This window comes from Tauraco erythrolophus, chromosome 7, assembly GCF_009769465.1.
Source record: "Tauraco erythrolophus isolate bTauEry1 chromosome 7, bTauEry1.pri, whole genome shotgun sequence".
In the NCBI taxonomy this organism is placed as follows: domain Eukaryota; kingdom Metazoa; phylum Chordata; class Aves; order Musophagiformes; family Musophagidae; genus Tauraco; species Tauraco erythrolophus.
Genome location: NC_141471.1, coordinates 44,183,044 through 44,306,681, shown reverse-complemented (window position 1 = coordinate 44,306,681; position 123,638 = coordinate 44,183,044). Strand labels below are relative to the sequence as shown.

General features: G+C 36.7%; 1 protein-coding gene across 1 annotated transcript; it reads left to right on the top strand.

The window, feature by feature from the left end:
• The first annotated feature begins 8,149 nt into the window (after positions 1–8,149).
• NEK10 (NIMA related kinase 10) lies at positions 8,150–108,601 on the top strand. Its single transcript, XM_086615156.1, is given in 36 exon segments — positions 8,150–8,223; positions 8,542–8,593; positions 9,623–9,753; positions 10,263–10,361; positions 13,172–13,256; positions 14,041–14,082; positions 15,924–16,002; positions 16,327–16,394; positions 17,482–17,561; positions 18,726–18,812; positions 20,223–20,447; positions 20,937–21,076; positions 22,587–22,648; positions 24,558–24,635; positions 27,503–27,567; positions 28,946–29,048; positions 29,160–29,288; positions 29,824–29,961; positions 30,646–30,691; positions 31,296–31,417; positions 31,613–31,715; positions 44,233–44,308; positions 63,292–63,421; positions 64,011–64,081; positions 69,505–69,718; positions 79,661–79,844; positions 79,939–80,025; positions 87,850–87,898; positions 90,530–90,567; positions 90,685–90,825; positions 92,042–92,112; positions 95,723–95,833; positions 98,406–98,514; positions 99,317–99,369; positions 99,454–99,509; positions 108,508–108,601. Coding segments are annotated over 36 exon segments (3,492 nt in total).
• Positions 108,602–123,638: the final 15,037 nt, after the last annotated feature.

The window sequence follows — 123,638 nt, the reverse complement described above, 5'->3', positions numbered from 1 at the left end:
TCTTGGTCAGTAGCACGTTATGCTTGCACTTTTTTCCCATATGAATGGAAGATCTGGTATTAAGTGCATAAAACCCCATTGATAATCTGTGGTGCAGTGATTCACTGCTCATTTTACACCTCTGCTTTAAAATCACACATAGTATTGAAGTAAAATGGCTAAGGATGTCATTTACTGTTGTATGTAGATACACGTTTTGCCTTAACGGATGCAAAAGAGCAGTGATAATTGCTGTGCACTGATTTTTTCTTTTTCATAGGGATTAAGCCCTGTGAAAACTACGCCAATGTATTTCCATTCCAACAGTTAGAGGAAAAGAAACAGCCCTGCACTTTTTTTAGATGCCTTCCTTTCCCGGAAGGGAGCTTAGTGCTACTGTGTATCTGGCTGCAGAGCCACCTCAGGAAGTCCCTTTTTTTCTTTTCTTTTCTTGTTTGTGGTTTTTTTTTTTCCTTCTCTTTTTTTTTCTAATTTATTTATAAATATGAATGTTTACATAAAGTGTAGGTCTTAATTTTGACCACTCCATTTAAATTATCACCTAAAATATTTCACTTAAAATGCAGTCTTGTGTTTAAATTATGTTCTACAAAACTCATTCTTAGTATTTTCTTATGTATTGCAACGGCATGCTTTTCATTCTGTTTACATATGCCCAAGTTAATTATACTTTTTTCCTAGATTAATTTTGCAGCTGTGGCATAAGATTATTCAGTGAAATGTTCCGAATTGCCGAGTTTGTCATCATAAAACCTGTTAGGGTAGACTTTGGTGCCCTGGTGGGGGGGTTTCAACCAGATGTCTTGGCTGTTTTTTCTGTGCTTAATGCGAGTTCTCCTGCAAGTTGTCATTTGCTTCACCTGCATCTGTCTTACATGGCAGTGTCCTAATTTGTGCCCTTTGCAAAGGCAGGTTTGGCAGGCCGTAAAACAGATCCGTAACAAAGAGGTGTCATGTCACGGAGCCTGCAGCGTTTGGAAGGGTTGTCTTGTACATACGTTCTGTAAATCGTAAGGTAAACGGTTCATGATTTTCCATTCACGAATGTAGCCTGTTAGATGAGCACCACGATGATCTTAGTTTTCATTTTGCTTTGTATGATTAGTAATGTTTTAATTACTCATCTAGGTCAAATTAATTATCAAGTGCAGTACAAATGTGTGAAATACTTTGTTTATACCAACAGTAATTTATTTTATGGCAAATTTTAAGACTAGAGGCACATAGCTTTGAGTCGGTGTAAAAGTAGTGGTATAAAAAAAGCAAATTGCGTAGTAATTTTAAGTCAGTTTTATTTTGTAACATTTTTAGTGAAAACTTACAGAACTTCGTAGTTGACATTGATCTAAAGGCACTTTCATATTGAATTTAGTAGCTGTTGACATTTATTTGGAATAATGAACAAGTTTGAAAATCAATACTTTTCTAAATGATTTTATTGGCAAGACACATAATTTATAATATTTTTCTTTCTATTGTTGCTGATACTCCTGTGCAAAGGTGTCTTCCGGGGTTCAGCATCTGTAGCTGAACTACAGTTTTGATTTTAATACTAATTATTTGAAATGTGATTACATACCGTATGGTTCGAATTTTTTATTACTGCTTTTCTAATTACAATGATGTTTTCTTACTTGATACCAGAATCCAAAGCAAATGAAAACATTATTCCAAACGTAGAATCAATACTCAGTTTGTACAGAAAACACAGCTCTCAGACTTGTCTTTAATGTGAAAGATCCAGCCTTTGTTGTTTTAATTACTGCTAGAATAAAATTATCTTTTATAATGTTTCCGAAAGTTGGTGAAAGCAATAAAAATCCACGGAACTGTATGACGGCTTTGTCCCTTTGTGCTGCAGATGGGGGCGGCGCGTGCTGCCGTCGGACCCCCCAGGTGGGCGCAGCGGCGGCAGCGCGGGGCGCACCGCGGGGCCGGGCGGCGGCAGCGGCGGCGTCCCTCGCCCGGGACGGCGTCCCCGTGCCCATGGCGACGTTCGAATAAAACGGGACGCGATTGGCGGCGGGGGCGGGTGCCGGTCCCGGTCCCGGCCGACCGAGCGTCGGCGTAGCCAGATGCGGAGCGGGGGCGAGCGCGCGCCGCGACGTGAGTGGGGCGGGGGGGCGGGGGGGGACGCGCGGCGCCTCGGAGGGGCGAGCGCCTCGAGCCCGGCCGCCGAGCAGGGAACCCCCGGGGCGAGAGCCCCGCCGCGCCGCCCGCGGGGAGGGGGGCAGCGGCCAAGGAGCCGGCAAAATGAGGCGTCTTCCCAGCGCGTCTGCGCGTTGTCATGGAGCTACCGCAGGATCGCGTACTCCAGCCATGGTATAATTAAGTCATGGAGAGGTAAAAGTTTCCAACTTGACGTTAAAATGTCAAAAGCTAATGTTGGCATTTGGGAATGTCTGTGAATGTGCAACTTGGTATAAGACACTTCAAAAACATCAAGTGCTGAGCCAGACCTGCGTAGTCATGAGTAAGACGTGAAAACTTCCGGGAATCTCTGTGCTTCTAAATGAAGCTCAGTTTGTGCAGCGCGCTGCCTGCCAGCTGCAGAGTGCATCTCAGGCCTGAATCTCGCCTGACAAACTGGGATCAGTGCTCTAAAACAAGAGTTACCTTCCCCCCATCCCTCCCCCGTTCGTCCTGACGACGCCTTCCACAGCCTTGCACCTTTACCAGCTCTCAGCCTCCGGAACAATCTCTCATGGTTCCTAGTTGTAGCAGTACAGTTCCCTAAAAAGGTCTGCCTGGTGGCGAGGGCAGCGAGGAGGAATTTCACAGAGCTATGTGTTATCCTTGTGTTGGTACAGAGCTGCTCACTAGACCTTAGAAATCCTCTTTTTTTCCTACATCCGTGAACTGCAGATTAACAGGGTAGATTTAGGCAGAATCTACAGATAAAAGCTGTGATGTGAAAAAAGAGCCTGGAGACTTGCATTGCATGGGTCCAGGAATCTGAGAGCAGGCCTGGCTATATATGGCTCTACTGGCATTGAGCTGGTGCAGAGGGAAAACAAACAACGCATCACTTTTGCCCCTGAAAACCAGCAGTGGCTTGAATGTTTCAATTGGTTGGGAAAATGGGAACCTCGTGTTGGATCCTAGCTAATCTTCAGAGGACCTTCAAAGAAGTTATTGAACAAAATAAAACTTGAGGTAAATATATGCATGTAGAAGTCTTCATGTACAGCAAACATGCAAATTTCTGTATTGATTCAGTCAATAAATTGTGTAAGAAATATTATTCAAACATTGTCTTTATGGGTTCATCAGCATAGAATTTCCTGGACAGGGGCTGTCACTGGTGCTGACCCATCCTTCTGACTGCTGTACTCTTGGAGAATAAGAAGGGAAGCGGTCTGGAGTTTCCTTTGGTTTCATCAGACTGGACAAGTAGTAGTACCTTTTGGGAGCTTTTCGCCATGTTTTGTGCTTCCTTCACTGTTTCTATTTTGGCAATAATATATTGGTAATTGCACTACTAAGGAATGAATTTTCATCTGGCCTCACACCCACCTTACGGTATTGGATACATTCCTATCTAGCAAAAGCATCAAAAGTCTTACTAAAGCCAAGATAGAACATATCTACCACTGCTTTATCCAGCTTAAGCCAGTGAACCTTGTGTGTATAATTAGATAGTGGAACTCAGCCACTGGAGTGATTAAGAAAGGAGTTCAAGGGTAAATCAAGCAACTAGTTGGCTTACAAACTATCCATACCCAGTAGTTATTACTAATAAAGATTATAAAGAATGTAAGACAACTTTTTATTTAAGGCAGTTTCTAACCATTACACTGTAGTTTGTGGCTGTAGATTTATCCTCCAACATGTCTGTGTTTTTGTTTGTCTGGGGGTTTGTTTTCACCTTCTGAAGCTTTATGTGCTTATGTCGTCTGAGACAGATACTAGACTGGGCCACAGACCAAGTCTGGGATGGTAATTCCATTTTCTCCCATTTCTCATCATGTGAATCCTTTAATTTCGGACGGGGTTCTTGGAGCTATTTCTTGCCCTATCCTGCATGCCAGCACTATCAGAATGCATCTCCCTTCCTATGTAATTGAATTAACATAACTGATTAAATGTAATTATCCTCAGTTAAAATGAATTAGTTAATATTGCTCTCATTTCCTTCTTTTAAATGGAATTGAGTAAGGCTATGCTGTAAAGACATTTTCCTTTTAATGTGTTTCTGTTCTTTGAAAGAGTTGTCTGATCTCAATCTTTTTCTGGCACATCCTACGTGAAATGCAAGTGGTGGTTGGTTTGTTTCTTATAGATTACTCATGGGGCTGGCTTAATAGCTGGGGGATAGTTACGAGAACTGTTAATAGCCTGGCTCCATGGAAATTTCTGCTGGCATGAATAAAGAAGAAACATTGGGGTGGGAAATTATTCAGTGATTTCAAGGAAGTCAAAGGAAATATCTTATGTCTGTTTTCTCTCAGGTTTATGGCTGATACAAGGAAAACAGGGTGGTGTTTCCTTTTGTCTGCCCCCCACTCAGGGTGCGGTGCTAATACACCTACCTGATTTAGTGACTGGCTACTGATGAGAGGGTTTTCTGCTCTTCTCCCTCTATTTACAGCTGTGCATTCCTGCCCCCTGCCTTGTCAGCAGAGGTATGCATCAGGCCACCGTAATAGTCAGCTAAATAGGTAGAAAACTAACTGTACAAAGGGAGGCATATAGTTTTCTGCCTGTTTAGCTCTCAAACTGGCTCAGTTTGGGTCAGATCAGTTGAAGAAGTGAAGGGGAGTGGCTGAGATTGGAAAGGGAAGGAAAGGATCCACTGTTTTCACCAGTAGCTGGCTGTTAATTAATTGGTTTATCTTAGTAGTAAAGCTGAAGGGCACGAGCTGGGTGGAGAAATGCTCCTTTCTGCATATTGTACCTGTCCTTGTACAGCAGAAGTACTTGGGGACAAGCTATAAGGTAATCAGAGTTAAAGTAAGAGAGGTTATTTGTAACCTGAATCAGGTTTCCCAATCCAGTGAGCTGTGCACCTATGGTGATGCTGTTCTGGCAGACCAAAGAGGTTGTGCAGGGTCAATTTGTGACCAGGACTGGCCGCCTTTTGTTGAAGTACTTATTGACTCATGCTGGCTTAGTGGTCTCTAGGAAATAGATAACGTCAGGGTGAATCCTCAGAGCTGGGTGAGGGCAGCATCCTAGGGTGAGCTGCATTCCTTCGTTCTCAGAGAGCAGTGAATGGAATTTGGCTTAATGTTTGTCAGGTTCAATTTTGTACAGAGTCATTTGGATCTGTAATGGCAATGAACCTTTAGGATATTAGTCAGCTGCTACGCTCTTCCATCTCTTTCATCTATGATTTTGGGATTGTACCTCACCTCTATGCCCTGCAAGATCATGGAGCAGATCCTCCTGGAAACTATGCTAAGGCACATGAAAAAAAAGGAGCTGACTGGTGACAGCCAGCATGGCTTCACTAAGGGCGAATCGTGCCTGACAAATTTGATGGCCTTCTACAACAGGGTTACAACATTGGTGGATAAGGGAAGAGCAACCGATGTCATCTACCTGGACTTGGATGGAGCCATTTGACCTGTCCTCCATGTCTAAATTGGAGAGACATAGATGTAACAGATGGACCACTTGGTGGATAAGCAATTGGCTGGATGGTCGCACTCAAAAGAGTTGTGGTCACCGGCTCGATGTCCAAGTGGAGGCCAGTGACGAGTGATGTTCCTCAGGGGTTGGTGTTGGGACCGGTGTGGTTTAACATCTTTGCTGGTGACATGGACAGTGGGATCGAGTGAGAGAGGAGGAATTTCTTGGGGATCCAGATCAATTGTTCTCTATGAGGGGATTGGTGGTAGGATAAAGGCTTGTTCAAAAGAGTAGAAATGGATGAGCTGGGCTTACGGACCACTTACTAGGGTGAGTTAATACAGTGCACAAGTTCATACTGTCAACAGTTGCTTTTTGGATAGTTCTGTGTCTGATGCAAGAATGTATAATTTGGAAAATAACTCTGATTTTCAGTTGGGAAGCAGCAGCTTCTGATAGTCTGTGAAACTTTGGTTCCTATCAGATTTTCTTCTTCTTTGCCTTTAGAGGAAGAGGAATAAAAATCAATAACAGAGTAATTCTGCACTGCACAAAGAGAAAAGGAGGCTATCATATTTCATATGGAAAATCCTATTAAAGAGACACCAAAGGGAAAATCCAAATGGTTCATGTTTAGTGAAGAGAAAAATGAGCAGAAACGATCAGACAGTGGTTTTATGTCCTTCTTTTTCAAATTGAAGGTTCTATACCAATATGCTGCAGCTGCATGCAGTTCTCTGGGATAATTCTTCAGCCCCAGCCTGCTGCTCCTGACCATCCTTTTTCCACTCAAAGCAGGATGTGCATCAATATAATTGCTTTTGTGGCTGCAAGAGATTCTTCTTGACTATCCTCTTTCTATGTCTTTCTGTCTCTTTCTAGGGTTTTATAAGATTTTCAGTGAACAAATGTGGTCTATTATGCAAGCAACAAGCTGTGGGCTTTTGTGGGAAGTCAAACCTCGAGAATGAACGTTTGTCTGCAGTGAATCTAATATGTGGTAATGGCCATGATGAGACCAGGCCATACAGCTCTGCCCATCTATGGAAGTAAACTGTGTGTCCCACTACAAGAAAAGCTGGGCACTATTGGTGTAAGGTGACATGGACAGTGGGATCGAATGCACCCTCAGCAAATTTGCCGATGACACCAAGCCGTGTGGTGTGGTCGACATGCTGGAGGGAAGGGATGCCATCCAGAGGGACCTTGACAGGCTTTAGAAGTGGGCCTGTGTGAACCTTATGAAGTTCAACAAGGCCAAGTGCAAAGTCCTGCACGTGGGTCTGGACAATCTCAAACACAAGTACAAGCTGGATGGAGAATGGATTGAGAGCAGCCCAGAGGAGAATGACTTGTTCATTGATGGGAGGCTTAACGTGAGCCCAGGCGGCCAACTGTATCCTGCACTGCGTGGCCAGCAGGTCGAGGGAGGTGATTCTGCCCCTCTACTCTGCTCTCTTGAGACCTCAGCTGGAGTACTGTGTTCAGCTCTGGAGTCCCCAACTTAAGAAGGACATGGACCTGTTGGATCAGGTCCAGAGGAGCACCACGAAGATGGTCCAAGGACTGGAGCACCTCTCCTATGAAGGCAGGCTGAGAGAGTAGGGATTGTTCGGCCCGGGGAAGAGAAGGCTCCAGGGAGACCTTCCAGCAACCTTCTTGTACCTAAAAGGGGCCTATACGAAAGCTGGAGAGAGACTTTTTACAAGGGCGTGTAGTGAAAGGACAAGGGGCAATGGCTTTAAACTGAAAGAGGGGAGATTTAGATTAGATTAAAGGAAGGACTTCTTCACTCTGAGGGTGATGAGGCACTGGAACAGGTTGCCCAGAGAAGTTGTGGATCCCCCATCCCTGGAGGTGTTAAAGGCCAGGTTGGATGGAGCTTTGAGGAGCCTGGTGTAGTGGAAGGTGTCCCTGTCCGTGGCAGGGGGATTGAAACATGATGATCTTCAAGGTCCCTTCCAATCCAAACGATTCTATGATTCTATGAAATTCAGAAGACCCAGCTTCCAAAGTATTGAAAATTTCTGTGGTTCTTCGGTAGATTGCATGATGTATGCCTCTCATTTATTTGTCAGATACCTCCTTTTTCTACTCTTCATCTGTCTGGTTTATTTAGATGTTAAAACCATTATATTCTTGATTGTCTGGACAACAGCTTGTATGATACAACCTTGATGTCAGCCTGTAAGCACTGCTACAACATAAATAGATAATCTATGGTGAGAAAAAATGGTAATAATATGCAAGAAGAGGAAAAATCCCAGTAAAAATTAAGTGTAATAACAAGACAGCAAATATTATCTACCCATGTGCTGGGAAAATAAGGTTTCCGTATGTTAGGTAAAGTACTTTTCTTGTTAATATCTGAAATTCTGAAGATGTCCTCATATAATGCCTAAGGATTCATGCTGAGAAAATGGTAGAGCTGGTTTTGTTTTGTTTTGTTTTTCTCTTAAAGTTTTATTAGTTGATTCTGTAAGTAAATATTTGTTACTTTTGCTGCAATGATATAATTCTATCAATCTGTTTTCAAGGACATGAATTTTTAGCCATCTGATAATAGTGACGCACAATGCCTGATCAGGACAAAGAGTTGAAGAGCGCAGAAAAGGCAGCAGACAAAAAACCTCATGGGATCTCGATGAGGTATAGTATCTGACGTCTTACTTTGAACTTCAGCAGGACCCATGTGGAATTTGCACTAGCTGCCAAGGCAGAATGCTTTAATTTCAAAAGCAGTATAAACATGACAACTGTTACTCTGGTCACAAAGTTTATTTACACCTTTGTTGATTTAAGGCATTCTGGAGAAGCTATAAATTCTTCTCTGTGCAAAACGGGGACACTAGGCAACACTAGAAAACTTTATTTTCTGTCAGTTGCTTGTTAACCTGCTTTACTCTTACAAAAGTACTTTTATGTAACTATTAACACATGTATTTATGCTCTTCTGCTTTATCCTAGGGATCTTAAAAGACTGCAGTCTCTCTTAAACATTCAGTCCAGCAACCAACAGGTATTTTCCAGTAACTGTTATTTTTCAATAGCTATTAAACATAGCTGTAGAATTGTATAATTGTAAGTAATGGTGATTATGGATTGTGGCAGATGCTTAGGATGTTGTGTTCCATTATGATTAAACATGTAATCAAAATCTTGTGTTGTGGATGTGGTGTCACTTTTAAAAATGTATTTATTTTAATTGTTGCATATAGTCAAGTAGCTTAACAGATTTTTGTTCTTCCATGTCATTCCACAATGTCATGCGAAGGTAGGCTTAAAAATGTATTACTTACAACATGATGAAGAGTGGTAAAGAATATAAAGTAAAAAAAAAGAAAATCAGCATTTTAACCATAAGCAATTTGTCTCTGGAAAATAACACTTCAGGTTAAAGTCTTCAGGACATAAATATCAATGCATGAAACTTACAGGACACAGTAAAGTCTCCTTCACCTCAAGTCACTTAGTGAAACTTGTGTTTGCTGTTTGAAGCAAAGAAAAACAATACATGATGATGGGTGTGAGACCTTGGAATGCCAGAACAATTTCTCCCTTTGTATTCTGTAAAAAGATATGACAAAATGACTTAGGGAATCATCCATGTCAGATAGGAGTTATGCACTTCGTTCCTGGATAGAGGCATGGAATTGCTTCTGAGCAGAAAGCTGAAACATCTGAGTTCTACAGCCTAAAAAGAATATGAAAGCTGTGCAATTGTAGAAGTTGGACAGGTAAGGAACATAGATAATAAAATTGTGTTGCGGATTCTATTGAAATTTTAAATTTATAATTCTATTACAAATTTTAAAAGACATGTTCTTCACATTTTATATATCTCCATGTACTTATTTTTCAGCCTCGCTTTATGTTTTCTACCACGTCAAGTTTTTTTTTGCATGGGGGGTGTGTGTATTTTATAATGGCTGATTATAGGTCCAAAGTTCAAGTCAAAACTTGAGAAAAGGTACTTTTGCTTGATAACATGCTTATAAAACTTAAAATGTGGTGTTTGACGCATGAGTACTATCCCTTTACTCCCTAGCTTCCAGCTATACATTTTGAAAGTGGTCAAACCAGTGTGACGAGAGCTCAGCAAAATGTCAAAAGCATTGAACAAAAACCCCATGGTCAATGGCAAGAATCAACAGAAGCTGTTGAGCTTGAACACTTTAGGTAAAAAAAAAAAACAAAACACAACACTAATATGATGACACTGTGTTGTATCTCAGAACATCTTTATGTGTCTTAAGCTTCTTGAGGTGTTGAAGGCGTCTATATTTGTACTTATGTCTGCTACTGGTGCTTTCATGTTAACCCACTGAGATACGAGTTATGTATTTTTAACTTTCTAAACCGAACTTCCTGCCTTTCTAAGTTCCAGACACATGCTGCCACTCAGCAGTGTGTACTGTTGAGAATTAATATAGTCAATTTAAATAAAGTAATGGTCTCTTTATTTGGAAAGCATATATCATACCATTATAATAGTCCCAAGTTATGTATGAGATAGACTATTCTTCCACGCTGTCAAGCCTGGAAATCTGGAGTTGCATTATTCTATTGTAACTGCTGATACGGTATTTCTTATTTTTTCTTGCTAGTGTTAAGTTTTGACAATCTAAAATGATGTGGTGGCAAGATAATCAGCAATTCAGCATTTTTCTTTCATTTTTCCTTATTAGTGTGACCTACAAGAATGAGAGAAATTTTAGTCAACATCCCAAACATAAGCTGTTTCAAGAGATCTTTATGGCTTTGGTTAAGAACAGGCTTTCCTGCAGGTCAGTATATTGAACACATTGATATGCAAGGAGAGTTTCTCTTTCTTGCCTTCAGTGAAGAACCAAAATGCGTGGATAATGTTTCATACTGTTTAAACAGTATGTGCAGCATATATGTTGCAACAGTAGCCCACTGTGTGGAAACTGCCAGCTTCAAATCTCTGCATAATCTCAGTTTTGAACAATCATATCTATATTGGCTTTGAAGACTGAATGTTGGGTTAGTGGGACGGCAAAAGGAAAGCCTGGGTATGTGACAAAATGTGAATGACCAAAATTCTAACATCTGCCATGTTTCCTTGATCATTTGTCTGTATCTGGTATCTGTAATCTATGGTTTGCTTTTCTAATTTCATGTTTATTTTAGTGATTTTACTTGCATTTTATGGACTGCTCCCTATATATAGAAAAGTCAGTGGCTTTCATAAAATTCAGATGAGTTTATGCTACTGTTCATATTTATTTGTAGCTGTGTGTATAAGAGGATTAGAAAGGGAAAACTCTTATGCTGCTCTCATTTGAATGAGGAAGAAGTGCAAGAACTTAAAAAAAATAGAGGAGATAGAAAAATGTATTTTCTGAAAAAACAGATGTGTTTTTCAGGATTTCCATTACTATACACCACTGCCGTGCATGTTATTTTTCCTTTTTAAAGCCCAAGTACATTTTCTGAAAAATCTTAAGTGATACAGAAGCTTAAAGGAAGAATCCTGGAGCATTTAAAGGCATTAATGTGTAACTGCTAGAATTTACAGAAGTACCTAAAAAACACTGAAAAAAATCACATAGTTTGCTTAGACCCTTTTTTAGAACTAACTTGGGAACTAGTGATCTTGTCTTTGATTTTCTAAATAGCAGTGAGTATAAGACAGATCATTTAAGTGATTTGTAAATCTAGAACCTCTTTTTTTGCAAGTGAACTTTATCATCTCAGTACTCACCAGTGGGATGTCAGTGGCTCAGCTTCTTTTGCCAAAAAATCTAAGAATAACTTATGTTGTGTCTTCCCAAGTTCTATTTATATGTTGTGCCATATCTAGCTCATATTTTGTTATGTTTTTTTTGTTTGTTTGTTTTCTTGGGTCTTTGTTGTTGATGTTGATATAGCAAAACTAGCCTCATATTATAAATGCAAACATTCAGGTAAGGTTAATGAAACAAGTTTATATTAGTAGGTCTGTAGAACCCATATGGTAAGTGCAGCTACAAAGGTGATTTACTTGCCCTTTATAAATATTTTACTATGGCTGTGATGGTGTCCTCTCTTCAGGACTACTGCCATTGCATTGTGTCAGAGCCTTAGAAACTGTCACCCTGATCTGCATTACATACTTTCGCTGGCGTAACTATGTTGTTTGTAGTGCAAGCAAAAAATCATACCCACTTATTGGCCTTGCTGTGTTGGCATAAGGCCTGGTTGGAGGTGGTTCTGTTGACAAGAAAGCTGTGATCAGCTTAACTCAAGTAGTTTGCGTAAGGAGTATAACTAAGCAGGCAGAAAAAATCCTTCTCACATGTACTGGATATACACTATGGTATCAGATCACGTGTATTGTAAATGTAACTGTAGTAGGAGAAGCTCTCAAGTGTTAACCAGGCTCAGAGAATTACTGTCCCTTCTTGGAAAGGTGACAGATGCGTTGCTCCATTAAAGAAACTAACTTCTGTCAAGAGTCAAAGCTTTTTGAAAGAACAACTTTGTAGAACCACTGTGGTAATGATCTTCAGGCCACTTGAAAATCTGACCTACAAATTTTGCCTGCTGGTATGTGGTTGCTGTTTTCTCTCCATTAAAGTTCTTCTCAAGTGGCCAATTATGGAAGCATAATGAAAAATAGTATTACTTTGGGCAGAATATTGGCATAGAAGGGCTGAAATTTTGTTATTATCTATTTGTAAAACATTTATTTTTATCAAAATATTTTTAGTCATTGGCATTGTTCCCAACTGCAAATGATAAAAAGGGAAGAGAACTGCCACGTCCCATAGAATTCTTCTTTTCCTTGGAAACTTGCCCAGATACTACAGATTCTGTCCTCTCAGTTAAAACAACAACAAAAAAAAACACATGGCAAAGACATCCAATTTTAGTCTTACTTTAAATAGGAAAATGGGGATATGTACATTCAACAGACAATGGAAATACTGATTCCATTACTGGTACTTTATGCAGGATTACTGCCCCTGGATGCTTTGCACAAATCTGAGTTGAATTTTCTGCCAAGTCTTGTGCTGGGGAATTGTATGGAGAAATATAAAAGAGAAAGTTGTATTTGGAAGTATAATCCTATATCGAGAACATTTAGACTAAATAAAAAATTATTCCAGACTAATAGTATTAGAGCTTTTGAAACCTAAGATAGATTATGATAATTCAAAAAATTATTTCAAATCTAGCTATTTTTACTTTTATAGCACCCATATTTTTACATAAGTGTATTTTGTGCACTGAAGTTTGATACGTGGTTTCTCAGTGATTTTTGTCCTTTCGGCCTTGATCCAAACACTTAAAGTAAGTTTTTATCAAAGCATGATCAGTTCGTGCTTAGAAATAAGCATGTACTTTCCTGCATCAGTTCAGTGACAATAAGTGATGGCTGGCAATGTTCATATAGTGAAATAAATTTATTTAAAGCTGTTACTGTGTTTGAATAAAAATGGTATTAAAAGTTCCATAGTCTAGTATGTTGTACAGCTGTTACAGGTCACTAATATTTTAGTCAATTTATTCCTGAATCAAAGTGTTTTATTTAAGTGTTTTAAGACTTTTTTATTGTATTTGGTTTATGTTTTGAATATTTCTTTTACAGGGAGTGGGTTAATCAAGCTCCATCTATCCATTTTCTTAGAGTATTAATCTGCCTGAGATTATTAGTAAGGGATCCATGCTACCTGGTCAGTATGTCAAAATATTGTTTCTTGCTTGGATAAGAGAATGCATATAAGCTTCAGGCATATGAATTCTGTTGGTGCATGTGTATAAAAACGTGCATTCTTATGCATGCATACTTATTTTATGTGTGTACCTGTATTTCTTATACATGAAGATGTGATTTGCAAACAGATCCCAAGAGCGAATTTGCACTGTTACTGCATAAATTGCTCTATTTCTGATATTTCTTATGTAGCATCTGTTGTTACTAACCCTAACAAAATACCTGTAAATCTCCACAACAGATAACTTGGTCATTGCTCTGAGCCCTAGACTCCATACTTGACTTTACCATATAGATATGTAAAATTTCCTTAATGTAGTAAGCGAAGAAAACTGAAAGCTGCCTACTCTTCCTGGCAGCTCAATGCTCTAAACTACAACCCACCAGCTTTTAATTTTATTCTGGCTGTTATAGTAGTTAGTCGTAAGACTAAGCCTCAGACATCTGATAAGATATTTGGTTTTGTGTATTTCTTCTCTGTGTGCTCCAAAGCTTATACTGGTTTTCCAGCTTTAGAACCTTTAAAATTTCACTTCTGTTGTTTTATTTATGTACGTGTTATAAGTAATTCTGAACTCTGAAGGTGCTAAGTGTCTGCAGAATCCATTGACTTCAACCACTGAAGTTAAGGCTGCTCAACATTCATAACAAACAGAGCATTTATATTCTAGTGTTCTCTCATTCTAGTGTTTTCTGTATTTTGCCTCAATTTTTTATTTTTTATTTTTTTAATTTTCTTTTAGGAAATGCTCCACAGCTTGGGTGGGATTGAAAATCTAGCTCAGGTAGAATTCCTCATAGTACCTTTGTCCATTATATTGCATGTCAGTTTATTATGATTAGAAGAAAATACGCTGTAAAAAGTAGTGTACATATGTTCTTGTTTTATGGAAAGAAATGAGACTATTCCTCTGTTTGCACATAAGCAGTTGGTGTGGCTTTTTTTCTGCACACAATTGTTTCAGTCAGAAGAAACTGTAGGCTTTTGAAGGAAGATGAGTAAAGTCACCTTGAACTGTAGCAAATGACTTTTTGAAGGTGAAAGCATAGTGACAGAATGTTGAACAGGTTTAAATTTGGGAACTACAGTGCTTTTGCATTACAGGACATTATTGATAACTGACTACTGTTTTGTTACAGCTCTATGTTAATACTGCTTTACTCCTGGGTTCTTAATACTTGTTCATCAGTGTCAACTTAGCAGTGAGATATGTCATTATGAGATATGGTTCCCACAGGAGCTGCTTAGCGTTTTCCGGTGTTGCATGTCATTAATGCTTAGCCCTGCTTTTTGAGGAGCTTGCACAGTTCAAAGTGCAACAGTCTGCTGAGATGTTGGCAACATCCGCAAGTGTAGTCCTCTGCGTCAGGAATCCAAATTGTTTAATTGGTAATCATTTTTTACTATGTGTGTGTTGCCAGCATAGAGAATTTAAAAACTAATGAGATGCAATGTTTATGATTTCTGAATTTCTGGGCAACTTAATCTTTTGTGTCCTTTGGAGCAAGATAAAATTAAGTGTTGAATGGGTTTCCAGCACTCTGAAGTGCAGTTTGAAAGAAGTTGTAGCTGAGACTTTCAAAAATCCCTTAGAAATTTGGAAGTTTGCAGTAATTTCAAGGTGAATTATGCATCCAAATTGTTTTGCCAAATCACAAGTTTAAAGTCCTCCACTGAGTTATTTTATACAGCATTAAAAACTTTTTTTTTTTTTTGGACAGTTCAGATAAAAAACCTATTCTCATGTTAAAGTGTTTTGGAGTGTTTTAATAGAAAACATTAATAAAAATATTATTACTAATATCACTTTGCATATTAGTTTCCTCCCCATGTGAGTTTTCTTTCTAAATTATGTGCTAGTACTGTAGCTCTAGCCACTCTGTACCATTTGCTTGAAACTGCCATAGTTTCCCTATACAATGTCCTGGAAATTTCAAAATGTCACCGTATGTAAGACCAATAAATAAGTGATACTGTGAATCATATCATGATTTTGTGTACTAACAAACATTACATCCTTGCCATAATTCTCATTTCCTGGAAAAATATGTTTGACCAGGTCATTATTAGGGTTATTAAAGCAAATTGACCACTATTTCTCAGCAGTGAGCTATGTCCAAAAAAAAAAAACCCCAACAAAAAAAACCCCCAAAAAACCCCACAAAATTCAGATTCCCCTGCAGTTGTGTAGGTTTTGTAGAGTTTGAACGTGTCAACTGTGTGGACTGAAGGTCCATCTGGCTGTTCCAAACAGTGACCAATAGTAGACGCTGAGGAAAAAGTTTGAGAGCAGAAACATGAAGTGGTAATTCCCCAGGAAGCTCTTGTGAACCTGTAGCAGCTTGCAAAGAAGGGAATTTTGGCCCTGGAAGTGGGGTCGTTGTATTTGAGGGTCTTCAGTGGATTTTCCTCTTGTGGAATTTTACACTTGATTTTCGAATTCTTATGCTTCCAAGATCTCTTCCCTGACAGGTTTTACAGCAAGAGTGTAAGGGATGGTGCAGACTTACCTTTTCGTGAAACAGATGCACCACCTGCAGGCTGTTTTTGTGCATAACACCTTAGGTTTATCTTAAAACTTTTGTTTTTAATGGTATCCTTTATTTTTTTTCCACCTACTTGTAGTATATGGAAACGGTGGCAAATGACTATCTTGGTTACGGAGAAGAGCAGCATAACGTAGACAAGTTGGTCAACATGACATGTAAGTGTTAGAGCTGATAACATAAATTATAAGGACACTTAGGGCTTTTTGTGTGAGGCTTTAAATGTTTAAAATACTTGAGATGGTCATTAAATAAGTTATTAATAGACCAGTATATGCATCATTCCACAAGTAAAAAGTGAAATTTCTGTGGAAAAGCACATCTTGTTTTTGTACAGAAGTAGCATTTTAAGATAATACCTCTTTATGCACTGAAATAACAGGGTAAAATGAGCTAGTCGTGGTTTAAAGAACTTATCCAGTGTTTTCCTTTATTATCGGATTAGTAAAATGAAAATTAATGTCACCTCCTTTGTTCCGTAGACATTTTCCAAAAGCTTGCTGCTGATAAAGATCAAAGAGAATGGGTTATAGCAAGTGGAGCACATAAAGTAAGTACTTTATAAAATTGCTAATTATAACCAATTAGCTACTTAACTAAATGACTTATGCTTTTCAGATTTGATCTAGGTGGAGTAAGTTCCTTACCTTGTCAATCTTGTAAAGTAGGATAATCTCAGTTCTGTGTTTTACAGATGCATTAGTAGTATCATAAAAGTAATTTCTTATATAAAAGTTAATTGGTCTGATGCATGCTTACTAGTTGCTTGAGATAAATGAGTCTTAAATGTTTGGACTAAACTCATTCGTATAAAAATTAGTACTCATGTTTACACTGTCCTGAGCTACATGTTGCTCTGATATAAATAGTTTTATATACTTTAAAAAAATAGATTTATATACTACTTTAATTATTTATATTTTTACTTAAATTTCTGTTATTATTTTACACTTATAAAATATTCTGTGTCTAAATGGAACAGTATCAGCCTAGACAGTGACGACCTAGACATCCTTTGCTATACATTACTGTCAGTCTAAGAATCTGTGCTTAACCATAGCAGTTTTGTGGCCAAACTGAGAAACAGTAGAGATCAAGATCAGTATAGCTAGTGCTTCATGATTCTATTGCGCTGCAGTAAGACATTGACAATTGTGATGTGATAGTATTGGACCACATATTTTTAGGGAATCTAGACAAGTATGAAATTTACTTTGATATAAATCTTTAACAGAATATATGCAGGGCCGTAAATTACATTTTACATTGTTTAAGCTGAAAATTAACTTTTTGCTTCAGGAGGCCTCAATTTAGAGTTCTGAAGTGTTTTACACAGAAACAGATTTTTACAATGGCATGTTATGTTGAACAGATGCTTTACCAGTCAAGAGAGATGCTAATTACAGTTTGAGAAGAAACATCCTTGCTTGTCATAAGACTAGGTGTGTTCTAAGACTTTAAGTATATATTTAAGTGTACTTAAAGAGTACTTAAATGTACCTAAGACTTTCAGTGTGTTATGTAAGGATTTGGTATCTTAATTTTGACTTTTCAATAAATAACTCTAGATGTGTTTGTTGTAAAAGAAAATAATATAATTTATATTTATTTATATTGTTTCATGTTTCATTTTCCAGACCTTAGTAAATTTGTTATCCGCCAGAGACAGCAACGTGCTTTTGGGTGCTCTCCTTGCTCTGACTAGCCTAGCAGAGAGGTTGGTTCAGCTTAATATGCTGTAGTTCACAATAAGCATTTTAATGCTATCTCTTGACACAATATTAAAACTCTTGTTTATGAGGAAGACTTCTTGTTTTTCAAAACGAGGCCTTGTTCTGTGGAGGTCTATATTGGTCTTCTATATTGAAGCAGCAAAAACTATGTAGTTATGTTGGTCCTTGCAGCAGACTTCTTGCTCATGAGGAGAACTTTGCAAGACAGGAGTAATAGAATTTCTCTTTGCAATTGCTCTGGAGGATTCTGGAATTCTTCTTGACTTCCTGCATCTAAAAATCTTTTGTGCTCAGCTTAATATAATAGTGCCTCTCAATAAGCAGCAAGAATGTTGTTCAGTGTAGTAAATAATGAATGCATACACTCAAATCCGTGTATATGTATCCTCTCTTCACTAATAATTGTTTTAAATAAGACTTTTTTTTTTTCCTGGTGTGGAGGGGAAAAGAAGAAAAGGAAGATACAATATCTTTCATCCTTAGTAATTGCATAGAAGAAAAGCTGCTACTTCTATATTATTTTTCTGCTGAGTTCCAGACTTGTATAATAATTTATATTTTAAATGAAAAATTATTAGGAAAATTACAAAACTGAGGAGAATAGGTACAATTCGTTGAGATCAGTATAAATTTATTTACTAAGATTTTTCTGGATTTTCTGTCTTCTCAAATTTCTTTCATTCTATTTCAGTTTAATTTTTTAATGTCAGTGTTAATTCAAATGATGTTGTATATACGTTTTCAACTTTGATTTAACTTTCTTCACCAAAGTAAATGTGTTACATTTGGACTGGACAAGAAAGTGTTTGGAGTATGTTACAAATATTAATGGAGATTGTATTTTATTCTAAAAATTTACCTCATTTACTTAATTTCTAGTATGAAATGAAATACATGCATGTCTATTTTTTTGCATTCACATTTGCTTTTTTTATACTGGGAAAATTGGAAATAGTTGCAATGTCACTCTTGACCCAGAATATTTTTTAATATTTTGGCTTTAAATATTTGTGTGCGCAATGTGACATTATTCCTTAAGACTTGAGAAAAAAATAGTTGGTCAAATGTATAAGGAGGGAGACTAAAGATCAATGTGTTTTTTCATATAATTTAATTTGATATAAATGCCAGGAATAATCAATTTGTAGTCCAGCATGTAGGGAGAAGATAAGTGAGCTCACCATTGTTGAGAACTTGCTGGTGATATTACATGAATACGATTTGCTTTCTAAAAGGTGAGACTTTCCTTGTAGATTAATTGTGTTAAAATATATTTTGACTTTTTCATTTAGGGGTATGTTGATTTAGAGGAATTAGATAATGTGCCACTTTAATATACTCAAGGTAAAGTTCTGACACTTAATGTATTTTCAGTCAGATATTGATATATCAAAATCTTTCTAGTATTTTTGTTGTAAGCTCTCTCTCCACTGCCTACAGTGCAGTCCAAATAAATTGCAATGTTACCATCAAGTGATAGCAATTGCTTTTCTTGGTGTGTTTCCTCTTTGCTCCTGGCAGACCTGAGTGGTTAAACAGAAACCACGCTGAACTGTGACAGTTCCTGGGATGCCCAATATAAACTGGTAAAAAATCGCAAGACATATAGCCATTTCAGCTTATCCTAGAGGTTGGGTCAGACCCCACATCCCTTCAATCAGAAAATCATCAAGGTTCCTTCAGTTCTTTAAATGTCTTTTCATCTCAGCGAAGCCTGCTAGCTGAGCATGGTATATCTGCATTTCAGCAAGAAACGAAAGACTCTCAAATTTAATGACATCACAATCCTATCACATTTAAAATTCTCGAGATATTTTTTAAATGTCATGCTTAATCTTTTCACAGATGTGAATTATTTTGCATATGACTAAAGATAAAGAAATTGAATATGCCAAAAGATTTTATTTATTTTCTGGGTTTGAAATTATTTAGATTATGTGCAAACCAAAAATTTGTTACAAAAACTGGAATTTGAATGTAGATAGGAAGATGATGAAATTCAATGCTAGTTAAGAATAATTTAAAATTCAGATATGAATCCAAATTGATATATTTCATCAAACACACATGCAGCATTTTTACTTCAAGTGGAAAAGGAAATACCTGACTATATTTTCTATGGAAAGTCCACCTTAGTTGGAGTGAAGTTAATCAAAATCTTGTGTAAACCTTTTAAATGATATATCCAGTCCCTTTTGTAAACACAATATTGAAACCATACTGGAGAAGAATCTCGATTGTTTGTGGAGTTCTTCTAAATCCACAGATGGTCTTTACAAGCTCGTGCAGTCAGTGCTACTTGTAGTACTACTGCCATTAACAAGAAGGTGGTAACATGGATGACTGCAGTCCTCCTGGCCACCTCCATCCTGGCTGTGGATGCCTTACTGCCTATGCTGACAGTCAAACTCAATGTAAATATAATTTCATCGCTCGGGAAAATTTGGACCTTCTTCTTTTTCTTTTTTTAAACAGTGACTTTAACCAGTTTAAAGGGATTTTGAGCAGTTTTCTTTAACTTCTTTTTTTTTTTTTTTATAGGAGATCTTTGTTCGTAAACATTTGCTGTGTTTTTTCCCCTTTGCTGACAATACAAAGTAATGATGGAGTTATCATTAAAATTTCTTGCTGATTTTTTTTTTTAGGCTCACAGCAGAGTTGCTACGTCTCCTCTGTGCAGAGTCACAAGTCAAAGAGCAAATAAAAATGTATGAAGGAGTTCCAGTCTTGCTCAGTTTACTCCATTCAGACCATATCAAACTTCTATGGAGTATAGTTTGGATTCTGGTACAGGTTTGTGAAGACCCTGAGACTAGTGTGGAAATCCGGATTTGGGGCGGAATCAAGCAGCTCCTTCATATATTACAGGGGTAAGTTTTTGGTCCTCAACCTTGTGGCCGTTATATGACAGTTTCATATTTTAAGATATATTTGACCAAGCCCTGTTTTTTCAAATAGCATATTTATTTTATTTGGCTGTATGTGATGTCTGCAGAAATTAAAAGGCTATTTGGAACATAATGAATAAGCAGTATTTTTTTTTTCAGCTATGTCATTGTTACCTTAAAACATTTTCCATATTTTCAGTGTACAAACTAATAATGAATAGATTATAAAAATATCGTTACTATCTACTTAGGTTTCTTATTAATTAGACACCTATTTAGTGAGCTAGAATTGTGAATATAATTGAACGTGGTAAAGCAATTTTCTGTTTAAAGGCTTGTTTCCTTTTTCAAAATGTATTAGCTGATTTAGTGAAAAACATACAAATTTTCAGAACTTCAGGAGTGATTAACAAAGATATGATAAGCCATTTTTTTACACTGCAATTTGATTTTTTTTTTTTTTTTAACCAGGGAAAGAAATCTGGTTTCTGATCGCTCTTCAGTTGGAAGTTTATCCAGTGCAAACGCAGCAGGGAGAATCCAACATCTGCATTTGTCAGATGATTTCAGTCCTGATGAGATGCAAGAAAATACTTTCTTACTTCAAGCAGGTAGATTTATAAGGCCTAATCTTCTCTTATGTGTTTACTTGCACTTGTGCAAAGGGATTCAAAATATTTCAGAATTGAAATTGTAAACATTTATACCTACTTTAGGGATTGGGAGCACCAAGTCAGCTGCGTTTATTTGTAATACCAGCACATATTTCCAAAAACCACACTTTTTTTTTTTTAGAAAGAAGCAAAGGATAAAGTATTAAGTACATGGGAATCATATGTATTTCTTCCACCTGTAGAAACATCTCAAAAATATGTATTTTTTTTAATTTTGGTTTTATGGAGAAAATCCCATTTAGAGGTGATTTCTCAGTGGCACGTCAATTACCCATTCTGAAAAGCCTCTGGAGGATCATATTTTTTTCCAGTGACTATAGAAGGACAATGCAAAATATCCTTCCTAGGATTACATGAACCTTTGCAAACTGAAACATAATGTGTAAGTGGTTTTGAATATTTTATCACGAATGTTACCTATGAAGACTGGTAATGTGAAATAAATTGCAGTACCAAAGGTATTGCCAGTATGGAGCATATTTCAGCGTTACTTCTGCTTTCCTTAAGGACTCCTCAGACAGAGTACGCGCTGAATTTACAGAGGTCTGTTTCATTTCTGACTGAGTATTTGTTTATGTTTTTAGACTTCTGTATTGCGTGTAAGTGGTAAGGTTTTGTTAGCAGAGGGCCTGCAGGGGTGGCCTCTGTGGGAAGATGTAAGGGATTGCCCTGTGCTGGACACAGCTGGTTCCAGCTTGCTTCACAACAGACCCACTACTGGCCAAAGCTGAGCCCATCAGCAAATCCAGTGGTGCATCTGTGAAAACATAGTTAAGAAAAGGCAAAAACGTTGGGTAAGCAAAGGAAGAGAGGAAAAAAGAAATAAAGGGGTGAGAAACAGCAGTGCAAACACCAAAGTCAGAGAAGGAGGAGAGGGAGGAAGTGCTGTAGGCACTAAGGCAGAGATTAACCTGCAACCCATGAGAGAGACCTCTGTGGAGTGGGTATTCACACTGCATTGTATGGAGAGGACCCATGCTGGAGCAGGGGAAGGGAGTGAGGAGAAAAGAGCAGCAGAGTGGAATTGTTATGTACTGACTGTAACCCTCATCCACCATCCCCCAGCGCTGCTAGGGGAGAGGGTAGAGGAGTTGGGAGTGAAGGAGTGAAGATGAGTCTGGTTGGGGGGACAGGTGGAAAAAGTGTTGTTTTAATTTTTTGTCTTTGTTTTTTTGTTATCAGAAAATATTTTAATTGGCAATGAATTAAATTAATTTTCCCCAAGTCAAGTCTGTTTTTCCTGTGATGGTAACTGGTAAGCAATCTGCCTGTCTTTAGCTTGACCTGTGAGCTTTTCCATCCTATATTCTCCCTCTGTTCTTTTAAGTAAGGGGAGTGAATGAGCAACTGGATGGGCATTTGGCCAATAGCTAAGGTTGACCCACCACGGTCTCTGAATATCTTTATTAATCTGGCCCTAAATGTTACATCTGAATTTTTATTCTAGCTTGTTGTGCTGCGATTACTGAACTGGTGCTCAATGAGACCAACGCTTACCAGGTAGTACAGGTAGGAAGACTTTATTCAGTTAGGTAAGGCATCAGAGTCTATAATTTGCTTTAATTGTTCTTATTTGTCATCATCATTTAATTAACAAAATACATTTGAAAGGCATTGGAAAATATGCCTTTATATAACTTTAGTATCTCTGTTTCTTTATACATTTACACACAGAGACATATACACAAAGATATGAACATATTTATCTAGTGGTCTGGGAGAATAAACAGCTTTATTTAGATAGAGTTCAATGTGGTTGGCATCTCTTGCCATGCTTTTGCCATATTCAAAATAGGATAGTAAATCAGAGTAATCATGGAATTAACTGAGAAATACAAATTCTGAATTTAATGAGGTTTATTAAAACAAACTCTGTGCAGCTTAATGTGGATGCATTGTTGTTTTCACAAACAATTTCTCTTTTCCTCAGAGTTTGATATTTCTGAGATGTATTTCAAAACTGTTGGTTAAGAGGAAAGGAATGGAAGTAAGTCTAGAAAAAAATCTTTAAGCACTAAAATCATCAATAAACCATACTTATTTTGACAACATTTTATCTGAACAATCTAAGTGCATATGTTTTAGGCTGAGTTTGATTTCATCAAAATAAAATATCGCCTATTTAAATTGGATATATTTTGAAAACAGTGTAACTCCTGGGGGACCTGGGAAATAAAAGGCTGATTTTAACATAGAGTTTTTATGCATTTCTCTAGCAGTGCATGGTAACTGTGGTGTCAGTAAATTGCTTAAAAAATGATGGGACAATGTGCAGGCTGGGAAAAAGTGTTTCAAGCTTAACTTCTTCCACTCGTCCTGTCAAAAGATAACGACTCCTCCCTTTGTTGAAGCATAGCTAATATTCTCCTTTCAGATTAGGGCATAGTTTCAAGCATGTTCATTTCAATTGGAGTTCCACCCTACAACAGCCTCTTTCATTTTAAATCCTGCTTCTTTCTCTGTGCTAATATAACTTGGAGAGTTGCATGGTGAACAAGATGAAAGAACTCACTTAAGTTAGAAACAGAGGAAGATTTGCAGCTCTTTCAGTTATGGGCTGAGAAAGTCAAACTAGGTGACTTCTAAAGCTTTATCTTGTTCAGTGGCAAAGAACTCCTGGTTCAGGCAGTTGAGAACCATTTCCTTCTGCTATATCTGTCCATCCTGTGTCCTTGTCTCAACTTATGACCTCAATAGCAGTCTGCAGCAGTTCTGGTAGCAGGCCAGATTGTGTTTATGACTTAATGACTCTGCTGCACAGCCTGAAACCTTAGCTCATCTCTACTTTCATGAACAGTTTAAGAAAACATGTCAGGAACTGCAGCAGAGACTGTCCAGAGCTGGCACATATTCCCTTGAACTTTGCTAGAGAGAAGAGTAGTCTCCAACAGGGAGCTTGTCAGGTAACTGGGAAAAGTACTGTAACTAAATCTACTGGTGTTCATCTATCAAACCAACAGGATGGATACATTAATGGAGGACACATGTATGGTTGCATGAATATGGAAGTTGAAATACAGTATGATTTTCACAAAGCCAGGCACAGACATACTCCTCAGGCTAACCCTTCTGGTGTTTCTCCCGTTTATATTTGTTGTAACTGGATTTTTGTTTCCTGACAGTTCAAAATATCCACATGGTGATGGGAGATCTGTTGCTGCAATTTCCTTCACCTCTAGAGATAGAAGCATTGCTTCATTATCTGTTTGCAAGCTCTTTGCAGTTATCAGTTTAAATGTAATGATGATTTCATTCTTCTGTACATTTAAGTTATTCGAGCCTATATTTAGGTGTGCAGTAGGATGTTGAGAATTTATCAATTGGTATTAGCTTCTAATTTATCTGAAATAACGTTGGGTTTTATTTGTGGTTTCCATGCAAAGGAGTGCTCTTAATTTTGACCTTTCTCTGTTTCAAGGCAAATGGAATATATACAATAGCAAAGCTGACTTTACCAAACAAAGAAAGGAATGCTGAAAAAGCTAATTTATTACAGGTAACTCCTTTTATTATCATTGCACATTGAAAGCCCCAAACAGTCACTGAGAATTTTTTATGACTTTAAAGTTTATTTTAAAGTGCAGTAAGAAAATCTTACTCAAAGGGGGAAAAAAACCCCACCAGAACAAGACCAGGAATAACAAATGGCTTGGGAACAAAAAGTTAAATAGTGACTCAATTTCTGGTGTTCTGTTCTGATCCACTTTGTTTCTGGCACCTCATATAGTGTAGAGAAAAATTAGTATTTTTCTTGTGATAACCTCTCCTCCTGTTTTTCAGGCTGTCCAGCATCAGATCTTCTTTTTAGTGCCTTGATCTTATTGAAACTCACTGTAGATTTGACACTGTACTAGTATCTGTTTCCTTCGGGAGCATCTTACTGTGGCTATTAAATAAAATACAGCAAACATCACATGGAGTAGAGCAAATTTAAATGCAGGATAAATATAGAGCTGATAAGTGTAGAATGGCTATTGGTTTAGCATGTCAATACTGCCATTAATTTAGTGGTTGGAGTCAACTTAGGCTAAAAGTTACCAGTAGTAATTAATTATCTGGTGGTTTTTCTCCAGCCTCTGTGAAATGGTATCTCTCTAAGCTATAGGAAACTAGTGGTTTGGGGTTCAGGGATGAACACAGCTCCTGCTGCTCTAGTTGCCCGTCTGTGGGCAAGTGTGAGGAGGTCAGTATCCTGCATCTCACCTGGTCTTTGTTCTGGCATAGCCCTACACTAACATGTCTACATAGCTACTCAACTCAGTCAGGTAGACCTGCCTGGATAGAGAGGGAAGGCATTTCTGAAAAAAAACCCTCATTGCAATATCACCTTTCTCATCACAGTTCTTATAGATTAGAGTTAGAGTGCAGATTCAGCACAGTAGGTACCTTTCTTCTGCAATGACGTTTTATGGTGCACTTCAGTTAAATCAGCTTAAGGTTGAGAGAAATAAAAATCTTCCTAAAGGGTATATGAAACTAACATGCAGTCTAATAAACTGGAGCATATGCTTAGTACAGTTGCCTCATACAACTGTAAGTATTTTAATTTATGCCCACCAAGGTTTTTAGATTTGAGCAGAATGGGATAGGAAATAAATCACAAGAGATAATAAGTGACTGTAGTTTGGTTAAACATGAAGCCATGTGAATTAATAATGGACTTGATGATTACTTATGAAAACTAAAGCCGTTTTCTGGCAAAAAGTAATTTTATTTTTTTTCAATGAAACCTTGTTCAGATTCTCACATTGCTATCTGTATTGCCTTTATCATTGTTACTCCTATGCAATATGGTTCTTGAATTTCTTAGGCATTTTTCTTAGAATTCTCATAGTGCTGGTCCGGTTTCTTTACCGCTCCGTTGTCTGTGTTTTCAATAACTACATTTTCAACTTCTTTCTGCCATGCTGCCATAGTGATCTTGCTCCATTAATTCAAGTGTGGCAGTGATTTATTCTGCATACGTACCATATATGAAAATCATCATGCTTTAACTCAAGTGTATCACAAGTTTCAATATTCAATCTCACAATGTCAGTGTGAGAAAGACAAATACTATTACCATTTAAAATATCTACTTAGCTCATTATTAGTCTGTTGTCATGTCCCTTCACTGATGGGCTTTCTACAGTAAGATCCATGTATAGTCTCTAAAGTGAAAAACTTTCAAGGTAGCAACTGTGGCCCAGCCAGTCTGGGTTATTTTGCACAGCTAAATTTTGACTGTGTTTTCTCAGTGGAATGTTAGACATCATAACACACCACCCTTCTCCTGTGATGAGGAGTTTACTTTGGACTAAAAAGGAACTTTATCTGTAAAAGAGACAACTTAGCAGCATTAATGTCTATTCCTTTTCTGTGAAATTTCAAGTATCCTGCTTCCTTCAAAAGTAGTATTTGGCCTATTTGACCTTTCTTTTCTTCATTCAATGCATTTTCTATATATTGAAAGATGTGTTTTGAACATTGGGATTAATTCTGTAGTTATCACCAAGACACATTTAACATTGTCTAAGTAGGGATTATCACACTGGACTGTAGTCATGTTTTAGTCACTGATGCAATAAAGCAATTCTAAATTATGTTAAAGTCATTTACTATTTGCACTGTTTCAGATATCAATACTTTATTTCCCTTTGGCTTACTTATACAGGCATCTTTGGTTGGGTGTATGTGTGCCATATTATTGACTCTTGATAGAGAGAACTAAAGATGAGTTACATAAAAGTCTGCATATTAACTACCTGCCAGTGGCTGTTTCAAAAAGAAACTTTCTTCAGTAAAGATCATATAGAAACTAAGGTACATAAAGATGGAAACTGAGGTACACAAAGGTCTCTGTAACTATGAAGAGCTTAGTATTAAGAAAAAAAAGTGGATCATTCTCTCTTTCTCACTTTTATTTTTTCTTTTTTTTTGTTCCCAGTTAGAACTTATGGTGTTCTGCACTGCATATTTCAGAAAAAAATGCCCAATGCTGTTTCAATGATGCATCAAAATGATGTAATGCATCGTTACAAAACCAATGATTTTTTCTATATTAGAAAGGGGAGCAAGTCTCAAGTCTTGAACTATCTGCAAATAAAAAGAGACGGTTAAGACTTAGGTGCTTCTCAGTGTCTACCATAGCTGTAGTCACCCACTTTTTTCCCCCTTTTTTTTTTCCTCCCTAAATGGACCTGCCTACTTATAAAATGTTGGAGGAACTTAATATATTTTTACTCTCTTCATTATCAGGTTAATAAAGTAATCCATCTAGTCGCTTAAGTACAAAGTTTACCAATATGTAAAGTCAAAGTTTATCAGTGACTTTTCCATTTGTGTACAAATTTGTCATTAATTTAAGTATTCTTCCTGCCGTAGTGTTATGCCTTCAGAGCCCTGAGATTTCTCTTCAGTATGGAAAGAAATCGACATATCTTTAAAAGGTACGTTAGCAAAATGTTTCATGAAACTCCTTTAGGATAGCTTTCAAAAGTCATTATTGTAATGAGAAAGCCATGTTTTTTAAATGTCATTTATTTTCAATAGAAAGAAATGTTAACAGGTAACTTCTGTCCTGTCTGTAGCTACAGGTAGCCCTTGCTACATTGCATCAGTGCCAGCCTACAAGATTTAGACTTTCAGCATGGGGACTTCTATCGTATGCATGCCAGAGAACCTAGCTCTGTAGGGGCTTCTTCCTCCCACAGGAATCAAGGTTTAGAATATGTTGAGGACGGATTTAATACTGTTGGAGATAAACCACATTTTCATCCTGAAGATTAGCAGATGCAAGTTACAGCCCTGGATAGTAGCAAGTAACTGGGAGCAGTAAATTTTTTCTTCCTCCACTCCTTCACAGGGGAATGACTTTACGTCAGGCTGGTTTACTTAGAAGTGTTGCTGAAAGGTGTCTTTCATCACTTACCTATTTTTACTAGTAAGATGACAGTTTCACTGGGCTGGCTACAAAGGCCATGTAAAACCTAACAGTTTGATTTGTGGGATTAGGATAATAATCATACTGCCTAGGAGATCTGCCTGTCACTACTGTTTCTGTATGATTTTATTCTGTATCATGAATTACTAGAATTCTAAATATAAGTTTTGTGTTATTTTTACTTTTAAAAAGTGAATTTTGTGCTGAAAGGGCCTCAGTTTGTAATGAATGTTCACGATTGGTGTCAAGTTTTGAAAGCGATAAATCTGGATTGATTTGCTGTCTTTCATATTTTTCCAAAAGCCTTAATTTTCCGTATTTCTGCCTTTGCCAGAACTTTAAAAAGAAACAAATCTTCAGTTAGGCATGTCACCGATTAAATATTGCCTACTATCTGATAGCTTTCACTTTTCTTATTCCTTTTCATCTTGTAGACTGGAGTTCTTGCACAAAAATTCTAAGCTGAGTGTTGTGATTCTTTAAGTGTAGACAGATGTTAATCCTATCACTTAATGCATTACAAGAAGGAACTTGGATAAAATGACAACAAGTGTAATATAAAGTATTATAAGAAAAAAATAGCAAAATGACTGGAAACTCAGGAGGTGCATTGACTTTAAAGGGGCTTATACTTTTCTGGAGAACTGGCACTTTATGTGAATACCCAGCTCATGGAGGATGAAGTCAGACTTTTGACAGGTCCTTTAACTCCTATGTATATAACGTTAGAGTGTTAATATCTGAATAGATTAGTAAAAAATAAGTGTATTATTTAGAAAGTTCTAAAGTAAATAGTAATAATAAACATTGAAGAGTCTCTGCTATAGATTAATAGCTACTGTGTACACTGTTTCTAAAATATATAAAAATTCAAACATTTGCAGGCTTTTCCCTACTGACTTGTTTGAAGTCTTCATTGATATTGGACATTATGTGCGTGATATCGGTGCTTATGAAGAGTTGGTATCAAGGCTAAATTTATTAAAGGTAAGTAAAAACCTTCATAACTTTCAGAAGCTGTATTCTTTACACATTCTTAGGAGAAGAAAGGCATGAAATATTTTATATTTATTTATTTGTCATTTAATTTATAACCAGGAGGATGAATTGAAGCAAATTGCTGAAAGTATTGAGAGCATGAATCAGAATAAGGCACCTACAAAACATATAGGCAATTATGCAATTTTAGAGCACCTTGGCACTGGAGCTTTTGGAAGTGTATATAAGGTAAACTTCCCTTTTGGTATTAAGTTAGAGATTTGAGGGGAGGCGTCATGGCGAGGGTCTAATACCTGTTTTAGCCACCGCCATCCTTGGAATTTCAGTAGGGGAATGGAGGTGTGAAAAGGCCTTTATGGATCTGGGCTCGTTGTTAGTATTTATTGTGATTATGTTTGTCCCCTCTTGTATTTATAAGATTGACTGGTGTATCTCTTAGGTTTCCTACTTCCACTTTCCTTTAATTGCTTTCCACAGGCAACATTTCTGTCTCTTGCAAAGACTAACATATCTGTGTAAAACCACAGAAACTGAGGCATGTTTTGTCTGAAAAGCAACACTTGCCACAGATAATGTTACTTCAAACGCTGTGGCAAGTTCAGCAGTGCACTGCTAACCTCCATTGTGGAGCTCCGATTCTTTTGACTTAATCACATCATATACAGGAAAAGCTATGACTCTGATAAGAAATCTGGTAGCCATAAAAATAGGCTTTCTATCCCCATCCTAAATTAATTTCACAAGGGCTTTATCTTTTTTATAGGTTAGAAAACATAAGGGACAAAATCTTCTGGCAATGAAAGAAGTCAATTTACACAATCCAGCGTTTGGAAAGGACAAAAAAGACAGAGATAGCAGTGTAAAGAACATTGTCTCTGAATTAACCATCATCAAAGAGCAGGTATGTCTCATGGACTCTAGTTTCATGTATGGGCATTCTGCTGTTAGCATTATTAACTGTGAGTTCTGATGTAGCAGGGCTTCCAGCTGCTGTTATTATTTTTATCTGATCGGTACAATGTTGGCCCCTTTTACCTGAATGCTGTCAATATTGAAAACCTTATTACTGTAGTGTTAGCAGCAGTACAAATCCTTCTTACTAAAGGTTCTTACTTTCTGTGTTAGCAGTATTTGAACTTTTTTCAGGGATTTGGTAGATTAAGATCATGGTAGAAAACTGATGAGTCTTTGTTCCATTTAATTAATTATTTTGTTTAAAATACAGTGAGAAGATAGTCTTTTTTGTAATTGAAAATTAAAAAACAGTCTGGTCATTTGTGTTCTTAGGCTAAGAAAGCCAGTACTTTGGTGCAGGCATAATTGCCTGTCTTCAGACTTCATTTACTCTCTTTCGGTTACTAAGGGAAGAGTGGATAGGAATCCTGCTGTATTTTCCTCCTCATTGCTCTAGTAATGGGCAACACTTCTCTATGTTTGAGGTAGCAACAAAAGTCTACTGCACTGCAGTTCATGAGCAAGTTTGTGGAATTCCTGTGGAATCCTTCCTTCCAATGTCTAGCTAAACATAAATATCATACTATCAGTTTAACTGTTCTAAACAGCTGAATTTCTTTCCTCATTGTAGCTTTATCATCCAAATGTTGTACGGTATTATAGAACCTTCTTGGAAAGTAAGTATAAATGCATAGAATTATTACATTGTACATAACGAAGAAATAAAAATATATAATAAAAGCACTTACAGCTTGGAAGGAGTGCGTCAAATTTGAGCAATAACTGGTAATGTTTTCTTCAAGAACTGCTATGGTTCAGACAGGTTTGTATTGCTTTAAAATTGAAAAAATGGTGGGAAATAGTATTTATATTTCTTTATCAGTAAAACTAGATACACTGGAAACATGCAGAAAGCATCATTCTCGTCCTGTAGAATTAAGGACCCCAAACTTAAAACTGTAGTGCTATGTAGGCAGAAAAGCTATAGAGACTAGTAGAATGAATGATATAGATTGGTCAGGCATATTGTCTTAATTTTCTTTTTTATAAAGAGCTAGCTCCATATACCTGCCCACTAAGTGAGTGTCAGGCAGTGAATTCCTTAGAGTTGCTGTGATGTAAATTGAGGAAAAAATGGAATAACAAGGAGTAGAAAGTACTTTTTTACTTTAAAAAGTAAAAAAAAAAAAGCTTTAAAATATATTTTAACCTCGAATACTCTATTTTCTAATGCCTTCTGTATAATTGTAATGGTCTATTAATTCATTTTCTTTTATGTAGATGACAGATTGTACATCGTCATGGAGCTCATAGAGGGAGTGCCATTGGGAGAGCACTTTCACTCTTTGAAGGAAAAGCAACAACGGTTTACAGAAGAAAGAGTATGGCATATATTTATCCAAGTAAGGGCCTCCATTTTTTTTTGTTACCAGGACTATCCTACATGTAATTCGGAGCACCATTTATGTTTTTTAGGCTAGTAAATGACAAAGTAAGGCTTATTATATCAAACACTAATATCAGAAATTAATTTCATTTTATGTGCCTTTATTTAAGTTGTAGTTAAGAATCTTTGAAAGGCTGTTTTTGTTTTTAAGCTTTGTCTAGCTCTTCGTTATTTACATAAAGAGAAAAGGATTGTTCATCGAGATCTCACTCCAAACAATGTCATGCTGGGGGATAAAGACAAAGTTACAATTAGTAAGTAGAACTACTTTACTTACATTAATTAAGTAGAATTTCCCATGATGTAAATGAGTAGAATTGCTGTACTGAAACTCTCAGAAGGTTTCAGATTCCCAGGCATTGGTCACCATACTTGGAAGCTAGTAAATTACTGCATTATACTGTGTGTAAAATAATTGCTAAAGCAGATTTTGTGATCATTGCCACAAGATGGCATCAGCCATGACTAGAATTTTTGCAGCTATGTATGTGTCGTGGGTTAGGCCGCTCCGGCAACTAAACCCTACACAGCCCCTCTCTCACCCTCCCCCACCCCCAGGGATGAGGGAAAGAATCAAAGAGGATAAAGAAAAGAGACCTGTGGGTTGAGATAAGAACAGTTTACTACTACCGCTACCAATGTATATGTATGGATATGCACAAGGATAAACATATACAAACGAGTGATGTGCGGTGTAATTGCTCACCACCCCTTGACCGAGGCGCATCTCGTTACGAAGCTGCAATCCCGAAACAGATAAATCCTGATACCGCAATCCCGGATGAACAGGAGGCCCCGAAATAGAGAGCGAGAGAGAGAGAAAGCTCTCAGCCCGAAAGTGAGAGTCCCGGAAGGGCAAAAGCCCTTCTTTCCGGCTGACCCTCACTTTTGTACTGGGCATGACGCTGGATGGTATGGAATACTAATTGGCCAGTTTGGCCCTCAATCTTAAGTTCAGGTACAAATTGTAAGGAGAGTTGTGGACCCCTTGTCCCGGCTGTGCTCCCCCCTTATCCTGTTGTGCTCCTGCACACTGGCAAGAACCCAGCAAGCTGAAAAGTCCTTGAGACCTCAGTGCCAACTATAAACATCAGCTTGCTGTCAACATTCTTCTCAGAGCGAGCCTCTGAGTAAAACCAAAGCACGGAGCTCTTCTAGCTGCTAAAAAGAAGAGCTAACTCTGTCCCAGCTAAAACCAGGACAGTATGTCAAACGTGAGAGGAGATGATTTAGCCCTAAAAAAATTAAACTATAGTTATGCTTCGAGGCCTGTTTTTATTTAAATCAGCATGAATATAGAGATAACCAGATTAGATAACGAGTGCTAATGAACATATGAAGTACAACAGCCATTGGTTCTATTCCAGTTATATACTGGAATATGGTCTATACCATGCAGTTACTGGAATGGTCTATACCATGCAGTTATTTAGTACCCATCAGTTGTTCCCAGTGATTAGCTACAGTGAGGTGGTCTTTGCCTAAGACTGTAGTAGTCAATATTCTTGATGTATGCTTCTATAATCTCCACGGTGTGCAGGAAGGAGCCTAGGCAGGTTTCAGTATAGGCTTTGAAAGCAGTACATGTGTGAGCAGTACTCCGAAGTATGACAGAGTTTTACTCTGAGTGAATTACTACAGATTGGTACACCAGCAAGCCTTACAGGCAATTCAGATACTGTAGTTTTTAAAGTTCTTAAAGAACTACTGCATGCTTTCTTACTGCTCATGACACAGAACTAAATAAACAATTTGAATACTGCAGAATAGTTACGAGAAGTCTTAATGCAAAATCAATCTCTCTTCTTTAAAAATAGCAGGGAAATGTAGACACATGCACACACCCAACCACAGAACACTCAGCTGTAGTAGGCAAATATATTTAACAACTGTTGTTTTGTAGTAAATATTTATACATGATGATGTACATACAATTTAATAATAAATGAATTTAAGTATGTGCTAAAAAATTCTGATTCTTAGTAATGATGTAATTTTGAAAAAACATGATTTAATGGAGCATTTTTCCCTGAGTGATGAAAATAAATATTCAGAATATTGTTTTAAAGTATGAGATAATTGTATTTTATATCAACATACTGCCACTGAGGGGCACTCTTGTCTTGATTTAACATCTTTCTTTGCCTTACCTCTGGCCCAATCTAAATATAAAGAACTGTAAATGTACTTTCAAATGTAAGCTCAAAATTGTTCTTGAAAAACATTTATATTTCTGTCAAAGATATACAGGAGTTGAGGAAAATTGTAAGAACTGAAACTTATTTTGAGCGTTTCTACAGTGATTGGTTTGAAACTATTGCAATATTTAAGCAAACACTTTATTTACTACTTTAATTAATACCAATGCACATTGAATTTTCGGAGAGTTGAGTACCTTTTTTCTATTATTTCTGAATTTTACTGAGCCTTGCTGTTTTACAACCTTAACAAAATAAAGAATAATTTACTTTCCTTCCAATGATAGTAAATATGTACTGTATTGGTGTATGCTGTGGTATTATGCCTAACTCATACAGTCCATGTATTCTAAAGACAGGAGCATTTGCAATCTAGATAATTATGTCTCAATATTTGTGGATAAGTATACTACCCATTTGAGAATTTCAAGTGGTTTTAGATGGAAGTTAATACAAAATGTTAGGTGAAGTTGGAAGCATATGCTCAAATATTGAGAAGTCTTAAATCTGCCTTTGCAGTGAATTTAACCTGACACTTCTGTAAAAGAAGAGGGTCTGTTCTAAGATCTACTCAGAACTGTAGTTCTGTGTTTACAAGCTGCACAGTCATCCTAAAGAGAGACAGTTCAATTTTCTGGAGTCTTTCAAATCTCAAAACTGTCCCAAACTTGTCTCTGTCTAACTAGCATAATGTTCCTGTGGACTATCCCTGAAGCAGTGTTGTGCGACTATCTAATTAAGATGTGACCTCCGATGGTCGAAATTATTTTGCTTCATAAAAGAAGTTTGTATATCTTATAACGCTGCTCTTTTTTCTTTTCCGCAATCAGTCCTTCTGGAAATAGTAACTCTTGTTAATCTTTTGCTGTGAGAATCTGCAGGCCGACAATGTAACAAGGCAGCTTACTCCTCTGTAACTAACATTCTTCAAATATGTTGTCTTTAGAGAGATGCCTTAGTTTCCGACTCTCATGGTCGATTTTGAGTAAAAAAGAAAAAGAATTAAGTCAGCAATACACTGGAGTAAAGTGCTTCTATAGGCTAAGACTTTCATTCTGTATTGTGTATGACTGTGCAGCAAACTGAACAATGAACTGCTTTAAGAAAGTTCTAGGGCACACAGGTAGGCATTTCTCAGCACGTGTGTGAGAACTGAGCCACTCACATTTCAAATCCTTTGAAGACCTCTAATACAGTTTGAGTTTATGCTGGTTGAAAAGGAAAGGAGTGCATAGTGTGGGAGACATTCCCACCTTGCTGTCAGCCCGGAAAAAAATAAACCTGCTCAAGAATTATGCTTACTTGTCCTGGATTCATGGAGAAATTGCTACATGCAGGTGGCCCTTGTAGCACAATTCCAGCAGAACTTGGTAGGCAGGAACCTGTGGTGAAAGGTGGCTGAAAACTAGAATTCATACAGGCAGAGAGCAGGCGGCCTTTTCTAGAGATGGTCTCTGAATATCTTCTTTGTAGGGTTTACTGAAAGAAGAATACCTGAGGTAATAGAATCATAGAATGGTTAGGGTTGGAAGGGGCCTCAAAGATCATCTAGTTCCAACCCCTCTGCCATGGGCAGGGACACCCTCCAACAGATTATGTTGCTCAAAGCCTCATCCAACCTGGCCTTGAACACTTCCAGGGATGGGGCATTAACAACTCCTCTGGGCAACCTGTTCCAGTGCCTCACCGCCCTCAGAGTGAAAAGATTCTTCCTTATATCTAATCTAAATCTACCCTCTTTCAGTTTAAAACCATTACCCCTTGTCTTATCACTATATACCCTTGTAAAAAGTTCATCTCTAGCTTTCCTGTAGGCCCCTTTTAGGTACAAGAACGCTGCTATAAGATCACCCCAGAGCCTTCTCTTCTCCAGGCTGAACAGCCCCAACTCTCTCAGCCTGTCTTCATAGAAGAGGTATTCCAGCCCTCGGATCATCTTCGTGGCCCTCCTCTGGACCTGCTGCAGCAGCTCCATGTCCTTCTTGTGTTGGGGACTCCAGAGCTGAACACAGTATTCCAGGTGGGGTCTCAGGAGAGCAGAGTAGAGGGGCAGAATCACCTCCCTTGACCTGCTGGCCACGCTGCTTTGGATGCAGCCCAGGATACGGTTGGCTTTCTGGGCTGCCAGCGCACATTGCTGGCTCATGTTGAGCTTCTCATCAACCAGCACCTCCAAGTAATTCTCCTCTGGGCTGCTCTCAATCCATTCTCCGCCCAGCCTGTACTTGTGCTTGGGATTGCCCCGACCCACTTGCAGGACCTTGCACTTGGCCTCGCTGAACTTAATAGTAGGAAGAATTTTTAAATCTGTATATTCACACTGTATTTTCTTTTTCTTAAATACTGAGTGTAATTGAACACCATCCTTAATCTAGGTCTTTGTTTATTCTTTTGGTTTTAAACTTATGCAAGATGCAAATGAAAGTCCTAAGCTCAGGAAGGGCTTCATTCTTATGTGAAGATTATATAACTGCCTTTGCTTTTCCAAAGACATCTTTTACACACGTCAATTAAATCTGAGTTATCCCCATCTTTTGCAAGCTCTTTTAAGTCATGTGTTGTTGCAAATGGAAACAGACATTTACAATCTGATCCTAGCCAGGCCAGTGGTCATATAAAATCTCTGTTTCAGACTGTAGAGAGCTTTAAAGCATGCTATTGTTATGTAGTCTCTGGAACTGTCCACCCTACTCATTTGTTCTGTTTCATCTCTGACATAAATTTGATAGGAAGGGGGCCATAATTACCTTCTCTTATATGTTGGTACAGAATTTAATCATAACTGGGTGCGCTACAAATGCTATGAAAATATAAATATTAAATCATGCTAACCTGCAATTTCATAAAACATCTCATTCTAAATTGGTAAAAAAGTGTTACTGGAGTTGTGTGTCTGGTCAGGTTGAATGCCTGATTTGTAATTTCTGACGCAAAAGAAATTCTACGCAGGTAGAATTTTAGGCACAGCCTGTATTAAAGTTGTTTTGTATAGGATTTTATAGATTCATTGAACCAATATTATCTGTGGCTCTCAATTTCGTCTGCCCAGCCTTTTTATGAGATATTGAGAAGTTACAGTTTTCTGAATTTAAAATGTTTATCTCCTTTATTGCAGCTGTATTTTGTTTCTAGCACAGCATATTTCTGTTTGGAGTACCATAGCTGCATCTGTTTGTAGGACAAACAGAAGACTTAGTAGATCATCACTTTTCCTCAGTCATCTAGTTGCAGCAAGGTTTAGATCTTGATGGTCAGAGGGCTGCATGGAATCACTTTGATACCTTTCAAGTCTGAAATCAAGGAGAATTGTGAAGGGTTCCATACACTCTTTTGGATGGCATGCTCTGTTTAATGTTTAGTACACACGATACAATAGCAGCAGAAAGGATGTGTATGGAACAGAAACTTAGAATTATTTAGCAGCAGAATACTAGTTTTGAGACAACTCACCTATCTGTGCTGGATTTATGTGGTGGGGTTTTGGTAGCAGGGGAGAGGCTGCAGAGATAGCCTCTCTAAGGAGATGGGAGAAGCTTCCCTGACTCCATAAAAGTTCGGGATGGTCTCTGGCCAGCATCGAGCCAGACAGCACCTCTGAGAAAGCCGTATTTAAGAAAGGGACAAAGGAACTCAAGCCAGGCAGGACCTGCAGTGAAGAGAGGGGGTAGGCAGAGGGGCCTGGCCATGGCAGCGTGGCTTGGATTGCTCCACAGCGCCCCGCTCCTGGGGCACCAGCTGGGCAGAGTTCATCCTGCTGGGACTGCCAAGGTTTGTCGGGCTAGTCGGGCAAGGCACAGCTGCAGCAGAGAGAGGACTGAAATCTGAGAGAAACAGCTGCACAGACGCCCAGGTCAGTGAAGATGAAGCGGGAGGAGGTGTGCCGGAGCTGAGATTCTCCTGCAGCCTGTGGTGAGACAGCAGAAGGCCCCCCTGCAGCCCATGAGAGAAATTGTGGAGCAGAGATCCACCTGCAATCTGTGGAGAACCCCACACTGGAGCAGAGATGCCTGTGCCCAAAGGAGTTCTTAGAGGACTGTCTCCGTGGGAAGAACGGTGGACCAGAGTTGCATCTGCAGTCTATGGAAAGGATCTCTGCGCTGGATCGAGTGGCTGCACCCTAAGAAGCCGTGACTCTGTAGGAAAAGTCCATACTGGAGCAATCTGGTGGGTAAGGATTACATCCTGCAGGAAGGACTCATTTGGGGAAATTCATGGAGGACAGTCTCCCATGGGAGGGACTCCACGCTGGAGAAGGAGAAGATCATGAGGAGGAAGGAGCAGCAGAAACAGCATGTTAACAAACTGAATTGCAAGCCTCATTCCCTGTCCCCTTGTGCTGCTGGGGTGGCGAGAGGAGGATGTAGAGACGGAAAGAAGGGAGGGATGGGGAAAGGTATTGTTAAGATCTGGCTTCGTTTCTCATTATCCTCTCTGAAGTAACTATTAATGAATTAAATCGATTTGTCCCCAGGCCAGGTCTGTTTTTTTTTCTGGGGTCGTGGTTGGTGAGTGATCCCTCCTTGTGCTTATCTCGACCCTCAGGCCTTTTGTTACTTTTTCCTTCTCTCCGCCCCAAGGAGAGGAAGTGAGCAAGTGGCTGCGTGGTAGCTTAGCTGCCAGCTGGGCTAAACCATGACACTGATACACTTCTCATCATAGCAGGCAGCCATGAAGAGTCAGAATGATGAAGTGAATGAGACTTGAAAAGTTCAAATAGCTACTGGATGCTGGAAGAAAGCTACCTGGTAATTTTTTTGTTCAGAATACTTGCTTGTCAAATGCACTTTTTAAAAGACCTATTGGCTCTTTATTCTGTGCCATGCCCAGAGAATCAGTGGCCATGCGGTAAAGTGGATATAAGTAGTGTCTATTGTGCATTAGTCACTACACTTTGGAGTCACTAGGATCAGTGCTAGTTTGTTTTTTTTTTTTTTTTTTCAGATTATATGTCTCATTTAACCAGTCTTCATTATCAGAATTGCTACCCTTCATACTAAGATTCAAGGAAATGCTTGTAGTACTTCATTTTCAAAGCTTCCATTATAGACTGAGTGGAATTTTCCACTCACTTATGTTCACACTGTAAATCGTTCTGGACAATATTGGTGGATTAATAGCATAATAGCATCTTTCTCTACAAGTCTTAGTTCTAGATGTGGGTCAATGCTAATGTTCTTAGTGCAGAAGTTACAAGATTCACAAAACTGACAGTAGACTGAATTTACGAAGCATTGATATCAGCACACAGAAAGGAGAATGATAGGAGAGCTAGAAAGGTGTATTTGGGACTGATGAGAAATGAATTCTGTTCCCATTCTGTTGAAGAAAGAGTAGAATAAGTTGTACTACTGTTGATTAAATTGCAGATTGTCTTGATTTTAGGATATGCTTTCATGGAAAATAAAGTTCTATTTTTATCTTCCAGATCACTGTAACTCAGTAAGTTGATGACAAACTTGCTTGATTTTGGTTGCAAACTTACTGAAGAGAAGCAAAGTGATTTTGTCTCATCCTAAACCTTTCAAGGTAGCAGAAGAAACTGTTCAATCTGGCCTGAGTAGGTCTGAAATTCACATATGTGGTGAATTTGATATTCCAGTCATCCTCCTTTTTTGATTTGCTTTTAGTCTTTGTGTGCATATTTGATTTTTAGGAAAAATTAATGGCATTTTCAAGTAGGATTCAAATATAAATTAAGGCAGCATATATGCAAGTATGAGATCAGTGTTGTTAAGATGTAGTGTCTGGAAAATTTTCCTCTTGTTTTTACTGCAGAAGATCAATCTACTAGGTGAAATCTTGAGAAAATAAAATGGCAAATGAAAAAACAGATTTTGTCAAGAAAAAGAGAAAAAAAAAACATTGCAGGTACCTAAAATGCTCATTTAAAGACACTGCTAAGATTTAGAAAGTTTTTGTGATTCAGCTATTATGAAAGTTGAAGAGATCATTCTGTAGGAGGTTAAGATACTAGTCAAGTCAGCCTACTTGTTTTTTCATAGTTCTCTCTTCCCTTCACACCTTCTTCCTTGGCATGTTAATGTTTTCTGAAACAATCTTACTTCATTATCACGCTGCTACCCTAAACACAATGTAAACAAGTGAAAACAAGTGAAGAAGGGTGTTTCAGAATCTAAAGGATTATGACTGCATAATTTTGTGTTAATTTTTCTTTCTGTTTGAGGACTGTCTTGCACGGTTGCTTGACTATTTTTTATCAAATTAAAACAACTAGTTTTCTAGATTCCTGGTATACATAGGAAAAAACCCTCAAGGCTTAATGTTTACAATCACAGTACAAAATCTAGTCAAATATAACAATACCATGGAGAGATATGACTATTGATAATGAATTGCTGGTGAAATTGCATGTCTAGTAATGGTTTATAAAGATCTATCTAATGGTGAAAGTTTGTTAGGTTTTTTATTGTCTTCGAACAGACTTAAAAATAATCATAGAATCATCAAATAGTTTGAGTTCAAAGGGACCTTGAAGATCATCTAGTTCCAAGCCCCCTGCCATGGGCAGGGACACCTTCCACTAGATCAGGTTGCTCAAAGCCTCATCCAACCTGGCCTTGAACAATTCCAGAGATGGGGAATCCACAACTTCTCTGGGCAACCTGTTCCAGTGCCTCACTACCCTCAGAATGAAGAAGTTCTTCCTTAGATCTAATAAAAATCTCCCCTCTTTCAGTTTAAATCCATTGCCCCTTGTCCTATCACTACATGCCCTTGTAAAAAGTTCCTCTCCAGCTTTCTTGTAGGCCCCCTTTAGGTATTGGAAGGCTGCAATGGGGCTGCTCTTTGTCTTTGATGAATGATGCCAAGCTTCCAACTGTTAGAGAAATGAGCTGTAACGAAATACAGTTGAGGTTGCACAGTAGACAAAGCACCAAAAACTACCATGGAAATTTTGTTTCAGAAAACTTGTTTGCTGGATTGGTGTACCTACCATTCCACTCATTTTACAAACTCTCATGGACTAGAATGGTACAATAAGTTGTACTGGTGATATGCATGTAATTCACATGAACCTGAAAAAATTATAATAGTGTTTAAAACTGGAAAAAGTATCATTTTTCAAAAATGACATGTGCAGATGAAATCAGCCATTATCTTGCAGCAACAGATAACTCGTTTTTTTGGGTAGGTAAATGGTTCTTTCCACTGGTGCCATTAAAGCTCCAAGCCTGCTTCCTCATGGAAATGTGTCAACCACTAGCATTTTGTTTTGTCTTCAGCTGTACTACAAAATAACCATTGTTTGTTTTGGTTTTGATCCAAAAGAGGTAATTACTACTTTTCAGGAAGGTGGGACAGTCTTAACAGTCAAAATGAGGGAGGTTTTTGTTATTCTGGGGGGATGAGGGAGTTGCCTCTCTAATGCCAATTTTATTCCTGCATTGCAAGACTATGGAGGGCAACAAAAATCCTTTGAAGTGGCAGACAGTTCAATGATTTTAGGCCTGTGATATTAGATCTGGGACTAGATTAAAGCAGTGTGAAACTAGCCTAGAAAAAGAGTGAGCTAAACTCATCAAGGCACAAGTGCCAGATGAGCTGGTTTCCAGAGACAGTGCAGAAGAGGGATAGGACTGGTCTTTTTTATGGCAGAGGGTTACTAGCTCATCTTTCTCATAGAATCTTGCTCAGAATCACTCAGATGGGTTTGTAATTTCCCCTTTGGATGGGCTGATGCAGCATGCATTTCTGCATCCTGATGTTAGTGGGGGCTGGATGGCCTGACTGCCCCCTCCCTCTCTTCCTTCTGTTTTATGCTCTCTTTTTGCCTCTGCTCGTACCAGCCTTTGTTTTGGTTCATCTAATTTACTGGCTTACAAAGCGTTCACTGGCCTTCTCAGTATGATTCTCTAAGAGGTTTTCTTTTCTATTTTTCTCTGGCCACCTTTATTCTACTGATATTTATCATGATATTGTCAGTGTTGATATAATTCCTTCCAGCAAGTACTCACAACGTTTCTGTTAATTGGTAGGTTGCTTTTTTGTGGAAGTGAGAATGGAAGCTGTAGGAAAATATTCGGAAGCCGTAAGTTTTGTATTTCGTTCTGAAATTGGGGAGATTTGTGATCAAATGCACCTGCATTCACACAGATATGTGTGAATTAGGTCTAGCTTCTGAGGATGGACCTATTCCTGTATTTAAGAAGTATATCTTAATGCTTGGTGTACCACTGGATGAATTAACTGTAGTAAATCGAGATGGTTCAGGAAGGATACTTTCTTTAATAAGTAGGATTTTGAATTTCAGGAGTGACTGATAAAATCATAACATAAGAATCACTAGATCAGATCAAAGATTTATGTAGGTCTCCATGCTAAAAGCTGACACTTGGGTAAAGTTCATAAAAAGTTGAGCAAGTGTTGAGTAATCTTGCTCTCACAATTCCCTACCAGCTTCTGAAAGACATACTGCTATGATGTGAAGCTCTTTCAGGAAATCACCAGATACGAATTGTTGCAATGGGTCCTCATTAATCAAGCCTCAGTTCACAGCTGAAACAATGAACACCAGTTATTAGGGGTCATCTTTATATTTTGTCAGGTCTTCATTTAATGCTATGGGCAGCAGGCCTTGTGCAGTTCTCAGAAATGATTGCATTTGTTTGTAAGTTATTGTGGGAACTTTTGGCATCACATACCAAATAAAGAATCCTGAGGTATTAAAAGTTATAGACCAATTTGTAAGCTGCAGACCGAAGCAATTTCACTAGTTCAATTAAGTTCAACATTTGCCAATTCCTTTTCATTCCATTCTATATTATGGACTCGAAAAAGCTAAGAAAAAACATTTATGTTTAATGTAAAGCTGATTTGTCCTGTGCTTTACATTCCTTAGCTTTGGCAGCACCAGTTGTATTTAGGAGCTTCTTGCTGATGTCAAGACGGTTTAGCAGAATTTGGAAAAAGTTTTTGCCTGTGAAATGAGGTTTTTTCCTTCTGTTTCTGAGGACCTGAGCCTAAAAGGAAGGGAACAGATTTACTCCATTGGCTGATTTTTCACTTGCTTTCTTTTTTCTAGACAATCACTAATGTTGTATTAAAGTAACTACTTCTTCCGGATCAGAGATGTCCAGCTCTCCTCTTTTCTTTCCTAAATCTTTCAAGCACCAAGAACTGAATTTATTGATTGATGTAATGTCTTAATACTCTCTCTTCGTAAAATATTATGCGCAGTATTCCAGAGGAGGGAATTTAGAATGATTCACCCCAATTAATTCAGGGAAGTATCAACACTGCAAAAACCTCTGGTCCTTTTGGGATTAGTATTCCCTGGAGTGAACTGCCTGAGCACTGTCTTAACTCAAGGGCAAAGGGAGGACTCTCAGTGCAGTGATCCTGTTAGTTTAGCATTTTTTCTATTTATATTTTCCAAGCACTGCACAGCTAGTCCTTCTTTGAACACTTTGTTCAAAGAAAAGTGATCTGTGGCCTGGGTACCTACATTTGACTTTCTTATGATAAGCCCTTTCTGAATAAAGAATCTACTCCTTTTCAGACCCTTGAGGCTCACAATGAGCAAGTGCTAACAGAAAATAATTTTTCTTACCTTTGTTTCTTCTGATCTGATATGCAGCTTTTTTTGAGTAGAAACATTTTGAACTGAAATGTTTGTGAACTATCTCACCGTAAAAACAATTGGAATAGGAACGCTATGGGCTCTGTCCGAGTAGAAAAGGAGCCTTAAAATATTTTAAACAAGGCTATTTACCACACAAATCTTCCCAATTCTGAAACAATATTACAATACAAAATGTATAAACAGACTTTAACAAATACAATGATTTTTTTCTTACTTTCTGTGCTTGGATGTAGTAAAATGCAATGTATCTTAGCTGCATTGTTCATTTGACGCAGCAGTACAGTATTGAATTGAAAAAACCGAACTGTTTGCATGGAACTTAGATTAAACATATAATCTCTAAAGACTGTGTGTGACAATTTTGTGAAAGACTACCTGATAATTACACAAAAGGCACTTATATTAACATAATTACATAATTATCTAAATCTACAGCTTTTGTCACAAGATAAGGCTAAGATTCACCATTTTTTCTTACCAAATGCAGTCTTTGAACATGAACTATTCAGGTATTTAACCCCCCTATGCTCCTTTGAAATTAAATTTCTGAGAAATTCTGCCCTTCTCAGCTATTGTAATTTGAAGGAAAGCAAAACAATTACTAACTTCATTACGTTGTTTTTTTTTTTTTCCATTAATTTGGACATTAGGTCACTGCTTATTAGGTATTTACCATTGTCATGCAGTTGATTGTGATATATTAGTAGAAACCTGAAGCTGGTTTGGATTGAAAGCATCAGAGGTGTCTTTATAATATTTTTAAAGCTGATGTGCCTAATTCAAACGTAAGTTGTTGATTAATGCGGAGATAGGAATAGTATGGTCTGGTACTGCAAAATGTAAAAAATAGAAAAACCCTCCAAACTTCCCTTCCACCCTCTCCCAAATTTTCAGCTGTTTTGAACCAGCACTGATTATCATGCAAAGAAGGTCGTTATTGACATGTGAATCTTTATTTCTTTATCGTAGCTGACTTTGGGCTTGCAAAGCAAAAGCAAGAAAACAGCAAACTTGAATCGGTAGTGGGAACCATTCTATACTCATGGTAAGTACTCCTGCATACAGTGTTCAGTCCAATGACTTCCATCTTCGTGGTTACTTTTTTGAAACAGACAGGCATGTTACAGTGGAGTAGGGAACTAGGTGCAAGTTACCCACTCACAGGTACTCTGCAGTTGTTTTTTGCCTGCCTATTTTGCTGTTGCCTATTCGTGCATTTGGTGGTTGCTGTGGGTTAAGTTAGTGCAAAAATGAAGTAACTGCAGTTGAGTAGTAACTTCTTCATCTACCTGTATCCAAACAGATAAAGAAATGTGTTTTCAAGCTACAAAAAGATATATGTAAACAATATAAATTAATTTTAATGGTTTTTAATGCAATTGTGCCTTCAGTGTTCAGTTACATTGTGTGTGTGGACAACTTACCTTCTGAAAAATACTTGAAATTGATAACAGTGGATTTGTTTTGCATCAGTCAGCATTTGATTTTAATAATTGAACTGAAAAAATATTTTCTGAAGTTTGAAATTTTAAAGGTGGAAAAACATGACACGCTTTGTTTGCAATTTAAGCTTAGTAAATGCATCAATGACCGCTCTAAAATTTTGCCTTACACAATACAGTATTCAGTCTGCTGAATGAGCCGCAGTTTCCTTTGGCATTGCATTTGTGGGCAAGCCGAAGTGAAGAACCAGATTGCATTAAATAGCGGTACCAATACAGCTACCTCAGTTCCTAGATTACTACTGGCTTGTGTTTTGTTTTCTCAAGAGCATGTAATACAAAGCATTTCCTATCCAAAATGTTCCCCTGAATATGCAAACATTGTATGTAATTCAAAGTATTATATGCATGTCAGATTCTCTCAAACAAAAGTAATTGTAGGCAGGACAGAGTATTGATTTGTGTGTTGCATGATGTATAGATAACAAACTTGCCTGATAGTTGAGGTTACTGTATTGCCAACAAAACTGAGCAAATGTAATCCAGCTAAAAATCTAAATTGTGGAAAGCACAAGCTCAGTATGCGTCTATTAGCAGTTGATGTGTTCTGGGCCTGCTATTTAAGATGAGAATTTGTGTTGACCGAAATGCTAACATCAGAAATCAATGAAGGAATTTCTGATCTGTGCCACAGTTCAGGATGTCTCTCTGCGTTTGCAAAATTACTAGTTAAGCTTTGCCTACCCTAACTACTACTTTATTAAGGAAATATGTTTACAGTATGTTCAGGTGAAGCCTTGCAGATCCAAATATTCCTCCTTCCTGCATAAGCCTGTTCCAGCTTCTTTGCAATACCTTTTTACATACAGCTGCTGTTCCCTCTTTTCAGAGTCATTCTGTTGCTTTTACTCAGTGTCTAGCTTTCTAAGGGCAGAAGTGGGTTTTCTGCTTTTAGGGACTTTCTGGTGCTCTTGTTACCACCACTATAAATTGCCAATTCTAGCTCCTGTAAATAAGGTGACGTTTATTTGGCACAGGGAATAGGAAAAGAAAAGTACAATGAATGATACATAAACGAACCAAAAATGTTGCACAGCATGCAGTCTATACTCTAATGAATTGTTTTCTGTTTTCATCAAAACTTTTAATTTACAAAATATCTGCCAATAAGGAGAAAAACCTGACAGAACATTATATCCTAAATAAAACTGGAAGTGGTTTCATCCTAAATTTCTTTTAAGACCACTGCACTGGCTGGGGCACTGACAGTATCTCTTACAGAAATTTAGAGGCCTTTTGATGTCTGTCATCTTCAATGTTCTTTTCTGCTGTGGTGACCACATTTGATGGCAATATACCTGACAATGCTTAGCCTGTGTGCTTGTAATAAGTAATTAAAAGTTCTAAGCTATCGAGGGAGCTACTGGCGGGTGTCCTGAAGTAAGAGGGAGAGTCAAGAACTCAGGCATTCAGCAGTTGAGTATAATTCATGTTGCCACTTTTGAAATTGTTGCTTGTGATCCCCTAGTGCCAGAATGATAATGATTGACGCTTAATCCCTAGAAATCACTGAATTCTGGAATGGTTTCAAGAGTGAGTACTTGTAATGTGTTAAATATTGAAGTCCCATACCTTGAAGACTAATGCATGTGCTGCTTCTTAGTGAGCAAAAGTAAGGTGATTGCAAGGCTGCCTTGATTATTTCCCTAAACACTCCTGAAGCACAATCAGTGAGTGAAGAACAATCTGCAAGTGATAGTTTGAGTAGTTAAGTGTAGTAAGAGTTTGGTTTAAATAGTTACATGCCATCTTTTTCTGCTCCTCTGAAATAATTGATTTGTTCAGTTATAACTGGGCAGAGAAGCTGTTGATGGGAATTTATTGTGCTCTTTTAAACAAGTTACCTGTGAAGCCTCTGTCAGTTAGATTAGTCTTTAGAAGTGTGAAGTTCCAAACCATGCCCCAGTGGCACTCAGTATCACTAAGTTGTAATTTTCATATTGTATCTATGTTCACTTTTTTCCCCCGTTAGATTCTGTTGCTGATGTCTTCGTGTCTTTTCACATTTTGTAGGAAATTTTTATTTGAGAGTAGTATTCTGTAGATTCAAATATATTTTTTGTTTGTTTTTAATGTTTGCTTATACGTTTGTTATTATTCTCATACCCTGTCTTCATACATGGAAGTTCACATCAGAGCTAGCACTTTGGCAGTTCTTTTTCTATCTTTGTCCAGTTATTTAGATGTAGACATGAGGATAAAATGTCACTTAATATGTTGCAGTCTCTCGGTAAGTGGTCTTTTAGGACTTGTCAGTTCTATTCCACAGCCAAATCATGGAAGCAGTGATCCTTGCCTGTCTGCAGTCAGGAAAGAGAAAAAGTCTACAGTACGGATGTCTTTGTATTTAAAATGTATGCTTGAGTAATATTTAAAATGACAGGATAAAGCATTAAAGTCTTTCCAATGTCATAATAATTGAAGAATGTTAAAAAGGCTTTGCAAACAGCTGAATGCAATGGATGCCACCTTCAAGGTACTTGGCTAGAACTGTGTTTGACACTGGGCTTTTTGATACAAAAACCCATTGACAAGGAATGAGGTGAACTGATTTGAGTGTTTTAACACAAGTCATGAAGCAGAAGTCAGATCCTATAGACTTAATCAGTGCTTGTGCTGGTGTGTTTTTTTTGTGGGGGTTGGTGGGTTTTTTTGGTATGATTTAAGTAGATGTGAAGGCTATAAAATAATCACAATATTGGGAATGCATATCTACCAAGAGCAACAATATTAGTTCCTGCACAAAAAAAAAAAGAAAAGTAAGAAGAGGAAGAGAAAGAGCTGTGAGACAGCATTGTCATTTTAGAGTGGCAGAAATTGCTTTCTTCTGAATTGACAGGATGATCGTTCTGGCTTGTTTGAGATGCAACCCACCCTTCTTGGAGCAGACAATATACTACAGAAACAAAATAATAAATGTCAAAAGTAGTGTCTGATGCTAATTGTTTAAATTTGGTTGTGCAGCATTGTGCAGAGTGGTTCAGATAAAAATGTATCACTATATTTACCAAAGATGTTTGCTTTTGGGGTTGATTGAATCAATTTGCTGATGCAATTTTTTAAAGCTGTGTCATCTTAAAATAATGGCAGACACTGTTTTATATTTATGAGAGGCACTTATACAATTATGCTTTGTAATTGTGGTGGTTTTTAATTTTACTTCATACTAGATTTTATCTTGCTATCATACTAATTAAATTCCTTTTAATTGGTTATGTCGTTGAAAAAAAAATCCAGCAATGTGTATGTTTAGAATACCAAATGTATTAAATGAATGTGTTTACACTTAATACATTAAAAATTGAGGAAAAGACTGCTTTAAACAATCTGTTCCAAGTTAGTGGTGACAGTCTTTATTATCCTGCTTTCTCGAAGACCTTCTCAGAAGAGACACAGCAAATTGTACATGATTATAGAGAATGTTTCCTTTCACGTATACCTGCCATTTCTTTGCTTCACAAAAAAATTGTAACTTATGAAGGGAACATAATGACAACAGATCAAGAGATACAAGTAAAAGTTAGCTGAGTCATGGTTATGATAACTGCTTTTGTAATTGTGTATGTATATAGAAATTTTAGAAAAACTCTGGGAAATGAAATAAATTTTGAGATTGGGATGGAATAGAGAATCCCATCATAATTCCTTGATAACTTGACTGATCTTGAAAAGCTGCTGCAAAATTTTGAAGAAGAGCAGACCCCTCAGGTATCATTTAAAAAGTAGGTGAGAATGTTCCACGTTAGTTGGTGAACTAACTTGATCTTTCTGGAAAACTGATACACCAAACAATGTTATGTAAGATTTGGCATTTTGTGTTAAAGTTGAGGTGTTTTCTCTTCGTGGTGTTTTGAGAAAACTCTCATTTTCATTGTAATTAGAGGTACTATTTGGTACTATTTTACTTGTGTCCTTCATCATCTCTACTGTGGAAGAGAAAATATTCCTCGACCTTAATATCTGTTTATGGACTACACAGTCAGTCTGCATACTGTTATGTTAACCATATTTCTTTTCTATAATTTTTGGTCACTGCTAATATTTATAGCCATATCTTGGGAGAGCACTGCACAAATGATTTCATGCAGAGATGTGCAGTAGCTATTTTTTCTCATTGCTTGTTCTGGTGACATAATATTTTCACTTATTTAAAGAATTTTTGTGTTGGGAAGGGTAATTTAAGATGAGGGAGTGAGTTGTATTTTCATACATACTTAATTTTTAGCCTGCTTTATGATGCCAAGTGATCAAACTGGTCACCATTTTTTTCAGCAGTTCTTTCTTCCTCGAAAAATAGCCTCTGAACCATTTCACCACTTTAAACCAAATTTGAGAGTTTAAGTTCTTTCAATGTTTGTGAAGATTTCGTCATGGGTAGTGAGTAGAGACACAGTTTAATCTTTTTGGTGAGAAAACTGTTTAACCTCAGCTGAAATGTTACCTTCCGAATAAGCTGCAGTTTATGCTGTCATATCAAAGTCGTTTGATGTGTTTAGGTAACCAAGAGAATAGGAAACTGAAGGCACTGTGGGATGAGAGAGAATAGAAAAGTAGTGAAAAACTAGTCTTGTGCTTGTTTTTCCATGCATGGAACAGCCGGCTTCTGGAAAGGATTTGCTGATTTGATTAGAAAGGTAACAGAAGTTGGATAATCCCACAGCATTTTCTTGGAGAAACTGGCTGCTCATAGCTTGGATGGACATGTGCTTCACTGGGTCACAAACTGGCTGGATGGCCAGGTCCAAAAAGTTGTGTAGAATGGAGTTAAATCCAGTTGGCAACTGGTCACAAGTGGTGTTCCCTAGGACTCAGTACTGAGGACAGTTCTGTTTAATATCTTTATCAATGATCTGATCAGATCAATGATCTGGAGGGGATCAAGTGTACCCTCAGTAAGTTTGCAGACAATGCTAAATTGGGCAGGAGTGTTGATCTGCTTGAGGATAGGAAGGTTCTACAGAGGGATGTAGACAGACTGGATTGATGGGCAGGGGCCAATAGTATGAAGTTCAAGAAGGCCAAGTGCCAGGTCCTGCACTTGGGTCACAACAACGCCATGCAATGCTACAGGCCTGGGGAAGAGTGGCTGGAAAGCTGCCTGGCAGAAAAGAACCTGGAGGTATTGATTGACAGCTGACTGAATATGAGCCAGCAGTGTGCCCAGGTGGCCAAGAAGGCCAATAGCATCCTGGTTTGTATCAGAAATAGTATGTCCAGCAGGACTAGGGAAGTGATTGTACTCGGCACTGGTGAGGCTGCACCTGGAATATTGTGTTCAGTTTTGGGCCCTGCACTACAAGAAAGACATTGAGGTGCTAGAACGTGTCCAAAGAAGGCATACGAAGCTGGTGAAGAGTCTAGAGAGCAAGTCTTATGAGGAGTGGCTGAGGGAACTGAGATTGTTTAGCCTGGAGAAAAGGAAGTTGAAGGGACACCTTACTACTCCCTACAACTATCTGAAAGGAGGTTGTAGTGAGGTGGAGGTCAGTCTCCTCCTAAATAACAAGCAATAGAATAAGAGGAAACAGCCTCAAGCTGAACCAGGGGAGGTTTAGATTGGATATTAGGAAAAATTTCTTGACTGAAAGGGTTGTCAAGCATTGGAACAGGCTGCCCAGGGAAGCAATTGAGTCACCATTCCTGGAAGTATTTAAAAGATGTGTAGATGTGGTGCTTGGGGACATGGTTTAGTGGTGGACTTGGCAGTGTTAGGTTAACGGTTGGACTTGATGATCTTCAAGGTCTCTTCCAACCTCAATGATTCTATGAATACTTTCGGTATATTAATACAGCATTTTTATCAGAGGTTATTCTGAAAGTTGATTAATACAAGTATTCACTCGGAGAATGACACATAGCAATGAATGTAATTGTGACAGTGCAGTTGTAGTTTAGGCATAGGTTTATAATAATGCCTGTCAGGAAGAAGTCCCATGCAATTGGCAGTGGAATCCACACGAACAGTATAGCTGAGGACAGGCAGATAACACTGTCTCTATCTGTGTGCCACAGTAAACTCTGCATAGAGCATTATGTTTCGTTATGAACATACCATTACAAAAAAGATAAGTTGGGTGAACTTCAAGAAAGAAGATTGTAAGTAGTTGACAAAGATTGACTTATAAAATGAAGACCAAATGATTTAGCTTTATATAATTTTTATTAAGTAACAAGTTTGACTAAATAACAACCGTCACCTCACATTTGAAATGTACTTAGTACCACATCCGGTATTACATAGCGTTATACATGGGAGTAAAACTGGAAGTGACGTGAAACACAGTAAGAAAGTGTGGAAATACCTGTATTTATCTCTGGAAAAATGTTTCAATGGAATTGTTAGAAGTCCCCACCATAAGACATAAATTAACACTAGACAGGAGAGAATGTAAAAAAAAATTGGACTGAAAGAAAGCAGGCCACTTAGGAAGTGACGTGGACTAGTTCATGCAGATGTTTTTTTTCTATCCTAAGAAAAGAGTTGTTTTACTCACAAAGGCTTAGAAGTAACTTAAAGTCATAGCATAGGTTTTCTTGATGAAATAGAGTGTGAAAACATACAGGTTAGTTTCTATACTTGTTTTCTAACAAGTCAGGGATGCTGATCTGCCCTCTAAAGAGTTACTTTAATGCTTGGGAAAAAAAAAAAAGTAGTAGAGTATGTAATAATTTTATAGACTCCATGATGAATTTAATCTGCTCTCTGAAAAAACAAAGAAGTACTATTCTACTAACATAACAGATCGTAAACCATCAATGTGCTTCTTGGAAATAATTCTTTCTGTATAACTTGTATAACAATTATTTTAATGTATATTAATTATTGTGTTTTTTCCCCTCAATGGCTTAAGACTTTTAATTTATAATCCCTTGGAACAGATAATAATAATAATGAATGAACACTTTTTATTAGAATGAGATTAGTAATTTCCTCAAACTAATTTATGAGCTTGTAAATGTCTTTTAGTCAAATGTTGCTGTTATTTCTTTGCTAGAATTATTCTTTTTTAATTTCTCTTATAAGTAATGTTAAATGAGCTACATTTAGATGAACTGTGTTACTTTGACATCTGAACTGCAGGAACTTGGAATACTTTGGGTATTTTTTTCAGAGTTTTTTTTTTCTATTTCTAAGAAATGCTATAAAGGAGCATTGATGCCTTCTAAATGAACAAGAGGTTCATGTTTGAGTCATCTGCAAGCAGAGCAGCCAGTAGTCTTTCCTTCTGTTTCCTGTCTTGGAAGGAAATGGTCACCATAAGTGACCATATTTTTTGCTTGAGATGCATTGCTAGTCTTATCAGAGTGTTATTTAAAATGGACATTATGGAAGAGTCTGTTTTGAATGAAAGAGAGGAGAGGTAAAAATAAATTATTTGCTGATACTCAAATATAATTTGGAGTTAAACTACCTGTAATTGTGTTACTCACACTGGCAACTGACACTTTCCATACCTAGAGTCCTCAAACTTCTTGGTGATGGCTGGTCATTGCTTACAGGAGTGTCATAAGGAGGTTGAATTTAAGTACTATGATTTCAGACATACGTGTATATATATGCATTTGCTATCTGTTCTGCTGTTGAAAGTTCTTTTCATGGGTTACTACTCAATTTCTAGGCTCTTCACAATTTGAGCTGCACAAGCATCAATGATTTTTATGACTACAGAGATAGTACAGTGCTATCCAGGGAGGTAGGAGTGAATTAGCTATGTGATCCCAACGGCAGACAAATAGTCTGTGTATTTTTATAGAGATCAAGGTACCTGGTTACTAAATTGGGAGGTGCAGGAGTGTGTTGTAAACGTAATATATTGATAGGTTTTGTTGATTAATATTTGCAAATTAACATGTATAGTATTTTCTTTCTACTTCCTATCTCAAGAAGAGCTGATAAAGGCTTTAATTCTTTCCTGAAAGGAATTTTAGAGATAATTTAGGGAAGAAAACAGTGGAATTAAATGTTTTTCTCATCATAGGATCATGTAATGGTTCAGTTTAGGTCACTTGGCCTGTTTTGCTTCTGGCCTGTTTCTCAAGAGCGCCCATTGCTGTGGTTAGGAAGTGAGCTTAACAGAATGAGGTTATGTCTCAGACCTCCTCCTTCCTTCTCTTTTGTCTTTGCCCAGGTTCCCCATGTAGCCTTACTTTTCAGCAGATGTTTGTAAGTGAGCCATCAAGCAATGAACTATTTGTTTACTATTAAAATATATAACAAGTTCTGCCTACATTATTCTGTTATGATCCTGTGCTCATATTTCATCTACTGACTTTCATGAGGGTTTTTGCAGGCATCTGAATCAACAGGCTTTATTTAGATTTGAGAATTATAAATTCTATGTAAAAGAAGACAATGAAGTTACCATCTTATTCAGGTAAAATCTTCAGCTGTCTGCTTTCTTTTTTTAATCCATACTGAACATGATTGCTAGACAGAAAAGTAGTTATTAGTTAATTATCTTGTTATATTAGGTTCCAGCAAATCCGAATACTTGCAAAGTCATCTAATTTGTACCTTACTGTCAGCAACAAGTCTCTGCGTGGCTGGGATTCATCTTGTTTATATGTAGTGATTCAAAAACCAGGCATCTTAGCAAGCCAAGCTGCTAGATGACTACTGAAAGTAATGGAAAAAAGGAGGCACTTCAATAATGAATTTCATCCCATCTATCTTTAATAGCTATTTTAGGATGAGATGAATCAACCACTTAATGTGCCTGTCTTTCGCCATTTGCTACAGAGGGAGCTGGAGCACTAGCTTAGCATAAAGCTAGTTTATAGGAATTTAAAGCTAGGTGAAATTAACACCTTATATTAAATAGGTTATTCAATATTTAGGTTTGGTTTAGAGTTGTTGTAGAATTGAATTTGCTACTGCCTGTGGTCGTCATCTTGCAGATACTTATTTTTTCATGTCTCCCTTTCAATTTTAAATATTCATGCAATTTTTTGATGAGCTTGGTTGTTTGCACAAAGACACTGAAAGAATTTGATTCTGAAAGGCATATAGCTCAACAAGCAAAATCCTTCACCATTGTTTAAGTATTCAGATTTCTGTTCTATGGATAAAAAGAAAATACCTTTATATTTTCTTGATCTGTTTGTGCAGTTGCAGACTTAAGACAACTCCTCAAAGCATTTGATAAGAAATTGCAGTTATAATTCACTGAAAAATATTTCTGATTGGAAGTACTCAATTCTTAGAAGTATCTGTTAGATGCATGTTATGACTATCTTTCAGAATATGAGTGTTTCAATTTTTATGTACATGGATAGCACTTTGCTACAACTTACAGATATAATTTATCTACAGCATTTCTGTTAAAACTGACTGCTTGACAATCTGCTAGATATTTTTGTGTGAATGAGAACACCAGATGTGTGGACCATGCAGTTATGCTTGCCTTTAATAATATAAATCAAAAATTACATCGAAGGGAAATTTTATTTTATAAGTTTCAGAATCTGGTTTATACTTCCTCCTGTTTTAGACTTCATTCCACGATGTGTCTGAAGGAATAATAGGTGTAAATTAGAACTTAAACGTGTTTTTCTGTTTTAAGCCTTCCAAAGGCTCTATATGTAATACTGGAACACTAAACTACATACTAATGATACTTCGATTTGTTCTAACAATTTACTCAGAGATGAATAGGACAGTCTTGAAAATTCAGAAGTATAAAACTAGTTGAAATGGCTATGTACATTTTGAGCTTAATTAGGTAATTGTTGTGTTTTCATTACGGTGTGAAAGGTGATACTTCATGACATTCTTCAGTAATAATAAGACAGCTGAAGGAAGAAGCAGCTTGCTATAAACATCACGTTTTCTGATAGAGCCTGCAAGGCTTTTTAAATTGCCCTTGAAACAAGTTTTAAAAAAACCTGAAGGTCTAGAAATGTTTAGTCGTTTTACACGCTGACTCACAGCAAGTTTTCTTCCAAATCAACAGATACAGTGTATAGACAAGAAGGCGAAATTCAAACTGAATTGTATCTTTATGGGATATTTTCCTAATACGTCTACACACTATATTTGTGACTGTGTCCTTATGAGGGGAAAAAACTATTGGTAACACATGCTTAACTTTTTTTAAAAAAGTTTATAGAAAACCTTCAGTTGTGGATACATGCACATAAAAGCCCATGAAACTCCAATACTTGTGGTCTACTTGTAAAGGATACTAAAGTGTTGATAACCTTGACTCTCACATTATGTTGAGAGTTTTCCCAATTTTTGTTGCTAGCCTAAGTCAACAGTGCTGTAAATTTTTATACTGTAAGTGCTCCCCAGTTGCCGTATTTCTGAAATGAAATATTCACAGGATATCATTCCGGATGGAAGATTCTAGAGGCCCAAAAGATATCTTTGAGTAGTACTGTGTATATATGTATGCACATATGTATGGACACACATAGACATGCACACGCATACATATAAAAACCAGTGAGATAGTTCATACTTGTAAAGAAGTTAATTCTGTTTAGATAGCATGAAGCAGATACTGTCATGCTTTTTAAAGTTCAGTTCTTTGTTCCACATTGTCAACACAAGCATAGATTGGTTTCAGCTAGCAACACTGTTTCTGGCATAATTATGTTCAAACAAAGTTGTCATGTTGATGTCTTCAATGCTTCCAAGTACACACGGCCCTATACGTTACAAGAGTTCTTGGCAACTTTTTTGTCCTACCTGCTGCCATTGATACTTAAGCAGAAGACTTTGAGATTACCCAGTGGTGCCCCAGTGCAAGTATGCAATTGCTGTATCTGTGAATTTTTGGAGCACGTTGTTTTCCATGTGTTCAAACATGAGTTATTTTCCGTGTGTTCAAACATGAGAACATTCAGATATGGATGTCTCTTGGGCAGCATACTCAGTGAACATCAATGAAATGTATCTTTCAGTTTTAAAGATCATTTTAAAACAGACATTTATGCAATGAAGTGCTTTTTTGCTACTGCTCCATGAGATTCAGAAAGAACTTGTTTTCACTAGCGCTAAAGGTTCATATGTATAAAAGCAGTGAAAATATAAAGTTGCCACAAAAAAAAATTTGTCAGATAAATACATGAATCTTTTCTAACTGCCAGAGATGTACACTCTTGCAGAAAAAGTACAGAGTTCAAAGATGGGAGAACATGGTAGCTGAATTTACCTCGCTGATCTATTTCTGAATATGAACACAGAAGTCCTCACAATAAAATTCTGCTCTTTTCAGCAGCTTTTTACATAGGCTTTATGCTCAGAAAGAAGAACTGAGAAGAGGTATTCTGAAGCTTTTTATGCATTTTCTTGGTTTAGTTATGTTTTGATTAAATTTTCTTACTTAGAAAAGGTAAAAAAAAAGGTTTCAGCTGAGCATTATGAACAAAGAGTAAAACTGAAAGCTGCGTTTCAGTGGAAACTGCTTTTATATTTGTAAAGCTAGCCTCTTGGCAGTTGTATTTAATACCTCTCTTTCTTAGAAAAAGCCTCCCAAATTTCTGCCAGTTCCAGTTATTTTTAGCACTGTGATATAAACTGTGTCAATTAAATGTTTCAAGGAGAAAAACCCCAACCCTGAACCTCCTCCCCCCAAAACAGTCATTCTGCTCCTGGGCCAACACAAACGTTTGCATAAACATCTGATGATGAACTAGAGAGAATTGACCTGGCTGAAAAATAATTTAGGTTATTTTTCAGGTGCATCAGATCTGGTCTGATGCATAATGCAGCTGTAGAGGTGCTCGTGCTGGCATGGCAGAGCAGACACTGGCGGTAAAGAGTGACTGGGAGCAGCAGAAGTGAAACGTCACCTGGATTTGGCACTATTTTCAAATATACGGCCTAAACAACTTACCACATGTGATGCTGTTTTGGCCTTCACAGTTTCACGCACTCTCTAGGTTTTCCTGGGGAAAAACGTAGACATGAGTGACTGCACTTTGGGATTGGGAAGAGGACTTTGTGCTTTGAACTTACTTCTACCTGGGATATTTAATGATTTAGGTATGAAGAAGTTTTTTGGTTTTGCGAAGCAATAGGAATAAAGAACAGTAGAGTAAACTTCTTTTAAAATGTCATTTGATTTCTATTAATATGTGATGTGGGTGAGTTAGAATTAGATTGCTGGCAGTTTTTCATATGTTCTAGAACATTGTCTTATTACACTACTAGAGGCCATAAATTATTTTTCAAAGTTAATATATTTGTATCTCTAAGCAATAATGTGTAATGTCATCATGTATAAAAGCTTAAAGGTTTGTAAATTCAAAGAAATCCAAATCCAATTGTTGAATGTTAGCTGGATGTCTGTATCTTTTTTTTTGAAACTGTAAAATAAAAACCCCAAAAGGTGTAGTATAAAACATAGGGTTCTGTTTTAGACAGAGAGGCACTGAATATGTCCTGAAAGAAAGCAGTGTTAGTGATTTCTCTAAATCATTGATGAACAGCAGCGTAGCTGAGAGGTACACCGGTTTATTACTGAAGCCTTATTTTTACACATTTCTCAGTGCTCATTAACATTTCAGATTGAGATAGACTACACAATTTCACTACTGTTTGCAGTGACCAGCATCCTTCCACATCAAACCAGGCCCTTTTTGGGAAGATTTTAGTAAAAACATGAGAGGTACTATCATACAATGTATCCTACAGTTATTAGTGAGCTGTCACTGACCTCAGATTGGTTTTTCCTCTGTATAGACTAAATAATAGGAATGTAGAGGAACTTCCTGGACAGAGACAGGCAACGCTTGGACTAGAAAATGAAACTATTGAGATTCACGTGTATAATTGCTCTCTCACTGTAAAGTTACCTCTCAGCTGAGTTCACCCATTTAAAAAGAACATTCCCCACCTGGTGGCAAGAGGATTTACTACACCTTAAAATTGCAAACTGAAGGTGATAAATTTCTTTCCTACCCCCCATACATTTAAAAAAAATGGTGGAAATAATTAAATTTTCTTTAGTCATCAGCAGAGGTTTAGGATGCCTGAAAAGGTGTCTTTTGTGAAGAAGAAATTTTTTATATATGTAATATTTAAAAAAAATATTTAACATAATTTGTAATGAGAAAAATGTATACGAGTTAGAAGACAATGTAATAAATTATTATAGAATTATTTGGCAATACATTTCAAAATAGAAAACTGTGAAGGTAAAATTTTTAACTAGTGATTGAAAATCCTGTTCCAGCTTCCTCACTCGTGGGATAGACAGAATATCCCCAAAAGGCTTGTGTTGAATTCTTCCAGTAGGTGAGAAATGCAAATAGCTTTCAGCAATGTTCACAGAAGCTCTTTATTCAGACTGTCAGTTTTGTGGCTTCTGCTTCTTCTTCCATTGCTTTTAGTGGTAATTATAAAGCTATAATACTGAATACATATCTGTAGCTTACAGCAAACTATCCAGAGAAAAATTGTGACAAGCAACAACTGCTTTTCTATTTTTCTTTTTTTCTCCTTTGGGATGATGCTGAAGGTGAGCAGCTTCTTCCCCCCCCCCTTATCTTTTTTCCCCACTCTTTCTGTGATTCAGAGAACTGATTATAGAGTAGATCTGTGTTTTTTCACACTAGTCTCTGAACACTCACAAATTATCTTGCAGTAATTTAGTAAAACGAAAACGGCCCATGTGGTTTATAGAAATCTGGAAATGGTAACAAAACACAGGAATACCCTTTGATTTCTGCATTCTTTGGACTGAAATTGATGGTCTTGGCCCTTTTCTGAGAAAATAGACATTCACTGAAACAGGAAAGATTCTAACTTCATGCAAGACAATTTTTTTTCACCATTATGACAGTCAAATACAGAACAGGCTGCTGGTTAGCCTGGGCCAGAGTATGGCAGTCTCATTTTTATAGTAAATTGTGGCAGTTATAGGTGCAAAGATTTTGTAATCCCTTCCTCTACTTTGCTTTGATGAGTTCTGCCAGAAACTAAAAAGGCTATCCTTTGCAAGCAAGTATTATTTTATAGTTATCTTAACAAAGATATCTAAATATTTGAAAGTAATAGAAGCTGCAGAGGCTCTTTTAGTATTTGGTACTAAAAAGAGGTTTATCAGTATATCACAAACTTGTCTACCATCTCTGCTCCTGTCCTGTCTCCAACAACGGCAATAAGTCAACGCCCATAGGGAAGGAAGAATGGGATAAGCATATTTGATACTTTACTAGTTTCCAACAGTTTTCAACTTGTATTGGTTCCTGGACTAGATATGGTTTCTAGGCATCAGTGTTTGTATAACCACCACCAACTGCAGGATTCTCCATCAAACTGTAAATAGTTAATTGGAGTAATGGTAAAGACTAAAAGCAATAACTCTGTCATAGTTAAAATCTTCTGCAGTGGTGTATGCTTCTTATTTATTTACTCTTTCATTATAGCCATCACCTCTTCTGAGAGTTAGTCTTGAAGAATCACTCTTATTTTAATTAATTCATAACTAGTCTAGTTGAAATGATGTTTCTTTTGAAAATGCTTCTCATACTGTAGGATGACATATACCATCCTGTTCTTACACCTGTTGGAAGCATGCGGATTAACCAGTGAACACTGTACCAAGACAAGTCATGAGTGGTTTATTGAAGTTCTAGGCAGCTTGAGAAATCTTCACTGATTGTATCTCATGTACAGTTAGCCTGATAGTATTGACAATACCTCTTAGAAGCTTTAGAAGCTCTAGCTGGTTTGAAAACATCATTCCTTCATCTTCCCCTTTCCTCCCCCTCCAAATTCAGGACCTCTTCCTTCATTTTGGAAGTTCTATCCACTAATAACTAATGTGAACATGAGCTAATCCAGTGAGGATAGTCGTCTTTCATATAGATATATGATAGTACTAATGTAGCAGATTCAGATTGGGACAGTTTGTTTGTTAAACTCTGTTAAAAGTATTCTTAAATAAAAACAATGATTAAATAACATCAGTGAGCAAAATTATAACTGAAAGCTTGACTGTAAAAATGTCTCTAAGGTCATGTAGAGATGATTTGGTGAAATGGCACTGTTTTACAAGTAGCACAAATATTGATGAGATTACATTTTGTTTGTTTGTTTATTTTTTAAATCCTAATTAAAATGTGGGGTAGTATGGAAAGCTATCTTCTGTATTTAAAATAGCTGCTTAATTTTGCAAAAGTAGTTCAGAAGAAAAAATGGGTAACTTTTTGGATTAAGCAAATTCAGAACTCATTTTAAGGCTGTTGACGTGCAAGACTTATTAAATATAAACACAGTGCTGATATGTGGACCAAGAGTGAACTTTCTGAGAAACGGTTATAAAACTATCTGTTCAAGGATGCTGAGAATTTGGAAAATTATTCTGTTGATATATTTCTGTGTCTTTTATTTATAAGAATTTAGTCTTGCTTTTGCTATGGACATTTATTCAGTGAAGGACTCTCCTGTAGTTAACATAATGCTGCTGAAGTACGCTTTTTCAGCTTGAATACGTAATCTGGAAATGAGCAGTAATTTGTAAACCTAGCGGAAAACTGTAGTGATTATGTTGAATATGTTAGCTGCAAGAACTAAATGACTAATTACATAAGTATCTGCTGCTGCTTTTAATATCTAAGACTCTGCATATCATAGAGTATAGCATCGGTACTGCTGCTTTGCAGCAATATCATCAGCCCTTGGAGCAATGGAAATGAAATCAGCTTTTAGAGTTTCTCCCTTTATGTATTTTATTTTGACACTAAATGCATTTTATGATGTGGACATCGGTTTGCTAAAAATTTAATTAGTGCCAATGTCCTGTTTCAGCCAATTGAGATTTCTTAATCTATGTATTAAAGGAAGAATCTTGCTTTTACAAATAAACTAAAAAGTGGTCATACCAATGCTACACCCTTAGATTAATTTTCAGTGTTTGGGGCTAAGGCTGATTTTGTAGCATTTTTATGGAATAAAATTCAGAGTCTGGTTCTACTCATTCTTTCTGGTCTTGACCAGACAGTGACAGTTTATACACAGTTGTCAACTGAATTAGACACACTGTATGTACTCCCACCACCCTCCTGTTTGTGGGTGGCAGCGTACAGGAACAGAACTGGGTACTTTCTCTGCTTGGCATCCCTCAAAAGTGCAGATCCAAAAGATGCTACTTGACTGCAGAACTGTTTTGCTAGTCAACAAGTATTGTACCCCACCCACATTTCTAACTAGCAGATGGTGAGGCAAGCCTGTAGAACATGGTGAGGGTTTTCACTACATCTCTTAAAAGTAAATAAATGATATTGGAAAAGTCTATTTAAATATCTAAATCACAGATTCAATTAGCCATGAAAGCATAGTATCATATAATTGTAGGATTTTATATTGTCTGTAAAGCTTTCATGGTCACCTTAGAAAAATACTACTTCAGTAATTTAAAGTACTTTCTAAGCATGACACAGTATTTATTTAAGGTATTGGTCATCCTAATGCTCTAAATATCAGAGACTTCTGACTAAAGATATTTATTCTGGAAGAAAAGATCAAGTAGTACTTTGCTGCACGTCCTCCTTTTAATTAAAAAATAAAAAGAAAGAATTAGATATGCGTTTAGAATAAGAAGTCTTTCAGCATGAATAAGCAGACCAAATGACTTCATTAGCTTCAAGCTATTATGCATTTGTCTGACACCATGCTAAAACTACAACCCTGTAGCACTGTATTCGTTCTGTGATTTCTAAGTCATAGTAGTAACAAGCACATTTTTCCTAGTCACCAGCCCAATGGACTGCTCTTTGCTCTGGACGTCAAGCTAGGTTCTTCCCTGCTGTTCATGAATATAAGATTCTGCAGCCAGGTCATGGTTGTCTGTTTCTCTCTTGATTGTTTTCATCTTGTTCTTTCTGTGACTGCTATGTGACTTTTTGCATAGGTACATAGATTTGGCTTGAATAATCTCAGTTTAGGATTTTAATATGCTTTAGTAATTTAAAAATAATAATTATGTCTATGCATGAAAATTATTACTAGATTGTAAAATTCAAGTCAGATTAATTTTTCTGAAATGCATAGAACTTTACTAATACAGGGGCTTTTCCTTACTGAGCCCACCATCTATATGATAAGTTGCAATAGTGATGTTTGCTCTAATAGACACATTTAATAGATAAAAATGAAATTTCCATAAGGTCCTCTAATGAATTAGTGTCATAGTGAGGAATAAAGACAGTCCGATTACAGAAATGGTATTATATTCTAACATGACATTCAAGATCCTGTATTCCCTCTGTGGTTATGTAATAGCAGCTGCAAAATTCAAGGAAAATTGCTAATTAGGTTTCACCCTGGAATCTGTATCTTCATCAATTTTGTCAGAAATGTGTGACCTGTCAGTCTCTCTCACTTCCCCACACTGTGATCTCTGTTCTGACTTTCTGTTCTCTTAAGATTACTTAATTTCTCTTCAGCATAAAAGATTACTTAATTTCTCTTCAGTATCTAAGGGACCTCATCCCATAAATTTTAAAAATCTGTTTTCTGCACTTTGTACGTATCAGCAGCACACCTTCTACCAATATACTTTATCCAGACTGCATCATTAAGTGAATTTACACAATACCTCTCAGCTCCAAAATAAGACATTTTACCGAGGATATCAGCAGTATAATAATGAAGTTGATATAGTGGTTCCAAATTCTAAGCTGAAAGGGAAAGGAAAACAATTAGGTTTGCAAGTTGATTTTACAGATGAAAAGACTCAAGTATTTTTTATGTCTCTGAAAAATTACAGTGAGAAGATGCTAAGTGAAAAAAACATTATGTGATATGACCTATACTTACTGCTAAAACTTGAACTCTAGCATCAGGGTATCCCTACTAATGTAAATTACTAGCATCCAAGTCTGTGAAAAGTGCTGAGGAAATTAAGAGAAGGAAGTGGAGTCTGCTTTGTACTGAGTCAAAACTGAAATTACTGCGTTCTTCCATTTGTTTTAAATGGATCTTTGCAATGGATTTTTTTTTTTTTTTGTCATTTGGCTGGTTCTTGAGTGTCCATGTGGCATCCTCACAGGGAATGCAGTACAGTAGTTTTAAAAGGATGAAAATTATATAATGAATAAAGTTTGTTTACTCACATTAATAGCAAAACCATATCTATCCATTAGCATTCTAAATATAGGAATCTTATTAAAATCTTTCTGAATTAGAAGAGGATGTGATATATTTTTTCTGATCGCTAGTCCATTTTATTGAAATGCCATCGTTGTAAACAAGTTCTGAATGCTGTAGTTCATTTGTATCCATGACATGCAAAGACATTGTAACTTTGAATGAGTGGAAAGGACAAGTGGACAAAGCGTAGCTGTTAGTGTTGTGAGAAGAACTGCAGTAGAAGTGGAAAAGCTATTAATTGTAATTCCACTTAAAGAATTTGGATGGTAAAGGAAATAAATGCAGCCTTTTGAACATAATTGCATGTGTTCTGAAAACATGTTGTAGTAACTAAATAAATGTTGGATTTTTTTAAAAAAAAATAAGCCTACTCTAGGTGAATTAATTAAACACTTGTGGGTTGCATTGCTTTTTACTTAGCCCTGAAGTTGTAAAGAGTGAGCCATATGGAGAGAAGGCTGATGTCTGGGCTGCAGGATGCATCCTTTATCAGATGGCAACTCTGAACCCACCGTTTTACAGCACCAATATGCTCTCCTTGGCAACTAAGGTATTCAGTTTTGCCAGATCAACCTACCCATTATTTCTACATGTGTTCACTAGATCCATGAGAATTTATGTTTAAGGTTATGGAAGCATAAACTGCTCTCTGGTCTAATGTGTGAACGAGCACAAGTGTTTATCATTGTATGAATTGCTATCTTGCCATTCTGATTTGAAAAAATGGCTTGTAAATGTTAGGATATTATTACCTCTCAGACTAGCATAATTTTATTATTGCATTTGGTGATTGGAGCTTTATATATATAAAATTTCTTGATGTACTATAATATTGGATTTTCTATAGCATTGTGTATTATACCTTAGAATGTGATCACAAATAAATTTTTTTTTGTTTGGTGTTTCCCTTATTCAGATATTATAGCCCTTTGATCTATAATGATTATGTACATTAGTGTGGATACCTGATTAGAAGTGACATTCTGCATCAGAAGATGTGTTCTAGATTGTTTTGCGAGTTAGAGCTGATGATGTAATGCCCATCAGGCTGTTTCAAGGAGCAATATTTATCATATGGGATCTTCAAATAAACAATGGAATATTTTTCTTCAATTAACTGTGGATTATTTATTTTGCAGATAGTAGGGGCTGTGTATGAACCTGTGCCAGAAGGACTGTACTCTGAAAAAGTGTCATTTACCATTAAGAGGTAATTACTCATATAGTTTTATTTTGACATCCTGCTGAAAAGATGTTTTGTGTGTTTCCAGCAGTGGTAGTGTGACAGTTTGCTGACTTAAAAATGGAGGTATCTCCTTACCCTGCTAATAACATATGCGATATAGTTGCATACATGCTACTGGAAAACTTATGCCAGTATAGTCAGCGCATTTATGCAGCCAGTATAGACTTTATACAAGTTTATATAAGTTTAACAATACCAGTGCTGTGGTTAATTCCCTGCACGTCAATTTTTCCTCCATGAAAATACAGCATTTTGAGTCATTTTCAAGTGCAGTTTATGATCGAGGAAGTAACTCTCGTGTAATATGTTATAGATCACCATATGATCACGCTCATAGTTTTGTGTGTTTATTTGATGAATAGAAATATGTTTCCTGCTACCTTCTAATCCTGTTAGCACAATAGCAGATATAACAAAGCAGAGATAATGCAGCAGTGGAGGAATAGATGAGCCTGTATTTGTTCCACTCACTCATCACATGTTTCTCTTAGCTACGGTTACATCGTCCTGGTGCTTATGTAATGTGTAAGGCAAAGTATAGAGAGTGAATCGGTGCACTTCTATGAGATTTAGCTCCCTTGATTCTTCCATTTTAGAAAAACTCCACTTAGCACAAAAATGCTTTTTTCTTTCTCGCTCAGATGAGAAGGAAATTTCTCATCTGAGTGAGATGAATTCCATCTTTGAAAAGCACTTTACTGTACAAAAACTGTAATGTTTTAATGCTGTTTTTTATTGTATAAAAAGGTGTCTGTTATTTAAAGACCTTAAGGATGAAGGACAACAATGAAGAGGCTAGGAGCCAATAGAACTATCGTTTAAGAGGTTCTGAAAGGAATCTTAATATTTTAAATATTTACAGATATTTGTAGTTAGAATAACTGGCTTTATTAATTCATTGCTCACTGTGAAGAATAATATAGTAATCCCAAATGAAACCAGAAAATATCTTTCAGTCACATCATAGCAGTATTGATATGTATTGCGTTCTCTTACAAATTTTAAACACATCTTTATCAGTGACTTAGATAAAGTTATCTGAGTATCTGATGCTCTGTCTTTTCCTTCTTTTCATTCCTGGTAGTGAGGAGAAACTCTGTACTATGAAGTTTTTGAGGTTTTTTCCAAGGCCAGCTATTGAGTTGTTTATGGTTGTAGATATTGTGGCTGTATTAAACAGGTTCACTGAAAGTCTGCTATGGAGGCTAACTGGCTTAAATGGATTATGAAATAGGTATTTGCATGAAAATATTAAGTTTTCCTATCATGTAAGAATTTTTCTGGTTATTTTTATAGCAATGGGTAGCATAAAATGTTTTTTTAAAAAATGTTGATTCTCTTTCTATGGGTTAATCCTTAAATGAAATATTATATTTAGGCTTTGGCTTATGCTTTGTGAGATATTGAGAAAGAATAAAGAACATTAAAGAAAAACAGTAATAATGAGATTTTACTTATAATCTAGATGAGAAAATATTAACGGAAATGAAGAAGTTCTTTCTGAATGACTAAAGCACAACACATTTGTAAATAGAAAAAATAATTTATTGATAACGATTAAAAAAAACATTAAAAGCTTCATGATGCAAGTGTAAATTTGTATTTAGTGTTCTCATTATTATAATTATTCAGTATTGTTCTTATTAAAATACAGTTTTATTGGATTAAGCTACTAAAGAAAGTCCTGGAATCATAATCATCCAAGTCTTTCAGGGTTGAAGATCAATCTACTCTCTGTTCAGTCATAAATAAATAATTTATTTCTACATGCATGGGAAATGGATTTAGGACTTAGAAATCTTTTATAGCTCACATTGCTCTTCAATGTGAAGAATTCACATTTTGAAAATTTTCAAATTTTGACCAATTTCAGAGGATTACAATCAAAAATTAAAAGAAAAAAATTGAACTGAGTATTTCTTAAGGGTGAAAAACTTGCATCTGTTTAAAGGAAATAAAAAAAATTAAGTAAAACACATTAACAAAGTTATGAAAATTAATGAGACAAATCAATGTGTGTGAACGAATTTAAACAAAAGATCAAAATCAAGAAGTTCAAGTACTGTAAAACATTTTCAAAACTGCAACTTTACACGGCAGTTATGTTTATTTAGAAAGTACTGTTTTAGAAATAATAAAGTAGTTCTGTGACTCTTTAAAGAAGGGTGTTGGTTTAAGTGTATCTGTGTGTGCTAGCTGGTCGATAGTACTCTGCAGGGGAAGCAAAGTAAGTTATCAGGTTCAGCGGAGTTAAGAGATTTAAGACAATTTATAATACAGGCAGAACTGTCCCTATCAGCTTTCGTGTCCTACGCTACATACAAAATATCCGGGGATTTAAAAATAGACCTAATAGACTATTATTGCTGTTACTAAACAGCTACCTAGAGCGCCTGAAAAAAGAACTGTAGAACTGTAGATTAATCTAGATTGGAAGGGTCACCCGAACATCATCTAGTCCGTCTGCTCAATGCAGATACAATTAGGTCTGGTTGCTCACTGCTCAAAGTCTTGTCTAACTGAGTTCTTAATATCTTGGAGGATGGAGATCCCACAGTTCTCTGGGGCCTCTTCAGTACTTGTCTGCCTGCATGATTAAAAGCAGTAGCAGTAATGATAATCCTTATATCTAATCAAACTTTCCTGTGTTCTAACTTGTGTCTATTGCCTCTTGCCCTATCACTGTGCATCTCTGAGAAGGATATGGCTCCATCTTTTCTATACCCTCCCATTATGTAGATAGCAATCAGATCTCTGTATAGGTGGCCCAGGTCCCTCTGACAGCAGCCCTACCTCTTGTATCAACTGATCCCTCCAATTTGGTGTTCACAAACCTTTTGAGAATGCACTCCATCCCGTCATCTAGGGCATTAATAAAGACATTAAACAGTACTGGTCCAATATCAATCCCCTGGAGGATGCTACTTCTAACCACCAGCTGGACTTTGTATTGCTGATGACATCTTTTTGAGCCAGGAACTTCAACTAATTATCTACCTACCTTATAGTCCTGTGGATACTGTGAGATACTGTGTCAAAGGCCTTGCTAAAACAAAGCTACGCACAGTATATACTGCTCTCCCCTTGTCCACAGAGCCAGTAATCTCATCACAGAGAACCATCAGGCTAGTCAGGTATGACCGCTGGTAAATCCATCCTGGCTGTTCCCAGTCACCTTCTTGTCCTTTGTGTACTTGGAAATTAATTCCAGGGGAATTTGCTTTATTAGTTTTACAAGGACTGAGGTGAAGCTGGCTGGCTAGTAGCTTCCTGGATCCTCCCTCTTGCTCTTCTTGGATATGTGTGTGATATTCAACTTCTTCCAGTCTACAGGAACCTCCTTCTGATCCTTTCAGACACAATGGATAGTGGCATTGACCAGTTGCATCAGCACCCTCAGGCTTATCTCATCTGGTCCCATGGGCTTGTGTACGTCCAGTTGTCTTAGATGCTTTCTCTCTGTACTTTTTACTGTGTAGTAACACTTTATGCACATGAATTCTACAGGCAGGCTCAGAGAACTGGAACACTTAAGGCCAAAGTTTACCAATGCAAATAGCAGCAAAAAAGGGATTGTATGCCCCAGCCTTTTGCATATCTTTTGTCACTAGGTTGAATAGTGAGTCCACATTTTCCTTAGCCTTTCTTTTGTTGTCAATGTATTTATAGAAGGCCTTTCTTTGCTTTCCACATCCGTTGCTAGTTTCAACTCCAGCTGACCTTTGGCTTTCTCAACACCACTCTTCAAGTAATATCTGTATATTCTTCCTGTGTAGCCCACCCCTGCTTCCTACACACAGGAGTGGGCTGTTCTTGGGCTTTGAGGTCGCCGTGAAGATTAGGTAGCTCTCCAAGCTTTTCCTTTACCTTCCAGGACAGTATTCCATGAGGTTATACCAGGAAGATCCCTGAACAGGCTGAATTTTGCTTTTCTGAAGTCCTGTGTTGTAACTATACAATCTTATCTTTCTCACTTCTCTTAGGATTTTGAGCTCCACAGTTTGATGGTTGCTGTAGACAAGGCTGTCCTCGATCTTCACATCCTTTTCTGATTCTTCCTTGTTTGTGAGCAACAGGTTTGGCAGAGTGCCTTTGCTAGTTAGCTTCTGAATCACCTATGCTAAGAAATTGTCATCAACAGATTCCATAAATCTTCTGCATTGCTGCACTCAGCCATATTACCCCATCAGCAGATATCAGGGTGGTTAATTAGCCCCAATATGTATGAGTGCCTGCGATCATGAAGCTTTCTCCGTCTGTCCAGCGAGGGCTCCATTGACTTCCTCTTAGTTTTTGGGTGGTTTATAGCAGGCATCTACCAAAATGTCACTCATGTTGGTCTGTTCCTTTGATCCTTACCCATAAGCACTTGCCTACATGCAGCCAGGTGTTAGATTGCAGGTTGCATACACCTTGACTTGAGCCTTTCCCCCTCACTGAAAGAACTGAGATCACCACCTTGCCCCCCTGCCCTTCACACTTGACCCCAGTTCTCTGTAGTCCCTTTCGGTATGTTCAGGGTCTGCCCTGGTAGTGTCATTCGTGCCCATATGAATAAGCAGCAAGGCATAATAACCCAAGGGCCAGATGAGTCTTGGTAGCATCTCCACAATGTTTTGAATCCAAGCACCTCACAAGCAACAGGCTTTGCAATCATCAAATCAGATCAAGTAGAAGGATGCCTCTGTTCCCTCAATCTTAAACAACTGTCAGCTGCTTCTTTTTATTTGTGATGTGAACACTTGATTCAGGCTCACCTGGCTCTGATGTGTCCTCTGTTAGGTCTAGTTCTTCCTCACCTGTTCCTAGGTAATTATACCTGTTCTGTGATGCTATATCTGTAGTCAGAGGAAAAGCCTTCCTTCTGTTGGCAGAAGTCACAAGTCTGTGGTCTACCTCTTCTGCCTCCATCCACTGCTCCTTTGAGAGTAATCCCTAGATTTTCCTCCTTCTTTGCATTGTTTGGGGATCTCATCTCTATGAAGGTCTTCTCATTCTGTAAATCCTCCTGACAGCACGCTCATCTCTTTCACAGCTGCTTTGTCCAGTGGTGCAGCACCTTGACCAGAGCACAGTCTCTGCAAGGGAGGCCGATGTCTCCCCCAGCCCCAGGAAGAGGCGTTCAGGCGCTCCCTAGTGTTTCTGGAAGTGTACAGCAGCAGCCCCCCCATAGCAGTTCTGTCTGGGTCGATGCCCCTTAAATGCCAAAGGTAATTGTTCCAGCTGATGCCAATACCAACGCCGCACAGTGTTAAACTGTCTCGTGCAGGCTTGAGCAGAGTGCTGGCCAGCGTGACTTGATAAATACTAGTAGAGGAATGTGGAGGTAGTAAACAGTTTTTTAGAAACAAATAATTAGCTTTAATTAGAGAATATGCTTTCTGTAGATGCTTGACTCCTGATGCAGAGGCACGTCCAGACATAGTGGAGGTCAGCTCACTGCTGTCTGATGTAATGATGAAATGCCTGGATGTTTTATCCACCTCTCATCTCATGTTGGAGAAGAAACTGGATCGAGAGAGGAGACGAAGCTGGAGGTACTTCATGGAGGCTAATCGAAATGCTGTAACCTGTCACCATCAGCTTTCCATTTTATCACAAGTAAGTACATGTATTAGGCTTTATTTTTTCTAATCATTGTTTGCCATATCTGAGAAAATAAGGTACAACAAAGCAGAAAATAAATCAAAATGAAAAGACCCATCCTCTTGCAACATTTTTCCATGCAGGCTCTTTAATTTATTTTTAATGAAGTATTAATTCATTTTATATGGACATGCTTATGCAGGAAAAATAATGGCATCTTAAAAACGGATATAATTCTGTGTTGGAAAATGGCATTGTTATGGAGGTACTTGCAGTTTTGATAGAATCTGATAACATTTAATTATTACTGCACACTTGTGAATAGTTTGTGAATAGGAGAATATACACTTGGCTAGGGTGGAACAAATGGATAATCTTGTGTATGATTCACAAACAATGACACCTAGAAAATGGAACCTACGCAAATATAATTTTTAATTGCAGATTGCTAAATAAAGAACAGTGATGCTGATAAGGTATTTGCTCATGTTTTCTTACTGTCTGATACAGTTCTGCAGAAATACTTCTTAAGATTCTTCCATTTGCTTCAGGCTGTGTTTTAAGCACTCTTCACGAAGGTCATCAGTATTTCACATAAAGAACTAAACTTCTGAATGATCTTAGAGAATTTACTTAAAAAAAATACAAGAACAGTGTTTTTGTGTAGTAAAAGCTCACTGTCAAAATTATTGTTATAGTAATCGTGAAGCAAAGTTATATTTTTACACAGCTACTTTTGTCTGTCCAACTATTGTATCTTAATTCCTTTTATCAGGGCTCAGTAGTTTGCACTGAAGAACCTCTGTGTAGGAAAAAGGTTTTCAGGAACACCTGGTCCCAAACTCATGGATTTTTTTAATATGATCTTGTCTTCACCTTCGTGGCCAAACATCAGACTTGTAGAAATTGTTAATAATTTTTTTTCAGTAGTTTTTTGACTTATCAGTCCAAGATCATTAATTGCCTTATACAATTTGTTTTCAGTATAAAGCATGCCAAAAACTTCCAGAAAGCCCCTAGCAAACTCCTGTCATTTGAAACGTAAGAGGTACTGAGATGAAAGAGAGATACAGAGTAGGATTTAGAACTTAAAATAGTATGAGCAATTCTTTTCCATGGTTTTTAAGTTTTCTTTCTTTACACATTTGGAAGTTTGTTGTATGTAATTATTTTTTCATAACTTGATAGAGTTGTTCTCTTGAATAACTGTGATGAAATTTGAAAAAAAAAAACATACCATAGATGGAAAGCTGCTTGATTTGGGATTTCAGTGCAATTATCCTGTCTTTGAGAGAAGAGTGCTCTATCCAGATACTTGTCAGATATGATAGAAGTAATAGCTTTACATATAAGAACTACTGTTTTGTACAAATACTTGAAAAATACACCTACCTACAAAACAAGAAGGAAAATATCTCTGTATTTTGTGGGATAGTGGTTAGTCTTCTCAAGAAAGGTTAGTGGTTAGTCTTCTCTTCTGTCATTCTAATTCCACTGCAATGAATATTTTATTATGTGTCTTAAAAGAAACAGATACAATGGGAGCATCTGACAAAGATCCAGAATGCTACAGAAGCTGAGGGGAGTATGGCTTGGTAATGAGAAGTGGCAGACCTAATTGTATGTCCTTGCTGTAAATAAGATAGAATAAATCAGGCTAAGATATTTCAGACTTCAGAGGAGTACTACAGGGCTTAGAAACAGAAGGAGCCATGTTGTTTCCTTGTTCCCTGTATTGTAGGAAAATTTTGTGAAGTTGGAGGATTTCTCATACAGACAATAATTATTCCTGGAAAGTTTGACTTTTGAAAAAAACCCTCAATATTCTGCTAAAAGTACTGGGAAGTATTTCAAGCAGCTGTTCCTGAAATAAAAAAATCTGTGAGGTATGGACAACCTAATTCATCTTAGTCAAGGGCCCAGTGATTCCACAGCCAGGTAATTTGTCATTTTTCCATGGTGTCAGAGAATTCAGTGTTTTTGCTGTGTAATTCAATGTTTTGTTGAAGCCAGCTATCTTATACCTTTTTTCCTTTCTACTAAAATATACTTATGGCATCCTTTTTCATCCTAGTTGTGTCATATTGTGAATGTTTCTGAAATAAAGGATGTACTCTCTTTCCTGCTTTATGAAACTGTGCAGCATAGATCTTTTGGAGCCTGAGTGGAATCTGTTTTGTAAATAGTTTAAAACCAGTATGGAAGCTAATAAGTAGGTAATTGAAAGGCAGGTCAGTAGATGATGTTGGGGAAGTGTAGTTACCTTGTTTGGCAAGTATAGCATAAAATCCACACTTGAAAATAATCCTAATAAAAAGAATCATTATCATCTCCCCACATAAATGCTTATCTTTCCTTGTTTTCTGTAGAAATTGTTGTTTATGTAAGAACAGAAGCAGATGTAGGGATGAAAAGTGTAATAGAGTTAACGTGTTCAGTTCTGAAAGATTGAGGTTGTTGATATAACATGGAGTATAGAGGACTCGAACAAGTAATAATAATAGTGGTAATTATGTCTTATATAGTACCTTTCATTTCAAGGAGATCAATATTGTGTTTTCATGCTCTGGTTAGGAAAAGGTGGAGAGGAAAAAGGTAGTTTGTGGAAGGTCACCAAACAGAACAGTGGCAAAGCTGAGTTTTCTGTGTTCCAAGCCAAATCTGAGTCTCAAAATAGTTGATATAAGTAATAATAAAAGTATCTTTCTAATATTTTCCTTTAAAGAGATGAGAGGGTAGCCGAATAATGATTTGATTGCTTTTTTTAGGTATATAGATTTGAAAAACACAGATGTTATTTTGGCTGTTTGCAAAATGCTGAAAATAAATCACTTATTAGTTTGGAAATATGTATTTAATTACATGGGCATCCACTATTGTTTCGTTTACTGCATATATTCTGAAGTGGTTTTAACTCAGATTAGAAGCCCTTGATAAACCAGTATGTTCTATTTGTATTTCTATTCTCCTATTTGATATATAACTAGAATAACTTTTTTATAATTGCCAGATTTTCTAATATAAAATATCAATATACTTAAACCAGTATAGAATTATGGCTATTGAGATCTGTCCTGTATTTTGAATGTGGGAGAGAAAACTGTAAGCTTTATAATCAGAGTCTGTCAGCTAAAAATATATAACAAAATATGAGCCATTTGTACCTCCTGCTACTCTCAGACAATATATTAAAAATGGGCAGACATGACAGTCTACCTGGCTGATCAGAGTAGCTTCCTTTTCTCAATTTCTGAACCTCTGATCTGTGCATATGACACACATGTTCTGTCACATTCTTTCTCTATACCAGATTTTGGTAATACCATGTTCTTTGGGAATTTAAGCTTATTTTAATTTTTGTATTAATAAGGCAACTAGAATACACGTTTTATTTTAAAATACATGTATGCAAATCCATGTTTTCAAATGAAGTTCCCAGTCATGCAGAGTAATGGGAGACTAAATTCTTATGTAATGGAAAAGTAGGTACCACTTTTGTTTCTGAGTGTAGCGTGATCTGTGGAGTGGCTCCAAATCCACTGTTCGTTAAGGCTAATAGGGTGTCAGAAGTCATTAACAGTGCTGGGTCTGAGCTGGTCCATTTAAGTCACTGCTAGCAGAGTGCTTTGTCCTAATGTTCAAATGCACAAGAATGCTTATTAGCAAGGTTACTCGCTGCAATTTCCTGTTTTCACACTTGAACTGATGTCTTCTAATTGTGAAGCTTTTTGTAGGAATGCCTGTAAATACAGAGCATGCTACTGCTGCCACTCTTTGTCTACAGAAATGGATTTTCTTTATCCCAATCTTTTCTTCATCTACAGGGATGTGTGGCAAAGGAGGAAGGGTTAAAGCTCATGGTTTAAGGATCCATACTTTTGTAACCACCCTGCAGGTTACTCGCAACTTTTGTAATTAAAAGCAACCATCAATTTCCTCAAGTTTTTAGAAGAACTGAGAGCAAGATCATACCTGTCTGAAAGGCAAAGAAACACAAAACGACTTAACTGTGTTTTCATCAAGTCATTTTCCCTCATACACAAATTCGGTTCTACACTGTTGGCAATTGTTGTGCTAATAATCATCTTAGTTTGTAACCATCACCACATGCATTACAAAGTAGTGCTTAATTAGCAATTTGATTTGAAGTCATCTATTTTTTTAACTCGAAAAAAGGCATAAAGATTGGATTAACGTTTGTTTTAATATCTTTTTTCTTTGTGTTTAGATATGTATTTTGCTCAATTCAGCTCATCAATGCATGAAAGATTTTTTTTTTCCTTAAAACAACCGTATATGAATGCAACAACTGGTTTTGTATTGGTTGAAGCAAAGAGTATGTTTTGTTTTAAAACTCTTAGAATGCAACAGGTTATTAATATTGCAGAAATATAGTCTAATCTTTATGTTAGGCTAGAATATTCAATTCCTACTTTTATTAAAAATTGGTTATTAAAAAGTATTAAAAAATTTGAGTAATAGTGCCTGTCTGTGCACTGCTACATACAATTACCATTGCCTTGGAAATGAGTGAGGACTCAGGAATGTCATAAAAGCTTAGAATTCCACAAATTGTTTTCTTCTTCCACCTTTTACTCCATCGATTCTGTTCTGACACCGTTCTGTTTTGGCATTTATGTAGCAGGTACTGTAATTTAAGTTTAAATGTTAGAAATTGCAGTTGGTGTGATAAGAAGAAAGTCACCTTTTTAGATTTAAAATATTTATATTTGAAGAATAAAATAATTATGCAAAAACTGTTTTTCAGGTGTAATTTTTTTGAATCATTGGATGTAGAGAATAGTCATCACAGCCAGGTTGCTACCTGTGAAAATATGTGATCAAACTATTAAGGTCAATTCCATAATGTATTTAATTCAGCTTCAACTTGTTAGTGCATCAAAGTACTTTAACAGAATCACAGAATATAAAACAGGAAGAGTTGTCAGAGATTATCTTGTCCATCTCCAAGCCTTAGAGCCACCTGTCACTCCTGACAAGTATTTGACCAGTCAGTCATAAAAATGTCAAGTGATACAAAGTCTCTCCCAAGGTAAAATACGCCAAATTAGGCAACAGTTTGGAACCAGCAAAAATGCAAAAACTGTCTTTACAGTCAGCAGTCATGAGTCTTTTTTTTCCATCTGAAGATAGTGTCTAGAAAACCATCAGGATACCTGAAGCACTGTCAGAAGATAATTGGAAATACTGGGCATACCCGTAGCACTTACACACTGTGCTGTTTACTTTGCGTGTAGTTAGTGTGATGCTTTCAGAAAATGTTGGTCTTGCTTTGTATGCTTGACAGTAGATGTGTTATGTGTGTCTTGTTTCCAGGAGATGTTAGATGGACATATGCATGTGCATATACAGGATGTATTTGACATCTGAGATTTTCAAACCTGCTCTGAAGTGTCACATAATTGCTCTAAGAGCACTAAGTCTGGAATGTTCCCAGAACACTGCATTTACTGAGCAAGTTCAAACCTGTTACGTAGTGTATGAACACTTACTTCTCTCTGCAGGATCCCAGATAGATGCAATAGTTGAACACTTAATTACTGGTAGATTGTCTTAAAGTCTAACCTAAATTTTACTTGTTGCAGGTTAAACTGCTTACTTTCTGTCTTCCCCACAGTGGAAATATGTAAGAGTTATTTTATTTGCTCTCCCCTCTGTAATTCTTTTTCTATGGATTGAATAATCAAATTCTGTCTGTCTTTTCTAAGTTGTGTTTTGTAGACCTCTGATTATTCTCATTTCTCTCCTTTGCCATCTCTCCACATTTTTTAAGTGTAGTGTTCAAAACTGGACTCAATTTCTCCAACTGAGAACCTTATTGGTACCAAGTAGAAAGGTTACACAGTTCTTGGAGGTGATTCTCTCTGTGCGTCCAAGTATGATGTTTACCTTTTCATAACAGCGTGGTGTCATTAAGTCATGCTCTATTTCTGATCCACTAAAATCCCCATATCTTTTCCTGCCGATGTGCTGTCTGACCAGTCCTTCCCCAGTCTGTGCATTTGTACAGTTTTTTCTCCTTGGTCACAGAACATTGCATTCTCCCTATTTAAACTTCATCAGTTCTTTTAGTGCCTCCATTTTGTCAAAGCTTTCTTCAAAACCTCGTGTCACTTGCTGTGTGTGATGGATATATGGTAATATGATATATGATGTGAATGTATCACAGTCTGTGCACATATAATGGTCTATCCCATTACGCAGATTATCATTGTAATTCAGTGACAACAGTGAATGCTTTTCAAACAAGGTCAGAAGGGATCTTGAAAAATTGTGCTCACTACCCATTTTCAGTTTAGTTACCAAGTTGAGTACAATTTTTATGGTCAATTGTACAGCCAACTGTGATTTTTGTCTAGGTCACACATCCCTAGGTTTCTGGTAAGATGTTATGAGAAACATTGTCAAAACCCTTACTAAAACCATTATAAATAACATCTACTTCTTGTTCCCAGTGCAAAAGAGCTGTTACTGTGTTAGAGAAAGAAATATGTTGGTTTTGTATGTTTTTTTTTCCTGACAATTTCATTAGCTGTTACTCATTTTATTGCTATCTTCTAGTTTTTTACAAATAGTTTAACAGTGAAAGTAGTTCCATTTTTTTTTCTTGAAACAGAAATTCAATTGACTAGTATAATACAGTAATTACTTGTCGCTAATAAAGAAGATTAATTAAACACTGTTTGCAAATGCCGCTAGAGAGCTCTATGTTTCTTGAAGACAGAAAAGTTAATTCTCCTGGACAGCAATATGGCAAAATAGAGCTAAACAACAGATCAATATCTTTATTTTGTTTAAACATAGGATTTTTTTTCTTTTTACTATTAAATTTATTAAAGATTATATTCCTGTTGGAACTAGAAAGACCAATTTAGGTTTCACTTCTCAAAAAATAAAGTATATCTGATTTTACAGTGGTAATGGCAACCAGTGAAGAGAGAGACAGTACAGGATATGGATGAAGAGTCTCAGCTTGTAGACAGAGGTTTTTCTTCATGGCTTGGACACAAATTTCAAGTGTTTCCAGAGGTGCTTTTTCTCAGTCATAAAGATGAATTCTGAAAAATAATAATTGGTTTACAATGTGAACGTTTTTGCACAGGGACTCTTTTCCCCTTAGATTTCCTTTTGGTCTGCATTTGTTTATACTAGACAGCAGAGTTTGTTTCAACAAAGGCAGCAAACAATTGCACCCATGGGGAAACTGAGGTACTAGTTTATTATGGAAATGTGAAAATAAATTGGATGAACTGACGAAACCTCCAGAAAGATTTGTAAAATACTGGACTCTAGAATAAAGTGTAGGTATGAGAACAGTTCAACTGAATATATATCAATTTAACTCATGTTTCAATGTTTGTGGTATTTTGAATATCCCACAGTTTAACAGATTTCTTCAAAGACTAAGTATTTGTCTTTCTGCTTATCTGAAAGAAGTCTTTCTGAGGATATGGAAGTGCTTGTTTCAAAGTGTTGGAGAATACTTTCTCCATGCTCATCTCACAAAATTATGTTCTTTATATCCTTATATTGAGGAGGGCCACAAAGATGATCTGAGGGCTGGAGCACCTCTGCTATGAAGACAGGCTGAGAGAGTTGGGGCTGTTCAGCCTGGAGAAGAGAAGGCTCCGGGGTGATCTTATAGCAGCTTTCCAGCACCTAAAGGGGACCTACAGGAAAGCTGGAGAGAGACTTTTTACAAGGGTGTGTAGTGACAGGACAAGGGGCAATGGATTCAAACTGAAAGAGGGCAGATTTAGATTAGATATAAGGAAGAAATTTTTTACATTGAGGATGGTGAGGCAGTGGAACAGGTTGCCCAGAGAAGTTGTGGCTGCCCCATCCCTGGAAGTGTTCAAGGCCAGATTAGATGAGTCTTTGGGCAACCTGGTGTAGTGGAGGATTTCTCTGCCCATGGCAGGGGGTTTGGAACTAGATGATCTTTAAGGTCCCTTCCAACCCTAACCATTCTATGATATTCTTATGTAGGTCCTTATGGTCCCACTGCAATGCTAAGCAGAAGTGACATTGAACTCACATTCCAGCCTCCTCCAGTCAGTGTACTTTTGTCCTTTCAAATCAGTCAGGCATCCTACTCAAAAGAGAAACAACAGTGTGTATAATCTCACTTTTGAAGATTTTTAGCTATTGTCTAGGTAGGGCAAAATATATCACAGTAAATTTATGTATTATTCACAGATTAGTAATAAAAGACTGTATTTTTCTATGTTCAGATATTATGTAAATGGCCCAGATTTTATGTATAGACAAAGTTATAGCTTTACAGATTATATAACTGCTTTAGGATGCATTTCATTCATCTCTGAACAGTTTCTGTAGCAGGTATGGTGATTGTATGTATCATGAGGTCTACAGAATTCAGTTCAGGCTTTTCAAACAGGTTTCCTATCTTGATGTGGCAGTTAGATCTGACACCAATTGGTAACAACAGTGGTTTTGATTTTTTTTTTGTTTCTTTTCCCCTTTAGCTCCACTTCATTTACAAGTTATTGTTAACAATTAGTCATTTGAGTGTGAGGTTCAGTATTGGCAATGTTGAAAGGAGTTTTAAGTTTGAAACATCTGTGCAGTTTGAGCCTTCTCTTTACTTTGTTTTCTTTGATGTAGAACAGATGAATTGGTTCTCTTCAGTAATTGTGCACTGATTGTTCAGGGCATAACAAGCATGCTTATATGTCATGACTAGACTACTCTCTTTAAGTGAGCTTGAGAGTCATACTTAGTGGTTGCCATGCTGCACTGCAGTCACTGCTATTGTGACATCTTGGACACAAGCTCAGTCTGGTACTTAAGTATAAAACGATCTTTTCCCACCCAAATTTAAAGAGAAAATCTGGCAAGCCATCTCTTACAAATTAAGTTACAGTTTTGGGAATAGAACAAAAGATGAGAAAATAATTGGAGCAGACCATTTTGCAGGCAGAGATATAGTCAGTGTTCAGGGGTGCAGTTAGGTTTCTGAAGGAGGAAGGGTTTTCAGAATGCACCATTCTGCTGTGTCCCAATAAGGAAAAATACTTCATAGGAAAGACTTTAGAAGAATATTGTCTTAGATACAGACCAAATTGTCTTTGACGCACTTGGTAAGAATACAAGTATTTACGAATGTATTATCTCCTGAAGTTACTTTAATATTAAAGATTCTGATTTATTTGATCTGATTTTTTATATAGTTTATTTCCTATTCTCCTTTTTCACACAAAAATTATATGAAAAAGCTTGGAACAATATATAAAGAGATCGTAGAAACAGTCTGTTTTCTAAAATAGAAGCAATAACAGAGATCAGGGAAAAGCTATAAACAATGAGAACAGCAAAAGCAGAATTTTATACTCATTAAAGAACCCCTTGCTACATTTAGTCAGTCCATTCTTGGGGAATCTTTCTGGCTTCACATCATACCACGTTCATTTCATCTTTTACGACCATCTTGACTGTTGTGCAGGTTTTGTATTGTCCAGAACTGGAAAAAACTGCTGTTTATTATCTAAGCTGGAAGAGAGTAAATCACCCATTGCTTATATCTGGGACCCTACTATCTTTGTCCAGTCTTTTATTTTTTGTATTGTTCAGTATTTCTGGTCTGGCATTTGTTTCATTTTTTTTCACTTTAAGTGCTTGTTCTGAAAATACCTTCATCAAAAACAAAGATACCTTTTATGTAAAGGCTAGAAATATTTTTTTTAGACTAAGAGTTTGAAAGTTTTGCTCCAAATTTAGAATCAGTGGCTGAACCAGGTACCATGTACTCATGGACTAACAGCTAAGTATTTACATAAAATTTATATATATTTATATACATAAAACTGTATTTTTATGTGTGTGTGTATACACAAGTGACACTTTGATTTGCAGGTTTTCTAATGAGTGCTGGATAAGGACAATATGTAACGTTTCCTTTTTGTTCTTTGTCAGAAAAATTACAAGAAGTTGAGTCTTCATAGCCGCAGCAGTAGAGCAGCCAGTTGCAAAAGTGAGTTTTCAGAAAATACTGATGTCCCAGCTGAAAGCTGTCGATCTGCATGTGGAAAAGATGAGGAAAGAACATATGAAGAAATCCTAGTAGAGGATCACAGCATTTCAGACAACTCTGAAAAAGGTAGTCATTAGCAAAAAAAAAAGAAGCATTAGGAGTACTATTATGTTGGTCAGATTTGGGTTAAAAGCTTCTTTGCTTTCATTTTTATGTGCAGATATGTTCTCTGAATTAGATGATGAGCTGGATGTGTTGAACAACTCCAGCAGCTCCAGTTCAATTCATTTGAAAGACTCTGCTATTGGTAAGATTCCTTAAGAATGAAGTGCACGCTACTTTCTAACAGTGAAGTAGTTGTTTATTCCAAAATATTTTGAAATGTCGTGATTTGTTGCAAGTTCACTATCTGTTGTGGTTCCTAAGCAAAAGAAAAATAGAGTAACTATGCCTCTCTGGCAGCCATTTCCAGTATAATACATTTTGCATCACATTTTCTTTGTATAGCTTGTCCCTATATTTTGAAGTTATGCCTGTGAAAACTAGAATATTATTGGGCAACTTGACAAAGAAGATGTTTTTAGATTTGAAGCATAACTAGTGTTGATAAGAAACAGAAGAATGACTACGAAAACTTCTATCTCAGTAACAAAAGTGCTATGCAAATGAATAAATGGAGTACCTTGTTAGAGGGTGTAAAAAAGCAAGTTGAAAGAGGCCGTCTTTAGCTGTCTAGATGAATTGACTAAATGGAATTGAAGGAAAGCTTAATGATTAGAATTAGGAAGGGATTATGGGACAAAACACAGCATTAATTCTGCCTGTAGTTATTTATGGTAATCAGATAGGAAAGCCCCAGCTGTGTTGGGTGTTTTCTTAAGTAGTAGTTTTTTGGATTGTATTCTAAATATGAAAAGTTAAAAAAAAAAAATAAAAAAAAAGAGGTGTGAAACTTCTGTAACCACTGTGGGCTATCTGCTAAATTCTGAGCTACCATGATCTACCTATTAAATGGATAGAGTTCTGATTAGAGGAAAATCAATAAAATAAAAAGATTTATATTAGAGCTGAGCAAAATTTGAGATTTCCATTCATCCCATAAATTTCTGACAGAAAATTGCTGGATGATTTAAGCTGCCCTTTTAAAAAGTGAAGGCAATGCAGTTTTCTGAAGATTAACAAATGTTGTTTCAGGGTCCCAGGCTTCAAAAAACTGTAGAATAATGTTACTTTATTTGTTTGTAGTGCTATTTCCTAAGCAGAGTTTTCTTCAGATTTTGTCCAGGTACTGAAGAAATATGACTGCTTTTAATTGAAATGTCTAGCTGTTAGTACAGGGTAAATAAATGATTTAATAATTTTACTTAAAATCTGTTAATATGATTTGCTAATTGTAACTAGATAGCCTACCATTCTAAAGGCTGGAGGACCTGGGGCTGGCCAGCCATGAATTTATTATAAAAGTTTTCTTTAAAAAAAAAAAAAAAAAGAGGGGGGGGAAGCTTTTTCTTTGTTACTTTCTTGTGCTAAGAGAGTAATAAGGCAAGAGAAGCTTACAGGATACAGGAAAGCCTAGTCTGACTGTGGGAGAGGGCTGCACAGAAGGAATGTCTTGAGGAAAAGCAACCTGCAGAGACAATGTTCTATTTTGGTGTTTATACTGAAGAGTAACACATTGTGCGTCTCCCAGAAATTGAATTCTTTGTGGGCTAGTTCAGCATTGTACACAGACATTTGAAATCTTTGTGTAGTTTGTAACTTGCCGCACCCAAAGTGTTATTGGTAATGATTTCCTTGTTAGTTTTTCTTTGCTAAGATTCGGACTTTAACAAGACATCAACATTTTCTAATATCTAGATATTTTTGTGCCGGATTTCCATTGAGATATTTTAACTGGAAAGATCTAGTTCCTTTTAATCCCAGTGACTTTAATCAGCATTTCTAGAAGTCATTGCCCATTTTCCTCCCGACATAGAGTTTAATTAGTATATAGATGCTTCAGGATTGATTTTTCAGAAAAATAATTCTACAGTCATACATTCTTAGATCACCTGTAGTTTCTACTTAATGTTGATGTTAGCAATGTGGATCAGTTGTAATTAACGCTGGCAATTCTCTTGTTTTTTTCAGGGAAAATGAAAAGATAGCTTTTAAAAAAAGTATTATCAGTTCAGGATACTTGGGTATTACTTAGGTTATGCTCCATTTGTCGCCATGATTTTGTCAAGCATGTCAGAGTTACAGGGAAAAATATGACCAACTTTCATCTAGCTAACTTGGAAACTGCTAATATGAAAGTACGCGTTTCAGTTATGGGTGTATTGATCAGGGTCTTGAAAGTGTTTGTCTAATCATGCTGCCATGGAATCACTTTCAGACAAACCATGATCTGCAAATGTCGAAAAATAGTGCTTTATTTTAAAACTAGAGTGGTATCTTGTAAAAAGATGTGACATACTGAGTTGTTCAGTGGCACAGAAGCTGATATGCGTGTGAGTGACAGTGTAATAGTGATTAGCTTTTTTTATAGTCCACTAATTGTCATAATTTTTTAAATAATTTTATTACATACCCTGTGCTTTTCAATTATACTTTAAGAAAGGGTTTATTATTCTTAGTCTAGACGATGTAGTTTGACAAGACCAGCTCTTTTAACAACTCCTAAGATTGCCAAATGCAGGCTATGTAGATTCTGGAGTAGTTGTTCATGCTACTTGAAATGATTAATCCTACAGGAGCAAAACTCTGCACATTTCAGAAGCATAGAGGCAGGAGTAGGAGATGCAATTTTTTTCCTTAAAGTCCTTATTATTTGAGATTATGAAGATTGACAGAGGATAGGCACATTTTGAGTCAAAAAGCAACAAAGAGTGATGATTACAGCTTATTAGTTGCATTATTTTCTTATTTTAAAATTAAAAAAGTTCCCAACTTTACCTTAGCTTAGTCACATTTAAGGGGTTTTTATTGGTTTTGACTTATAGTAAAACTGCCTGCATTTATGCTGGTAAACCAAATAGCAGGAAAATATGTGGTAGGTATCTCTTAGTGCGTTGTAGTCCAGTAGAGCTCATATGTCAGTTGGATGAGAGAGAGTTTAAAAGTTTACTCTATGTCTGGGAATGCTTTTTGGTAAATACTTTTTGTTTCCTTGAATCATGTTCATTTGCACTGCAATCAGGACAATGTCCTGAAAGACTAGTTCTGTGTAAAATGTGCTATTAGAAAACCCTAGAGCCTAGGATTTTAGATACTTACCCTCTGACCTTCCTCACAATAAAAAGGTAAGTATGCAATAGGTTGCTTTCAGAATTGCTCAGCTACAAGCTCTTCATGAGGCTAGGAACTCTAAATGCACATTCTTGTTATGCTGTATCTTGCTTAGGAGTTCTTCTGTTATCTCATAATTTAGTATATCTTTCCAGTATTTAAAGGAATCTCTGAACTTATCTAACTTGTGACCAGTGAGCAAAGACATTGAGATTCAGGGCAACTTTTCTTGCCAAAATTTCTGCAATGCAATAGTATTCAGAGTTTACTGTGTAATGAAGAGACCACAGAGCTGTCAGAAGAATATTATAGTGATGTAAGTCTAGAAGGGTCTCCTACATCTTTGAGCTTTTAGAAAAACGACTTCTTTACACAATGCCAGAACTTGGGTCTTGTGCGGGTAATGCTCAAAGGAGTCATAAGTATCCAGTTGAATAACGGGATTTCTAGAACTAGGATGCTCTCAAAACAGGAGCTCTGCATGTTGTATGTACCAAGTGATTTGGCTCTGGGTTTAGGTCATCGCTTAGCTCCAAATTTAACTATTTTTGAGGATAACAACAAACACAGTGGGAAATAAATACCCATTCAGTAATGTCACTTGCTATCTGGAGCTAGTAGTTTCATTCAAAATTTGGGCTTAATTGCAGGCAGCTACCTCATATCTTGCAAGTTCTGTCATCACAGAGCTTTTTTTTTTTTTTTAGTTCAGACCAGTTGTATGCTTTGGTGGATTTGATGATTTGAGAAGATATTTGTTATTTACATAAGATGTTTAGATAGTTTGGTAAGTCTTAGGGGTAAGATCTCCTCACATCTGCTGTATATGGTTCTTTTGCTTGTGAGGGGAAAGCTTAGGAAATCTGTTGAAAATTATTATTGCATCAAGAAACCCATAATTTGCACAATGGGCTGTCTGTGAAGAAATTTTGAGATCTTGCAGTGTTTTTAGGCTTGTTTTTTCTGATTTGACTTTGTCTAAGATTCAGATTTCTCTTGAGACCTCAGTGTAATGGGACTTTGTTGAAGACATCGGCTAGAACAAGATCTGCCAAGATCTGATTTTCCTGTGTGATGCTTGAGTTAAGCTGAAAGTATGTTTATGGCGACTTCTGTTGCTGTACATGCAGTCGCTGGTAATGAGCAAAAAACTTAGTTCTGCTTGTTCTGTGAAACAGCTTAATTAACATGGTTAGGACTGTCCATTCCTGTGTACAGTGATTTAAAGGGCAGCTTACTAAGGGTATTTTGTATAAAAGTAATTTGATCTTTCTCCTGAAAAGATCATTAAGCTGTAATTCAAAAAACCTACTTCCATTGCTTCCCTTTCATTCAAGAAGATGGATTGGAGTTTTCTGCTAATATGAAATCTTGATTCAATTTTCTTATCAGTCTGATCAAACTTGAAAGGGTTTTCAGAGGTTTTTTTAGATACCAGTGAAAATGTAAGTGAAAACCAAAGCAAAAGTTACTGTCTTCCTGGGTTTTTCTGAACTTGTATCATATTATAAGCTCTTTTCTTGAAATTACATGGTTAGGTACCTGTGGAGAAGTCTTCCGGCTGCTGCTTTCCCTATGCAGGCTAGCTGAGAAACACCTGTGGCTTGTTAAATGGGTGCTGTAAATCACTCTGGGAGGTGGATGGTCAAGTGGCCAATGGCCTTGACCCATAGAATCATAGAATCATAGAATCGTTAGGGCTGGAAGGGACCTTCAAAGGTCATCTAGTCCAACCCCCCTGCAAGGAACAGGGATATCTCCAACTAGATCAGGTTGCTCAGGGCCTCATCTGGCAAACCATGTGATTTGTGGTTGATTAAGTTGGGGCATTTCCCTCCTGGGTGTCGGAGGAGCTTTAACCTGCTTTGGAGTAGCAGCCTGAAGCCTTCTTGTGGCGGCATCCTAAAGCCTTCTCGTTGCGACACATTGCGACGGGTACCTGCAAGAGAAAAACACTAAACTGCATGTTAGAATGTATTTGTATGAATTGCACTGATGTCAATGCACGTTATGAAGTTAAAGCCTTAGAAACTGCTTTAATTACATTAGCTATTAAAGAGCAAATTAACAGTCAGAAAAATGCTTGATGCCTCATTTGATATATGTATCTTCATAGAACTATTCAGAATAGGGAGGCCGATGAGCATAAAAAACTTTAGCTTATGTGTGTGTTTCACATTCCAACAAGGGTGGGCACAAAACAGGAGAGAGGTGGAGGATTTATATTTCATTTTTGTGGAGATCATCTGGAACTGAGAATTTCCCTCTTGCAAGGCATTTGAACAAAATGTGTGTTGCCTTTCTCTTCCTATACGTGTCAAAGGAGTGACCATGGTAAAAGGAAATATGGTCAAGGTAACACCCTGGTCCGAGCTATGCACTGTGTGCTCCATAACTTATGTTAGTGAACTTCCCTACGCATCTGTGTTGTTTCTTACTCTGTCTGACTTTGTATGATTAGCATAACTCTTAAAAAAAGACTAAGGATTATAACTGAAGTCATTAGTGTTCATGGGTGTGTGTATACAAACACGAATGTGTTTGTTATAATGATTTTTACATGTCTGAGTATCCTTGTGCTTAGTTATTGAGGAAATTATTTCAACATATTTTGATAAAGAGAATCCTCTCAGTTGTGGATGCTCTAACACAATAAGCAATAAAAATGGCACTAAAGGGTGTTGGCTACTGTTTACTGATGTTCTGCATCATGATTTCTGTTTGAGGGTTTTTTTTACCATTAATAAGTGTTTTCCTAACTTTAGCATATGAATCAGAAAATATTACATCTCCGCCATATACAGTGAGTGGTGAGACAGACTCTTTGGTGTGAAATATCTTGTGCTTGTAAATATAAGATGGCAGATTAGCAAGTGAAATGTGGTGAGTCATCAAAATGATCGAGAAAATTTGGATATGAGCCCTTTACTGGTTGAGAGACCGTTTATTTCAAACAGCTGAAGGGTATAGTATTTCAAATCCAATTTTATATGTGAATGTTTGGAAAGGGGAGCTGTTTTTAAAATTCTAGGAAACAGCTGTCTTCCAACTTAGGTTTCTAGTCAAGTGACTTCTCTTACAGATTTTCTCACATGTATTCCCATGATACATTAAAGTCTTTGTTATAAAAGGGTGTCTGAGGTTATAGCTCAGAATCCTTACCCCAAGCAACATGATTCAGGTTCAGTCAGAGCTACTTTTGTATTTATATTATTGTGTTTGCATCCTAAGCAGGTAAAATACCTGTTCCTTGAATAGGCACAATCATATTTTTTTTTCATTTCCAAGTTTACTTGCTAGACAGTGGACACTGTGTTTTCCTATTTGTTTTCCTGTCTCAGTGTTATAGTTAATTGAAGTATTTTTGCTTCTATAAGGGCCTAGTTTATTTGCTATTACGTAAAACAACTGCTCTTATCAAACCTTCCTTTGGGCTAACTACTACAGAGCTTTAATGTCTGTTTTGCTAAGCAAAGCATTAGCAAGGAATAAAATACTGTTTCTTTTTTCTTTTATTCTCTGTCAGTATGTGTGTTGTCTTTTTAGGGGCACGGATTTAGACTAAAGATATATGATTTCTTTTGGTTTTAAAGTGAATTCTGTGTGACAGATGCCAGCCTCCTTTTTTTTGTGTGGTTTTTTTTTTTTCTTTTTAATTCAGAGGATCTCAGAAAAGTAGGAAAAATAGAGAGACTATATTTCAGAGTGCAACAGAAAGTATGGTTGAACACAAAGAAAAAAATTAAGACTCTCAGAAATGTGTTTGCTCTCTGAAAGTCCTCTACTGTTGCTCTAGAACTGATATAACTGCTGTAACAAGACCAACAATGGGAAAACTAGTGTAAGTTTAGCGTAAAATCTTTTTTTCTTAGCTACTGTTTGAGTGATTAGATGCCTCTGTTCTTTTTTTATGATAATGCTTGTGAAGTAACTAGTATGGAAAAATGTTTAATGTAGACTAAGATGCAAGGTATTATATTAAAATGCATTAATTTTATGGGAAAATTGTTGTAGAGTTTCCTAATCTTACTACTCAGACGTTCAGTTAGCTGAACTATCTTATGATTTAAACATACACTTACTCCTCATTCAAAGTGAGATATCATTTGTAGGAGAGGGTGGTGTCATATGTGAAAATGACCATCAAAGTAACGTTTTCACAGAAATGCTTTAAGACAAATACTTAAGGGAAATACTTTAAGATGATGCTTTCTAGGTGCATAAATAAGGAATATCATCAAACATTGCCCCTCCTTCTCCACATTTTTTGACACTCTGCAGTAAATGACATAAATGTTCGGGTTCGGCTGTATTGCTGTTAGATGTTTGAACAATAACTGGTCATACCCTGTCTTCAAAGTCATCAGTGGGATTATTTAGAAGTAAGGTATTGCATATGTAGTAGTTTGAATAGTTAGCTAATAGAATGGTGACAATAAAACTCTGGTAGAACAAGCTTTAGAAGGCCCATCAAAGGTCCTCTGAGAAAGTAGGTAAGCGTTCTAGCTTTTTATCCAGATAAGAGACAATGTTGTGGCTACAGTGGTAGCAGTAACTGAGGTAGTAATTTAATGCAAATCCAGAAAAATCTTCTGTGAATATCTAGTCAGCATACGTTATTAGTTTCTGTGAAAGTTTGAAAGTATTTATTAAGATACTGTGTGGGGCTGAGATTTTAGTTATGATGCAGACAAATCTTTGATAAATCAAACAGCAATTCTATAGTCAAGTATGGGTTTGGAGTTTGTTTAACAGTGGTTTTTAAGTTATTTTGGCACCATGTCTGTGAAATAGGAAATATTAGCGTGTCTATATATATATTTTTTTTAATGCAGAGATAATATTTATGTGTTTGTTTCAGGTATAATTAAACAAAATTTTAGTACTTGTGAAAGACAACCTCAGATTAGGTAGGTACAATTTATGATTTAAATATAGATTATATAATTGATCGTTGTTATGATATATTCCATTCAGTCCTTTCACAGTGGAACAGTTACATGAATGCCTTCATGAAACATTTCTTTACTTATCATTGCAACTTCGTTTTATCTTAGCCTGTGACACTTAGTCTGCTTGAGGGTATTGTTTGAGGGTGTTTGCACACAAAAGCTTTACGTGACTAATTTGAGGACTGGCATTAGACTGATACATAGTTTTAAAAGTGGACCTTGCTACATCAGCTTAAACTGACATTAGTTGGTTAGCCAAATTCTATTGAAAAATATGTTTGTGCATTTGATAGTGTAGAGTAATATCTTATCCCTTTGAACTCCTCTAAACCTTCTATATAATAAACCTTCTATATAAATATAGATATCTATTTTTTGAATTCTGGAGTCGTCTTTTCTTTCAAAAAGGAAACAAACAAAACCAGAATATTGCATGGCCATCCCCATTCTCTGGACTAGATGACCTTTGAAGGTCCCTTCCAGCCCTAACCATTCTATGATTCTCCTTTTAAAGGTCTTTCCTTTTAATTCTGTTACTTATTTAGAAATGCATCAAACACATTCTTGATTAATCATTATTTTTTCTGATCTCCTTGGCACTACTCTTATTCATAGACTCTGTTCTTTGCTTCTTCATTTTTGCTTTTCTTTCACATCTGAAAAAAAAACCGCCAAAGTCACTCTTGGCTAGATCTGCCTCCTGAACGTTTTTTTTCCTTACCTTTAATGTAACTAAGTATCTGTAATAATGACATTGATTCCTCTCCTCTGTTTTTCCACAAGCCCTGTTTGACCTAACGTTTACTTAAGGAACATTACTGTAGCAATTCTTGCCAAGCTGTTTAATGACCCCTTCTAAGTCATAGTTACTGTATTTTCTTTATCTGACGTTTACCATTGGCACTATCTTTGTCTTCTTAAAATCATGTTTTTCTGACTTTATTCTTTTCTAATTCTCCTATCTTTTGAAACTACTCAGAAGGACACTAGTTTATGTGTTCATCTGATTTCCTCTGGATGTTACACGTGGCTTTATCACCGATTCTCGTCTTCTGCATCTTGTCTTTGCGTGTATAAATGTGTCTTACTTATTCATCTACTGCAAAATCATGCTGCAAATCATGAATTTAGCTGTCTACACCAGATGTATTTCCATCTGTGTATACTAAATTTTTGCTCATCTTTGTAAGATCTCTTCATGGCCATGTGGCCATACAGTTGAGTACTACACAACTAAAAGGAATGTCATAATTGCCTGTACCTGAAGTCCTACCCATTAGCTCAGGTTTTGATCCTTCTCAAAAATAATATTCATTCTCACCAATACTTGGACACCTGAGTGTCTGCTTAACCTGCCCATCTCTCAAAGCTCTTGCATTCAGAATATGTCTCACTGTTCCGCCTGACACCTCTAAGATACAACCTTTCGTATCAATATGTAGTGCTACTCTTGCTTGGGTTCATGCAAGCAACGTCTTTCCTTGTTTTGATACATGCTTTCTAGTCACGCCAATGCCCATTCAGAACACTGTTGCGAGGATCATTTTTACAGCCTTACCTTCACTTCTACAGCCCTACCTTCAACCTTGCCATCTTCTGTGTGTGTCCTTTTACAGATTGTGCTTTTCCTAGCACTTCAAACACAATACTTAGTTTTTTACTTTCAAAGATGTTCTTAGCCTATCCCCTCCAGTCTGTCACTTACCACTCACCAGCTTTCCAGTTTCAGTCCTGCTGCAGTCAGTAATGGCAGCCTCCTGATGCTTGAGTGTTGAAGCAAGCACATTTGTTTTTTGTCCATCTCTGCCCCTCATATAAACATTAGCAAAACTGTCTTCTTATCTTTCTTCATAACTACTCCTTGTGACTGTAATTTTCCCTACTGCTAAAAAATATCTATAAATTCTTGTCATGCTAGGGCTATTGAGGCTACCATCCGTCAGGACCTCATATTGGTTCTTTCAGTTCCCCATCTGTTTGTATCCATTTGTTGCTTATCTCAGCTGATGAAATCTGCAGGCTGGGACAGTGTTTGTTGAGTATAGAGCAGAAGCTAGCATTGAAACATCTGGAGCTATGTTCTGACACTCTGGTATTGCTGTCCTGGAATTGTAATATTAATTCCCCTTGCCCCCCTCCCCTCCCTTTACTAGTACTGTGTGCATTAATTACTCCTGTTTCTATCCGCTAGACAATAATTACTTTATGATTTCCACCCATAAAATGGGTTAATTAAAATGTCCTTAAACATGTAAAAATGCAAAATAATATGTAATCTAGTGGATTATTGAGTTTCAAATATTAGAATTCTGTCTACTGTTTTTTTACTTTCTAGGCTAAAAACTGAGCAGGGAAAGGAATGGAGTCTAACTTTTGTTTAGTAGAAGTCACGCTATTTTGGACATGTAGAGTAAGACTTACTAGTTTTTAACTGTGCATTTGTGAATTTGAATAGATTTCCTTTAGAGGAACAATGAGAAGGAATCGGGGAATACTGATATTTCCCCTCTAAAGTCATTGATGCCAAACTGAATTAAAACAACTCTTCTTTAATTTTTTTTTTTTTTTTATTTTTTTTAATACTGGTAGAGATAATATTGAAGGTCTGGGATCAAGACTGCGACCAGGTAAATTTGTGCTTGCAACAAAATCACACTTTCATTTAAATTAAACCTAACGAATTCCAAGTTTTTAAACTTTATTCTCCTGTTGCATATAGAGTGTCCCTTCTTTTATTTCATCAGCTTTACTGCCTGTTGATCTGCTCTTGAAAGTGTCTCTATTCATGCACAGAACCCACACTAAAGAAATAGAGGATTCATTTGTGAGAGGGTGACAGTCTCATAGTCTTCCAGTTGTAGTTCTCTGCAATATGAAAAATCATGGTATTGTCTAATAATTATATTTTAAAAAGTCAGAAAAGATAATAATTCCATTTCAGATACAGACATGTTATCTGAAATATCCTTAAGGACAAAAAATATTAATTCCAATAGTAAATGAGTAAGACCTCATTTTAATGGTCTTTATCCTGGCTAAACTTCTGCTGAATGCAATGGAAATTTCCCCTATGAAAGGAATATTTCTTAGAGTCCTTGTAAATTATCATGTATTTATACATCATCATTGATAAAACAAGTTTTTCATTTGAGATACTTTTCTTTCTGAGAAGCTTCACATACTGTAAGATGCTAAGCTGTGATTTCTGAATGCATATTGAGGGTATTAAATAATATTCAAAAGAAAATTATTTTGAGCAGTTGAAATATTACTCTTCATAAAAAAGTACTTTTTGTCTATACTAACTTCTATTTCACACCTTTTTGATATAAAAATTGCATTAGGAATTTTAATTATGCAGTACAAATCAAAATTTACTGCCCACTTTCAGCAGTTTTCAGTGCTGTTTACTGAAGAGTGCCATTGTAATACCAACGTAGAGTTTAAACCCACTATCCAGCTGTAATGTTTCAGAGCTATAATGATCTTCAGGCAAACACTTCAGCCTTTGTTAATATTTTCTGTTCTGTGAGTAATTTGGGCAGATCTGATACCTTTGGTCAGTAATGTTTTCCTTTTGGGTAAAACTCTTGAAAGTTTTGATCAAGTCCTCAGCAGCCTATTCACACACACATTCCTTCATCCTCCAAATAATGCTCTTCTACTGTATTTTTAAAAAAATACAATTGTGGTCTGAAGTAAATAGACTGTGTGGGAGACTCCTAATGGAACATTGGGTCTCTAGCTGTCTTTGAAGCACATAGACATTACATCTGGTCCTCCTAGACTGGTAAGTCATATTGTTGCTGTCATACTAGAAAAGAAACAAAACTCTCTACACTGAATAACAGGGAAATCCATATTATGTCCTACTCAGTCTTTCTGTTTGCTGATATCATTCTAAGCATATTTTTATTCAGAAAAAAAAATTGAGAAGACTCACAAAAGAAAGAGCGCTCATTTATTTGCTTTTGTTTTGTAATATAACCCCTTGACAGCAATGGAGAAGTCAAATACCAAGGAACAGTGAGCAGTTAAAAAAGTACTATGTTAAGGAAGTAAAGTTTTGTTAGTGTCCTAACAAAATCCGAAGATTTCTAGGTTGTCACGGCAAGACTATTTATTATGAGATTGAATATAGCAGTGTTGAAACTGTTGGTAGAGAGATGAAAGTGAGGCAAAAAGAGCTAAATCAAAATAGTTCTTCTCATGGCATATAGTATTTTATATTATTATAGCATGGCTTCCACTGTCACCTTGAGCAGCAACCTAAATTCTTCTTTAAGTGGCTCAGGGGAAATGTAAGACTTCTTTTACTCTTATTGATTATTAAGAGGAGAGTTAGGGAAAAAATGTCAAACTGAATTTCACTTGCCTCTCTCAACCCATCTGCTGAAAGGCATTGCCACAAGAAATCCAACAATAGCAATGATCTCATTATCTTCCTGGTCCTCCTAGAAATGTGTCTCTCTGTGATAGAGAATGACATTTTCTATATCTCTTTATTTTCTTTGGGAGTGCAGCTCAGATCTGGTTGGTCCCTAGACACTTCAGTTTATGAATGTCTCTCTCTGCTTCTTGTTCAAGTAGCCAGCACAGAAATTCAACAGGAAAAAAATGGTAATAGTTCAGTTGTGGGATTTTGGTATTTGGATTTTATCTCTCAGTTAAATTTTCATTCTTAATACCAGATCACTTTGCAAAAAAAAAGTTGAAGTGGATGTGAATCTGTATGTAAGACTTTATGATCCTCAGGGTGTTTCTATATGAGGAAATTTTAGAATATGGATCTAAATTAGCCTCTGAAGTGTAATTTAGAGATAGCTGTGTTTAAGAGAGATACAGGGCTGCTGACTGAAGTTCAATACTTGGACCTAAGCTCTTTGCTTAGCTTCCAGGTCTAATACTCAAATTGGAAAGATAATTTTGTTAACTAATGTTCTTTAGTGATAGTTACTAAGTGTTTTGTAGTGGCGATCTGCTGATAAGCTTTTATGTAATCTCTGGGTCTGACAGTGTGTATGAATTAAATACACAAGATTAAAAATCATAAATAACAACTGATTTACCACATAAAAATTCAAAAATCTGATTTAGTTTGGCTCTATACTCTTTCTTAGCAGACAAAGCATGATAAAGAAGCACTAGATAAATAAGAATCAAGCTGATCTGTTTGTTTTAATTGTTATATTTAAAATCTGAATGATATTTTGTAAATCTGCACAGTTTGTAGACTACATAATATTTATTCTATGTCTTAATTCTATTAAATTACCTAAAACTTGATCAGCAGTATTTCTCTGTTGGTTCTTATGGCTGGAATTAAAATCATTCCATGAAACACAAATAAATTATTATGTCTATTTTTGTTTCAATAGGTAAGTTCATAATACTCTTTAGTTAGTAAAATATAGCCAGCCTTTTAGATATAATATCCACAAATCAGTACTGAGTTTACTCTGCTTTGTAAATTTTAAGTAATACTCATTTAGGTAGTCAAATGAATTTGGTTTTGCTTTTTTGTCAGGCTACTTTTGGCTAGTATTTTTCAAATATCTCATTGAATATGACAGGAAACAAATCACATGGATATTTGATATTACTTGCTGATAAAATAGGGCAGTTTTGCTTCAGAAAAAGAGCACAGTTTTTAATCACAAAGCTACTTTGTACTACAAGAAAAAAATATATCTACAACAGACAAGTATATCTATGTCAAATACTGGATGACCAAGCTCATATCTGATGTAACAGCAGTGTGTGGTAAGTCCCAAAGAGTAGTTCAGTGGGTAAAATAAAGTTTCATTTTCAACTTTTGTTTTCAGTTCTTGATCTCAAGAACTAGATATTTTCACATAGCTGATGTATTTTTTTAATCTGATATTAACTCATAGATGTAAATGAACAGGTTAAAATTGTAGTGTTAAATTTATTTTACTTAAAGAAAAGCATAGCTTCTGGTCATGCATGACTGACTTTGCAGTGCTTTTGTTTATGAAAAGCATACGTTATGTACATGGATTTGCTTGACAGAGGATGGTAGTCTAGCTTCGGAGGAAGAGGAGCAGGTTTACACTTACTCACTATTTTCCATAAGATAAGAAAAATTAAGCTTTTTTGCTCCTTGCCATGGTAATTAATTCACACTTACCTAAATAAAATCAATAATAATCTAATAATGTTTAGAGGGGACCTAAATGTTTGAAATACTTCAATATTCTTAATTCTAAAGTAGTTTTTCCTTTGAATTCCAAGCTGACTCTGTTCTTTACTTCAGTTTGTAGTACAAAATGTAGTGTCATTGTCATTGGGTGTACTGGATGCTTTTTAGCAAAGATCACATTTGGATACCAAATTAAATTGTCAATCACTAAAATATAAGCCTCTGTTTGCACTGTTTGTGAATTTGTGTATGCACATCTATTGTGCGAGTTGTTGTTCCTAAGGCATCATTTTTTTTTACTTACTTACAGGCTAAGAAACATTAAACGTCTGACTTAAAGCATATGTGTGAGGCCTTATCTTCGTGAAAATAGAGAAGTATCTGCCAGTAACAAATAACCCTGTGCAACCAGCTGTTCGATGAAGTCTTTTATGCTTAGGATGTAACCTTGATCCCTGATTTGCCAGAGCAAATCAGGACTCCTGTGAGGCCAATACAGCTGTTCCAGATTTACAGCCATCTAGGAGCAGTAATTTTATTCCAATGGGAAAAAAAATCTTTATAATGTGTACTGTGACAGTGTTTGAATGTGAATCATTAGTGGTCAAACCTTCCTTGAGTTGTTAAAAATCTTCCTGAATTCAATGGAGTGGCACTTTGTGAATTTACATCAGTGATGTGATTATAAACACTGTAGTAAATGGTAAAAAAAAATCTGTCTGTAGGTATAAGCAACTATACAGAAACAGCATAGGACATCCTTCCAAAAGGGTAGTATGTACCATAGAGTTGTTATCAGACTGGGTTGCTGTCATTGCAGAGACCAGCAGCTGAAGCTTTACATTTACTGTTGGAGTATAAAAATGATTTTAAAAACTCAAAGAGCAAAGGAAGAGACCTCCTTCGAACTATCTGTTGAAGACTTTAAAACACATGAAGTTTGATTTGTGCATTTCTTTTGTAAATACTGTTGAAAGATGTGTCCTTTTTCAACCAAAAAATGCAGGAGAAAAAGCATATGAAATCAGTTTTGCTTTATAGACAAGTGAAATGTACATTAACTCCCAAAGAAAGCTTCTAGCAAAATAGACATTCTGAATTGTATTGAGATGTGTACAGGGACCTTAAAAGAAGCCTGTTGAAGCCATGAAGAAGATTCACATTAATTTCTACACACATTGAATGAAGATCTAAGCTTCTTGAAGTTCCATTAATTTCAGCTGGAGTGACTCATAGCCAACATGAAATCTAGTCCAGTGCTCTGTGGGCTTCATTGATAGACAAATGTCCCAAATACTGGCACTTTGATCAGGGAGGTAAAACTAGCATTATTTTGTATTAGGCTTTATATAATGTTCTTTACCTTCAAGGCTAGAGGGAGTAGGTTATATACGCTAAGCATAACAGAGTGGGCAAACTAAGGAGCATTATTATAATATGCCATTAAATCAAGCCTTGTACTGTTGTTTATCATCATGCTGTTAAACATCAATGTTTTGTTTTGGTTTTTTTTTTTTTTTCAGTGTAGCTACTTTTCTCAATAATGGTACTGCTGATTAGATCATCTTTATGGAGGTGTAACCGAGCTATGAAAACATCTGTTTCTTTTTTTCGTATAGCTTCCTCCAGCTTTGCAATGCAACTTGAAAAGGAGAATCATTGAGAGATTCAAGAAGTCCCTCTTCAGTCAACAGAGTAATCCTTGTAATTTGAAATCAGAAATGAAAAAGGTGCAGTACACCAACTACTATGTATGGTCCACTTTGTCTCTTCTTCTATTTGATTTAAGCTATTGATATTAATATCACAAAAATATAAGTGTAAGATTCCATTTTTAAAAGGAAATATTTAAAATATTCTCTAGCTATCTTTTATTTGGAAAATATGGAGACTTCTTAAGTAAGCAGTTTCTACAGATTGGTTTAAAGTTTGTGTTTGATCATTAGAACATTTTTGTAAATGGAAAGGACCTGCTAGCTGCTAATATGCAAAATCAGACTTCATCTTGTTAAAGCTCAGAAAGAGAAGAGGAAGGAAAATGTAACTTTTTGTGGTAAAGGCTGGTAAAGATTATGTAAATTCTTTACTTATGTAAGCTCTTCATTTATGTGAACTCTTCTTAATTTACTATTATTTTCCCAGTGTTATTCATGTTTTGGAATGTATTCCTACTAAAACTATGAATTTTAAGAAATCACTGTGCCAGAGCATCTTGCATATAGCATACCTTGTCCCGTTGTTGCACAGTGTGGCAGAAACAGTTTAGTGTCATCAGTTTAAAAATACCACAGATTTGCAAGAATGGCAGGACTAAAGAACCGTGCCTGCATGTTTTCCAATGACATGCTGAGTGCCCTTCAACAGAGAAAGAGCTAATGACTAATATCAGAATATCTAAATGTCCCTTCAAAATATCCTGAGAAGACTGTAGTCAGCAGAGGATCTGAAAATTACATCCTTGGCATCTGTGTGCTGTGGGAGACTGTGAAGCTAAGATATTTCATTTTTGCATTGATGACAAAGCGGTTATTTGGTATGTTACTGTATCTAAAATTTGATGATAAAGATAATTTCTTATCACTTACATAATTCCCCTGTGCAATCTAATTTGATTGTTGCCTACTTGTGCTGAATGTGGGATCTTCTAAGTCATTTTTTGCCATGGAATGGACTGACCCCAAATGCTAAATCCTTCCTGTACTTCTTGTAATTATTAATCTGAGATGTTTAAGCTCCATGGAAGGTGGCTACTTAATGTTTACATTAGTAGTACATTTGAAAGATAGTTAAAGATAACTTTCTCTGAGCCATTGGTTTCATGCCAATTTGCTGTCCTCTAAATCAAGCTGGGATAATTTCTTATCACTTACATAATTCCCCTGTGCAATCTAATTTGATTGTTGCCTACTTGTGCTGAATGTGGGATCTTCTACATTAAACAGTTCCTATACTTCAGCCATACATTAAATCTAAGGAAATATTTGCTAATCATATATTGCGTTGATGTTTTCAGGAAAGGATGCCTAAAAATATGGTAAGAAAAAGGAAATGTTTATTATAAAATTAACCTAATTTTCAAATGCCCAGAAATAAAGGAACCTATTTATTTATAAATTTATAAATATCATCAACTGTAAAATTGTGTTAGCTTCAAAACTATTGGATTTAAACCTGAAAAAAAGGGGAAGAAATACACTGTTTAAAAAGTAAATGATAGTAAATTGAAGATGTTTGAAATGCTGAATGCAATTCTGGACATTTCTACTTGAAGGAAATAGTTTTAGAAACTATTAATAGAAAGCAGTAACAAAAAGTGCAGTTAGCAGGATGAAGAACTGATAAGCATCAGTGAAGAAATGGTACATATTTTACAAAATCACCACCATAAATATGTTGGGTAACATGGATACCACTTAGAGGTAATAAGAAAAACCTAAATAGAGAAAAGAATTAGGTTGAACTCTTCCAGCAAGTGTTGTTATAATGTCGTGCAATTTCTGCAAATAAAATTTAAAAATCATGTTGTTTTATCTATGCTGAATTAGAAAACCTAATTAGAGTAACAGGCAAAAAGATTTCTCCACTAATCGATGGTGGGGTAAAGGCCTTCCAGCAACAGATATTCTTCTGTTTCTGTAACTGTAAAAGTGTTATCATTCTGCAGAAACGCATAACTAGAATTTCTCTCCTGCCCACAAAGATATTTTCATGTCAGAGTTGTTACCAGTGGGTATTTTCAAAACTAGATGTAAGTTTGTTGTTAGTATACTTGTTCACATAATCAAGAAGCTAAACTGACTTTCAGGTTTCAGAAGTGCTGAGATCCCTCTAATGGGAATTACACCACTTGAATATGGATCAACAATTTCACTTGAAGGCCCAGTTTTGAAAACCAGAGTCATCTGTTTCTCTCCTATGTTTAAGGGAATACACTTCCCTGTTTATCTTCACACAAATGTATAGTTTATGACATTTCATTCAGATAGTCTAGAGAACTTAGTGCTTTATACTAAGCGCAGATTGGCAGCTTGCAACGTTCAGACTGTTTCTGGAGAAAAGAAGGTAGGAGCTTCATAATTGTGTTCACCACTCGTTGATTAATTTAAAAAAAATATTGAAATCTCCTTTAACTTCTGATTGCACTGGGAAGCACAGGAAAGGGTAAACTGCCTCATAGAAGGCTGAAGTTTTGGCAAACAGGAAGGGTGAAGATTTCAGGTGTCCTTTGCTTTTTTTTTCCCCTCTCTCTTTTTTTTTTTTTTGTTTGTTTGTTTTGTTTTTGTTCATTTGTTTGTTTCCCAGCTGCTGCAAGGTTCTCCTGAATTGATTGAGCCCAGCTTCTTCACAGCAGATTGGCATGTGGTACTTCTCTCTTCAGGTGGAAATATGTTGCTTCCAGATGATAGAAAAGGTAAAGATAGCAACAAAACCTCTGTAGTGGCATATAGATTTCTAATAAAGTGTATGGTATAAAAGCAGAAAGAATTACTGCTCCAAGATCTGTCTTTAAATCTGGTAAAGATATGTTGACTATACTGATTTTCATTCTCAGGGTTTTGTTTGTTTGGGTTTTTTTTTGTTTTGTGTGATTCCTGGTAAGATATGCAGTTTACCACTGATGAACATTCTTCTAATTTAAGAAAGTATGCTTTGTAATTACAAAGAAATATCAAAGGTGTAAATAACATATGCAAAAATATTGCAAAAAGTGGAGATAATACTAGGTGTCAAGGATGGTATTTCAGTAGGAAATGAGTCCCTAACAATCACTTCAAATATGAACTTTATTTTGTTCCCAGAGAAAACAATGCAATTTGATCAGATGCTCAATATCTGTAATTTTTTAATCTCTTAACTTGCAAAGAATACTTTTGTCTTTGCAAATTGCTGCTGACTGTGTGCCCTTTCCGCTATAAGTTGTAAGTGAGGAAGATTAAGAAAGTTGCATTGCTGTGTTCTGTTACGTTGTTTAAAATATTTTCTATCAGGTAGAACTTTTTCATAAATGTGATAACATTGCACACCTGGAATATTCACATCATGGCATAAGATGCTTCCCACCTTTGCAGGAAGTCATTGTGGTCAATATAATAAGCTGCTGATAATCAAGCATCTCTCTTGTCATTATATTTATACTGAAATTGCTAAGAAACTGATGAAGGAGCATAAGTCCCATATTCAGTAGTATAACATTACTTGCCTTTTACTTGAAGGTATGGTTGGCACTCCTGACATATCAGAAGGGATGACATATGAACAGTTACAGGTAAGCTATAAATGTACCTGTATGTATTAATTTATTACTTTTAATAAAGATAATTTACTGAAATGAGTTTCTTTTATCTTGTAGACTCTCATTGAAGAGGTTCTAGAGGAAAGTGGTTATTACAATTTCTCTTCTAACAGGTAAGTCTGTTCAATTTAAAAAGAAAAACTTAATTATGATGTGCTAAACCCAAATGTATCATCTGTCCATTTACGTGATTGCAATTTCACTTTAAACTGAGTGCAATGCATGGTTTATTATACTACATGGATGCATGGACTGAAAGAAATGTACTTGGGACATATTAGCTAATCTAAGCAAGTGTTTTTGGCCACATCTGTTTTCTTCACTCAAGTGATAGCATGGTACAAGTTTAGCAGCAATTTCCTCACATTTGTCCCATATAAAACCACAGCTGAATAAAAGTTTCATATAAATTATACTCTACCATTACAGGGTTGAAAGGATGAAGCTGACATATTTATTAAAATGTTTGAGTAAAGCACAAGTAGAATAAGTGGTTGTGAGCACAAAAGTGCAGGGAATGAAAAAAAAAATTAATGGTCTTTGAAACTAGGCAAATGCCTTGTCCTAGAGATGGTATATCATGTCTGCAGGAAAGCTTTGAGGAACACAAGAAAGAAAATACGTGAAAAATGTCCTTGTAGTCCACAACATAAGCCTAGCATTTCTCATTCATTTTACCTGCTAGCCTTTATTTATCATATCAGATATTCATTAGTGCAAAAAAAGTTCGCTACTTCCATCAAGTAAGTCTGTTCCTTGTCTTTGCAGTAATCAACGTTTTAAAACCTGAGAGACTGCACTTAGGTTTTCTAAAACAAATAAACAAACATATAACCCCTCCCCACCCAGTATGGATATTAATAAGTTTTAAGAATTTATAGTTCCTGGTGCTTCAGTGATATTTTTCTGTTATCTCTGCAAACTTTTCTGTACGTATTGACACCAGCTTGAAATATTTCAAATGTTAGTCTGAATATTTTTATAGGCCACTCATTAAATTGGAGTTCTAGCTTACAAGTGTCTTGCAGCTGCCAGCGTTAAATATTGAAAAATCATGATTCATCACTCCTAAAATAAAATAATAATTCACTCTTTAAACCTTCAGAGTGTACTGGAATCATGTTTGCAAATCACTTTTGCAGCCATGAGGTCTTACAAATTTGTTTATAAGCGTTTTCAAGTATTTTAAATTTTTGTTCTAATCACAAGCTCCCAAGATCTGGAGCTGTAGAAAAAATATCACATAACTTATACCCAAAAAAAAAAAAGAAAAAAGAAAAAAGAAAAAAAGAAAAAGGCTCTCATTTTTAACATCAAGATCTAGCAAGTCTTATAAATGTTTAAATGTGTTGTAGTTGTGTAGACATTTATCTCACAAACAGACTGGCAAAAAGCATCTTACTGCAATTAACTGTAATGAATCAAGTGTGTGCTGAATATGGACTTGAATATTTTACACAAACTGCTATAAAAATAAGATATAAGGGAATCATAGAGTCATAGACTACTTCAAATTAAAGAGACCCATAAGGATCATAGAGTCCAACTCCTGGCTCCTGACAGGACTACCTGAACATAAACCATATGACTAAGAGGGTCATCCAGATGCTCCTTGAACTCTGATAGGCTTGGTCCCTGGGAAGCCTGTTCCAGTGACCAACCACCCTTTCAGTGAAGAACTTTTTCCTAATGTCCAATATGAACTTCACCTGGCACAGCTTCATTCCATTTCCGTGTGTCCTATTGCTCTAAATGCGATGGCCGAAATGTAAAGGATGCTTAAAGATTGCAGGCAAATATACTCGTACTTTGAACATGTAAAATAGGAATGCCATAGAAATACACCAGACTAACTGCAGCAAAATAATTAACATTCTGTTTTTCCTGATTTATTCAGGACTACTTATTTTTCTGATGTGCTGGAATTCTCTAGAGAGTAGTTGTTCTGTAGGATCTTAAGTTATTTTTCTTCATTTTTGGAAATTTTGTTTTAGAGGAGACATAAGAGCAAATTCTTTGTAGTCACATGGGATGACAGTGTAGTATAAGGTGGTGTTCTCTATGCTATGTTTATCCTGAAGAAGGAAATGGGGAAGCGAGAAAGCAGTACACTTCCACACATATATAAAGTCTGGAGAAGGCCAGTGGATGCTCAGCATCCTTCTTCGCATTGGTGGATGTGCTATGTATTTGATTTTCCCAGGAGCACCGGAAAATTGGAACTCACATCATGTTTCCTCTGAGTCATGTAACTTCTTCAGCAGCACTGATAATGTTACCCACAGTCAGTGCTGATTTGTGCTTTGTTCATGGGACTTGTAGCAAAGACAAAATTGATTTTGGAGTGGGTGAAAGGAATGGAGTGAAATCTCTTTAGCAGTTTAGGAGTATGTTGTCTAGATTCGATTTTTTTTTTTTTTTTCCTTCTTGCATAGAATTGTTAGCGCATGCATGTAACAGCTATTGTTGTAGACTTTGACCTGTTCCACTGTGTGTGTGTTTGTCACTCTAGCTTTAGCTGGCAGATACAAAATAACTGCACTGCAACCTAGTTGTTGATCTATCACCAGCAACAATATGTGGCCTTGATTTTTCATTGTGCTTTTGGAATCCTATTACCTGCTCTGATGTGTAATTACGTTTGGTACTTCTGTCACTACCACATTACTTCTTTTCCAGACAAGGTGGTTCTACTCCTAAATAACTTAGATTTTTCCTTCTCTTCCAGAAAATTGACAAAATCTCAGAAACATGTCTTTGTTTCCAGAGGACTCGTCATGTTTTCTAAAGCATGCTCTGCTCAATGCCATTCAGAGCTTTCAGAACTTCAGCAATTTTTTTTTTGTTTGTTTTTGCTTCTCACACTCTCTCCAAATAGCCAAATGCTCCAGTTTTGTTAGCTGTTAATTCATTCCTTTGGCTAGCAGGCATGCATCATTAGGTTTCCCCTCAAACTCTCCAGACAGCTTAAGCAAGCTGGAATGACAAATCACTCCCCCAAGCTGCACTGCAAATCACTGATCACTGTCCACCATTGTCTGGTTTTATTCCACTGTGCAGTGTGGTTTGCAGCTCTCAGGGCAGCATCCGATCAGCCATTCTCTTGCCTAAAACTGTTTCGAGCCTTCCTCTACTTCCTCTCTTTTATACACAGTGAAACATTTCAGAAGCAATTGCAAATTTTCCAGCAGAAACTCAGTGCATCCTGTAGCTTTCCTGCGGTCCTCTTAGAAAAGTGTTCATGAAAAAGCTTTAGAAAAGAAGTGCTAAGAGTAATGAATATCTGTATCTTCTTTGCTTTAGCAACATACACCTTTTTTTTTAACTTTCTTAGCTTATTTTAAAAGCTTTTATTTTAGATTGAGTTTTTCAGTTTCTAAGATGGGAAGTTATAATGGGGCAGCGTGTGTGGGGCTTTCACGATGGAAACAGAATGATAGCTTTTCTAGCAGGAAACAAATTGCCTTCCCTTCTGCCCGTAATATCTTTCTAGCTCTTCTAGTAGAAATGTGAAAAAAAGAACTCTAAAGGTCCAAAAGTCCTTGTAAGGCACATCAGACACCACAAACTTGATTTGTGAAATTGTAAATTTTTAAAGAAGTTTCTTCATTTTAGGACCAAATTGCTTCATGATTTCTGACCAAGTTAACTTGACAGTATCAGTTCCATATGTTGTAAGGCTACAAGGTAATTTCTGTTTTGGAACAAAGAATTCCACAGCTGCCATGCAATGACACGGGACGTGTGTGCTATTGCTAAAAGCACTATTAAATGCAGAATAAACAGCTAGATAGCATATAGCATAATAATGCAATCTCCTACATTATCATGGAGCATACTTTATAGAGAAAACATTCTGAAGATATTTTTTTCTTTATTTTCTGTTTTTGAGGGATTTGTGTGCATTGTCTTTTTTTCCCATTGCTGTTGCCCCTTGCTATGTCCCCAAAATTCCAGGAATATATGATGGGAAACTAAACCTTAAGTGAGGCAATGATTTGAAAATTGTAGTAGGGTGAATAAACTGTATAAGGGTTAAAATTATTCAGGCAACTTGAATTGAGTGATGAGAGAAACATGAATTCTTTAGAAACTGACAGAGCTTCGTAAGAAAAATGTCATGATGGTTTGGTGTGGTTTTTTTTCCTATTTCATTATAATAGTAATTACTATCTCAATACCAGTCATTTCATGAGGATTAAGGACCAGCTGAGGATAATGACCCTCAGCTTTATCTTGAATAATCGACTTGTGCCCATTTATCACTAATCTCCTGAAATTACTCAGCACTCCAATTGTTACTTATTTATAGAGAAATTTGGTAAACATGCATAAAAGAAACTCCTGTAATGTTTCAAAATTATTCTATTCACATCCATTGTGCTACTCTTTCTTTTTCTCCTTCTGATTTAGTATTATACTGCACAAGGGGCAGCTCCTTGTTGTTTGTGAGCCTATTTATGAATAGGACAATGAATACTCGTTTCAAACTTTCCTCATGCTTTTAGTATTGAAGTAGACATGAAATACCCAAATTGATTCAGAAACCTATTTTTAATAAAATTGCATTGAGAGACTTAATCCAAGCAGAAACTCAGTTTTATGTAAAAAAGATTTGTTATAAATAAAAATAGCAATGGTCAGAGACAGGAGTGGTGTTCATCTGAGTGCTGTAGCTCTGTCATAGTTCAACACCAGTAGTCAGCTCAGCACCACACAGCCACTCGCTCACTGCCCTGCAGTGAGATGGGAGAGAATCGGAGGGGTAAAACTGAGAAAGCTCATGGCTTGCGATTATGACAGTTTAATAAGTAAAGCAAAAGCTGCACATGCAAGCAAAGCAAAATAAGGAATTCAGTCCTTGCTTCCCATCAACTGGCAGATGCTTAGCTATCTCCAGAAAAGAAGGACTTTGTCACACCTAAAGGTTACTTGGGAAGACGAGTGCCGTAATGCCAAACATCTCCCCCTTCCTTCTTCCCCCAGCTTTTATTGCTGAGCATAATGCCATATGGTATGGAATATCCCTTTGGTCAGTTGGGGTCAGCTGTCCCAGCTGTGTCCCCACCCAACTTCTTGTGCACCCCCAGCCTACTTGCTGGTGGGGAAATGTGGGAAGTAGAAAAGTCCTTGATGCTGTGTAAGCACCGCTCTGCAATAACGAAAGCACTGGTGTGCTATCAACACTGTTTTCATCACAAATCCGAAACACGGCCCTATACAAATTACTATGAAGAAATTTAACTCTATCCCAGCCAAAACCTGTACAAGCTCATATGACCAGAGGTCTGTTGATGAGAGAAATGTTGTTTCAACATAAGTTTGGTAGGAAAAAAAGTGATTGCAATGCAAGTAAGAATAGAAGGAAACAGGCCTCATAATCAAGTGCATATATTGATATGTTTTCACTTATAATTTTCACTTTGTTTATTATTATTCATAATTGTTCAATTCAATCTTTTGCATTCTTATGGAAGTTTTAGAATTAGAGAAAGAACTATTTGTGTAGTTAGAAAGATCTATTTCATTAAGAGGAAAACTGTCAAGTCTGGCTCTAATGGTAGCTATACATTTTTAACTGCTCAAAGAATAGCTCAAAGTATTATTCACAGAAGGATACCATAGCTCAGGAATGACAGCAAATTGTGAATTTTGCCTGTTTGAGCCAGCCTTCATTTGTGTTTGGTCTACTTTACATGGGTACATTGTTCAAAAATAGAAATACATGAATGGAGCTTTTTCTAGCTGCAAAATCTTATCATGTTATTTATTTATTCTTCAACATTAATGTACCTCTTTAATTGCTTTACATGACTAATGGATTCAAATTTGTACTTAGATTAATGTTTTTTAATATTTTGGAACATACCAAACTAGACAATAGATGAAAGTATATGGCTCTAGTGCTTCTGGAATCTAAAGTGGATTTTTTTGACTTAGTGATATCTATGTGGTTTAAGACACTGATACTTTCCACTTCCTGCTAATGTTGCCTGGCGTTTTCGGTTAATTTTTTTCTGCTTTTAAATGGTTGTCCGTGTTGATTCTTACTTCTTACGTCTCATACATACAAAGAACATTGTTTTGGCCAGCAATGTTTATTAGTCATACCAGCAATCTGTTGATTTGTACTTTTTCCCAAGGAGGTAAAAAAGTCTGCCAAAGCTCAGCTGTACTTCTCCCTCTGCCCTGCCTCCTCTCCACCCCCCGCCCTCCTTCTTTTTCTTCTTCTAAACATCTGTGGCTCCAAGAGTCTTTGATCTACCCACCTGCAGTTCTGATGGCTATCAGCTGAGGTGTTGTGTGGTACTGTCTATGCAACCTTATTCCCACAGACCAGCGTTCGCTGCATCTTTTGAGTTAGCTGTCCTTCCACTAAGAGGCAGCATTGACCTACCTTTCCGAAATCATAGCTTCTACAGAAATTGGAAAAAGGAGACGCAACATGAAATCATGAAGTAGCAATTGATCCTAGCTTCAGTTGCATCCAACTCCTAGGGTAAGGCAGTGACTAGTCCTTGTCACAATAACAATGAAATGTGTGGCCAAGCGACGAATTAAAAAGACACTTCCTGGATAGAGTTCACCACTGCACATGGTAATAGCCACACTGCACCATCTCCTGCTTGCTAGAGACATAGTTTTTACCAAGTTGTTACAACCACATCAATATTGGCTGTTCCCAGAAGGTACATGTGCCAAGTCTTCCTGTTAATTGTACAGTGGAGCTCTAGAGAAATAATGACTTATAGACAAGGGAAAAATGTATGCCTTAGAGTGTAGGATATTAGCAGCTGTGCATGTCAAAATCAGATGGCCAAGTGTGAAAAACTTACTGCTAATTGATTTTTAGAGAATCGCAGGAATGTTCTGGTCACTTCAGGGATGGGCAGTAATCTAATGACACAGAAAACAGATTTGGATTTTTTCTGATGCTACAATACCATAAAAAACCTCACTTTTTCCACTTTGGTTAGTAAGTCAGTCTTTTTTTATTTTAGACTTTCTTCCTGTGAATCAGAATGATAGGAACTGTAGCAGAAACTGTTTATTGCTCTAGCAGTCAGCATCAAGACTACTGGATTTGACTAGTATCAGGGCTGCTGGATATAAAAGACTTAGATGTAGAACCTTGCTCTAATTCATGAGATTGCATTGTGCAGAACAGAGAAGTGCAGGGACCTGTCTGGTGCAAGTACCAAAATAATCTGATCATGTGGTAGGACTGTCATTGACACAAAATCTCTCACCTCACTCAGCTGAAGATTCTCTTTAGCAATGAGATATGTGGAAAGGTGCATTTCACCTCTTGTTGGAAAAAATGAAGAAGCACATGGCTTGAATTTTGGCCAACTGGTAGATACCAAGTCATTGATACTATTCAGTGATGAGTACATAAAATGAAGTGGTCTTCTGACAATGGAAATGCCTGGAATCCATACTGTCTATAGAAAAGGTGCATGTTTATGAAGCTATCTGTCAGCATTTGGACCGTGGGAATGACTGTTTTCAACACTAGGCAGATGGCTCTGATCCCTTGCAGAGCTCGCATGCCCTGAGCTCTCAGACGTTCTTATATGAGCTTCCAATCTTTGAGGAGAAGCATCTGCTGTCACAGACTTGTTTGGCTGAGATAAGATGGGTTTGCTTTTGCAGTGCTGAAGCAGGTCTTTCTATCAGTTTGAGGAAAAGATTTACTTTGAGAGTGACTTCTGTGTGTCTGAGATGTCTGCTTGGCAGAGTTTTTGTGCGGGGCATAGATAAAGTCTGTCAAATAACATCAAAGAAGAAGGCATCTTCTTCCTCAAGGTGGTTCAGAAAGCTGACTGTAATCTGGAATCATTCTTGTGCTAGCAGAACTGTTTCTTATACAGCTGTTCTGAACTAAACACTTTGAATTGAAATAAAAAGGAATTCTTTTTTTTTTTTTTCTGTTTGAGGCTTTAATGGTTTAGTCCAGCTGGGGCAGTTTAGCTGAGAAGAATGTATTACCTTTCCATGTCACAGCAACATGCTGTTGAAAGTAGTTTTGGGAATTCTTAGGTTAAGTGAAAGACAATCTGAAAGTTTTCGAAGAAGTGGAACTACTCAGGAGATCAAGGTGTTTTACAGATACAAAATCTGAGTAAGACAAACAGCTATTCCTTCTTTTTTACATAAGTAAACCGTTTCAAATTAACATTCAAAACTGGGGCTGATAGTTTGATGAGGCCTAAGAGTTATCTTTATGGAGTACCATGTCAGAAACACGACGATATGACCTTCCCTTATCAGTAAACAGTTCTGCTAGCAAAAAGGCAGTCTTCAAGGACAAGTGACACAACTACAGTATTTGGAGGAATGCTATGCTTGTTAGTACTATACTGGCATCCTAGAATAGCTTTCGTTGTATCTTACATTGCTGTATCAACAGCTATCTCTGTAACAATGTGCAATTCCTCCCCCAGCTGCAGTCATGAAGGATATCTTGAGACAGTTGAAAAGACTTTATCTTTGTACGGCCCCGATTTCTGAACACTGAGGCCATGTATATACAGGAAAGTTTGAAAGGACTTTGGATATCTGGGTTATACATATTCTATACAAATAGGGAAAATTTCAGAACAGGTTTTACTCTTGGAATGGAGAGTGGTGGAGTTTTGAGATAGAAAAGAGACACTTGTTTTACTTTCTTACAGCACTGATTATAGAATACAGCTTGATTATGAGGCAATTTTCGCCTATATAAAAGCGATGGAAGCAGCTCCATCACTTTCCGTGCTAATTTTCGATGTAGCAGGCTAAAGAGAAATTAGAAAGGAAGAAAGAAGTGATGTTAAAGACTAGTTCTCCATAGTGCTGAAGTCTCTGGAGACGTTACATCAGCAGCATAAGTTAAAGCTGGCCCACAAATACATTTTGTTGCTTTCAGGCCTCATTGATTAGCTGTGGGAGAACTTTGCACCATGCTGCTCTAATTCTATTTGTGTGCGGTGCGGACTAGTCCATAAACTTTGAGTCAGAGGATCATTAGATGAACTAATTCCCTGTGCATAAGTGACAGAATTTCATCCAGAAATTTCTGCACCAAACTCTGTTGTAAACTCTGAACTAAAACGTTTCTTTGAATAGATTTCTGAGGTTCCTTGGCTTTGATGTCATGCTTGTACCTCAGCTTCCTGCTGATTATGCAAAAATTGATCCCATACCCAGTGACTGTGAATAGTGGGAAATTCTTACTTCCAACATATACTAACTACTGATTCCACTCCCCCTCCCAGGTATCTCTACTATCCAAGGGAAACAACAAACTGTCCAGCAAAAGAAGAGAACTTGTAATTCTGAACAAAGAATTCAGAAATGCTCCTAATGAAGTCAGCCTGCCTGTACTTCACCTGAGACTGTCTGATTACCAAAGGGGCAAGCTTTGCTCTTTAAATATCATCTAGATGGAATTCCAATGTGGGATGGCTTCAAGAGACCTCACGTGATATTTCGGGATGATACTGTTAACTTTAGCTTTGTTTACAGCATAAGCACTTTACAAAGAACATTTGGAAAGATGCCTCCAGGTTTATACATTAGGAGGAGAACAAAATTCCCAATGGTACATATCTTCTGTTTTTACAATTTTATAAAATAATTGCTGTATAGTCAGATTTTTCTAGAATGATAGTTCAAAGACAGTAACATTATTTATATCCATGTATGTCTTCTATGGGAAGAAAAAGAGCTTTGCAATAGGACAAGACAGAAAATATATGTAGGTTCACTGTACCAAAATTAGAATCAGATTAAACACCATCAGTGTGATTTTAATAGTTGGAAGGAATTTCTGTACTTATGTTTGGATGGTAGCAAATTTGAGTGCTGGTATGACATGTTAATGGTCATTATTTGCAACTGGCATAGCTTCTGGAAAGACTGTTGTTTTAAAAACAGCTGGTTTTATTGCTATTTCAAAATGCCTGTATATTATATGTCTATCTTTAGGCACACATTATACAGATCTGTGTATATAAAATGCCTCATGTACATTTATATAAATTTTATTTACACATTCATTTACTGTTTAACAGACTACATACATTAAATATATGCGTTGCTGCTAATCAAAACTGTAGTACTTAAAAGCACTTTCAGAATTTCAATATTTATTCACTCTGAATTAAATTGAGATAAAAATGTCTCACTGCAGTAGCGGAGAAGCTATTTTTTGTCTTGGTTTAGTAAGGAATACTTAAGTACAAAGGCTTTTCTTTACAGTTGATACTGCGGAGATCATAACTGCTAAAAATAACCAGAATGCTCTTGGTGATAGAGCTCTAAGTCTGTTGAAAATTATTAACATTACGGTCATCACGTAATTACTCATAAGTAATTTGATACAAATGTATGTTGTGTACTCTTCATAGGCTGGCAAAGGTTTGTTTGGGTGGGTGTATGTTTGTTTGTTTTTCCCAGTGCTTTGTTTGTAACTATAAATAGCTAACTGGCATTAATTTTCTAACAATTCAAGTGTATTATTTCACCCATATGTGTGTCTTCAATATCCAGAATTGTGAAGCAGTGAAAAATGACCCAATAGGCAGTGTAAAAAAAAACCAAAACAAAACAAACTCTATGATGCATTTCCCGCAACGTTACCACTAAAAACCAGTTCCTGTTCTAGTTCAGAACATTAGTTTTGCTTTGCTAGAATGGAGAAGAGGAATGCAGTATGGTTAAATCTAATGGATTATAAAGTACATCCACAATATATATGGCTGCCAATGGAACTGATTACACTTGATATTTTATCCCAAAAGACTTCATTTAAATTAAACCTTGATATGCTGGTCCTACTCAAATTTCATATGAATTCTCATTGAATTAGCATGTTCCATTAAAATAGTGTAAAGCCAATCTACAATTAAACTACTTTAATATCTTTTTTGCAGAAATGTCTTATACTTTTAAACTGTCAGAGTGTATTAAATGCCTTAGAAATTATTTGGACCTTATTTCAAGCGTGTTTTGAAGTATCATTGTTTATATATGTCTGGATTTGTGTGATAGTGTAGTGTTCATTCATACTTCATGACATTATTTTTGTTGAGAAATAGAGTATAATTAATTACTCTTATTGTGTTTCTCTTGATATGTTTTTAGTGATGTTAATTTGGAAGCAAATTTTGTGCTCGTTTCTGTGACTGTGAAAAGTGGAATACTAGCTGGTGGCCAGCAGAGGAGAGCTGACGTCTCTCCAGTAACTGCAAGATGGGAAGTGGATTGGTGGCATGTACAGCTGCAACCACCAAGGCAAATCAAAGCAGGGAATCAGTAGTCTTTTCTGTTTATTTCTTAGTTTTCACTGCGATTATTTCCACCCCCCCCCCCCGGCTGCAACTGAACTGACATACTGACTGTTGTAGGAAAGAGCTGATTTTACATATACGACTATTAACTGCCGCAGAAGATTTATTATTTAAGCTGTTAAGTAATGTGTGTAGTACATAGATGCTCTCCACTGAGATCAGAGTCCATTGTGTTTCCCATTTTATTAAAAGTAACAAGAGCCAGTTCTGCCATGAATAATTTCTGTATGGTTAAATTCTGTATAGACAGTATAGATAAAGTGTATTTAGGGAAACACACAAACCGAAAATAAGTTACCCAATGTCATTCAGCAAATCATCAGCAAATCTGAGAATGGGACCTACATCTCCTAATTTCCAGTTCACTGCATAACTGGTATCCTTCAAGGTGCGCATCTTTTTTTCTTGTAGGCTTGTAATCTTTAACGTTACCCGTGCAAAAAGCAGAAGCAGGCGTAGCTGTACTTATTATTTAGCTAATTGAAAAAAATTCCTTGAAGTTTGGTACTAACAATGTTGAAACGCTGTACTAAACTACAGCTAACACTTGATTACTTGTGAGTTAGTCTAAACTTTACGTTATGTAGGCCTTTCCTTCAGTTCGTTTGGCTGCAGTGAAGTACCTGAGATTGTGTAGTATTCTGCCTCCTATTATTCATACTTGCACCTACTTTCTACAGTCATCTGATTGCAAGTACTTTCTCAGGAGAATCAACTGTGTATGTATTCTGTAGCCTGATTTACGTACATTTTGCTCTATCTGAATAATTTCCCAGTCCCCTGTCATGTCCTTTAATAATCACATACGGACATTGGATCAAATAATTAACTTTATTCCATAAGGGAATTCCTGTTTACGGTCACAGAATAATGTATTTAAAGACTATATTCCTTACAGTCATTGTAACTTATAGAATTACTGTCTGATTATTGGTATTTCATACCAAGAAATTTGACAACTAGTTCATGAACTTACTGAATTATGTTAATTGAAAAAGAAAGGCCAACAGCATTCCTTGCTAAAGACAAGAAAGCTTTTAGCATTGACTTCCACAAACTGAATAATAGATACAATTTTAGTATGTATGAATTCTGTCCTGCTTTTAGGGAGAACTGGCAATTCTGAATGAATGCATTTCAGAGATGTGAAAGGAGGAAACCACTTGAGAATGTTTGGTTTTGACTGTATGAATTTGCCATGCATTTGAATTTAAAAACTTATGAACTGAAAGTTTCATTGTTCAATTTGTCTAGGTAGATGACAACAATTGGAAAGAAATGTCTTCTAATTGGTTTTGTTTCTTGACTTGCAGGAAGCTAAATGATATGAATACTCTCTGTTCAACTGTTCTCAACAGGATATGGTGAGAATTGTAATGAGCAAACTAGTAATTTTAAAATATTTGACATTTGAATCCCAAATTTCCTACCAAACTAAAAACTTACGTCTAACAAGGTTCGGCTTCCATAATTGAACTGATTGTCCACTGTCATATTTTGACCTAGCCTCTTTCCTTCCCAGCACCACTGTTTCTAATTTCATCAATCAGGACTCGTTCCCTGACTTAAGCTGTAACTGGACTTACTCAAAATTCAGACTTATTGTAGCTTCAGTACTGTCTTTCATCTGCCTCCGTCTGCATTGGTACAATGTAAGCAAAATAGTGTTGGGAGTTAGCCTCAGCAGTGGCATTAGTAGTCTGCTACACTCAAAATCTTGTTTACAGACAAAGAGGAAACACATATTTTTATATATGTGTATATGTATATATAAAAATATAAAAATCCATTATTTTTAAAGTTAGTATAGTTGAAGTCTTAGCAGTCTAATTCACAAATTATTTTTAGTCTAGATCTGTTGCAGAAAAAGGAAGAGTAATAATGCAGTTAAAATTGCTTTACAAACACTTCTTAGCTTCTCCCCATTTTGGGGGGTTATGCTCACCCTTTCACTGCTTCTCTGAGTCCCAAGGTCAGTGGGTTTGTTCTGGTGGGACTGTTACTGTGAGTCATGTACCAGGAGGAGTAGTATGTTCATATCCATGATTCCCTCTTCCTCACTCTAGGATCCACCACTTGGGATCATTTTCATACATTTGCTAACAGACTTTTACACCTTTGCCGTTTCTTCTTTGATCTGCAGCTCCATGATACATCTGGATTTATAATGTATGGTGCATTTTACATGTACTGGCTGCTGCTGCTTTACTCTCTTAGCTACTCCTAAACCTAGTTTTGTCTAGGTCTGCATTTTATTGCTGATCATGGTTGAGTTGTTTCTAGTCACCGGTACCAAGTCCTTGCCATATCTCTTATAATCCCATACCTGTACTCCTCTACACTGCATCCGATGTCTCCACTTCTCAAGGCCTCTGCTATTGGGCCAGACCTATATCTCTTTATACTACATCATCATGTTATAGTCATAAGTATCACATTCTGCTTAGAGGAACTACTTTTTACTGCTATCTATATAAAACTATGATTGTATGATACAAAGATAAACAAAAGTAAAACAAATCAGAGGTACACAGCTTGTCAGTTAGTGGAATTGCAAACACAGCTACAGCAGGTGAAACAAAACTGCAGGCAGGTCAAGACATTCAGACAGAGCAAGGCTGACAAGCCTCAGGCCCGAAGCCCTGCAAGTTCAGTACGAAGCTTATGGCCTGTTGTTAGCAATGGTACGTTTGTATTGCAGAGCTACATGATTACAGCTTTCAGAACTTCTCAAAATGCACTGACTCTTGCTCCTGTAGCCTATGTTCTGCTCGTAATGCACTCAAAAGGTTTAAGTCATCAACACAGTGGCAATATTCCCATGTGTCTGAAAAGAAGACCTCGTTGCTAAAGTGTGGTCGGTATGGTCTAGCTGATGTGTGATCAGTAATGTTCATTTAAGAGAGATAATGTTTCAGAGCTTGCCAAAATGGTGAATTGTAGTTGCTGAGTGTGTGACAGCATGGCTGAACAAGTGAGCAGATAGCTGTATTTCAGAGCAGCAAACAGTGCCACAATAGCATAAAAAGGAAAAGATAAAACCAGCAGACACACTGTACGAGACACAAAATTAGTCTCTTTGCCAAAGATGTGGTCTGAATACTTAGGACTCACTGCCTGTGCATCTGGCGCAGCCTACACTGCAGTGCTGACAGGTGGGAAGAGAGCACTGGCTTTGTGAGCGGAGCAGAACGTGCCCATAAACTCTGGTGTTCCAGTAGCCTGTGGATATCTTGGGTCCTTGGTAGTAGGGCTCCATGAATTAAGCTACCAAAAACATCATGTTGACTATGAGGATGTATTATTGGAGGTTGGTAGGTCAGATGATTTGCTTTGTGAGCCCACTTACAGTTTTCTCATCTTTTCTACATGGTCCTCAGGTAACATTGGAGTGGAGTTGTTCCTTGGACTACCTTCCCGAGTTTCTTCAACAGTGCAATATTTATACATTCTATGAATACAATAATTGAAACAATACAGTCATTGAAACCATGTTTATTGACTTCATTTACAAGGATTTTTAAAAAATTGTTTTAATTAACAGTATCTGGAATCAAAGGTTTATATTTCTTTAGCTTGATTATGACAATTAATTCTTTACCTTTTCTCAGACAGGTCATGATACAATGGAATTGTACAAGATGATGAATGTTGGCAAAACATGTCAGTTTGATGTAGTGGGTCTGATGCTCTGGCCCACAGCCGATGGCACAGCATATGCCTGAGGGGTTATGCATCTAGTATCTGTTGTGACTCATTTGTAGTCCAAATGCAGCTAATGAAAATAAACTGGAGACAGCAGTTTGCCAAACAGAAACAGGACTAACCAATTTTTCACTGTTAGCAGTGTTGGTATGAATGGTCCTCTTCTGAAGACCTGTAGGAGCCAGCAGCAGCACGGTAAACCCCAGAGACTTTTGTAAAGCTCTACAATGCAATTTGTTAGTCTTAAATTATGTTGTGCTGAATGGATCATTTCTGCAGTTAGGTTTATATTGCAGAGAGTAGGCATTAAATAAGTGAGGGAGGTGTAGCACTCTAACTGCAAACAGCTATTTTAAAAGATATCTTCAGTGAGGCTTAAATTAATGTTGACCTGTTTGTAATCTTCCCTTCTTTGAGACAGACATTTCCCATGCTCCTTTACCTGCAGTTTGAATACCCTGTCTGAATAAGGAAGCCTGGCTGTCGATTAGAGCTTTGCCTTGAGTGACCGGCTCACTGTCTTTCAGAAAGAGTTTTTCCTGGGAGTTCATTATTAAATGATGATGCACTAATATTGATGGGTTTTTTAATTGAAAAATAATTGTAGAAAAGATGGAAATAGATGGAAGTAGATGTTCCTGACATGAAGGAGTAATGAACAATGAAGAATACTGTGTTCCTGAACAGGTTAATCAACAACGAACTTCTTTCTCATAACCTTCTCAGAAAGAAGTGACTGTTGAGAGACATGCTGGTGGAAACCGGTGGGTACAAAACTTTTTTACCCATAGGAAACTTACTTCATATTCAGATTTCACTAGGTGAAACTGAGTCTTGATGGAGCAGAATTGTGGGACAACTGTTGAAAAGGTCCAGTAAATGCAAAGCATAGCAGTAATAATTCAGCACCGTTCTGCTGAAATCACTGTACATTGTGGCACATTTTGAATATCTCATCAGGTTCGCTCTCTACAATTCCATTTGTTGAGACACAAGACTTCCCATACTCAATAAATATTTGTTATAAGGAGAGCAACCCTGTTTTTTTCCAAGAATGATACTGCATTAGTTTCTTTCATGCGTTTTCTGAACTCTGTGACCTTTGCATTGGTGTGCATCTAGCACTGAGGTTACACACAGAAGATCAGGATACATTGCTCTAAAATCTGAGGATCGAGGAATTCCTACAGAGGAGAAATTCTTGCAGCTTTTTCTTACCAAGGTAACATACTAAAACATGTAATACGGCTGCAATATAGAGCTAGAGCAGTGAGCAAACACCCAGCACAGACTATCCTAGTGAGCACTCAGGGGAGAGCTACTTTGTTGAAGTTGCCACTATAAAGGCATTTTGGAAGTTGACTCTACTCTTTTGCAGGATGTCTGGGAACTATGTATAGCTTCTAATAAAAAGGAATTTTCTTAAAGTTATCAGTAGTGGAAAAAGATAATCTCCATACCAATCCAAGCTATGCCCAACCATTGTGGTATCCAAGATTTAATTCTATTTGTAAATTAATTCTTAACCTAATCTTTTGTCACTTGCTGTTTCAATTGCTTCATGTATTCCTGCCTGGTTTTTGTCAGCCTCTGAAGAAGAGATATCATACTTTTATGTAGAAGAGAGATGCATTTCCTCAGGCTACTTTCCAAGATTTGTTCTTTGATGTTGTGTTTCTCTATAGCCATGCTTCTCTTTTGTACACCTCAGAAAGAACTAGAGGATATTCTTAGTTCTTCAGCCAAACAACCTTGGCAACAAGCTGAATCTTTTGTTTAATGAAGAGGGGTTACCCATATTTTTTGAATGTGTGCTTGTTTGGTCTGTCTGATCTCATTCTTATTTATCAAGATAGCACATTGCAAATGTTCACTGTTTACTGCTTCAAAGAGAAAAGCCCAGTACATTGCATTCAAATAAACTTCAAAAAAATATTGAAGGGTATTCGAAGACATGTTTCACCATAACTGTACAAGAAAACACAGTGAATTTTGGACTGAATTTCTGTAGTCATCACTGTAGCACATACAGCTTTTTTTTTCCTAAAGCAAACGATGTAGTTCATCTTCACTAAAATGTGTTAATTGCTTGACAGTAATTATTATACGTTTGCTTCATTACCAAGTAAAATATTACAGCTTAAATAGCCTTAATGGTAGAGACTAACATTCTATAGCTTTGGCCCATTTGCATGTTTATACAAAGCCTTCAGATTTGTTGGGTATTTTAATATTATTCTTTCATGTTTGAGGAAGTTTTTTTCCATCCAGTTTTAGAAGGAGGTGAAGATTATTACTGTGTGTCGCTAGAATGAAGTAAATGGAAGAGGAGGCGGGGAGAAGACTAGGAATAATGGTAAATATTTTGAGAAGTCATTATTACATTTGAGAGCCAAACAATACCAGTTCTGTTTAGATGAGACAAGACAACTGTGTTTTTGTAACCTCCAGAAGACCTTAATATTAATTTGCATTCCTATACAACTTTTCATCTAAGGCTCTGAGATGCTTTATAAGCATTAATGAACTAAATATCTTAGCACCCAGACAAGGTAAAGATTAAGATCCCCATCTTACAGGTGCAAAAGCTATACAGAGACAGAGAAGCTAGCAAAGCTTAGCTCTTCTACCCATGGACCAGAACTCTGGTGGAAATTTTTGTTGAAGGAAACATCTCATATAATGGATGAGAACAGAAAGTTCTTCAGAATTTTTTGTGGATCTATTTCATTCCAAGCTGTAAGATCAAAGTCTTTTAATTCTTTGACCTGTATTTTAGCAACTACATCGTCTTTCTTCTCTCAAAATGGAGAACTTGCATCTAAGAATATTCTTATAACTGCTTACTTGTTTGAAAAAAGAAGCTTTTCTATGCATTCCTGAAGAGGAAATAAAATTTAGTTTCTGTGAGCTTGACTCACTTTCCAGTCCTGTTACTCAGACCACAGTTAATAATTTCTTTAAAAAGTAAAATCCAGAAACACAAATCTAGTGAAATAAAGGTGTGTTTTGCCGTCATTCCTAGCTGTAGTTGATGTAGCTGATTGCATGGATGTCCTGGTATTGGCACTAGCAAACTGAAAAAAACAAAAGGACAAGAACTGGAATGGTGGGTGGGGTGTTCAGGTGCAGCTATGCAGAAAAGGACCTGAGGGTCCTGGTGGACACCAAGTTAGACATGAGCCAGCAATGTGCCCTTGCAGCAAGAGAGGTGAATGGTATCCTGGACTGCATTATGAGTTTTGTCAGAAAATTGAGGGAAATAAACGTTCCTCTTTGCTCAGCACTGGTGAGGCTATACCTGGAATATTGTGTCCAATTCTGGTCTCCCTGGTACAAGAGAGACATAGACATTCTGGAGATAGTCAAACAAAAGGCCACAAAGATGGTGAATGGACTGGAGCATCTCTACTATGAAGAAAGACTGAAAGAGTTGGGACTGTTCAGCCTAGAGAAGAGAAGGCTGAAGAGGCAACTCATCAGTGTGTATAAGTACCTGAAGGGAAGGTGCAAAGAAGATGAAGCCAGGGCCTTTTCAGTGGTGCCCAGTGACAGGACCAGAGGCAATGGTCACAAACTGAAACACAGGAGGTTCTGTCTGAACATCAGCAATCACTTTTTTACTGTGAGAGTGACCGGTCACTGGCACAGGTTTCCCAGAGAGATTGTGGAGTCTCCATCCTTGAAGCTATTCAAAAGCTGTGCAGACATGGTCTTGGTCAACCAGCTCTAGGTGGCCTTGCTTGAGCAGAGGGATTGGATCAGATGACTGTCAGAGGTCCCTTCCAACTTCAACCATTCTGTGATTCTATGAATTTCTTTATGAGTTTATAGCTGTTCTGCAAACCCCAGAAGTTTATAAGTGGTCTGCAAAACTCTGGTTTTAGTCACTGCTGTGAATATCAAAATTTCCAGTTATAGTCACAAAGTGTTCTATGTACAGTAGTCATGAAGGAACATGAGCCAACCCTGCAGGCTGACATTATGACAGTTTTTTGATTGTGAAAATTCAAACTGCTCTCGTGTGATGATAGGCTTTCTAGATGGCAATGACTAGGCAGGGAGTGACTTTCTTTTTTAGTTATTCAGTGGTAAAGGGGAAATGGTACAATGCGCCGTTGAAGCAAATAGATAAAATTTATATGAGTCATGATAGGACTTCCTTGCAATAGTCATTAAATTTGTCTTTTTTTTTCTTAGCTTGTTATATCCTAAAAAACCTTCTGCAAAAGATATTAAGATTGTGAGAAAAAAAATTTACAAAAGGTAAAATCAAGAATTCTGGTACAATTTGGTCTTTTATTGCTGACAATGTGTTTTTATGAAGCTGAAAATAACCCGCGAATAAAGGGGCATGGAATTGGTAGCATTTCAGAAGGCTGCGAGTGAAAGATTGCCCATAATCTGCTAAAGCAATGAACATAATATGAACACTTTTCTCCTACTCAACTTTATTTACTAGATAGGGGAAGTACGGCAAAGTAGTATCTCTGTATTGAACATAATATTTTCAATTATTAAAACCAGCTTTTGCATTTATACTGCTTCCTTTGTATTGCTTTTGGGACTTCATTGTTTTTCTTCTTTTTTGTTTGTATGTTTCTTAGAATCTCAGAGATGGCATTAGGGACATTTGGAAACATTCAGCTGTATTGATCCTGTAGAAATGTGCTCTCTGCAATGAGTGTTGGAATGTACACAGTTTGCAGGCTTGCTATCTTCCAGCCCCGCTGCTTGGAAAGCTTCATCCATTGGTACACAGCACTCCCTGACTCTTTTTCTTAATGAATTGTATGTTATTTGATAAGTCTCTATGAATACTTGGGATCAGAAGTTAGAAAATTCACGTCAGATATTCTTTCATTCTTATTATTCAGTGAAATCATTTATTTTACATGATGCATGAAAGAGGTAAGTAAAATCTGATCTCTGTGTAGTTTCAGTCTCTTATCTTGGAATTTCAGAACTGCTGCAGTATAGTGTCTTCCTTAAACATCCTCCCCCCCCCGGCCCTTCCCTCCTGATTTGGAGGTACTTTGTCCACTCAATCCCTTTAATCATTAATTAATAATTAATTGATCATTAATTTCAGATCTGTGTAGTAAAGATCTTTGTGTACTTCTTTCTAAATGTTTGGGATGTTGTTTATTTGTTCACTTCTTTACTTACGGTAGATCTGTTGATTCAAAAGATGCTTATTTTGTTCTGTTACTTGGAAAGCTGCAGGTGTTCCAGGGTGCCATCAGGTGGACTCAAAACCCCACTGACAGTTATACTCACCAAAATGTCGGTGCTTTTATTTACAGAATTTAGGGACGTAACTAAGTTTTCTTAGCGCTCAGTGGGACATCAGATTTTATTTACGCCTTCTAGGAATGTAATTTAGGTATACAAATGCTAATCCTCCAATTTTTTCAGCTTTTGTTTATGTGCTAATTAATAGCATCAATGTCTTTTTAATGGTTGGCTTTCTACAGATTCCTGTTAGCTTGTTAACCTGTCCCTCAGGTGTGAAGGTAATAATGTTTTTTAAACACATTCAGATTTTTGTTTTTTCTTTTTGATTCCAGATAGTGTCATTTCCTTTCTGACTGTTAGACTTTTTATTTAATATGCATTAGCCTCAAACATTCCATGAAAAATGTGTTGAACACAAATTTTAATGTCTTTCAGAGACTTAATAGGTATTAATAGAGCAATAATACCTACAGGTGTTGTGTACAGGAGGCACAAACTGAATTTGTAGCTTTACAGGTTGTAAATTACAGCCAATGTGCTGAGGGCAAACACCATTAAGAGAACATAAATTGAACATTAAAGAGATTGTGTTTGCTATCAGGACATCTGCCAAAACCATATCCAAAGATGCAGAGATCCTCTAGTGCCCTTCTTTTGCAACATGCATTTATACAAACCCTGATGTCTTCATCTGTCCAATTGAATTAAGTATTTTAAAGTACAGCCAGAAGGATAATTACTACAGGAATACCAGATACAAATAAACTTAAGTGGAGGTCATGTTTGTAAAATGTGGTCTTCCGACAGCCTTGGATATAGAGCTCTCTACGTGAGCTAATGGAGGGATTCTTGTCCCATGTGGGGCCTCACAGAGGATCAAGAGAATTGGGTAGTTGCTTTGCTGCTGTTTTCAATGTCTACCTGAAGCTACATTGGCTTGAGTTGATTACTTATATAAGAACAGATTTGAACACAGTGTTGCTTCAAGAAAAATGTGATTGTCCTAGCTGGAGGAAAATCAGAAAGGGGAAAATCAGAAGGGAGAATCAGTTGCAGTTTAGAATTTCCCAGGGTTTCTGATAGTTTATCTATTTTGATATTTCTGTTAAGCAAAGGAATCTAATCTTCCCAAGTCTTTCTCCAACCTCTGTATGAAGTGCTGTCGTCTTCCCAACCCTGTTAATATTCCCAAACACTTAAGAAAAATCCCAAACTCAGGACCTAATTCCATGTTGATAAAGAATTTTGAAAAATTATTCTGGTAAGAAGAGGTGAAAGTTGAAATGCAAGGTTATCTATCTGCATTGGACAATATGCCTAAAAAGCATATTTTAGATGCAGTGGACATTAATCTTTTGTACAAGTAGAATTTTATATACGTTCAGTCCTCGATTTGTCTGATGCAACTACCAAGAAGGGGCTCCCTTGCATCAGTTCAGTGGTAGATTTTGATACATGGCATCTATCAGTGGGGAACAATTTCTTTGAGCTCAAAAGAAATTGCTTTATGGAAGCTGGACATATCAGATCATTAACAGATGGTAGATGACAGCCTCTACTTATAAAATCTATTCTCAAAGCAGTGACTGAGAATAGAAAGGCTGATTAAAAAGCTGTGAACTAGTCATCTAGCTAGATGATCATCACAGGCTCAACAGCTGTTTCATGTCTAGCTCTGCAAGTGACTTTAGGCTTTGGTTTTCTTGGCATATGGCTAAAATTCTTGAGTTGACTCTCTTTGTGATTAAAACACTAATAATTTACTGTTTGTGTTTGAATGCTGCCTGTGATCATGTAACATCTTCCTTTCTGCAGTGGCTTTTAGGTGCCTCCTACTCTATTACACCTGTATATTTTATATTTTCTTTCTGTTGCTCTCCGACACTACCTGTTGCACTGAGCTTGTAATCATTTTCACCAAAAGTGCACTGGCTGCTCAGTTCTCGTACAAGGGCTCTGCAATAGAGTGAAAGCCACGTGCTCTGTAGAGCCTTTTCACAAACCAGGTCTTTCTCACCTTGAGGACTAAAGGACAGGGCTCTTTCCAAGTTGTGAGATATTGGTAGATTTCAGCATTTCGAAGGAGCTTTCCCCTTGTTTGACAACAATGCTTTTAAAACCAGTTTCGTACATATACATTACACTAAAGAGCCAGACAGAGCTTTTTGGCCCAGAGTGTCCATACCTTCACGTTTTACTTTATTGACAATATGAAGATAGTTAGATAACCAGTTTCCAATTATACTACCACTTGCCTGATAGTAGTCTTGAACACTGATAGAAGGGGACAAGAGAGGAAGTGTCACAGTGTTATTTCAGAGTCAGTGTTTTCTCTAGATGTTCTGCTATGTTTTACTTTTGGACTTTGTTTCACGCTGCCACCCTAGCTTTATGCTGTTCAACCTATTCATCAGTCCTATTTTTAAAGCTTATGTAGAAATCATGGGAACTTATCAGTGTGAACCTGTCGCTCCAGCTACACTACAGCTCTATCTGATTTACAGAGAAAGTGTCATTATGCTGTACACATGCCATGACAAGAGCAGAAATGCCGGTGGTGCATTCAAGATGAGTGTTTGACTTGGAAGTGACAAAAGAAGGATTTTCTGTTGTTCAGACACCAAGCAAAAAGAAAGAATTCCTATCCTCGGAGGTGGCACACAAAGAGCATCATATTTACTTTTACCTACCACGGTAGGATCTACGTGGGAGAATCAGAGGCTGGAACAGCAGAACTGGATGAAGTCTTTTTCTGAAGCCTCTTCTGTCTCCCGTCACAGTCAGACTTCACTCCTGGGCTTTGGTTACCACCCACTAGTCCTTCCTTGTATGCTGGAAGGACCAGTATCCCTACAGAAAAAAATAAATCTGCCTTGAATCACTTTAAGGCTTTGGAGCCCTTTCAGATTGCCATATGTTAATATTTGTATGTGAACCTAACTTATGGTAAATTAGGCAACTGTTGATGAAATCAGAGTGATGTGAGAGAAAAAAAAATTAGATGCTAAGGATATATTCTTAAAGGAAGTGTTCTAAATAGCTCAAAATCTTCAAACTGCTGCTGAGCATGGCTCGAAAACCGATTTGGAGTTTCATTTGTTTCCATTCTCAGAAATGACACAGATGTGGCAGTCATGTTCTAACTTAATGATTTAAGGGACTTACACCTTGCTTCATGAATGGAATTCAATATATGGAATAGATATTTGTATGACCACATACTTTTAAACTCTACATACATACAAACATACACTGTTTTTAAAATGCTAGGGGGGTTACAAAGAGACAGCAAATTCAAGAGGAAATACTAATGAAGGAACAGCTTGACAATTTTTATTTAAGCACGTAGGTCATAAAGCGCAGGAGGAGATGTTAGTAATATTTGTCTCACGCTAAGGTGTCAGGTCAGAGAATGCAGGAGCACTGAATATTACTGAAGCAATCAGACTGACAGTGTTGGAGTCTGGTAAAAAGGTGCCTAAATTTATAGAATTTTCTGAGAGCAGAAGTGGCAAATGGCCACAATGACTATTATCCGGGTAAGTTTTTGAATGTGGTAGCGAAAAGGCAAACTTTTGAAAACCTGAAACAAAATAAAGGAGTCTAAACACAAAGTTCTGAAGGATCCATTCTTGATCTCAGCTGTTGGTGTGCTCCCAAAATTTTATTAAGTGATGTTCTTTGTTAATATGAAATATGGTATGATAGGTTGGCCAATTCAGATGCTATCCTAGTTTTGGTAGTCTTGTTTGCATATGCAAAGAACAGAAGAAACCTCAAGAAGACTACTATTCATAACAATTTTTTTTAATTTACCATGTCAACTTTTTTTTCCTCAATGCCATCTATCAGGCTCCACAGCAGTTTTTCCTGCCTCTCAGTGCAGATCTGCTCTGGATCCTTCTCTTTTCCTTCCAGTTTATTCTTACAGGAGGTGTTAGACATCCTCTTCATAACAGAAGT